The following is a 144,179-nucleotide window of genomic DNA, read 5'->3' as shown; positions in this document are numbered from 1 at the left end:
AAACCAATCAAGCATATATCGAATCCAGCCAAAGTCAAACACTCTGAATTTATTGTCTGTAACACAAATCCTTCTGGGGGAAAGTTATTCCTATCCTCTTCTGGAAGGACAAAATACACACAATACAGGACTAGCTTGGAGAGAGCATTTCTGACAAGTTATCCAGCCAAGGTCTGGCTTTGATTAATTCCGGCCGTGCTCTTTTTTCTTCATCAGAAGGCTGAACAGTGACTGGATTAAGAGTCTGGACCTTCCTTCTCCCACCTTCAAATGACCCGACTGCCAGCAGGATCAGTAGCTACACCCTTTCTTTCTAAAAAGAAGAACAGCATGATCAAGCGAAGCATCACCCGAATATCTTTGTTTGCAGCAGTGGCTGTCATTTGTTTCTTTTTTGGACAGACTGCTTGAACGTTTCTGGGCTTCCTAGAGTCCCCTTGGGGCACAGTCTTAGGGTTGCTAGCTGCCTGTAGGAAAATTCGGAGCCCCAGCCCCAACATCAGGGAAATGCTCCAAGGTCAAGCTCCAAGCTGGAGCTCTGGATTTGGAGCACCTTCTCCCGCACTAGCTTGTGCTGCTCTTCCTGCATCCACTGCAGGTCCAAAAGGCACAGGTGTGACCTTGTTGTCAGCACTGGGAGGGTGCGGAGTTCTCTTTCGGCTTTCCAAATCATGTTCAGCATTCTGTGACTGCAACTGAGCACGCATCATCCTCACTGGTTTGGCTGTGTGCATGGGCATGGGCATGCGTGGGTGGTGTGAAGAATGGGGTCAAGGGTAAGCATGGCTAGATGCCCACCAAGTGCCCAGATTCCGCAGCTGAGGGCCACCTGGAGCTCCTCCTCCTTTTCCCAGTGGTGGGTTCAGTGTCCTGGGGTGGCACAGCCACTCCAGGCCTTCTCAACCTGAAAGTTGCTGTCCATGGTGCTGAATCTGTTTTGGAATTGAGGTCTGGCACTATGGAAAGCCCCTGAAATGTTCAGACTGAAACCTGGAGTGGATGCCTCAAGTGAGGTGGCCATGGAGGGTTGCCCAGGGATCTCCAAAGCTTGGGGCTGCTATTAATCATGTGATGGGGGTACAGCAACTGGCGTTCTCCATTGCCTCTTGTCAGATCTGTCTTACTTCTGCTAACTCCAGGGTTCCCCCAACATGCCGAAGCCTCCCTCTTGATTCTGGCTGTGTTTATTGGCAGCAGGGAATGGATGTCAGTGTTGTAAGGAGGAATTAGATCTGGAATAACAGAAAGTGGACTTCTGGGTTGTGGCCATGGCTTCTCTCTCTCTTGGCTTCTGTGGTTTCTCAGTCTCAGCTGAGAAAAATGGAGCTCATGCCTAATCTCCAAACAACACGGGTGCTAATGGCCTAACTTCTACCATGGACATCACTTCTGGAAATTAGATAGCTTAATGTTAAAGACATTAACCCAGAGTTCAAGGGTAATAATCATCCATTATGTACCAAGAGCCCCAAGTTAATGAGCCTCTACTGTGCACTTCTAAATGAATGGAAAAGATTAAGGAGTAATTAAGGATAATTAAAAAAAAAAAGAACAAATGTAGCTGGGGTGCCTGTGGAACATTTTATATTTTGGCCCTTCCTTGGTGGGTGCGGGATGTAATTTGCCCAGTGGAAGCAGGGTGTGCATTGCCCTCCTTCTTGCCTTCTCTCTCGGGATACACTGCACACTGCCCAGTCCTTGCTTAGAGGCTGTGCCCACACACGTCATGGTGGCCGGGTGGGAGCCCCTCCAGGTAGATCATTGCCACTAATATGCAGTCTCCCCATGTTTTCATGCTCATTTACCTGCACAAGGGATGAGCATCCTTGTTTGTACCCATAAAAGAGGCCCTCTCTTCATGGAGTAGGGAAGCCCTTGCAGGAATAGGTTAAAGCAACTGCATTAAGATCCTTCTGCCTGTGGGCCAACTTCTATTTCAGAGATGCTCCTGGGAGCTGGGCAGGGCCAAAGGGGTGGGATTAGAACACCTGAATATTGCATCTCAAGGGGGCTTAGGATCAATTCCCTACAGCCAAAAAACGTACTGAGTGACTGGAGCCATTCATTCCCCTTCCCTCGGCCCACCATACTTCACAGCTTTCTTGTAAAGATAGAAAAATGGAGTAAGCCAATAATCAAAATATAAAAGCACACACGTGGATCTCAGGTTATGAAGTTGCAGATCTGATACGTCTCATTACACTGGACTGAGCAACAGAACAAACTTTTGGTTCGGACATCACAATAATCTGCACTCAAGAGCTGAGTGTGAGTTGTCATGCGTTGTTGGTGAAATGTATGTTGCTTGAGCAAGGTGGATAGCCCCTAGTTCGCAGCTGACAATAGCCATGGGTCCTCCTCATGGGTTGTTCATGGGTTGGTAGAGCAGCTGGTTTCAGGCAACCTACATTTCAACAAGCCCTGGTTCAATGGTTATTGTGTTGTCTGAACCCCAAGACTTAGTGCCTAAAATGGTATCTACAATTAGGATTGTTTAGGGAGACCAGGATTTTCATCAGGGTCTGTTCCTCATGGAATCACCCTGGAACATCCCTAATACAAATGGAGAGGGGAGACGGAGATCCTCAAGGCCAGGGAATGAGTAGCAAGATCTCCTTATATCTACGCAACTATAGTAAACACCCAACTGGGAAAGCATCTTGCATTTTCCTCCTATCCCAGTTTGGCATAAAACTCAAGCTCACTCTCTACCTGATCACTGACTTCTTTCACAGGTGATGTTCACTCAGAACTGGCCAGTCCTCAGAAGAGTGGAGGTGGTGAGCAATCATGTGGAAATGTCTTAGACTAAAACCTTGCTAATCTTGGCAGGAAAACTGATGTCCTAAGCACTCAGATTTTCGGGGATGTGATAGAATTTAAAAAGAAGGCCACTGGCTTCTCAAGACAGAATGCCTGGGTTTAATTTTCCACTGAAATCAATACTCTGGCATGACTGGTTTGTAGTGTACAGATGCTCTCAGTTCTCTTTAAAATACCCACCGACCAAGAAAACTGATATTTCACTGCATTCTTAAAAATCTTAGTATTAGTTTTCTGTCACTGGCAGATGGTCTTTCAGCCTTGCCCTCACATAAAAATATGCAATAAATTGGAACATAGAAAATCTCTGTGTTGCTGATAGAGAAGACAACAATCAGAGAAGCGCAATCTGTGATCTTTCACTGTAATTAGGACCAGAGAAGTGGAATCTCAAGGCACCTGCTTGGTACGTACCTGAAGTAGGTGGGGGATCGCCCACAAGGTGGCCTTCGGGCATCCCCTCCAAGATTCAGATGTCCTGGAAGAGGTTTTGCTTCCTGAGCTGGTAGACTTGGCTTGCCAAGCAGCGCACAGCTGAAGTACGTTCCCCGTCTCCTTCAGATGCCAGCTTTTTGCACTGCGACAGGCAGAGAGAGAGAGAGAGAGGCTGTTTATTCCTGGAGATGCTAATTCACTGTTCCACTGTCCCTGAGCTGCCGATCCGTCTTCTCCACAGGTGAAAAGGAAAGGAGGCGAGTCCATACATCTTGTGGACAGAGGAGGGAGACCTGTGTTCACCAGCCAGTTCTCTCCTCTTGCTTCTACACCCGACAGAGCTGGGAGAGGTGCCTTTCTCAGTACAGCTCTGCTTTATCAGTTGAAGAGAGAGAGGGGGAAAAAGAAGACTACCAGCAGCAGAACAAGGAAAGTTTCTGCAAGCCCTCAAAATAAAACAAGCCCTCCTTCCACGCCCCAGGCTGAAAGATTCTTCTTTTTTTGGACCTGAAGCCAAGCAAGCAGTGATCCTCAGTGGAATATCACATGTCAAAACTGTGCTGGGCTTGTTTGTTCAGACAGCCGAGCAAGTAGAGGGCTGATCCAGGCATCTGGACCTTTTCTGCTATTTATTATCTTCCATCATGCCCATTTTGCACTGAGTCCTCCCACTGTACTTCAAATTTTTTTCAAAGCAGCTCCAGAAGCAGCATGCACACGAGTGTGCCAAGGATGCCCTTCTGGATAACTTTCCAAAACTCCCCCTAAGGTCTCCGTCCCAGTGGAGCCAAGCTCAGGGAACCAAGGTTCAACCTGGATGCCAGGAAGCACGACCTGTCCATTAGGACCCCTGGGGCATGGAATGGGCTGGTTGAAGCCCCATTGGCGAGGGTGTTCAAGGAGAGGCTGGACGTGCAAATGATAGACAGGTCCTTAGCGGAGCTGGCTGGAGCCGGGGGTCAGGCTAGATGGCCCACGAGGCCCCTTCTGACTCGCTCTGCGTCTATGCTTCCATGATTCTATGTCTGCTAGGGTGGAAAGAAGTCCTGGCTGCCTTTTGTACACAGGGCCCTTTCAGCTTGGTGTTCCCCAGTCTCCCCAGACCATTGTGGGTGCCTGGTGACCGGGGCCGGCCCTTCCATGAGGCAGAGTGAGGCAAGTGCCTCAGGTGGCAGATGTTGACAGCAGAAGCGGCAGCCTCCAGCTGTTCCCTCTGCTGCGGGGCAGGCCGCGTGTGCTGCGCAACCTGTTCTGCCCCCTTGCAACCAGCCTTCTGCATCTCTGGTTCCCACTGGGAACGTTGAGTTGCTGCTGGGCAGGGTGGCTGGGGCTGATCGGAGCTGGCGTTCAACAACTGCTGGAGAGCCACAGGTTGCCCACCCTGCTTTAGAACATAGAAGGAGGACTTCCCCTGCATCAGGCCACTGGTCCACCTCACCTCCTGTTTTGTCCTTACCAGGAAGCAAATGTCTGTGCCTTGGTCTCTTTCCAAGGGACACTTTTAACTGGAAATTCTGGAAACCGTCACTGAAGTTGCAGGCAAAGCGCCCGCATGAATTCCTCTCCCCACCACTGCCTGAACAGTCCAAAGCAAGAATGCAGAAGCAGCTGAAATCTTGAGACCAGAAAGGAAGAACTGAGAAAAATGATTAACCTTTTCCCTTCCAGATATTTCTTCCACTCAAAGTTCCACTTGGCTACTTTTCAACTCGTTATCTATATTTTTACAGGGCTGGTAAAAGCCTTTTCTCCCCGTGTCTTATTCTCTCTGTGTTTTACCTTAAATAGAGCAAGGCTGGCAGAAAACTTGAGTGAGCTTAATCACACTAGTTTAGACCTAGTCCTGAACCCCATTCGTTGCAGCGAGGCCAGTGGAGAACTGCTTTTGTTTGCCACCATCGCATCTTCACGGAGCTGCCCAGCAGATCTTATTGGTGCGGCTGGAGGCCTACTATGTCCTGGCCCACAAGAAGAAAAGCAGGCCAGTGTGACTGATTTGTGCTCTGCAGAAAAAATCGATTGTATCCATGCCAACTGGGATGTGATAGTTGATACAGGTCCAGCGGACGTAACTTTGGCCCTTGCTTATCTGGTTACCATGGATACTTTACAATGTGTACTGCCCGGCTCTGTGGATGGGATGCTTGGACCACCGGTGTGTTGGATCTTTGTGCTTCTGAAAGCGGCCAAGGTGAAGGAGAGGCTGCCGAAAGCAGCATTGTTCTGGTGCGGCCTCCTGCTCGCTTCTCTTAAGTCAGGTGGGGTGGCGTCTCAGCTCTCTCCTCTGACATCTTCCCACGATCACCCAGCATCTGCCACCTCCTCACCAAAACTCCTCTGGATCTTAGCAAGTGGTGATCTGACCAAGACAACGGGAGCCCAGCAAAGTCCCCCACCTTCTGAACACCACCCACATGTCCAGTCGAGAAAACTAAGTCAAGATTGTGCCACGCTACCTGTGTTGGGCCCGTGGCGTGTTGGGACAGTTCCATGGTGGCCGTGAAAGCCTGAGAAGGTGCCCTTGGCATGAATGATGAAGTTCCTCAAAAACAAGAGTCGCAGCTGGCTTTCTCCCCCAGACCTTCCATTTTAAAATTAAGTCCAATGCTCTGCATTCTCACTGCAGGTAAGTCTCTGTACTCAGAGGCTTATGCGCAACATAGCGACATACAGTTACGTAAGGGAGTGCCATGCAGAGGTGGGTCATGGCCTTTTCCCCCCTGCAGTGGAGGGCAGGATGCGTTCCAGTGGAGCAAAGCTCAGGGGACCAAGATTTAGGGTGGATGCCAGGAAGCGCTTCCTGACAGTCAGGACCCCGAGGGTGTGGAATGGGCTTCCATGGGAGGTCATTGAGGCCCCATCGGTGCGGGTGTTCAAGGACAGCCTGGACGTGCCTATGGTGGGCATGTCGTGAGTGGAGCCAGCTAGATCAAGGAGTCAGACTAGATGGCCCAGGAGACCCCTTCTGACTCACTCCATGTTTCTATCATCAAACAAAAGGCAGCAACCCTAAGTTTCAGGCAGAACAAAACCAAAGCAGACACCAAGATGGAAAGCAGCAGCAGGGTGTGGGGCAATGGGCTGGCGAACCTCACGGCATGCATTTTATCTATTTCCTGGCACTCAGGTAACTCAGGTTGGGGCACGTATAGGAGGCGGCATAAGCCCTCAGCTCCAGCCTTCTCTTGCCTCTGCCCCAGCGAACCGCTTTTTGCCCTCTCCAAGACCCAGGAGCGACCCTGGAGGGAGGGCTGGCATGGTTCTCTCCACACGGGCTGCAGGGAGGTGCTGTGGGGACTCAGCCTGCAGAATCCCAGCTCCGAGGTCGAAGGGTCTTGGTGGAGAGACTCTAGTAGTCCCACAGCTGCCCAGATAATGCCCGAAGACAATGAGCTCATGCCCTCGGAGCGTCTTCAGACCTTTGTCCTACCGCCGCTTTTTGACTTGGTTTCTGCTTTGGTTTTGTTCTGCCTTAAACTTAGATGATGTTACTGCACTTGATAGTTTCATGTTTTGCCTTTTAAACTGTCCAGAAAGCTTTGGCTGATAGGTGGTGTGGAAACATGAAGAATAAATGGATGTGTTCAATTTTGTGATCTTTGTGATTCCATTCGAATCCTGTTTATTTATTTTATTTTATTCGTTTCCCCGCACACAGCCAACCTTGGCTGATGGCAACCAGAAGCCAACAGGTTTGACCGTTTTCAGACCAAGTGGGTTTCCTGCGACCTTTGATGTGACCCATTTACCAGCTCAGACTTGGTGGAAAATTATGCCGGAAGGATCTCAGATGCAGACTGGATTTCTGACTATTGCATTGTTCTAGAATCATGGGGTCGGTTGCCTATGAATGAACCTTACAGTAATCCTTTCTTTTTCAAGTTGAGTCATATGATTTTTTCTGATTATGTTTTTTCTGAGTGTTGCTTTGATATGCTGCATATGATTTTATTCTGAATATGTCTTTATTTCCAAGCCATGAAGGAACTGACATGAAAACAAGGCCCTATAGCTGGGGTGTGGACTGTTGAGATACACTCTATATCAGTCTGCTCCCGAGCCTGACTGAAGAGCCACAGCTCAGGCAGATGGGTAATGGCTCCACAGAGAGTCTTCTTTCTCTTCTCTTTCACCATCAAATATTTATACTTTTAATTTGCAAAACAAGAGTTGAACCACAAACACATACAGAAAAAAGGGGGAAAACAAAACAGAACAAAACTCACACAGCTACAGAGTAACAATCAGGGAGGCATTGAACTGGGCTTGAAAATATTAATCAAGTATTTATATATGCATATACGCTCACACAAACACACACAGACATTTGATGTTGCTGTTCCTCATCACTAATTTAGGCCACGGTTGGTTGCCCAAATGTCGGAATTAGTGTTGAGATGAAGTTGTTGGAAGTGTTATAGTCTCTCACAGGATTTCAGTATTGTGCGATCTTACCATGTGCGGAGGACCTCTGGGCTGAAAACGCTGTTGATGAGCTACCAACCCATGCTCGGGGGGGGGGGGTTGCTGGTTGGTGAGACCTTAAACAGCTCAGGTGCAAGCTATTTGCAGCTCCACCTTCTCCCACACAGGTTCTCCCACTTACTATGTGATGAGGGAAGGCCTTTACATTGTACAAATTCACACTTCTGACAAAGTGCAAATCACCCCGAATCCCCCAAGGAACAGTCATGCTTCAATTTTGGATGTTTTATTCATGTCATATTTTTCCACGAGTAAATCTGCATAAAACAATGGAAAGCACCGGAGCATCTCCGAGTTCATAATCTTCAGATTCAACTGCACATCATATGCCCACCCTAAAAATGTTCTTCTCCAGCTTGCAAAGGAACCTGAACTTCTGTGCAGGTTTAATAGTTTGAAAGATGGACGGAACATCCTCACGGAGTTTCTTGATTTTGTTTTGGTATCCACCCTCAAAAAAGGCTTCCCGTCCTCTGAAGTGGTGCTTGGCTCCATATTTCTTACAAGAATGCATGTCTTTAACCACAACAAATCTGTTGGTTAATTTTTCTGGAATGACTATTTTGGGTAATCAAGCATGTTTTTAATTGCTCTGACCATCGCTAGAAATAGTTTAGCCCTACCAAATAAGGAAAATGTAATTTATATGGAACATAGACTCCGGTTCCCAGCATACACAACCATTGGCTAGGTCCACTGGGACTGAAGAGAGTTCAAGACTAAAACTTCAGCTGGGCATCTGGTTGGGTAAGGCAGACTTAGAGCCTAGAAAGGATGTTTCTAAGCAGCAATGACTGAGATTTTAGGGTGTTCCTGTCAAAATTGGGGAAAAAAAACAATGGGAAAGTGTAGAGGAAGCATTGTCAAGAGGTGAATGGGTTCAGTGGTGTCCATTAGTATATTTAGTACCATGGAGTATATATTCTGGTGTTCACACTGATTTAAAACCTGAAACTGAATTAAAAATATCTTACCCAGAATCCACATGAAAAAGATTGGCAGAGTCATGGGGGCGGGGTGACTCCTGGTTGCGCTTGCTGTGAGACCCCGTCACGTGTCCCTGGCCACAAGCCCCCTCATGTGATTTTCAGCATGAATGCCGAATTTTATTTGATTTTATTTTTAAGGGAAGCCCTCCAGGCTGCGCTCTCTGTCGCATGACCGGTGATAAACTCTGCTACTTAACACATTCCTGGGGAAACAAAGCCTCTCCATTTTAGCCACACAAGCACACTCAGAAGATGCGCCGTGGCTGCTGTGCACATGGGCTTCAGGGTGGGCACGGGGCGTTGTCTGCTCACTCTGCGGAAACGAGCACGGAGAGTTCTCCTTTGGAAACAGGCACTGGTCTTCCTACATGTTGGACTTTCAGGGGGTCTTTGACTCTGCTGCCTGGTCCTTTGAAATGAGCTGCACAGAACCATTTTCATGCCATTTCAAAGAAGTTTTGGAGCTGCATCGAGGGCAGCGAAGGGCCGAAGGGCCACACATTCCATGTTCTGGCCTAGGGGACAAACAAAAATGCACTAAATTGCTTTTGGAGCCCACGGTGGTCTCTGGGAGTGCTTCTCTGGAGAAAGCAACCTCTTCCAGGTTGCCTGCTTTAATAGGGTTAGGGTTTGGTGTGCCCTTCCTTGTCTTCCCTTTAGTGTGTGTGTCCAGAGCTGACTGCACCCCACTGGTTCACTTCATTCCCCCACAAGGAGAAAGGGTCACAACCTTGTCCTTCTCTAAGTCCTCTATGCTAAATATGCCTCACCTGACAGACCTCCATTGGTGTTTCCAGAGTTGAACTTTTCCTCACCTGGAAACCCCCAGGTAAGTTGGGCTAAATATCCCTCATTCTCCAGCGAGCACAACCTGGAAGGCCCCCTGCTGCCAAGATCAGAGGCAGTGTGCCAATGTGCACCAATTTCTGCGGAACCTGGGCAGGAGGGTACTGTCAAACTTAAGGTGATGGAGACCCCATGGAACCCGACTCTTTTCCGGGGCTTAGGAAGCAAACTGAGAGGAAGTCCCTGGAAACTAGCAGGACTCCTCTTGTGCAACCTGGCAGCCTTCTTCCACAGCACAAAGCCTGCAAGTCACACGAGCACCGTGTTAGCGCAGGTTCGATTTCTGGTGGGCACCGGTGGGCACACACAGTGTGCTCAGCACAAAACCAGACCTGAGGAATGAGAAAGTGAGCAGGAGTCCAAACAGCCAAGCCAGGGGGTCTGAGGGGTCTCTTATATATGCCTAGCTTCACTCCTGCCTGACTGTGGGTTTTCTGTGACCAGCTGGCTGGCCACCTTCTGCACAGAATGCCAGAGCAGACTCGCCCTTGGCCCAGTCCAGCCGGGCTCTTTTGACAAACAAACAAACAGCCCCAAATCACAGAGCCATTCCCTGAAGGGTTTGTTTTTGTCACGGAATCGCCCTTGCCGTTTAATCCAGACATTCATTCGCCTTGGCTTATGTTTCCCCTTTCCTTCTAAACACACACGCAGCCCCTTCTCACCTCCCCAGAGCTGGTCACCTGGGCAATTGGGACAGATAATGCACTGAACAAGCACTGCCAAATCAGTTCTTTTTCTCCCTTTCTTCCTTCCCTTCCCTTTTCTCTTTATTCCAGTCATAATAATTGTCTCTTTGTTTTATTTTTAGCTCTGCGAATGATCATCACAAAGATCTCTTTTTCTGCTCAGCTATTGAGTGGATAGGCACTTAATGCCAGCTCTGTCAGATGCAAAACTGTATCAAGAAGGACTTGTTGCATGCGGCACTGTGTCCCCATGAACAGTGCTTACTCTTTGATCATCGAACAACCTTCCTGCTCCTGCCACGGGCTGCAGAATTGTCAGAACCAATACATAAAACAGTCAATGCAACCGTGGTAGCATTTAAGGTCAGAGAAGAGGACATTTTCCCTCCAGGGACATCATGAAACTGCCGGCAATGCCGGGAGCTACAGGTGACCCAGTTCATTGGGTGGAGAGATGCTCTGCCCGACATGGATCAAAATGTCTGGCGGCAGCTGACTCCAGTTTCTGGACAGCACACACTTTTCCCTATGGGAGGCTTTCTCTACCAAGTGCACCCTCCCTGCTGTGGGCTTCAAGTTCCACACACCCTAGTCAGCATATCCGTCAGACAGAGTTGTCATCCAATATGTCTGCGCAATACGGTCTTCACGCAGCGCTGGAAAATACTGTTTGGAACAGCTCTGCCACCAGAGTCTGAATCCTGTGCAGAACAACTCACAGGATACTGGCTTCCCAGGGCTTGCAGTTTCCAGCACGCTGGGCGGAACCCAAATGCAGAGACACTTGATTCGTCAGCTGTCTTGGGAACTGTAACTCTGAGGTGCAGGCAGCAGGTCGCTACGCAGCCAGGCAAAACCCCAGAGGCCAGTGCTCCGAGCAAAAGGGGAGCTGGGAGCGAGACACTGCAGCTGCCCAGGTGAGCCGAGGGGCGTTCCCAGAGCTCCTTCCCAGAGGGAAGTCTTGGTTCTTGAGGGCCTCTTTCACGAAGCTTGTATGAGAAAGGCTGGCGAGCAAAGAAAAGTGGAGAAGAGTAAAAGCCCTGCCTTGGCTCCTGGGAAGCTTTCAGCAAAGCTTTCCATTTTGCAGCAAAATTAGCAGATGAGGGAAGGCCAGTAGGAAACTGCAGGCAAGGTTCTTGGTGGCCTCCAGTAGGGAAGGAAAAGTTGAACCAAAAGCACATAGTGGGGATGTGTGTCCTCATTTACACAGCAGAGTCCTCTGTCTGAAAGCTGTCAAGGGACTGTGCTCTCTTTGGAAGAGCTGGGCCCTGAAATTGCCCGTCAAGAGCACCTGGGGAACAAACCCAACCAGCAGGACCGTGGAGGTCACCTGGGCACAGTCCCATCGTGAAGCCTTTGCTCTTTCTATTTAAACTATAAGCTGGTGTCTAAATCGACAGCTGTGCATTGTTCCCTTTGGCGCTCTTCTTTGGAGATTCAGAAGTGGCCATCCGAGTTGTGGTTCTTTGGCAAGGTGGAGCTCACAGGACTGAAAGGAAGGAGAACTGGAGATGGAAAGTGGAGGGGTGAGAAAGCTGTCAAAAATGTTCCCCCATGTGAGGGAGCATGCCAGGGCTGGGGTCATGGGGAGGGTGGGCCATGGAGTCCACACTCATTTCCAGCCAGAGAATGGTGCCATGTGCAAGAGGCTCCAGGAGGAAGGAGCCCCCTTCTCAGAAGGAGTTATGTCCCACCAGGAGTCCCTGCAGCTTTAACCACCCTCTCTCCTTCTGCCCGCACTGACGGGCGTTTCCGAGGCCCTGGGAGAGAGGAAGAGGGGGCAGGGGAACATTCCCCAGGCTCTGCTGCCTTCCACAGCAAATGCAGGCATGCACCCTAACTGGTACCCAGTGTTATCACCAAGCAAGCTCCTGGCAGGTGCACCTCAACCGCATCATCTCGGAGGCATCCTCAGCTTCTTCCCACAGCATCTTTCCTTTCTCTGCTTTTAGAAAGACTCTCATGCGGCCCACTCCCACTCGGCACCTTCCAGAAGTTTTGAACCACAGCTTCCATTCTCCCTGCCTGTTGGTCATGCCAGCTTGACTGACTGGAGCTGTAGTCCCAGGCATCTGGAAGGCCCCATTTTGGGAGAAGCTGCCCTGGACATGTAGCGCTCCAACTGTAAGCAATAGGAAGAGGGCAGCATTCAACTCAGCATTGCCTGCCAAGGTGCAAGGCCAGAGTTTCAGTGGCGATGGCAGAAGCGCAGCCCTGGGATAGCGTCGTCACACTGCCACCTGGTGGATGCCTTTAGTCCCTGCAGCAGCGGGATGCAAAGCAGCATGGGTAATTTCATTTCCCCCATCTCAGCCTCTCATTTCTTCTTCCCATCTGTGCTTCTCATATGCCTCTCCCCACCCTAAATGGGGCAAGCAAGAGGCAGAGAATGAGGTGAGCCGGCTGGGCCTGGTTGGAGAGGGTCTTCTTAGGCCCAGTGGAACGAATGTTTCCATGCTGAGAAAGTCATAGAGAAAGGAAAAATGCATCATAAAGGACTTGTTGGAGGGCAATCCTTCCTTTTTGTCCACCTCTCCATCTCCTCCTCCTCCTCCTCCTCTCTCTCTCTCACCTCGCTCTGCACTCCTGGAGCAGAGGCATTTGGGCTCCTTCCAAGCCAAAAGGCGCACAGTCCTTCAGACCAAATCGGTCACCCTCCCCTTCCTCTCAGCTCTCCAGCGGCGCCTCTCTTAGGCCAACAGTCATGCAGAAAATGTGGGCAACGTGCTGACCTTCGGAGCTGGAACGCTGAAGATGCAGATGGCCTGTATTCCTCCAAGTTGCCACAGGATGGCACTGCTCCCTCTTAATTATGGTTGGACCCGAAAAGTGAGGCATGATCCATAAAGTAGGACAAAGATGCACATGATGGATCTTTGCCTGAATATGAGCTAAAAATTACTTCAAGATTTGATCGAACCCTACGCAATGCCCCTCCAGTTTTCCTGCAAGCTCATTTCCTGTGCCAACTTATCTCCAGCTGGGTAGGAAAGGTTTTCTCCCCCACCCTCTGCCCATTCTGTTCCATTATTGTTCCTCTGTTACGCTTTTCCTGCAACCCCTGAATTCATCAATTTAACCAGGAATATTTCCATCATTAATCCCGGCACAGGGGCATATGCAGTTTGCAGTGGATCTGCATCCCTTCAGCTCCTTTGCATCTTGCAGAGATGTGCACTGATCAAAGAAAGCTCACCAGGTGCCTGCAGTTTGGATGTACGAGGAATTCACTTCAACACATCGCTGACCAAAATCGACGTGGTTCACACTTCCTAGAACTGAGTGGAAATGAGAGCACAATCTGCAGCTGAAGGATACACTAGTCCGAGCCTGCAATGTGATTCTGCTTTCGTACAAAGCGGAACAGCTGGCTAGGGGGACCTTTCAATAATGCACACGCGTGCCCGGACCTCCAAGAAAGATGCGCCCGAAATGAAAGACGAGGTGGACGATGCAAGAACGGTCTTCTGAAAATCAGCAGAGTGCATGTGCCGGGTCTGTCAGCCGACTTGCTCTAGACCCATGTTCCCCAGCCCGGTGCACTGCATCAGACTGCGGTCAGTGGGAGCGGTGGTCTGCAATCTCTCAGTCCTTCGTTTCTCACCAAAGAGGCTTGCCTGCCAGTGCAGTCTGGCTCCTCCATTCACATCACATGGAAAGTATTTGGGCAGATTGATATCTGCACTTCATTTTCTGGGATACTAATTATGACGCACGAATGCCAGGCCCGGACCTTTTTCCTCCCTCTGAATGCACAGGGAAGGAAAAATCAGGGACTCGAAGCTCGTGGTGTGTTCTGTTAATGCGTACCAGGATACAATAACAGCCTCGGTGCAGAAAGGGACGGGGTGTGCCGTTCCCCTTTCCGCAGATGCAGAAGAATGCTGAAGCAACTAAACATGTGGGCCCATCTTTGCTACAGGCTCTCAGGATGTAATTTGTACTCGGCCCCTTGAAGCGCAGAGCCCTGTTTCCAATTATGTGGGCTCCCTTCCCCCTCTGGAGGCCATTTTTCTCGTCTGCTTTTGTTAAATATGAAAACAAAAAAAATCATAAATTAAGAATTGCAGCTGAGCTCCTGCAGAAGGGGTGTGGGACCCCCCCTCCCCATTTGGATCTGTTTTTGGAACGGCTGATCCTGCAGTGGTTCGATCATGGAGGAAACAAAGATGCTGAAGCTGCAAAATGACTGGGAACTCGGAACGTGAAGCTGGGAGGAACACCCTGGCTTCTCCCACCTGTGAGGCTGCAGTTGTGCTTCCCAGGAATGCTGTCAAGCCAGGGGGAGAGCCCCCACCTGGCCTTCAGCTGCAGAAGGAGGAGCTGTAGGGAGCCGGCTTCCTTCTCTGTACCGGAAGAAACCCGCTGCTCCAACTGGCTGCAGCCCTGGGAGAGGCAAGGAAGTTGTGCCCCCAGTGGCTGTAGGATTGGGGGCCACCCTGTGCATCACCAGCAAGGGGGATCAGCACCACCAAAGGGCACTCAGGTGACCACCTCGAGCTCGCCACCTCATCCCGCCCTTGGGAAGCTGGCCCCATCTCCTCCCACTCCCCTTGTGAAAGCTCCAGCCATGCTCAGAGGCAATAAGGGGGGTGGTGGCATCTCTTTTAACCCAGTGCAAGTGCAATTTTTACCAGCCAGGAGGAAGGAGTGAGCTAAAAGCTCTGCTCTAGAACCATTTGGCATGGAACCAGCCAGTGGGGAGGAACTTACGGCCTCATGCCTGCCTGCCTGCCCACCCTCCCTCCCTCCTTCCTTCCTGGTTTGCTTCCTTGCTTCTGTTCCATCTGTCCATTCATTCAATTGCTATACCATCCAATAGCCCTCTGTTTGTGGGCTTCCCAGAAGGCAGCTGGTATGTTACCCTGAGAAACAGGGAAGTATATTGCTTACACTTTCACCCAGCACTCCTCTTCTGAACTTCTGTGCAATCGTGCGTGCATGGGCTTGCACAGACACGGGAGAAATTTGGTGCACCTTATTGCACACCGTATCGCTCGAGTTTGATGGGCATCCCAAAAGGCTGGGGGGGCCCACCCCAATTCAGAACCCTCCTCCATGTGTGCTTCAGTGGCAAATCATTCTCTGAATGTTTGCCGGCGATACCACATACTCAGCACTGATATTGGGGCAGCCTGTCCATCACTATGGGATGCAAACCTGGCGACTGAGCAGCAGTCAACATTTGACCGCATCTGAAAACTGATATGCAACTGCAATCGAGACCTGACAATATCCGGCATGTGAACAGCCAGTTGCTGCTCCTGATGCGGCAATCAGCTCTTGACAGTGTCCTGTCTGTAGCCCGTGGCCAATGAAACAGCATTTAATACCTGCGATTTCAGCTCCATACAAAATCATTCCTGGGGTAGCCCATCCTGAAAGAAAGTTGGCAGGAAAATGTAGTCTAGAGCAGTCTGCCCTTCTCAATGGGGGCAGGCAGTGTCCCCCCCCCCCCCAGAATGGGTCTTTTCATGGGGCCGCCTCCTGGCTGCAAACCTGTGGAAGTGTCGCATGGACCAGTGTCGACACCCACTTTGTCACCCAATGCTTTCCTCCTCCTCTTCTTCACCAGGAGCCTGAAATCCCAGAGGACCCAGTCGGAGCATCCCTGGAAAGACTGCTGAACGCCCTTTCCTCCGTCTCCGTCACTCTTTCCACTCTCCTGCTCACACACCTTTGGCCTCTGGACAGTTCCTCCCTCCTCCCATTCTGGTCAGAGTCAGTCCGCATGCCTTCTCGTGCAGCACACGCAGAAGTGCTGGACACAATCCCCACAGCCATCTAATGAGGGTGGGGCCTGAGCTGGGCATGTCCTGTTTTATACCTCTGCCTCTATCCTCTCACTCCTCCCCAGATCTCAGTATTGTTTCAGGACGCTTTATTTCTTTATTTGACGCTCCTGAATAATTTCCTTGTGCCGTGACCTAAGCAAAGTGCTCTCCTTGGAATGAATGGGTTGCAGTAATGTCCTCACCCTGCTCTCATTCATGCCAATGGATTCGAGCAGGAGAAGACTGTGCCTGGATTGGCCAAGCAAGCAGTTTTCTCCTGGAATTTTGTGTCCAAGCTTTTCCTACACGAAAGATTGAGCTCTAATCTTTCTATCTCTGGCAACAGATCAGTCTTTCTTAGGCTGCAATCCAGCTTGCTGTTGCAATCACTTAAGCCCCATTGATCTTGACTGTACAATGAATTGCTGCCTTCGGGTCCATTTGATTACAATGGGTGGGTTCAGTTACCATGATACCATTATCATGCTCTCTCTCTCTCTCTCTCTCTCTCCCCCTCTCTGCACTACCAAATTTATACATGCATGCTTGATGAAATGGGGGCTCCCCTGTTAATATATGTTAAGATCTGACCCCATTGGAAACTGCCTCTTTTAATATATGGCTGTATGTTGGAACATAACAACATCCTGGCTGGATCAGACCAAAGGTCCATCTAGTTCCATAACTTGCTTGGCATGGGTGGAAGCTTTGTTGGGTAGTGTGCAGTCAAGGTCTAGCCATTTCTGAAGTCTGCAAAGAAAGCCCCAAGAATGAAATGCATATGAAAAGCATACACTGGGGTCAGGAGCATTGGTGGGCAGGGGTGGATATGTAACTCAGTGGGAGAGCAACTGTTTGCTTCTAGAGGGCCCAGTTTCAGTCCTTAGGGGGCAGAACCTCAAGCGCAGGGCCCAGATCCAGCCCTCCAGGGCTCACAAAGTAGTCACACCTCGTTTCTTTGACCACTAATCCTTTGGTAGTTTTCCATGTTTTGTGCCATCTACTCATTCACTTCAGCAAGGTTGAAATGCCTCCCTTGGGGCTTGCTTTGAAGCAATAAGTGGTATCTTTTAACGGACATCTAAATATGCTGATAATTTGAGGATTATGAACCTAGGTCCTCTCCTTGGGTGTCAATCCACCACTGGAATGCAACCTCTGGCTCCAGATATTGCTACAAGATTTCCCAATTTTGCTACAGGATTTCCAGATTCTGCAAGATTTTGCTACAGGATTTCCAGATTCTGCAAGATTTTGCTACCGGATTTCCAGATTTTGCTATGAGGGAAAACACACCGAGAAACATGAGTGTAGAGTAGCAAGAATAACATCTGAAAATGCATTCTGTTAGGCAAATTGCCCACAAAAGCCTATGCACATTAGGTAAATTCTGTACAAAAATGTGGGTATGGGTTTTCATGCAAAATTTAAAAATGCAGGCTGCATTCAGGTCCATGTTTGGTCAGGAAAGAACAATCGGGGGAAATCCTAATTAAAAATGGACTGAAATGAATGTTTCCTACAACCCTAATTTGGGTAACGCAGGACCACAAAATAGGTGATTTTCAGACTTTGTGATGAAAATCCTCTGGCTGAGATTTGTGGAGATTTTATATCAGATTTTGAACCCAAACCATTTATTGTACTTCTATTACTGTATGGAATTCAGCTGGAATAAAAACCAGATGTATTCGCCATGTTCTTTAGTGGCGTAGTTTGGAGTCAAAATGAATAGCAACAGGGGGCCAATGTGGTGTATCTGATCTGCCCTGGTGGAATGTCTGCATTTTTCTGGACAGCTCTCCTTTTCCTTCCTCCACTGACAACATCAGCGAATGAATTAGCAAGACTGTTTCACTTTGCCTTTTGTTTCCGGCTCCTGTGTACAGTCCCCATTTCTCTTCTTTGTCTTTGGTGTAAAACTGTGGTTTTTCCAGAAGGAAGGAATGCAAATGGCAACTGAATTCATTGTTTAAATGTTGCCCATACGTAAATATGTCTCCGATTGCTTTGAGACAAAGAGAACCCCCCGCCCCAAAAAAAGAACAACCTCACCAGAAACCAAATGGATCAAGAAGAGAATGGCAAGGCATTATGGGAAGGAATTTTGGAAGGTTTTCCCCTGCTTTGTCATTGTATCATTCAACCTTTGCATTTTCAAGGGGACATGTCCTTGTTACCTATTGCATCCTCTGATAAATGGTGTGCGTGGGTGTGCGTGCATCGGTGTGCGTGCATATGTGTGTGAATAGAACAATGGGCTGGGAGCAAGAAAAACGATCTGCAATTCTGGCAGAGAAATTCTGCAATGGTTGCAGCTGGCACCCATTTCCAGCAGTAAATGAGAAACAGAGCAGGGGATTCTGAGCGGAGCGGAGCAGAGGTGTGAGTGCATTCCGCACACACGCCACCAGTTTTCTGCTCCCCCATGTCTGTGTTTTGGCAATCGGTGAAGGAGGCTGGAGCAATCTCAGTTTCTCAGCTGTTCTTGCTGGTAAAAGGAGGATGAGCGAAGGAAGCTGAACTGCAATTATTCCTAGCATGTAACCCAACAGTCGGGTGCTTTGTGCACAGCAGCTGAGCTCAGCCAGAATCCACACACTCCCAGCACTGATTACTCATCTCCTGCCAACAGACAGCCTCCTCAGGGCCTCACTGCTCTCCTGGGGGTATGTCTGGCACCCACGTTCTCCAGCCTGGGGGCTCCATTGATTCAGCCCTCCAGGATCCTTTGCAAGTTCAGCTGAAGCACAAATGCATAATTTTGACAGGGCATGTTCCACTGGGGCATTCAAGATTCTGGCCTTAAAAAGAGTGAAAACCCACCGTTCCAGCTCATACGTTCTGTGATTGGAACATATTCCCGGGTCACATAAGTGGGCGTTGGTTGAGGACGTGATCCTGCAGTTTTGTGGCAAGAGTGCCTGGGCTGCAGTGGACGCATGTGGAATGGGAAAGGCGTGCGGTAGGCATGGGAATGAGGCTTTGAAGACGGCAGCAAAATGGGACCATGGCTGACAATTCCATGCAGACCGCTCTTAGTATCTGAACTAGGGACTTCCTGAAAAAAACCATTCCCCATTTCATCTATAACTTGCCTGTTTCCTCTTGCAAGAAGCCCAGGCCAGCTTATTCATTTCTCCTCCTCTCTATTTTATCCACACAACAACCCTGTGGCTGGCCCATGGTCAATTTGGGAGCTTCATGGCCAGGGGAGATGAGAACCCAGGCTCTCCAGTCCAGTCCATCTCTGGATCCACTGGATTCTGGCTCCCCGAATCCATGAACCAACATCACTTACTCTCATGGGGCTCTTTGGATTCTTGCTCTGATTTGTGTCTTTACCAGACCTCATGCCTTGGAGAGGAGGAGGAGGAGGAGGAGGAGAGCCTTCTTTTAAAAATGCATTTTTTAAAAAGAGGAGAATGCAGTGCATTTAAATCTCCTACTTATCTTGAAATATGTGTGAGTTGGAGTGAGAAATTACAGGTGCTTTTTGCAATGTACCATCTCTTTGTTGTTTCGGAGCAGCACCCTACAAAAGACTTACCCCTGCCCAGGTGTTATTACAATTGCTAGTACAGAAGCCTGTGGACCTTCACATCTGTCATGTACCAATTTATATCACCACCACCAGGAACAGCTGCTCTGCTAAAGAAAAGGCAATGTTCAGAAAGCTGTTTATGAATAGCTATGGTGGAAAAGGGGTAACTTTGAAATGATTGCAATTATTATAGCATTGCATTTATAGCCCTCCTTTTTTCCTCCCATGAAGAACCCCAAGGGGGCTTACGTAGCTCCATTTCATCTTCACAGCCACAACCCTATGACTTAGGTCAATGGGTTCCATTTGGAAATTAGTCACAGTTAATGAACCATTGCCCAAAGTGGGGGGAAATCTTGGGTAATTTTTTAAAAACAATCTTGATAGATCCTACAAAATGTGTTTTTAATTCTTTACTTTTTAAAACAGCCTTCACCCATTTTGGTTACCAAGGTGGTGTAAAATGGGCATGGCCAAAGCTGGTGATGGCAAAGTAAAACAAATGAAGAAGAATAATGAAGCCATCCACATAAGAAGGTAAGATGCACCCTGCTGGATCAGAGCATGCATCATCTCACCCAGCATGCTGTTCACGCAGTGGCCAGGCGTTGCTACGTCTTGTGGAAGTGAATTCCACATTTTGACTCTGTGCACATTGAAGAAATGTTGCCGTTCAGATGCAACATCCCTCTTCAATTTGCTGGGCTATGAGTTTGCTGATGGGTGGACCTTGATTGATGCAAGCCAGAACTTGCTCTGGAAACAAGAATGACAAAGCTGAAGCTGCTGTACTTCAACCACATCCTGAGAAGTCAAGACTCCCGGAGAAGACCATCATGCTAGGGAAAGTCGAGGGCAAGAAAAGAAGAGGGAGACCAGCTGTGAGATGGATCAACTCCATGAAGGTGCCTTGAGTTTATGAGCGCTCAGCACAGCTGTGAAGGACTGGACAATTTAGAGGGTCTCAGTTCATAGACAACAACAGGTCATACGTAGTCACTGAAATCTAAACATTTGAATCTATTACAGATTTCCCCAACATCCACAGAACTAAGATGTGGAAAAATGAGGTAAGCACTAACCCAGGGTCTCAACCCCAGCTGAATACTCTCAGCTCCAAGCCTGGAGTGATGAATCTGTCACTTTCTGTTTCTCCCACACTCATATTTTAAACCTTCTCCTAATATTTAGCTCCAGTGGAAGAAATATGAAGCCAGCCTCCTGGGTTATTACACAGTGATTGGCCTACGAAAGGAATTTATCAGCAGCTGTATGAACTTCTCCCTTCAAACAATGAGTGGCAGTTTTTATTTCTAGCAAAGTGACCTTATTGCTGATTTAAGGATTTCATTATATGTGGACTCATCAATTAATGTCATAAAGGTATCAAAAAAATCAGAGGCTTACTTGAAGAAAGGCTCTTGTACACGTTGACAGCACTCTGGTAAGTCACAAAGTCTGTCTGAGATGAATCCAGGCCTGTTGTAAAGATCAACCCATAAAGAGGCTTTTCCACTCAACCATTTTTTCTCTCCCTTACTAGTCCAAACTTCTCCCTCCCCTCCCTCTCTAGAATCTATTGCCAAAGACTAGGACATGCTGCACAATTGACACATGTGTGCACAGATGCTGCATCTGGTGGAAACAGGTTGTCCAGGGTGTGCAATTCCATACGTCAGCCTTGCAACCCAGATACTCCCCAGACGCATAGCCTGCAGCTCCTATCACCCTCTGTCAGCATGGCCAACAGTGGAACTTGTAGCTTATCTGAAAGGCAGCAGCTTGGAAAAGGTGACCCTCTGTAATACATAATCATATGTCCGCCTTCCTCTTCACACAACGGCGACTGAGGAGGGTTAAGTAACCTGTAGACCTGTGCTAGGTGGGAAATATCTCACATATCCAATCCAACAGTGTCATGATGGAATCTCATGGCTTCGATGGTCTTTTCTTCCCCAGAATTCAAAATGTAGTCAGAAAATGATCCTTCAGTGTTGTAGGTTATTCAGTAACAGTTTTAAGTGAGATCAACGGATATTTTCAAATTGCATGACATTATATAGGGAATTATTTTAAACTTGGAGCTCAGAATTTCCCCCCCTCACCCTTAAATAATATGGATGAAGTGCAAAGGCATTGAAGTCAGGACCCCATGTGAGGATGGAGGCAAAATTAGGTTTCTGAGGGCACCATCTATGCAAGGCTAAAAAGCTTTATCCTGCAACATGGAGTAGATTTTCTCCTTTGTGCATTTTTCATTGCATACAACAGCAGATCTTTAGGACGTTGCCATCTTCACAAACATAAAAAAGTCTCCCAGATTTCAACCACTTCTCATTTCATTTGCTCTCTTTACACATAAATTGTTTTTGATAAACCATCCCACCTGGTTTGAGGATTTTAAAAAAATGTAGACATAATATATTTGGGCTTTTTAAAAAAATCTAATGCAATCTGACCTGGGAAAGCTATTTCAGGACACAGTAGGCATTTAATTTCTGAAAACAGAAAAGAACCAGCTACCACAAGAACAAAAGAACAGATAAACCAACTGTCTAAGAATTTAATTCTAATGCACATAAAGCTTATTTCTAATGCTTAGATTTTGTTGCTGTTGTTGCGATGCAGCCCCATAGCCAAAGTTCTCTGGGAGGTTCACAGCAATTATATATATCAGAACTTCTTGCAAATCATGCAGACAAGCCCTCCAGACACTCTCCTTTCTCCCTCCATCATTTGAGAGCCACATGGCTCAACCTGGCTCCAAAAGGGTGCCACATACATGGTTTGATAAGCTCCGTCCAATCAGGACCCACACAGTGAACAGGTCAATGGTGTGACTGCCCACAGTCAAGAGGGTTGCCAGGGAGATTTGGTACCCCTCCTTCAGGAGTACCAAATCTGCATTCCAGGCAGGCAGATTCAAACACACATCGTGTGGATTGTGCATTTCCCTCTATTTTGTAATAGAATAATACTCAGCTCAAAAGTGGTGTGTAAAAATGCATTTACAGGGAAATGGAGTCAATGTATAGGTGGATTTTCATGCTTTTTGGAACTGGCAGAGTGAGGTGGAAACAGGATGGGACAAACTTAATGACGGTAGATATGATGTGTTTGCAAATCATGATGCGGCAGAACTGAGCTGATGTACCCTTCCCTCGGAGCTAACCTGATTTGAGAGCCAGCTTGGCTTAATTCCGTTTTCTCCAAGAGGATGTGATATGCCCTGCATGATAAAGACTGGGCATCCATACAACTTCCCCTGGGAGGTTCTGCTTGATCTCCTTTGCCGGAGGCCAACAGCCATGTTGATCAAGGAGCGAGAGATTTCCATGTGTAGCCAGAAGGTAGCTGTCTTGGGTCAGGCTCCTGACAACCCCTCCAGCCCCTGGCGCACCACCAACATGCTGTTATCTGTAGACAAACAGAACACCACCATGCATCATAGCAGTTGCTTTGCATACTTAAAAACAGGGTTGGGATGCCCCCTATTGGGCTTCCTCTTGAGTTTGGCCCAGTCTTCCAAGCTGAGCCGAGAGGACCTTCCTGAATGCTCCTAGACTCCCATGACGCAACTGGCAAGCCTCTTCCATATCAGCTTCAGCAGCCCAGGAAGCATCCGAGAGGGGGCTCCTTTCCTGGTGAACCACTCATGACCAGTTTCCTTGGTGTCTGTTGCAGCTACTCAAGGGACAGCTGCGCTTGGCGCATGAGAAGGGAATCACAGGGGTCCCAGTTCCTGGCAAGCACTCCATGATCACTGGGTGCGCTCAGCAGCAGCGTGGACTTTGGGCCTCTGACATGACCCAGAGAACTTCACTCTGCTTGCTACTGGACTCCGCATGGTCCACTGGCCTCACCCACAGGGCTCAGCTATGGAAGTCTGGGTGCCCTGAGGTTCCTCAGCCCTGGCTTGTGATTCTGGTTTCCGTAAGATTTGAACGAGGAATTCCCAGATGGAACCTTATAACCAGCTCTCTTTTTATACACCTGTCTCCAAAATAGAGACTCTCTTCAAGGGGCAAAGCTCCAACCCCTGCAGCCAGATGTCATTGCTAAAGAAAAATTACTGACCTGTTGATACTGCTTGGAGGATAGAGTATTCCCTTCATTTAGCCCAGGTAATTGAATCCAAGGAGCTAAATTTAACCTACTTCATTTTCTTTCCTTTTAAAAAAATCTCGACAAATGCATTGATGGGAGGGAAAGGGCTCCTCAGTTGCTGAAAAGATGAAGCGGGTGGCTTTGTGAAGCCCCTCTTCCCCATGCCTGGGAAGGAGTGATGTAATGAAGGACGTCATCACCAAGGATCACAGCTAGAACCTGGGCTAACAGAGTAGCTTACAGGAGATTGGAATGGGGCACAGACAGGACCTCTCCAGAAATCTGCCTCCCGTAAACATCAAATATGTCTTTGCCCGAGCACAGTCCTGTGTTTGTGTATAAATACGTGTTGATGTCACCTTTCTGGGCATATTTTATCTCACAGATAAAATCATTCGCACACACCTCTTATTGCTATGATATGTCGATGATACCTATGATTAATGATCTATCATTGATCTAATGTCTAGAGGCTCAAAACAACGAAAATACGAAATCCCAGCAGCCGAAAAATTCACATAGGTGAGACGAACTAGCATTTTAATAAGCATTGCTAAAATGGCAGCCTGAGCTCAATACATAAGAGAGCGCTAGATTTCATCATGGCATGAGGTGCTCCAGGACAGTGCTTCCACCAGCCAGACGTTCCACAGGTAGGAGAGGGGCTGTCCACCAACACGGCTGAAAGACTGCTTGGTTGTTCTTTTCCTTCTATGTCCTGCCTTTTTAGATGGCAATCCAGTAGGCAAGGGCAGTCCTGCTTTGCTCATGACCACGTGCGCAGGTTGTGCTGAGCCACCTTCCCAACAAGCCATGGTGGACTGCTTGTGGAACAAACCACTGTGTGCCTGATGGACCATCAGGGTCACTGGGAGTTGCTCTCCCTCTTCTTCTCCCTCTGCAGCTCTTGATGAGGATTGCGTTCGTTGGGTGCCCTTTGGTGAATAAAGAGATTGTTCACAAGGAACGGTCCATTGCCTTGAATGGGTGAAGGGAAGAAAACTTGGCTTGCAATAGCCAGGCATATTTTATTGTATCATCCAATTGGATAGTGCAAAAATGCATCCATACATATTTGCATTCAGGCAAAGTTGTGCAAATTCTCACTCCTGAAAAAGCACAAATGCATATTTTCATGCTTTAGCCTATGGAGGACTTGATTAGCTTGGGCTGCTTTTTAAAAATTGCATCTATTTTTCCCATGGCTACATTTCTGTAAACTTACATTAAATAAATGGCCCAGAAGTCCATGATATGCATGAGACTGAAGAAAAGCTGGTCCATTGTGGAATTTGTAGGCTGGATTCTTAGGAACTGTGGACTCCTCTGATGTCCTCAGGGTAGAATCACCCCGGAAATTGCTCAGCTGTTGGTGACACCACGCCTCAAGAGCCCAAAGGCTTTCACATGCTTGGGAATGGGGTTGGTATGAATCAGATCCAGTCACTCCATTGCAGACCAGTCCTTCCTAAGGACTAAAGTTGCACTCCTTAGATAATCCCAAGAAGAGTCTCTCTTGTTTCCATATTCCAAAGCTTGTGTGCCAATTCCCATGACAGAGAGATGTCAGCTTCCACCTGGCTTACACCCTCCGCCCCCCCAGCTCAAATCCCACATGGATGCTGGGATTTTAGCCAGAATCAGAAAATCCCTTGTTTGAGACCTTCCTCACCTTCCTTACGTCTGCAGATTTATAATGCTGCAGCATAAATCAAACCCCAGCTGTTTCCAGCTGGGGCTGGTCATTCATTCGAGCGGCTCGAGACAATGGATGCGTTTCCTTGATGCTTCCAAGCTGCACCTCATTCAACCCTCTGAGGCTATTTGGGGGATCTGGGATCTGGAATGATGCGGCCCTTCCTTTGACAGAAGGAAGGAGGCGAATGCTAAAATGACGATCCGCCGTAACAGTGAAGGCCAATGAGGTAAGATTACTTAGCAGAAGTGGGTGTGAGTGCAGGGACAAGACACAAGGCACTAGGACCTAGGAGGAGTCACCGCTCAACTGGCAGGAATTTCTTGCTTGGAGCTCAGACAACAAAGGCAGAGTGTGCTTGGGTTTCTCTCTCTCAGCATCTCCACCCTGCGAGCTGAAAACCGGTAAGTAGAGCTTGAAATTTTCCAGGCAGAGAAAGTAACAGATGTCCGATGCAAAAGGCAGGGAGAGAAAGACTTCACATTTCAAACCAAGGGTGCATTTCTACCTACCACTCCCACCCGTCACTGTAAAAATATCTATCTCCACACAAAAGCTTCCTATTCTCCTCTTAAAAGTTGCATTGAGAAGCCATTGTCTTCAGAATCGCACTCATGTCCCTGTAGGAAGTAGAGGAGGAAAGCACTTTGCAACTCTGGGGAAGCAAGGTGGACTGAAAACCCCCTTTGCTACACAACAGCGACAATGTGAAGGTCAGACACAGGTCACTGTGACACCGTCTAAAAATGAGTGAAGGCACAAGGAAGGGACCGGATCCGACCAGCTGCATGGCTGGCAGGAGGAAAGCAACAGATTTTCATGGGATTTGTACCCGCTAGCTGAGCCCTGGGTTTTAATCCTATTTCTGTTGGGTGTGAATCCGCTATGAGCAGATGTGAGTTGCATGTTAATAGTCTCAAGCTGCCAAAGGATGGAGTGTTTTGTGGCATCCAGACCTTCCTTTTTTTGTTCAGAGTTGTACGTTGCAAGCAGGCATAATCTCTGGCATCTTAGCTCCTGCCTGTGCTTATTTCTGGCATTCGTCTCAGTCCCCCTTCCTGCTGCACAAATTACAGGGAGGCTAGTAAGACGAGGACAGCTCCGAACAATGAAAGGTGCACTTGCGGTGGTATGAGGTGAAATACTTCGCCAAGGCACCTTGGGCCATTAAAAATCACTTCATTAAGAGGGAGGGAGGGAGGGAGGGAGGGAGGGAGGGAGGAAAGGCGATGGAGACTCTTTCCTGATCAAATGACTCTTGCAAAGGAAAACTGTGATGCAACATTAACTGCCATTTGAATCTTGGGGTTATTTTCCCCCTTCTCGTTCAATTTCCTTGCCATTGAGGCTCGTCTTGGAACTGATTGATAGCTAGGAGGGGTCTGTGAGTGTGGGGAGGAGAACGCCGACCGCTTTCCGTTCCTTAACAGCTGGTCACAAAGAAAATGGCATTGCTGCTCTCCGCTTCTCTAGTCTCCCGTCCATTTCCATGTATGACTTCCCATTGGAAATGGCACCTGGTAGCCCATCAGCGAATGGACGTGTTGAGAGCCTTACGGACAGCAGCACTAGTTCCTCGGGAGATGCTGAGGCATTGGGCAGGGCTGGCTTGTCTTTTCCACGCTGCCACTGCTCAATGGAAGTTTGCCAGCCCACAGATCCAGCACAGCTGCAGTGAGCATCTGCTGGGTCGTCTCAAGGTGTGTGTGGATGATGACACACCCCACAACAGGGGCCCAGTAACCTCCAGCCCAACCTCCTCTTCTCGGTTTTCAGCACTGATCCGGATACCAGCCTGTTGGTTTCAGTGCAATGGTGTACGCTCTCCGAGCCGTAGTCTTCATTCCTGCTTTTCTAGGAAAGCAATCTCCCTTCCCATATTTGTACCGTTTCCCCATCCGAAATGCACAGAGGAAAAGCATGTATGGCATCAGCCTAAGGGAAGCAAAACACTGAGAAAGTGTTTGTTTCCTCTGGTTTTTGAAAAAGGTGTGCTGGGTTGTGTGCGGGGAAGAAGTTCGCATCCAAGATGTCCTGATCCAGACGTGCCCCTCTTCAGATACTGGGCTTTTCATTGGGATTCTCTTTGCCCCCTTCCCTCCCCCTGTCCCTCCTCTACCTCAGCTTCACATCTCTAGGGCTCACCGAGCTATGGAACTTGATTTTGGACACTTTGACGAAAGAGATAAGGCGTCCAGAAACATGCGAGGCTCCCGTATGAATGGCCTGCCCAGCCCCACTCACAGCGCTCACTGCAGCTTCTACCGCACCAGGACCTTACAGGCACTCAGCAACGAGAAGAAAGCCAAGAAGGTGCGCTTCTATCGCAACGGGGACCGCTACTTCAAGGGGATTGTGTACGCCGTCTCTGGCGACCGCTTCCGGAGCTTCGATGCCTTGCTCGCCGACCTGACCCGGTCTCTGTCCGATAACATTAACCTGCCTCAGGGAGTTCGCTACATTTATAGCATTGATGGCAGCCGAAAGATTGGGAGCATGGATGAGCTGGAGGAAGGTAATTAGCAGGGAGTGGTGGCGATCGCGCGCTGGGGTGGGGAGGGCAGTGGGAGAGATGGGCGCTCCGTTGCAAAAGTGGCATGTTGAAAGTCAGTGCCCCCATTCGAGGGTCAGTGGCTGGAAGTGTGCCAGGGAGAAACATCTGCCCTGGATTCCCCCGAGTTTCTCCTGGAATGGCTCTAGACTTTTCCTGAACCTTGGCTGGGGGCCGATCACCTGGATGGCATCAAAGCAGCAAGGAATCAGCCCTTCTAGTAGCAGATGCATGCAGTTTAAACGAAGGGGCCATCCCTCTGCACCTTAAAGGACATCTCTGGTGTGTGTGTGTGTGTGTGTGTGCAACACCTGTCCAGGGATTGGGATGCAGATACCGTGACGCAGAATTGTACAATACAGCACTAGGGGTGTCACCATGCCCATGCTGCCGTAGTGTGTATGTTCATTTAAAGCAAAGCACCATCATTCTCTCTCTCACTGTGTGTGTGTGTGTGTGTGTGTGTGCGCGCGCGCGCGTGCGCGCGCGCTTGTGCTGCATTCAGACGGTGCATGCAGAGTTGTCTATTGATCCTGTCCCTTTGTGACAGTAGCTATGCCTGTTGGATTTGGAATATTTGATTTGGTTTGCCTATAGGGAGACCGGCCATTAGTGGCATTGCCCAGGGTTGAATTGTGTACAAATCTGCCCACCACTGGGCAGAGATTCAGCAGCTTATCTCTGCTTAGGGCATGTACGTGTGCATAGAAGGCCATGTGCAAAACATTTGTGGGGTGCACGTTCTCAGGATTGGGTGTATTACTAGAAAGCAGCATGGTTGTGTGACACCTCTTGAAATTTGTCTCTATGGGTGTGGAGTCTCTATGAGGAGCTGAGGAGGCTGTTGGTAGCGGGGGGGGCAGGGGGGGCTTGGCTGTCACTGCCTTTGGAAGGGTGTGTTTGGAAGCGCATGTGCCTGGGATTTTTGCAACAGTGGGTGTGAACATGGGTGGGTGTGTTTGCGAGCTTTGTGAAAGTGCTTCGATGCAGACTTGTCTGGAATAAGGTGCACTTTGAAAGGCAATAGCTCCGTGTTCCACAGGGCTGATTAGTGCCTGAATGCATGCATTGTACTGGCCCCTTGTGTGCTTGGCGAGCAAGTTGCTTATCTGTAATGGTGACTCAGTGTCTGCAGTGTGCAAAGTCACCGACTTCAGACTCTCTGGTGCTGCTCGGTAACTTGCAAAGAAAACCAAATGAGGATTGCCCTAACGACCCCAGCATTTTTAAGAAGAGGGGGAATTAAAAGGCATTGCTAACACAATCTTTGCGATTTGATTTGAAGGAATACTGTTTCTAGATGTTGGATAGGCTTTTGTAATCCCATCCTTATTGCAACAATTAAAGAAAAACGATCTCTTAGAAATATGCCAAGCTGCTCATGTTCCCGGTCCCTGTGGCTTGGAGAATCTGTTTTCTCTTTCCATCATGGGACTTGCCATTAACGTGCTTCAGTGTGAGTGCAGGGTGTGTCCCTTTGTCTGGGGCAAATGTGTGCAGATTGTCTGTAAGGTGCATCTGCGGACGCTTCAAAGGGATGGTGCTCAATTTTTCCGTGGTGGAAGGCATGTCTGGGGAATGGGAGAGGGTTATCCATAGGAGATACGAGTGAGGGAGCAGGGAACTGTTGGTGGGAGCAGAGAACGAGCACACAATCTGCCCACAGCCAATTTTCTGCCCGGAGGAGAGCAGGATGGGCGTAGCACTGCCTGAAGGAGTGAACGCAAGAGCGCTGCATGAGGACTCGTATTTGTTGTGGCGAGTTTGAAGGTGATGCCTGTGCAACTGGGAGTGATGCAAAATCTGCCTGCAAGGAGCCCTCCTTTGTGGTCGAGGGGGGACCTTTCGGGAGAAAAGATTACTCTTCTGCACAGCATATCTGAGAGGCAGATAAAAGACTGTGTCCCATAGGTAGGTGTCCACATGCACACGCACACCTGTCAGTCCCGATGAGATGGTTTTGGTTCTTCTCATGACGGTGCTGTGCAGGCAGGATAGATGCACCGATGCACTGTTGATGGTATCCCGGCGATGCAAGTGCTAATGCTCACAACCTTACTCAGCCCGCCCAGCAGACTTTCAGCATGCTCTTAAGTTAGTGAGGCACTTTGCCATTTGTCTTTAAGCCAATGGGGTGCCATCTTGAATGATGTCATCCCCTGGATATGCGATCCCTCCAGCTAGGACCTCCAGGAATGACATCATGGCTTCAGCTATCGACCAGGTCTGCTTTGTTATCTTTTCTGCCACGGGCTGAAACCAGTGTGCATGATATGAGAAAAGGACGCCCATTGATGGGGGCTGAGCCGGACCCAACCGCTTCCCTCTTTGTTTCTGTGTTTCAGTTCCATCTCGTGAGGCGCAAAGCCAAGAGGCTTTCTCAGCGCTTTCCGAGATTTGGTTAAAACAGGCGGCTCCTACGGCACCACCCTTTCTTAGCAAGTGACACATACGAATTAGGGAAACAGATGTACACACAGAGAGTCGTCGCAATCCATGCTTTTCCTCGTGCCTCTAATGCAGTTGTGTTGCATGGAAATGCATGTAGCAACCACACCGCCTAAGTGCAAGCTACAATGCTGGCTCACATCCATCTCCACCACAGGTGCCTCACCCTTTCTGCTGTGGTGAGACAGAGGGTCTCGGGAGATGCTGGGTGTGGGCTGCATTTTAGCGGGCCATCTGTCGGGAATGCTGTGATTGTATCCTGCACTGCAGACCCTGCACTGTGCCGGGGACTGCACTAGACGACCTCCAAGGTCCCTTCCAATTCTGCCATTCTAAGATTTCCCCCTCTTGCTTCTATTGTCTCTCCTCCACCCACCTCCAGAAAATTTAAATGGAAAGATCCTTTGGCCAGGGACCTGGAATTATTGTCCTGGCCTGATGATGGGGCCCTGGCCTTGCCTTCCCAGCAAGGTGGGGAATGTTGCAAAGCTAGGGCAGGGCTAACAGGGCACAAGGGAGCTGAGGTGGGGAGGGTTGCTTTGCTGCGGCTGGGGAAAATGACCTTCTTGCACCTTATTCTGGGCAGCCCCGGTATTGCATTCAGGAAAGCCCCAGTGACTTGGTGGTGCCACAGAAATAGATCCAATCTCAATAAAGCAATGCAAATTGTCAGCAAAAAATACTCGCATTTTGCTTTCTTTGTTGTTTGTTTGGGAGGTGAACAAGGTGGCTTTGTTGTTAAAGTGACTATTATTATTTTTAACCAGTTCAGGATAAGTGATTTTATCCAGTTTTAAGTGGTTCCACACAAAGAAAGAGGTAAACTTCATCTCTACAGTCTGCACATTAAGGTAAACTGCTCAGAGGGACAACTAAGAACTAAACAACTCCTGCGTAATGTACCTTATCCTACGCATTTTGTTTACCTTAGTGTAAGTGCATGCTGGCCCCGAATCCCCGCTAATGAAAAAAATTAATGGGGGGGAGCCTCAAATGGCACCAGTGAGTCTCTCTCTCTCTATTCTCTGCCCTTGGTGGTGGTGGTGGTGGTGGTGGGAAATTTAGGAAGAAAACATCACTGGCCACTGTAAAATGAAATTCTCAATGTTACTGACAAACTGAAAGAAAGCAAATCTCTTGGTCCAACTGGTATCCATCCTTGAGTTCTCAAAGATCTCAAAGATGAAATTACAAACCTTCTTACCCAAATATTTAATATGTCCCTAAAATCAGCCCTTGTACCAGAGGATTGGAAATATTATGCCATTTTTAAAAAAGGGATCTAGAGGGAATCTGGGAAATTACAGGCCAGTTAGCTTAACTACTATTCTGGGTAAACAGCTTGAAAACATTGTTAAAGATAGAATCAGGAGGCAAACAGAGGGACAAGCCTTGCTGAAAAAGAATCAACATGGCTTCCATAACGAGAAGTCTTGTCTCAGTAATGGATCACTAATCCACCTTGAGAGTGTTGAGAAACATATAGACAGGGGTGATCCAGGAGACGTTATTTACCTGAATTTCCTAAGGGCTTTTCCCAAAGGTTCCTGAGGAAGCTAAACAGCCATGAAATTAAAAAAAGAGGGGTCTTCTTACGGATTACTAATTGGTTAAAGAGCAAAAGACAGAGCCTGGGAATAAATAGCCATTTCTCCCAATGGAAAGATGTAACCAATGGAGTCCCACAGGGTCCTGTATTAGGACCAATGCTTTTCAACCTATTTATGAGTGACCTGAAATGAGGAGTCAGCACTAAAGTGGCCAACGTTGCTGATGACACGAATCTGTTTAGGATGGTTGAAACCAAATGATATCGTGAGGCGCTGCAACAGGATCTCTCCATGCTAGGAGAATGGGCATCAAAATGGCAAATGCAGTTCAGCGTGAGCAAGCATAGACTAAGGCGTGTTGGGGCAAAATATCCCAGCTTCAGTTATAGGGTGATGGGACCTGGACTGGCAGTGATGGGGCTAGAAAGGACCTTGGGGTAGTGGTGGTCTGCTTGACGAAAATGTTGGCCCAGTACAGAGCTGCTGTGAAGAAGGCAACCTCCATGCGAGGAGTAATCAGAAGCAGAGTAGAAAACAGAACTGCCAAGATCCTACTCCCTTTATCCACATTTTTGTGCAACCACACTTAGCATAATGTGTTCAGTTCTGGTTGCCTTACCTGAAAAAGGACATTATTGAGTTGGAAAAATTAGAGAAGGGCAATGAGAATGAACAGGGGGTTGGAGCAGCTTTCTGTGAGGAGTGGCTACAGGAACTGGGACTGTTTAGCTTAGAAAAAAGGCGAGTACAGGGAGACAGACAAGAACTCTGCAATGTATCAGGACATGCAAACATGAAATGTAAGAATGGAAAAAGTTTACAGCTGTGGAACAACCCTGCTTTCCCGTGTTTGCTGAAGGCCAACGAGAAATGAAAAGAGACATTAATGGGCTACCATTTATCATATATTGCCAGCATTTAAACCTGATTTAGTAGTTACAGTGCGATGTAATTCATTCTGGAAAGTGACCTTGTTGCTTATGGTTTGAGGCTAGGTTCATGCATCAGGAGAGCATGAATGGAGAAGAGTTGCTAGGAAGGAAACGTTAACGCTCTCTACCAGTTTATTAGGCTACTCTGCATTACCAGTAGGGACGCTCAAGGATTTCATTCAGTCTGCATTTCATTCCCAGACTAAGATGTGGCTCTCGAATCAGGTATCCTTTGACTTTTGTGTGTTTCCCAATTTTGCAGTTCCGGTCTTGGTTCAAAAAATGTACCGAAACTTCTATCTCTGTTTCAGGTGCAATTACACAGAAGCTGTAAATGTTAGGGTAAATTAAATGCATTTCCCCCTTGTGCTTACAGAATATGTCCTGAAATAATGCACAAGTTCATCCTGTAACACGCACATGCAGTTGATGCTGAAAAGGTTCAGAATGGATTTATGAATGTGTACATGAGAAGTGGAAATAGGCGGGAACCAGCCTGGTCATCCTCCCATCTCTGGTTAGCAAATGAGGTTAGAAAATGAACAAGGGCAGGAGCCGCCTGCCTTCCTTCAATTTATATTATTTATTTATATTATTTATTTAAAACATGCATGTGCCGCCCGATTGTGCCACAGCATATGCCTCCTTATTAGCCATGGGCATTCCGGGCGGCTTGCAGCAGGTAACCGCAGCAATATAATAAAGTCTACAATTCACAATAAAACCAGTACAACCATAAAATCAATAAATCAGTATTACACTTGACGGAACCTTAGAAATGACCCAGCTTCCCCTGTAACTCCATTTTACAGGGGAAGATTGCAAATAGTACGGAAGTAGTTTTCTAAGTAGCTTGCCAAACACGGCTACTATTTATTTATTCATTTTAAATTTCTGTATCCCGCCCTTTACAGTGTCTCACATCCTCTCTACTGATAAGCAATTCTGCTTTGAGTTTGTTTTGTCCCATTTAGGGATTAGTTTGCACTGGGCATTAGCACCCCCTCAGCAGCTTTTGCTTTTTTGTGCATATTTTTGAAATATTAACTCTGTGTACATGTTCCTCCTGAAAATTTGCATTTGTCAAGCAATTGCCCTGAACTTAATGCATCCTTATAGACCATTTTCAATAATATGCACATTTATGTGTGCCCTTCCCTTTAATATCCTCATTTTCTTTTCAGATCCGAGAATCGCATCATGATTCAGAAATGTGCAAGCAGAAAACTAACTGGGTGGGGAAATGGGGAAAAAGAGAGGAAAATGATATAGGAAAAGGATCTGTGGTCCTTGCTGTAGAAGTCTCCTGCCTAGATAGTGTCTGCAGCATCCTGGGAAGAAGCAGCTGAAGGTTCCTGCCAAATTCGAGGATGCTCTGGAGATGTTCTAGCAGGGAGGGTTCTAGGAACCACCGAGTGTGTGTGAGCAGTGCAAGAAGTGTGCCTGCACACGTGTGGCCCCCACTGCTTTAGCAGACGCTTGTTGTGGCCCCCAGCATGAGCCTGTGCACCCTGCCCTCACTCTTGCTTTGGTTCCAGAGCCCACTATTATGGGGGCATCTCCTTTTCAAAGGCCCTGTGCAAAGCAATGACCTTTTCACAATTGATCAATATTTGCTATCTGAACAGCACTACAATCAAGAGGTATTAGGTTAACGAGCTTCAGCACAGTGGGAGGTTGTTTCTAATGGGTTGTTTCTGAAAAGGGTGCTTCCATTCTCCCAGAACAGATGTCTTTCCCATTGCACTGCCCTGATATTGTTAGGATATTGGATATCCCTGAAGGGACCGATTGACTTGTTCATACAGAAGGAAAGAGTTTCTGTGAGAGATCACATTGGAAATACGTTGAAACTTGACATTTTATGGGTTTCGGAGTCCCCTGACTTGCTGCTGCTTACCGTTCAGCTGGCAGAAACAAAGCAAAGGAGAGAAAAAATCCAGACTGGTTCTAAGTGTGTGGAATTCCCACTCAAACTGTAAATCTTGGTAAAGTGAAAGCTGAGCCTATGTGGTGGATATTAAATCCAAGTTTGGCCATTAGGAATGTTCTGAGAAAGCTCAGCTGACAGTCACAGAAATTGGCTGTTGCCCTCTGGAGAGGCCTTCTTGGAATGAGTGTTCATGGCTGAATTTCAAAATGGCCACAGCACCGCTTCCTCACCTTTTGTGCCCATGAATGTTGAGTACTTCAACCAGATGCTTTTGCGTGCATGAATTGCACACAATGTCTGGATCCAGATTCCAGCTTGGGCAAGAGGACTGGTGCAAGCCCACCCTGGTGGAAGCCAGCCTCCCTTGCATCCTCTCCATCCTTCACAAGACAAGAGGCATCCAACTGTAGCCTTTAATATGTTAAATCGGGCCACCCGGGCTGGCTTGGTGATACAAAGGGAATATTGCGGAGGCAAAGGGCTTCCCTCAAATTAGGGAGCCAGCTAAGAAGGAGATGACCTCTCATGCCAAGAAGCGGATTCCAAGTGAACCGCCCCTGCTTCAACACCAAACGGGGTTCATTTGCCCTCTGTAGGAATGAGGATGCTACTCAATTGACCTGCTTTCCTGATCTCATGTCGAGCAATATCAATCATGTTACAGTCCTCCTTGTCTGGTCCTTCCTGTTCAACAGTGTCTCCCCCAGAACCAGAGATGGTAGGACCTCACCAGCTCTTGGCTAATTGATGGTCCTCCTGGCCTTGGCAACCCTGCTCAGAATCTGTCCCTACCTCTCCCTCCGGTTCTGATTCAGACTCTGAGGAAAAGGAATGGTGTATTTTGGGAGAAGGGGCCCCAGTCCCTGCAGCCCCTTCAGAATTCTACCTAGAGAGCTGAGGGGCCTAGATGAGTAGGGTCAGCTGTGGTGCAAGGGCTATAGGGGATCCCCAGACAGAAGAAGCTTTGCAAGCAGGCCCCACCTGCCTGGAGAAGGTGGATCCTCTACCATACCTGTAAAATATCTCTATATAGAATGCATGAATGTGGCAAACACTCTCATTCACAATTGCATGTGAATCTTACAAGGGTGAGTGTCTGTAGCCCCATATGGCTGTTTATACCATGGCAAATTATGCATAGAAGGATTGACTTCAATGCTGCCTACAGAATTTCAGCATCTGGAATGGAACTGCACATGGTTCTAAGATCGGGTTACAGCCCTGTCATAACTATCCATGTATGGGTGGAGAAGGGTTGAGACATTGCTCCCTCCAAGCCTATTCTTGCCAGTCATTCACACCCAAACAGATGATTTGCGCTTGTCCCTTCTCTTCTTCTTATTGTTTTACTAAATATGTATTGATTTATTTTACTGCCTTAATCCATCGCCTTTCTCATAAAATGCTCGAGGCAATTTATAAGCACAAGTAATTTAAACTACAGACAACTGTGCCAGAAAATCCCAATTCTACAAACAAAACTCAATGGAAGCAACAATGCAATCTTTAAAAGCCACGTTTCTTTACATAAATGTTTTCTGTAAATGCTTCTGCAAGGAGGGGGGCAGAAAGGAGGAGACAAAGAAAGAGCACAGGTGGTCTATATAGCCACCTGGTCAATACTTTAAGTCCAGGATGTCTATATAGCCAACCAGGGCTTAAAGTTGCTTGGGGGTGCCAAACAACCAGCAGCTGGGTACAGCAGAGCTCCTGAAGCACCACCGTCCTCCTCTCTCTTCCATAGTCTGCCCAGAGTTATCTCAGGGATCCCTGTGGGGTACCAAGGACAGCAGGGATGTGACCGCTGCCCAAAATGGCCCTTGGGTTGGGCAGTCTGATGGAACTCCTGTATAAAGGGGAAGGCCACCCTCTCTGCAAAGGTGGATGGAAGACGAGACTGGGGGGAGGTGGGGCTTCCCTCTTTACAGTGAAAGAAAAGCAAGATAAATAAAATCCTAGTCAATACGGTGAAGAATGAAGGATAGTGTAGGGCAGGGAAATCAAGTGGTGGGTTGTCCACCAATTCTGAAGCCCAGCTGACTCATCGGGCAGGGCAGGAAGGGTGCATTTCTGTGTCTGGGAGTGGGGAGTTAGTAGGTTGTTCAGCTCAGCTGATTAAAATGGAATCCTCCTGCTCATAAACTGACTGGGGAGAGGGGAGGAGCTGCATCACCTCCAAGCTGGCACAGCTGAGGATCATGTCCCTCGGATCTCTCAGGGGAACAGAGGGCGTTTGGATCTAGTGTATCTGAAGCTTCCTCTGCATCACACCTGCCCTGCCCATCCAGAGCTCCCTTTTGGGTCTGTCTTGATCAGGAACGCTGGCCATGATAAATACAGACATGGCCCACCGATCCTTCTTGTCCCTCCTCTTCCCCTTTCTTGAATTTAACTTCCCATCAGAAGACAGGGCTAGGGAAGCAAGCCTGGGTGCCACCAGACCTCCTCAGAGCAGAGCCACACTTCCCATGGCATGCCTACAGGGCTGTGAGACCTTCCAGCTGTGCAGGTTAGGGAAATCTGCTGGGCAAAAGAGATGGTGGGGGTGGGGTCCATGTTTCTACTACTTTTCTAGAGAGCATATTTTCCAGGTAGTGCACCATCCATCCATCCATCCATCCATCCATCGTAACAATCACTGGGAATGGTTTCAAAACAAAATTCAGTAGGGATCCAAGACAAAATTAGGTAGCCCAATACAGAACAGACTCTCTTAGGTATGTTTACTCAGACATAAGCCCCTCTGGGTAAACTGATAATTGGTCCCTATTAAATGTGCATAAGATAATTACTGTGGTCAGTAATGTGATTATAATTAGCTTAAATGGGCAGGTTATGTCTTATAGAACTGATTTTCTTCTTTTTAAGTAGGGGAAAGGAACACTGAACTTAATTACAATAACAGAATTTTATTTTAAGTTTGTCTACTGGATTTGGGGGTGCCCCCTGTGATGAGTAAACAGAACTCTGCCCTTTAAAAAAAAATAATGTAAAATTAATTATAACAGTGATGGCAATGATGTTCATTGACAAGAGTGTTATACTGCAGTTGCCCCAAGATCATCAACTCTTTTAGCAGATTTGGGGCCATAGAATAAAGATCATTGCACTAGCCACTGCTTTCATCAGAATAGCTACCCATTCCAAGAAATTGCTCATGCAAGAAGCTGTCTCTCTCTTTTTCAATTCATATTGTAAGACTTCTGTTTTGTACCTCACAGCAAGGCTCTCATCTGTGATGGTCTCACCCTTGGTAATTTTCCTTTTCATTGCAATGCTTTGATGAATGTGTTGCAAGTAAAAATTTCTTCTAAAAATATTGATAATAGCTGTGCTTTGTTGAAACACTGCTTCTATTTGTAGTTATGGTAAATGTCTTCCACAATTAAATGAGCTTGCAGAAATGGGTGTGATTAAAAGACAAGCTGGGTTGCAAAATTCTGGCAGTAGTGTCATCGAGCATTCTGAATGTTTGTGATTGTTCTGTGGTATCACCATTGACTCAGATAGTCTGTGCCAGAGCCTTTGCTGCTACACATACAATACATTATATATGGGGGGAAAAACTACTACTTGCATGCACAAGACAAGATGGGAGGAGGACCAGAGGTAGGTGGCTGTTCCTGACCGGTTGGGGCTGAGCTGGGCTGGGAGCCTTGTTGGTTTACTGTAAGGGGTATGGTCGGGTTGATTGGTTATTGTATGTTAAATGGGGCCAGAGACTTTTTCAAGAAAGCTCTTTACTACACAGGTGTGGTGGCGGAGGGTATATATTACCCTACCAGTAGTCCCATAAACTTTTTCTCAAGGTTAGTTTTTCCCTGCTCTTGATGAGTTATTTTCAAGACAGCTTCAGGAAACAGCTTCTGTAAATGGTCAAATCTTGACTACTTTTTAAAAGAGTGAGTAAGTGATTTCCCTGCAACATTCCTTTGAGCCATTTTAAAAATTGGATAACAGCCCATGGAAGCTGGAATGAGGACAGATGCAGAGTTCCAATCGCCCCTCTTCACACTCACTCCATTCCTTTCCCTTGCTTCTGCACTCAACCAGAACTGGGCCTAATGTCAGATAGACAAAATGGGAAATTAAGCCAAAGCACAGCTGAGACCTGCCCCCTAGCTCCCACCGGATCGAACAACGTCCCATGATCTGAGAAAGATTAAGAGGATGCTGTTCCCCACCCACCCATCCATATTTGGAGTCAGAATCCCTCCTCCCCCCATTAGTACCTTGCAATACTAGCTGGTAATTGTTTCTGGGCTAGTGTTGCATGACACTGGAAAACTGATTCTAATTGAGCTCAATGGGTTTTTGATGTACTTCTGACCTGAAGGTTAAAAGCAGCCCCCACCCCCCACACCAGCATCAGTGAAGTTGCTCCAAATACTTGCACATATTTGTAACCAAGAAGTGAGTGTCTCTACTGCAATTTGTGTGCTAATCGTGAATTTGTAAATTTGCACAATTTGTAAATTGTGCAAATTGTGGCTGACTCATTAGATTTGAGTTGCTACTGTTCTTGTTGTAGCATTGAACATGAGAGATGTGGAAGCATCCACCTTTCACAGCATATGCACACCTTACCTTGGCCATTTTGAATTCTGTCAGTCAATTTTAAATTTTGCCAAAGTTCAGACTGTGCAATTTGCACAATTTATCCAGTTTGCGCAAATTGCAGAATGGAAGTCTGAAGTTTGTTCTAATTTTCTCAGCATTTTATAAATGCAAATGATGTGCAGATTTTAAAAGTTTGCACACAGACTCAGCTCCTGTCAGATCAAATTGCTGATGTTTGTCCATGGGTGCTGCTATCTTTGCTACAGAAAGTTCCACATTCAGAGAAGGAATGCACAGCTAGTGCACAGATCTGGGGAAATGCTATTTTTATTCCATTATCTGTGAAAAAGAACATGTCCTATTTCCAAGCATGATTTGTCTCTGTATGATCCTAGGCTCTGTTCATCTACTGTATCCTCTGACTGTGCAGCTATTGCGATACTTACCCCTTCCTTCTCAGTAACCATCAAACTGTCAGGATGGGAGATGCTTTGATAACAGCCAAGGGAGCATAGATAACACTTGCCACTGTTTAAAAACCATCTGTACTGAAGAAGAGTGATTTCAGGTTGGACCATTTCCTCTCTTTCAGCTGGGTCCAGTCATGGAAACAATAGCATCTTACAACTTGTTGTTTCCCTCGAGTAACCCCCTCTCCCGGTTTTTCTTCCCCCAAGGTGAAAGTTATGTATGTTCCTCAGACAACTTTTTTAAGAAAGTGGAGTATACCAAGAACGTCAACCCCAACTGGTCAGTCAATGTGAAAACCTCGGCCAATGTGAAAGCCCCTCAGTCCCTGGCAAGCAGCAACAGTGCTCAGGCCCGGGAGAACAAGGATTTTGTGCGTCCCAAGCTGGTGACCATCATCCGCAGTGGGGTGAAGCCCAGGAAGGCCGTCCGTGTGCTCCTGAATAAAAAGACAGCACATTCATTTGAGCAAGTTCTCACTGATATCACAGAAGCCATAAAGTTGGAAACAGGAGTTGTCAAAAAGCTGTACACCCTCGATGGAAAGCAGGTAAGGTTGATTTGTTCTCAACCCACTAATATCCCGAGTCTCAGATTGGCAGAGTGGTGGAGAAAACTTTGGCGGTGCAGAACTATGTGAAGCCTGCCCTAGTAACAGACAGGCCTGGCCTTCTTCCAAGGCAAGGGGCTTCAAAGAAGGAGCTCCGTTGCAGAACCTGCATCTTGTCCCTAGTACCCATGAAGGTTGGAACTGGGATGGCCACTCTTGAATCACTAAAGAAGGAAATGCATCCCCTGAAAAGAGGACACCAATCCGTATGACATGAGCACATGCTAATATACATGTAGAGGTAAATTGAGCTAGCACAATTATATTTTAAATAGAATGAAAGTAGAATTATGTGCCATTACATTATTAGAATTGTCCACAGTGCTGCAGACCACGTTGACCAGGTGATCTGCACTTTTAGTCGGCTGTCCAGGTACAGACTGTGGGTAGTAACCATTCTTGGGGATGCTTTCAGTATTGAAACTGGAATTCAACAGGACCGATCTTCAAATAGAGGACTCATTCCAATGGGGAACTGTTTTCAAGGAGCCCTTTGAACACAGGCATGACAGAAATAATGTAGACAAAATAAAATGCACCACGCTTCGAAGGAGTAACTTCATGGGGCTCTGTGGCCTTTCTTCCAAAGTCAACGGGAAGAGGAACCTTTAGCCCACTCACATGAATCCACTGCAGTCCACCGTCCCATTCACTCCCCGGTTTTCCATTTTCCTTCCTCAACACGAATGCCCAGCTGACTAAGCAAACATCCACTGAAGCCTAAAATTAACCTGCCAGGGTAGTCTCCTTCTGTTCCTAGAGGAGCTAGACTTATGCCGGTGGTTGTCATTACTATATAGTCACAGCTATTAGTAACGGGCAGGGGGATGTGGGCAACACTCCGAGGAAAACAGATGCACGATTGCCATGGCCCCAAGCTCCAGTGAGCCGTGCATATCCTCCGAAGGATCCCCCAACACACAGGAAAATAAACGATACTCACTACTTGTGCTGGAGTGTTTTGCCTTAGGGTACAGTGTCCGAGGGCACTGAGCTGAAAAAATTCAGGATCTGTTTTTTCTGAAAGAGAACATCTGAGATTCTTCTTTCTCTCACTGGCCTAGAAAAAGAAGGTCATATTGCAGATTCCCCACACCATATAGGCTCTCTCTCGCACTCTCCCACTCCCTGTATGTGTGAGAGTCACCATTTTCTTCCCATAATGCCCTAGAATGATGCTAGCTGTGAGGCCTTGTGGAAGATGCACAACGCTGGATGGGAGCACCACTAAGAATGACCCCCCCCCCTTTAAGAAACTCTTGCAGATTTTTCCTCCCCCTTGAGAAGTGAAAGGCCCTCACCCTCATTCAGTGAAATGTCCCTGCCCAGCTACCCTGCTCCTGGGTAGGGTGGGGTATTTCAAAAAATCATAGTGACTAACACCCCACAACAAGCCTCAGGTTCTCTTCATGGACTGTTTGAGGTTCACAAGCCATGGCTTGTTTCTGGAGCTGGGTTCAGACAACCCACACTCAACTCACACTAAACCCTGGAGGGTGGGATATTGTGTTGTCTGAACTCAATTATTGTTGCACTTTGTACTTTCATGACCTTACAGCTGCATGCAGCCGCTCAACAGTACAGTCCGAAAGCCCCCACTGCAAATGCTCAGACACCTCTGAGTTCCTGCATCATGTGCCCGTTTGGGGTTTATGGGTCTTTCTGTCTCCAACATTTCTTCATTATGGAATTTCTGTTTGAAAGCAATTTCTTTGCCATTAAATTGAACGAGAATGGTCAAAAAATAGGAGAATTTTTTCTGCACAGTCTATATATTATCTACCTACCTACCTGGATGCAAATACTGAAAATAGGACCATTGGCCCACTCTTTCATGCCTGTTATTTTCATAAAACCTTCACTAAATACTGTTTCTTTTTCTAAATGTTACCTGTCTTTTCCAGTGATGTTCCAGACATACTCCTGTGTACAGACATGTGTGGTCTTACTCCCCAGAGAATTTCTCATCCTGCTCTAATGTTCCCCTCTAGCAATCTTTGCCTGTACAAGAATGCAAAGTGACAAGTGATAGGCGAACTCCAGATTTCTTCTGGAAGCTCAGATGCAAATGTGCAGCTAGACTAGGTCATCCTTAGCGTCTACAGAGGTAAAGTTGCCACCTCCATTTAGATGATGTGTGAAGTGAGTTTGTTCGAGCAGAGGAGGAGGAAGAAAAACACACAAGCGACAAACGGTTCCCAAAGAAGTTTCTTGGGTCACGGCCAAAAGCACGAATGAAACTGTCATTTCCAAAGGAATGGCAATACCATTTCCCAAGCTACTTTGAGGGGCTGAACAGTGTGTCATGTGAGATTCACTAACCTGGCTCGGGGTGCTTTAATGGTGTTGAACTACAACTCCTATCACACACAAACACCATAAAACAGTAAGTGAAGTGGACTAACTTTGTTCTAGGACATGTAGTCATGCCTGTTGTACATTGGTGCAAGCAGCAAAGCACCTTTACCTTGCTCTTCCATTGCATCCTTGAGTTGCTGTCTGGTGAAGCTTTTTCAGGTGGCCTGGAGGCTCTTCAGATGCTCTCCACCAAAGGGGCCCCTTATTTCCTCTAAGGTCTGCTATGGCCTTTTTGCACTGCAGTTGGAGGAAAACATCTCTTGTCCCTGAAGTGAGGAGTCTTCTAGACTAGTCCATCCCCCATCCAGATGTTGACACCACCATCTGCTCAACTTTGAAGGACGCATTTCGGTTGAGGCAGCCTGATAGGGTGATCAAGGTGTAGGATGCAGATGGCATGGACCCATTGCAGCCTGGCTTTGCCCAGGGTATGGGATGCATCAGCTTTGAAGGGACCTAACATAGAGCACCTTCCAATTATCAGGAATGTTCTCATGGAATTTTTGCAATATGCTTTTACCACTGTAGGAGCACATGCAAATGAGTAAGTGCTGTTCCCACTCTGTTCAAAACATGACCCAAAACTTCCTTGTTGACCCACCGTGGTTTTAGTGTCATTCTGTTTTAATGCATCGTCTTTATTCTTTTATCTGTTCTATCTTTTTACTGTTTGCTGTCCCAGAATATGTTTAGATATGCATAAGTGCTATAAAGAAATCAGTAAAAGTAATTTCCAAGCAGCACAGCCCATGACAAAGAATGGTGAGGTTTGCAGACCAACAACTGTTAGGGATCCAAGGTTGGGAAAGGCTGCACTAGTGGAGGTAAATTTCAAAGTGTAGCCCCTCAAAGTGGGCCCCCACTTTGCATCCACTGCAGTGCAGGGGCGGGGGGGACGACAGAGCTGAGTCCAGTTCCAGGAAAAAGCCGGGCTGTGCCAAAACTCTGCCCTCCCCTTTCTCGAAAATATTCCTTCTCCATGAGAAAGGCTTCCACTGCTTGGCTCCATTTTCTGAGCGTCTTAACATTGTTTTTGTTGTGTTTTCGAGCTTGCCTGATCAACACAAGGCAGCCAAAGGTGCAAGGGATGTTTCCTGATGCTCGTCCTTCTTTTTATCTGGAGTTGGCCTGGACAGACGTTGAAAAAGTAGGGCATGTGCCCACATGTGGCATCCGCTGCAAAGAGTAGAAATCAAAGAGAGAAGAACGGTGCATGGGGTCCTGCACTGCAGAGTAATTGCATAACTCAGTACCCCACAATGGAAGAAAAAATGTCTGGATGGCGGTAGAGTTTCAGCATCCCTTGCGGGCTGTGTGTGTGTGTGTGTGTGTGTGTTTCCATCTTAAGTAATTAATCACAGGAATGTAAATGGTGGAAAATGGTATCATGGATTAGATCTCTGAATTACATCCTTCTGCTTTATATCCTGATTTGCAAAATGGAAAGCGAGTGGAAAACAGATGGAGAAGGGATGCATTTACAGAGGGCTGGCTCAGGGGCATGGTGTCTGCCTGCCTGCCTGCCTGCTTGCCTTGCAATACACTCAGAGAGCAGCCAGAATGGCACAAAAGCCACGGCTTTTGCAGCTCTCCAGCCCTGCACTTCCCTCCATGAAGAACAATGGAAGGAGTCAGCAGTAATGACTCTGCAGGAATAATAACGCAGCCAGTTGGCCTGCAAGGAGCAGGGAAGGGCAGGATGGGAAGCTCTCGCATCCCTCTCACCGGCCCTCACCATCTGTTCTCTCCCGCTAGGCTGATTTCAGGTCCCCTGGCCCGAGCTGACAAAGCTTGTCCCAGTCCTGGCCGTCCGTGGATGTCAGTCCTCACCATATGCTGAGGGGACCTGTCGGAGGCACTTGACCTCCCAGTCCACGTCTGGTGGGGGAACGACAAATGGCAAGAAGGCTTCCTTCTCGCCAGCTTTGTTTCTTCTTGACCAGCTCCGTAGACAAGAGCACCGGCCTTGGTGTTGCAATGCACTTTCTGCTTTACTGGGAGGGGACGGTGACTAGGAAAACAGACAACCCAAAAAGCCCTCCATATGTAAGACAAGAAAGAAATGGTGTGGTTGTCTGGAGTGAAGTTACCTACCCAAACTGGTTAATTCATTGCTTTGGGGGCACATATTTGTCTTCTTCATAGGGAGCTATACATTAGGGGTTCTGATTTTATAAGGAAGAGGGATTGTAGAGCAGCGCTGGAGCAGATGTTTCACAAGCCAAGCCCCAGGTTTGATTCCCACCATCTCCATTAGGGCTGGGAAAGAATGGTGCCCCTCTGACCTGGAGAACTGCTTCCAGGCCATGTTGATGGTGCTGGGCTGGCCAAGGGTCTGGCTCAGTCGAAGTCAACGTGCAGTAGATTCACATTGCACGAGCTTGGAAAATAAGCCAACATGTTCTGCCTCCCCTCAAGATTAGTTGAACTTATTGCCTGGACAAGCTCTACCTCCACTCTTGCGTCCTCTTGGTAGCCTGCATCACAACCCCCCAGAGCTCATATCTGAGCCACCTGAACTTAGGGTTTGCATGAAGCTCTGCAGAATCTGTCCCTCAGCAGTTGATGGACTTTCTCTCATACTTGGTCCTGTCTTAGAAAGCAAGCCAAGCTGAAATGAAATCCACAGATGATTGCAGAGCCCTGGTTGCAGAACTGGCAGCCTTCCTCTGTGCTATGGGCAGCAGAAATTAATAATATATTATAATTACGTGATTATATAATAATCTCTCTCTCTCTCTCTCTCTCTCTCTCTCTCTCTCTCTCTCTCTCTCTCTCACACACACACACACACACACACACACACACACACATTTTTCACTCTATAAGACACACCTGACCACAAGACGCACCTAGTTTTCAGAGGAGGAAAACAAGAAAAAAATATTCTGAATCAAATGCTTTACTAAACTATTTAATAAACTATAACAGAATACAGTAATACCGTATTTCACCCTTGTAAAGTGAACAGCAGTCAACAGTGGCATTAAGAACCATCATCACTGTCATTAACAAAAGAGAGACTTTAAAGTTCGAGTACTCTTCTAGTTTTCGTTGAACCCATAGAACTCATCATCACTAGAGCCAGAATTTATGAAGCTCTGTTGCTCACAATCACTGACATCACTTGCTTAGTCAGTAGTGGAATTATTGAAGGAATCCACAATCTACACCAGTTATACAAGAGCGGCTGCAGACAATTCAATAACAAATCTAAAAAAGCAAGTAATGTCCACACTGCCCTACTAGTAAATAATAGAAAAAAACTTCTGACAAAAAATGAGATATTGTATGGTAAATCAAACGCACAGCGGACTAAGTAGCCTTTGAAGAATAAACTTCATACACGAAGGTAATGCTGTTCAAATATCCACTGATCTTAAAAAAATGTGTCTGATCAACTAACAGATAACTGATCCATGGAAAGCTTCCTGATAATCACAGGCACATTCCCCATCACTTCCCCATGGGCTTCATTAAAAGATGGGTTGCCATTTGAAAACACACACCGACCTGTGATTAACAGCTCTCACCTGCGCCGGAGGAGGGGAGCGGAGCAGGGCGCACCGAGCGCGTGCCGGCCAGGTGTGGTGCAGCCATGCCGGCGGTGGTCTTCCTGGGCAGTGGGGGTGTGCAGTCCGTCTCTCCGTGCGGCTGGCGGGTTAAAGCCCGCGGCTCCTCCTCCTCCGCATGCCTCCCCGAGCGGCACAGCTCTCACCTGTGCTGGGGGGAGGGGGCAGAGCAGGGCGCACCGAGCGCATGCCGGCCAGGTGGTGCCACACAGCGTCCCGGGCGTTGGGCACACACACATTCGCTCTATAAGACGCACAGACATTTCCCCTTACTTTTGAGGGGGGCGGGGGAAAGTGCGTCTTATAGAGCGAAAAATATGGTGTGTGTGTGTGTGTGTGTGTGTAATAATTGTGTATATTTATGTTTTATATTGTGGACATTCTATATTCTGTTGTGTATGATGCATTTGTTATGGCCTTTGGCTAGTAGAATGGATCTTTTAAAGATTTCATTCAAAGTCTAGTCTGCAGCATTTCCAGGCAAAGCTGGAGGAACCCCTGCCTCAAACCCTGGGGAGCAGCTGCCAGTCAGGGTCAACAGCACGGGGCTAGATGGACACAGGGCTAGGCTTGGCATCGGCTGGCTCCTGTGATCCTAGGTGTGGGGGTGGGCGGGTGTCCGGGAGAGGGAGCGTATTTCTTTCCAGCCAGCTTTCCACCCTGGTTGATGCCAGGAACTGGAAACTGGAGAGAAGGGATGTGATGCAGTGTCATGAACATTCAAGCCAGAATTGAAATCAGGAAAACAGATTTAGGTGGTCGTCATCATCACCATCATCAGTAGGCAAGATACTCACTCACAGATATGTGCTGATGCTGGGAAGTCCAGCGCATTTGAGTTCAATGGGCTTCCTGCCTCCTTCCAGACTAATGAGGAGTGGTCTAAGTCAGTTTTTTTTTTTTTTCTTCTGGCAGACTCCCAGACTCCCAGCTGGCTGACTCCCATTTTCAGGCCATAGTTTGTGCCTTTTTAAAAATGCCAAAGAAATGTCTGATGTTGCTCTCTTTGCACACTTTGCATAAATGCCTGTAATACCTATAAAATTTATAGGTCTGGCACAATTCCAGTACATTCGAGAAGGGGATAGTTTTCACTTCCTGTTTTTGTACAAAGCATTGCACAGATTTTCTTTCTTTTTTTTTTTAATGCACAAACTGTGACCTGCCTTAGAGATAGAAGTCTGTGAACTGGTTCAACTTACAGCAAGTTCGTGCCAGCTGCTGATGTGAAGCTCTGACCAGAATCCCGGTCTCTTGTGCTTGCCTGCAGCACTAAACAGAAAGGCGCTCTGACCTGGCTGATGGCCGGGAGAGCAATCGCTCAGGAGTCATGAGTGCCATTCTAAGGTTCTTGGGACAATCAGATGGGATCAAATGAACTCTTTGAAGGGGAAGCTTTAGAACTTTCTGGGATCTAAAATTGGTGGGGTGTAAACATCAAGGCAGGGACTGCAGGTGGCGCAGTGGTTTAAACCGCTGTGCTGGTAGATCGAAAGGTCACCAGTTTGAATCTGCACAATTCGGTGGGCAGGTAACAGCATTCCATGTACCTCGGTGTTTAGTCATACGAGCCACATGACCACAGAGACCACGGAGACAAACGCTGGCTCCCTCCGCTCGGAAACGGAGATGAGCACCGCCCCCTACAGCCAGGCATGACTGGACTTAGGGTCAAGGGGAAACCTTTACCTTTAACCTTTTAAACATCAAGGCTGGCTACAGGTTTGGAGATGCCATGGCAAAGGTCCTTCTGTAGGGAGCTTTAGTGGGCTTACCTTTTGGTGGAAAGCAACAGTTGTCCAGCCATCACTCAAGGGATGTGTGCTTACACTTCAATTTTTCTTTAATTTTCTCCATTTTTCTCACTGGAGCGACAGTATGGCAGGGGCGTGGTGGCTTGACTTAAAAGCGACTAAGTTGGGCAGTCACGGTGAGACCAGCTGTGGTTCTGGGCCATGGAAAACTGCCCAGTGAGGCCATGCTCTGGCCCATTGATAGAAATACTGGAAAAGTGAAAGATTTGTGAACTTTTTAAATCTTAAAGTCTCTGCTTGAGAGTTTGTCACTTTTGGACAGCTCAGCTGAAACAGGGCTGAAATCAGCGAAATGCTCCGATCCCTCCCCTTGTAACGTGGCCATATCGGAAACCTTATCTGCTGCCGGCAGCCTGCAGGATTACATGTAAATGAAGTATCAAAGGCTCGAATTAAAATATTAGAAGTGATGAATATGACTCCTGCTTGCTCGAGAGGGCCTTTATGGAGGATTAAAAACATCCCAGCCTACATCTCTTAATGCTTGCTAGAAGTTTCAGGCACTGCTTTCATGGAATTTTAAGACAGTGTTATGACTTTCAGTGGCACTGTGGATTTCCTATTATTTTAGACAACTGCGATCATGGAGGTTTACATTCTGACAAGTACATGTCAGAATGAAAATGAAGGCCAGAAGCAAATATGCCAGCTAACTTAAGTGCCTCGTTGCTCATGCAGGGGGAAAATAGCTTTGGCATCATTTGCTGATCAAAATGTGAAATGCATATTAAATGCTTTCCTCCCCACACCTTTCTGAGGTTAATCTCTGTTTTAATCTCCGGCTCTTTGTTTTCCATCATGCTTAGGGACTTCCGATCAGATCACTAATAATCACCAGTGGCTGCATCTTGGCCTTTTTCTCTCCTTCAATAAATAAACAAACAAATAGTAAAATAAATAATACGAATAAATGGAAGCCAGATCAACTCTCAGCTGTGCTCAGTGGCAAGGACTTTGCATCTTTTTAAATTATTCATGTTAAATATGCCTTTGGCAAATCATTGATATTTAATGCTAATTAGTTTAATGGTCAGAAGCGGAGATGGACAATAGATAGAGTGCAAGCTGTGTAAGGCCCAAGGTTTACTCAATGTAGATCAGTAGTTAGAATCCTGGAATGCATAGTTTTAAACCTTCAAGTTCCTGATCCTCATGGTTCATGGGAGAAGGGTGCTCAACAAATGGTATGGATGCACAGAAAAACGCAGAGCCCTGATACAATTGTGGAATCAGCTCCTTGGTGGGAAAGGAGATGGGAGACTTCTGTCTTCTCTTAAAGAATGGACAGCTTATTTTTTAGTATCAGCATCATCAGCATCATCATCATCAGCAGCATCATCAATATCTGTATGCTGGTTAGATCTGCCCAAGGAATCAAGTACACACCTAATATCCATTTGCATGCATAACTCCCCATTTGAACGGAGAGAGGAAGACATGGCCATGAATGGCCATTTGTTCCACTTCTGGCACAGAAGGCATTGGAGAGGAGGTGACCCACATGGAGAGCGCAGCAGAAGCAGACAGCAGTAGCCAAACGGGTGGCCATCATTTGTTTTTTCCCAGAATGCCATGCCACGGTGTGCTTCCATAGCACTGGTGGGTGTGGCTGCAGACAGAGGCAGCTACCTGTCCAAGATGGCGGCCCTCTTCTGCGAGCCAATCTGTGTGTGCGCATTTCCTGGGAGCTATCGGCCCTTCTCCAAAGCCGCTTAGGGTGATGCTGCATCTGGCCCTTTAGGGATCAAGTGAACAGGAATAGCAGCTCATGTTCTGCTTTACTGCTTCTGGTGCCACGAAGAACACCAAACATTTTAACCGTTTTGAGAATGATTTGAAAAACACACACCCTGTGGGAATATCAAGGCAATGCAAATGCAAATGAGTGGAACAATGAAGCAAAACAGATGAAACGTGGCACAAAGGAGGGGCCTGGTGGGTCGGACTGCTTGGGAGACACAAACACACAAAAGCAGTCCTGTGAGTTTTCCTGCAGATGGGAGGAAGCATTGCTAAGCTGTCAGATGCAGGATGAAGGGCCCTCTTGATTGACCGGCATCTTGGCTCAAAACAGCCTTTCCCAGCTTTGGGTCCCAAGTTGATGTTGGCAACAACTCTGGTCATGCTGGCTAGCGTTGTTGGGACTTGTAATCCAACAGCTGGAGAGCCAGTGGTGGGAGAGAGCAGAGCAAGGCCAGGATTAAACTGGGGTACTTCATCCAGTGTGCCTCACTGGTAGAAGGACTGGGAAATACCTCTGCTGAACCTTCGTACAACATCTGCCAATGTGACTGAGATGCCCTCCAGGCTTCACCCTGTGAATGCTGGGGGGACAGGTGCAAGCAGCAGCCCCCTTTCTCCATCTCTGTAATTTCTTGTGAGGAGCAGAAGATGTCATTTGCCCATTTCCCCCTTTCCTTTGCATCTTTGCATAGCTAACTGAGCCAAACTCCCACACAAGGACCTTCAGGGATCATGTCCCTAAACTTATCCCTTCTCCAGCCTCTCTGGCTTCTTTGCATGACACAAGCTCACAGTTTCAAATGCACTGCATTCATGAGTAGGAGCCCAGACAAGGGGAAATGCATTTTGCACAAACACTGCAAGAGTGTTCCTTCATAAAGGGAAGGGGCTCCTATGTTGATCTCACCCCAGTCCACAGTGGTCCCCACTAGGGTGAGATGTATTTATAATAGCACCAGATTTCTCAGATCTATCTATTTCCTTCCTTCCTTCCTTCCTTCCTTCCTTCCTTCCTTCCTTCCTTCCTTCTTTCAAGTTTTTATATGCTGTCCCATACTAAAGTCTCTGGACAGTTTACAAAAACTAAAAAACCAAAAACAAAGCAACAAACAGCACACAACACACTGCATCCGATAAATAATGATAAAGTCAAAGATAAAACCAATTAACTGTTAAAATATTGGGTAAATAAAAAGGTCTTTCCATGCATCTGAGCTGGCATAGGCAACGAGATTCCTCCTGGACCATTTATTTTCAGCACTGCATTTCTTCTTGGGGAGAGGCTCTGAAGTTGCCCACTCTCTGCCCAACAACTCTTCCGTTGAGGAACGAGCTACCCCATGGGACAAAAGCCCACCTGATCCCGTGATCATCCCCACTTTCTCCCCTTCGCGTGCTTCCTTCCTATAACTCTCGGCTTTCCCTGGTGCTGTTGGTTTTATCCCCCTCCCCATTGTGCCGTCTGGCAGCTGCATGGACCGGTTGCTAGGTGACAGCTTCTGCAGCACAAAGAGCTCTGGCTGGGCAGGTCGGTCCTGCCATTTCCAAGCAGCTGTGCAGCATTTCTGTTTGCCTTTCCCTCATTGTCGCTAATCGCAGGGCGCCAAATCAGCATAAGATATCTAATAGAGATGAAAGGACGGCAGTTGATCTCTTTGCTTCCTTGTTCTTGGCAATCCCCCTCCCCAGCTTTTCTCGGCAAAAAGCAATTGCGCACGGCTTGCCCCTGTTTGTCCAGAGCTGGAGCTACGGGGTTAAAATGCAGTGGGTTCAGCATCACGTCCGCCTCTTGTAGCCTTTGTTCGGGCACTTAATGCTGCAACAGGATTTGCCACGGAACAAACGCGAGGCCCCTTGCCAGTGTCACGGTGAGGGCCCGTCTTGGCAGAATGCTAGAGAATCAATTTCATATTCTGCATGTGAGAGAACAGCAGGGCTAGGGGTGCGTGTGAAATCTTTCCTGTTTTGCACAGGCAAAGATACTGACAAAAAATGGAGCGCTGAGGGGGACCTTTGGTTCTGTGCCGCCGCTCGCTTGTGTTTTGGGGCAGACTCTGCCAAGGCATCAACCGTGGGAAGGTCTCCCATGCAGACAAGACGGAGAAGACATCCTGCATGCATAGACAGAGAGATGGAGCCATGGGACAGAGAACTCATGTTAGACACCCACAGCTGTGTCCCCAAGGTGGTTCCTGAGCTGGAAAAAAAGTGGTTGGTGCAGAGATGGTCGCTGTGCATCGTTTCAAGGCAGCGGAGAACAATTTGCAAATTTGCATTCCCACAGCTGTTTAGAACAGACAGCGTAAGCTAACCCTCCGTGACCTTCTACCCTCCAAGTCTGTTGGACTAGAACTTCCCCCAGGCAAGATGGTCTAATAGACCTGGACAGCCATGTGTCCATTAACCGTCCAGGACATTGGTGCTGGATTTTGCATCAAGACTTCTAGACTCTCTTCAAAGGTAGCCCCACAGAGAGAGTCTCACAGGAGCCTAAATGTGATATAACCAAGGCATTCTTGGGAATGAAAGAGGCAGTTATTCTTGGTGTGTTTTCCAGGGCCAGCATGGCACCAACTCTTCAGATGAGGATGGTGGCACCTGGAAAACGAGATCTGCAGACACAGGGATGGTGGAGGAGAGAGAGCTTATCTCAAGGAGACCTTCTCCAGGGTTTCAGGCAGAAGGAGAGTCTTGCTCTCATGGAAGGAACTGGATTTTTAAAGGGAGTTAGAAAATTTCATTCAACTTGCATAAGAGCATGTTCATGCTCACGTGCATAGGTGTGCATCACCACAAATGTGCATAGGTGTGCATCACCACAAAATAAAAACAGAAACCCGAATGGGCCCATGAGTCTGTAGATCTAGGAAAAGCCATTCTGTTGCAGAATCTGCAGGTCATATTCACAGAAATCCAAGCTCATGTGCATCTGTTCTGGTTTTCTCCAAAGTCCTAGCTGTTTGTGATAGATTAGTCTAGAGCAAGCATGAGAATGAAGAAAATCTTCAGATGGAGGCTAAATTTCCCCTCCACCTTTTTTCCCTCCTATTTTGTGCTAGGAGCTGCAATAGTAACCTTTCTTTGCTCAATTGTTTTCTTTCGTAACAAAGGTTTTAAGCTTTCTTTTCCACTGGATGGAGCTCTTTTGTTAAGACACAGTGTATTTCACACTTGAACCCAGGTGGTCAAAAGCAAGCAACATGGAGTTCAGTAGGGATTACTCCCAGAATTGCAGTCCAAAACTTAATTGGAAGGCTTTAATGTTGGTTTCTTTGCCTATTTCTCTGTTCTTTTATCTTGGATCTCTGTGATGGCATTTCTTCCTGGCTGTTAGTTGGTGAGGCTAGTAGTTTTGATCTCAGTGAGGCAGCTTATTTCAGGATTTAACTTCTGTCCTGCCCAATAGCTGAAGCTTCCTGGGCAGCTTACAATAATTCCAAAGAGGACAATGAGACAATAGAAACAGCAGGACATTTTTCATAATCTGAAATTTTAAACAACTTAATTTTTATTAAAAAGTTAACAAGTAAAACCCAAGAAAAGACTTGTTAAAATGACCAGACATGGGTACCTCCAGTGAACTATTGGATCACTTTAGACTCTCTCAATCTGGTGCCGAAGGGTTGGCAATGTTGGCAGCCTCGGTGGGGGAATCATTTCACAATTGAGGACCCATCACCGAAGAGACTGGAGCTGGAGGAAAGCCTTAGCTGTTGATTGTAGCCTGTGAGTAGATCGGGGAAGGTGTTCCATCTAGTATTGCAGTCTCCAACCATGCAGAGTTTTACTTGCCTTGGGTTGTAGGTTGAGCAATCCACAACGCTGCATCCACTGGAGGTTCAGCACCATAGACAGCTCCTTCAATGTTCTGATTAAAGCCCTGAGCCAATACAAATTGCCCCACTGACTTTGGGACAACTCCCCTTGGGCAAATCGTACAGATGCATATCTCCTGCTCATGAGACTGAGAATTCTCCTTGGGGGTGTGGCGATGCAGGCAGGGTCAGGATGAAAGTCTTGGCAAGATGCAGCAGGGCCAGAGGTGAGGCGAAGCAAGTTCACGAGCAGGCATGGATCAGATACCTGGCAAAGGTTTGACGGGCCCAGAGGCTGAGGCAGGCAGGAGGCAAGACACTGACAAAGACATGGCTGGACTCGTATTGTGTGCTCTCCTGGAAAAAGCTGGCTGTGCAAGCCCTCCTGGCACCGCTACACTCCACCCCCATTATCCAGTGGTGTCCTCCAACACACTCTGTGGTTTGGTGCCAGTTAAGCAAAAAGTAATGAAGGCATTAACTGCGCTTCGTTCATCAAAACTCCATAGCGCTTTTATCACAAATGCTTCTGAAATTTGGCAGGTTTCTTGCTTTGGGATACCCCTATGATTTGTGCTATTTTCACACAAATGGCTTGAAACAACCACGGAGGTGGGAGGGATAAGGTACAGGGAATTATGCCCTCCTCTCCCACATTGGGACACATGTCCTTAGGGCTGAAACGCACTTCCAGTTGAAAGAAGAGGGATTTCCTTGTATCCTGCAGTGGAAAACCTTCCCCTCCATTCATCTTCCCTGTCGTGTTGTGCAATTCAGTCCTGGCCATGTAAATATTACATCCACTTGAAATTCTCTGTCCTAATTATGGGATGAGTTATTAGGGAATCCCCATGGTTTGGACTTCATCTCCCATCACTGCCAGCCTGTGTGGGCAAAGTCAGGAAAGCTGGAAGCTGTAGTTGCAATGCTTTGGTGGATCAGGGTGGGGAAGCCTGGCTTGGGAGAACAGCTAGTCGGAGCTGAGACCGGGATGCAGAGATCTGATTCAGCTGGGCCAAATGGGCAGGTCGTGCAGTTGGTTATCTGCTTGGATGAAATACCTTTTCTTGGTTCAATCCATAGGAAATTGCCTAGATCTATAAAGGGCAAGAAGGCCCCCTAAAAGATGCAGAATGAACCTGCAAACAGATTAGCTGCATTTCTTAACTGCCCATCTGCTTGCTGGTGCCACAGTGCACATTCTTTTACTTGTTGGAATAAAAACGCTTGGTGCAGCCATATGGATTTCTAGAGCTGCATTAAATCATAAACAGAGAGCGTTCTAACAGGGAAAGGCAGACACCGGGCCAGATGGCCCTGGACTGGAGTCCATGAGTGGGAGGACCATTTGGAAAAGCCGAGATCCAACCTTCATCCTAATCGTCTTTCACTCAGTTAACCCCATGTCAGCACTTATGACAATGCTTGCATACTTCGCTGGGATTTCCTGGAGATCTATTAATTAGCTTGGAGAGGCCCTCCCTAGCCAGGGGGAGCCCAAAATATGAAGGATGGTTCAATGCTGTGGGTCAGATCCAGCGAACCCTCAAAACTAAGCTTGGCTCAAATGGTGGTCTCAGCTCAAAGCTTCCTGGGATTGCTCAAATGAGACTGCTGCCTGCCGAGATGGGGAAACAAAACACCCACAATGGAAGGGAATCTGCACAGGTGCACACAGTAATCAATGGGGCCAGATGTAGGGGTGTGCAGATATTGGAAAGTCTGCCTTATTTAAGCTTGATAGATTTCCTGCCAGCTTATTGACTGGAAGCAGACTGAGAGAGGGAGCTCTCCACTGACTTCTGCCTCTAAGACAGGCCATGCTTGTGGGTTGTTTTTAACCACAAAGGAAATCTGCACAAATCACAGCAGAATGGCAAAGTTTCAGCTTCCAATTTGGGCTAAGAGTGGAAGTAGCATATTTTTTCTCCCTTTTTAAAAATGCCCAGCTCATTGCCATTTTATGCAATGCTCTCTCCCTTCTACTTCTGCCCTAGAGATCCTTTTTGGGGCAAAAGTAGGCAATTAGTGGGTTGGCACTATGAAAGAAGCAGTAAATCCCCCCACAGCCCCCTGCACTCAAGAAGCTTGGATAGCGGCACCCAGTTGGGGTTGCATCCCTGCGTCTCATTTCTGGTTGCTAAAACAGCACCCCCAACCCAGTTTCCCATGTGACATGTGATTGCAGAGGCCAAAGAGAGGAGCCTCATGCCTCCCCAAAGTGGCTCATGGGATAGTGCCTGGAGGAATGAGAGGGAGGAGATGGCAGGAGGGAGGAAACTTACCACAGTGAGGCTGATCCATGTGAAACCCACCAAGCATGGAAACCACACAGCGTTACTTGCCCGGACGTGTGAATCCAGCCAACGACTTTTGCTCCATGAGAGAAGATGTATGTGTTTGGATGGGAGGTAGCTGGGGGTCTGACATTTTTCACAAACTGTTGGATAACTATGGGGAGACATGGGGAGTTGGCTGGAACTGTTTCTGCTTGTTTGTTTCAAATCCTAGGTAATGTCCTAACTGCTTTCAAGTCAATGGGGCTTCACACTGAAATTCACTGCACTCCTACCAGAAGGGAGGGCCTTGGGCTGCTTGGCGAAAGCCACCCACATTGCAAGCATAGTGTAGGCACAACAGTATTTCCCCCCTTTCCTCCTGCAAATTGTTGGGCAGGACTGTGCATATGGCTGTGCTGGAAATAAGCAGATTACATCTTTCAATTAGCAGAGCACTTGACTTGGCTTGGAGATAAGTGTTCTGAGTCCTCAGAGAGGTTTCTGCCTTTCTGGGCTTTCTTCATTTACTTAAATACCCTGTGAAGCAGTGGAACTGACCGATATCTGTGCAAGCCAAGAGGTGGTGAGGAAGTTCAGGGCTTTGAGCTCCAGGGAGATCCCCCCACACACCGCCAGCATTTGGGGGAGGACTATACCTTGTGGCAGAGCCCCTCCTTTGTCTGAATTTGCATGGATTTCCTGAAAGTTGTATGGAAATTCATGTTTAAGTGAGAATTTTTAATTGGGTGTCCTCTCATATACACATTTCGATGCATGATTTCTTAACCAGGGCGGAACATTGGAGAAGAGTGAAATAACAATGAGATCACTATATTTTGAGCTAGCCATTGGTCCCAAAAGTGAGGACATGGTCAGTTTTTATCAGACATTATAACTCACAGGCATTAATTTTCTTAAGTATCTCTAGTGATTCCAGGTTTCTTTTCCAAAATTTTGATTCATGTTGGAGGAAAACAACCCTGCTCTCTTTGCATCTGGAGTGAAAAGTCCTTGCAGCAACTCTGCAAAGAATTTCCCAGGGGTGCTCTCACATGGCAGCCTCCAACAGGGCATGCCAAATGCTGAAGTCAGAGAGGGAGAAGGCTTTCAGTGCAGATGGGATTAATGGGTGGTTGAGGTTGGCCTTGATGACTCACAAAGTGGCAGGAGGAGATAGCAAGTGAATTTAGATTGGCTCAAGAACTAGCTAAATCCAGCCGGTTCTTAATATTTGGAGCACTTAGTTTGGTTTAGTTCCCTGCCAAATGGATTTGAGCAAAGAGAAACTCACTCATCAGTTGAGTCAGACCAGCAGTTCAAGCAGGTCAAGACCAAGGCCTTGCTGTAGGTTCACATGGAACGCCTTAGTGCAGAATCCGCTCCAGGGACCATGTAGCTGAGTAACATCTACACTAGGGTCAGACAACCTGGTGCCTTCCAGATGTTTTGGCATACAGCTCCCTTGATTTCTGGCCAGGGACCATGCTGGCTGGGTCTTTTGGGAACTGTAGTCTAAAATATCTCCCTGATGCTCACCCGATTGCCAGTGGATCTTTGGAGCAGCAGATGGATGCCTTTTTAGCTACTTCTGCACACGCTGGAGCAATGTGTCCACAGAGTCTTCTGCGTTAACATTCAGTGAGTATTTAAGGGTTGCACGGATACTGATCACCCCATGTAACTGATCAAAAAGCTAAACTGGGATGCCATTCATGGGTCCCCTTGTTTGTGGCAATAAGCTGCATCCACAAAGACCAGGACTTCTCTGAGGATTTCTTCTGAACTGGAACATCATGTCAACCCAGTGCTGCCAGCATCTGAGGCTGGCTGGTCCTTTGGAAGGAATGCTGGATGCATGTGGCTTACTATTTCTGCTGCCAAGTCTCTCCCCACCCCCTGAAAAAAAAGCCCTTTGTTGCAGCTTATTTCTCACCGCAGAGCTCTTTTAATTCTGGTCCCCCTCCTTTTGCTGGCATTTCAGTTCCTCTTGACTGCTTCTTGCTTACCCCTTTGTTGCCTGATTTTCGGCTTGGAACACTCTTTCCAATGTGCACGTCCAGACTATTAGCAAAGTTGGTCCATTCTCTCTCTTTTCTCCTAAGTTCATGTGACCTATGCCTCTCTTGGATCCAAATCCTTCAGAGCATTGACTCAACTCTTGCAAAGAGACAAAAGAGTCAGCAAAATGCAAGCTGGAATTTCCAGAGCCAGCAATAAAGGGGGCATACACACACATGGGGGGTGGGGGGAGAAAAGGAAAAATAGGCATGCTACCAAGCCAGCAAAATGAACTGCAATTCCCATAAATGCTTGTGGCTTGCTTTGGAAATCATAACCTTTGTAGAGTGAGGGGTGGAAAATTCTTCCTTTGCAAACAGTAATTTAGAAACCAGCAGAGGGTGACTAAGAGTAGGCATGAATGATACATGCTGAATGAAGGGATCCAGATTTTTCTTAGACAGTGCTCTTTCCAGAGGGATGTGAATCATTAGGCATGGCATGCAGGAAGAGACCCTTTCCCATCCTACTCAAGCCTGGGGTCATCTCATGGAGCTGGTCAGTGGAAGATGCTGGGAAGATAAAAGAAAGGACATCTTCACACAGGACATAGCTAAATGATGGCATTCGCTTTCTCAAGATATAGCGATGGCCAACAATTTGGATGGGTATACAAGTGGATTGGACAGTGGAAAAGCAGGCTATCGGTGGCTACTAGCCCTGACGGCTGCATGCCTATGTACGGCAGTTGCTGGGGATCATGGGCATGATCAGAAAAGTGGACTAGATGGATCCACAGTCTGATCCAATGGAAGTCTTTTTACATTCTTATCACATGTTCAAATGTTTCACATCAGAGTAGTCCCTTTCCTCCAACTGATCCCTTTCATCCCCTCGCCTCTTTTCTAGCATATGCTCACTTGACCTTTTTGGGGGGAACTAGCACAGCAGTACAAAGCAGTGCAAACATCACTGTAGAATTTACATTCGTATTGCATTGTGGCTTCCAGAGCATCAGAACTGCCTTCCAGAAGGAGGGAAAACTCCAGGATCGGCCTGGTTTCTTCTCTTTCCATTTTTCACTTTTCAGGGATCAAACAGATGCAAGCTGTGTTCAGGACCATGAACAGCTCCTCTGGAAAACACCCAGAATCATTTATTTGGGGTGCTCCTGTGCATCTAGATGCAAAGCGAATAACAGTGGAAGAATTGCTTACTAATAGCGGCCATAATTTTTCCACACAACTGTCCATATGATCTCTAGTATATAATAGTGCTGAGCTAGGGTTGGATGAGAATTTTGTTCTGTTGATTTTTTAAATAAGAACTTCATCTTGCAAATGCCTTTTTAAATGAGATGGAAGAAAGTGGAGAATGAAAACAAAAGTGATAGAGTTGTTCATCTAGGCAGAAGACTTTGAGTGCTTAGCACATTAAAGCCTGGGTTGGAATCCTGTGTATGCCACCATGTAAGGAGTACTGAGCTGGTGCTGTTCCCTTGTTTTTCTCTTGTTTTCTGGCAGGTTCCTCATTGTTAAGAGAGTCCTTAGTGGTGGCCACCAATCTGGATGGCTTTAAAAAGGGATTGTACAGATTTATGAGGGAGGAAGCTATCAGTGGCTACTAGGTTTGTGGACTATGTGCTACCTTCTTCACCAGAAGCAACATGACAGCATATCCCAGTTGTTGAGGAGCGTAGACAGGAGGAGGTCTTGCGCCCATCCTGCTTGAGGGATCCTATGGGCAGCTGGTTTCTACTGTGTGTGCAGAACGCTTGGACTGGATGGACCCTTGGCCTGCTCTAGCCTGGCTTTTCTTATGTTCTTATATTGCTATGTTCCCTTATTAAGGACTTACACATTCATTTAGATGTTTAGAATATTTGGGGGTATTTTTTGTATCTTCATACTGATAGTGGAAGCGCTGTTTTATTCAGTCCAGCCATTCATTATCACCTGGGCACTGAATTGGTACCTGGTTCAAACCATGCATTGATTGTGCTGCTCCTCCAGGGAAATGACTCCGCCCCCTATTGTGGGAATTGGGTGGAGGCGTAGCTCAGAGGAGACAGGATCTCAAGCTGCAATGACGGGGAAAAGAGAAAAAAATCCCCCAGCTGTTTCATTTCCACAGCTGTGCGACAGAAGCTCAGATGCCCCATAGCAATTTCCTTCCTGCAGTGGTTGTTGAAGCTGCCCACTTTCCTACAAGGAGGCGCTCCGCAATTCTGCTGGAATGCTAATTGAGCACCCTTCTGACAGCACTCCTAAGCCACCACCTCTCCTACTGCCGTAACCAAGTTACCACTAAATGCTTTGTTTAAGCAGCTACTGCAGTGCAGACGAAAAGCACGGCCCGCCTGGTCTGCAGCCAGCCTGTTGGATTTACTAATAGGGAAAGCTGCCCAAAGGAGAAACATTGCCAGTATCCCTTTCCCTCAGATTTGTTTGTTTGTTTTACCAGACGAAGCAGCCTCTCTGTCCCTTGCTCCCTCCCTCTTCTTTGTCAGGATGTATCTCCTCCATTCATGATGGGGTTTGGGGCATTCGTGCAGCATCTTTGGTTATTTGGGCTCAGCCAAAGAAGGAGCAAATCGACAAGGCTAGGGATGGTTCCCGAATTTTGCTCTGTGGGATTTCGGGCAGGATTCCAGAGTTCTGAATGGCCTAGTCTGGTTTCCCCAGAGGAGCTTGCACAGCAGGAATTCTGCATCCTTCCCTCTCTCCTGCCTCCATTTCCAGATTCGGCGCAGGGCACTTTGCTTCGGGGCTACTCCATCGGTTTCCTTCTGCCATTCTGCAGGTTGGGTCCTGGAGAACTGCTGCAAACTGCATTCATATCAAGTTAGCAAATCCAGGGCTGAGGCTGACCAGGCAGAATAGGCACAAAAGGAGCTAAATAATTTCCCTGAAGACTGCAGAGGGACTTTCCATGCACAGAGAAGGCAGTAGGAAATAGGCAACCTTTGCATACAGAGAGACGAAAGGAGTGATGCATTGAGAGAGCTGGAGTGTTGGAGAGGCCTCAGATACCATGATGGAAAGGGTGGATTTTCTTTTGACACAGAAATCACTGACACAGGCCATCAGGTTATTTTAGTCATTGTCTCCTTGCATGGTAAGGTGCGCTGGGTATATCAGAATGGAGCCAAAATGCCTGTTGAGCAGAAGACACGTTGAGTGAAATGCCGGCTTGGTGTGTTTGAACTGTGTGAAGCAGGGTCCTTAAAATGCTATGAAGCAAGAAGTATGAATTTCATTTGAAAGACTGAGCAAGGATGTGGAAAGTTTTGTTTGGAAAAAATCCGACTGCACAAAACCATGCTTCACAGGAGTTGCAAAGGATAATTCTTCTCTGATAAACACAAATCAAGAATGGGTTCATCCCTCAGTTTTGCTGCTTTTCCAGGGCTCTCTATCATGCATTACTTGCTGTTCGACCCTGCTATGGATGCCCACAGAGAGAACCGTTCTCTAACGTGCTACTGCCATGGCTGTAGTGGATGATTTAAGCCATGATCACTGAAGGATTGATCACCCAACTAGTATTTTACAATCACAGTTAAGAAATGCTAGTGCAGCTCCATAACTCATGCATGAAAAGCATATTGATTTCTGAACATGCCATCCATCTGGGGCAGCAGTTCTGATGTCAAGCATCTGATTGGTATGTGCAAGATGGCAGCTTGTTACCTGCATCTTTCATCAGAACATTTCGGGTATGAAGGTTGTGAAAAAGGGCTGGGCAATGAAGATTACTAGAACTGGGAAAGAGGAGAGATTATATGACAGAGGTCTTCTGATGAGGATGGTCTTTGGCCCCCCTACAACTCTCACTCTGTTGATTCAACTTTTGAATACTTATATACAGCCCTTTTTTTGTAAGAAAAAAGGTGCCAGAACTCATGAAATTATTTACCTTTCGCATGTAGTCAATCACTGTACACACACCCACACACGTCAGTTGTGTAACGAAACATAACGGTTGCTGCATGCAGTAACCACTCAGTGCGTGACCACATGACCAATCACAAGCCGAGCAGCGCCATCACAACCCGCACAGAAGAAGTACGCATGCACAGTTTTGATGATTTTGCCTGCTACACTTGACAGGGCAATTCAAATCCACATGGACCAAACATCAAATTTTCAAAAGTTATTTTTAAAACTTGGAAAATCTGTTGCAAAAGGGTGCTGGAACTCCATTCCGGTGCATTCTATGACAAAAAAAGCACTGCTTATATACACCAGGACTCCTTTATCTGCTGGTTCGGTTACTGAAATGTCACTTAACTGGACTTCACTGGACTTTGCTTCAGAGCGGTCATCTGTTCCTTCAGCTTCTAGCACCAGTGCACAGATACCCATCCTCTTCCTCAGGATTCATGGGGGAATCTATAGTCCATAGTGGGGCATCAGTGTCCACTAGTACTGTAGGACCCAGTGTAGTTTCTCTGGTGGCTTCAGCAGAGTTTGGAGGACCTGCAGGATTGCTGCACTCTGAGGTCTCCACCTGGATGAAGACATGGAGGTCTTCATCCAAAGAGTCACCCTGGACCAGTCATGACAGGTGTGAAGCAAAGAACGAAAAGTGTGCAGCTGGTTTGATGCGGAACCGCTGGCTTCCCAGCAAAGACTGCTTCCTCCCTGTATCCTTTCCAAATGCTGCCACTTACGTTGCACCATGGGGAGGAGTGCTGTGTTGGTGGGGAAATGCAGAAGCGATCATGGCAAAAGGTAAACAGAATAAAATATGCATCAGTAGAATTAAATATGCATTGGGATGAATGCTATAACCGTAAGCATGAGCCTTGGTAGAAAAATGGTTTCATTCCTTCCTTAGGTTCCAGGGAGAGCCGGGAGGCAGGATGGTGAGGACTGGAAGCTTGTTCAGTGGGATGGAACTTTTCCTGCATGGAATGGATTCAGAAGAACTCTAGGCCAATGTATGGCCCCTTTCCAACCTGCTGCTCTGCAGATGGGTTGGGACACATCTCCCGTCTTACGTAGCAGCATGGCTCTCTAAATGGGGGCTTCTACATCTGAAACCCCATGTCAGAACCAGCAGTGGGTGATTTTTCAGAGCTTTTCTAGCACTCCCAAGCCCTGGGGGGCAGCATGTTGTCCGTACCCCATCTAAAACTACATGGGTAGACCTCTGGGGTTGCACTGTAACACTTTGTTGCAGGGTCTCACTTGTTCCCCCAATAGCAAAATATGCCAGTCGCTGGCTGGATTCACACATTGCAAGAAACCATGGTGAAGTCTAGCCTTTGCTGATCTATCATGTCATCTGGACCTGGCATTTCTGCCTGGTATACTTGGTTTCTGGAATCCTTGGAAAGATTGATCAGTCTGCCCTGAGATTTCCACACTTCACGTTGGCATCTCTGGTTGTATGGACCTGGGATCTCCATTTCACCACTGTTGGTATGGAGATACCATAGAGTCCCCTGGAAGGACCAGCCATGTGAGTGGCTGCTCTGTCATCCACTCTCTGCTGCCCTCAGCAACCTAGCATTGCGCACATCATCACCTGCTTCATTCCTATAGGTGGAGTCTCCTGGGTTTATTTGGAAAGAAAGAGAAGATGGGTAAACACATGGAGGAAGAAGGGAGAATCACCACAAAAGTGTTTATGATGAATTAATAAAAATTCCTTTTGGGGCAGAAGTAGCTGGGAAGCATTGCAGAGGAAAAACACATCTCGAAACCCTGGGCCAATTATGACAAGGCTGCGGAGGCCTGCAGAGTAAAGACGACTGCATTTGTGGGGACTGCCAGGATGAGTAGCAAGATGGGGAGGGGGACGGGTGGTGGTGGAATGGAACAGGGAATACAGAAATCGTATTGCCCAGGGAACGCCACGATTCCCGATGGCCCTCTGGCCTCTTCCAACTATGCTCTTTACGATCATCTGACTAGTAGGTTCTGACCAAAATCTGTGCACCATTATGTGCGAAGCCATCCATAAAGTTTGCAAACATCCCCCTGCTCGGTTATCATTGAAACCAAAATCTCTCCCACTCTTCCTCCCTCCCTCTCTCATTTCTTTCTCTCTCTCATTCTGCAAACTTTGACTAAACCTACAAGCCTCCCATTAGAGCTCTCCTGGATTCCTGAACTGGAGCCCTCTTTCAGACCCTTACTTGTAAATCAGCAACATTTACCCAAGAAGGAAATCACTTGGAATCTGCAGGAAGGATTTGGTCTCTAATCTTCCTCCAGCATGAAAATCTCTTTCTGTCATGTCAGCACTTACAGCGTTTATCCAATAATTACCATCAGCTTTGCCATGACAAAGTACAAATCAAATTTGCACAGAGGCAGAAGCATCATGACAGCTTCCACACAGTAGCCAAGGGCAGTCTAATTTGTAATTAAAAGCCTTTAATTTCAACTAATCTTCATTAAGAATATAATAATGCTTCACTCCCAAGTTCTTTGAGCATTGATGGTCACCCACATAAAACAACAGGTCATATTAGATTCGGGTCTTCTTTGGAGGTTTTGCTGGGTGCAAAATTTCCAGTTGTGTCTGCCATGGCCAAGGAAGAATTGGAGACATCCTTGCATGTGCTATATCAATATAGCATTAACTTCAGAAAATTAAGTTGGGCACCCTCCCTCTTTTTAAAAAGGCCACTTTCGGAGAATTATTGAATGGACAATCTGCAAAACTTGAAATGTGTGCTTTATTTAAGGTGCAGAACTCATGACATGGTTAAAGAGAGGTGTCCCAGTGTGATAATTTTGCATGTGCTGTAGCCTGTATTCATATTATCTGAAGATCTGGGATCATTCCAAATGAGGGACGCTGGGAATGGGACCAATGCACATTGGTAGCTCACTGGAAGTGAACTCTTGTCTAGCTCTTGACTGACCATCAGCACCGATGCAGTAAATGACCTGGCAGTGGCATTGGAGCTCTCAGCAGTAATCAGGCAGCAGAAAAACCTAGTAGGGTTGCATGCAGTCCTATCAGATTTTGACTCTAGGTCGGGGTGGACAAAACTGTCAAATTAGTTTTTCATTATCCCAGTGTTAAGTTCAGTTCATGCCAAATCTGGAGGAAATGTGCACGAACATATATACACATTTAGTCCAATAATACAAGATCTTTTTGTGCACATTTGTCTTCATATATACAGCTTTGTAGGTGATTCTGCCTATATATAGATTTTTTTTTTAAGTTCCTAATTGGAATGTTATTGTTACTAATCGAATACATCTTTGTGCTCAGTCTTTTCTTTTTCCTGCAAACAAATTAAAAGTTGAGATCGCATGGCATTCCTACAAAGTGCCTTCCAAGCATGAAATTTTTAGCATGGTATGTGTTAAAAGAGAGGATAAGATTTCACGCTCAACTATGCACAATGCTCTCAGTAGATTGCACTGGGAAAAGAGAACGCATGAGGAGCTGCGCTTTGCTTACTTCAAAGCAGCTGATGTCTCCATTTTGGTGAGCTGGGTGTATCCCACAGAGTTATTTCAGTGTTCTCCTGGTGTTGAAAAATGTGTAATTCTGGTAATGGTGTTTTCCTTTTCAAAAGGAGGCTGTGGTTAAAGGATAACAGTGGCGGTCAACTTGTGCCAATATTGCTTCAAACACGTGAATAACACACCCATTTGTGTGCCATACCAAGCATTTAGTCATGGGGAGGATGCAAAAATGTTCTAGTTAAGGGTGCAGTCCTATTGGCAGGTGCTATGAGGTTTCTGAGCATCCAATGCAAAGTGCAAGTTGTGGGAGTGATCTTTGCCATTGCTGCATCTCACGCTCTGTCTTTTATCTAGAGGGCCTTTTGGGGCTTCCTAGATTTAAGGCCAGTGAGTGGAAGGGAAGGAGGCTGGACACTAAATGGAAACATCCCAGTTCCATGGCCCCAGCCTTGCCCCATCCCTGCCTTCCAATATGCCCCCTTTCTCCCTCCAAGGCCCAGTTTGACCTCAGGGCAGAGAACTGGCATGGTTCTCTCTGAGCCAGCTGCAAGAGGATATAACTTCAGTTTCTGTTGGTTTCCCTCCAAACCTTGGACTAGAGAAGAGCCACTTGAAGTCTAGATTTGGAAATGATTGGTCCTGGGAACCTTGTGCATAGAGGTGGCCATAGTGAAGACTTGGGAGTCGTCTCAGTGGCCTCTGAAAGGAGCTGTGCAGTTTTCCTTTGCTTTGAGAGGGATCCTATGGAACCCTGGACAGCAACTAGAGGGCCAAAGGATAGTTTGGATTCCTGGGTCTGAGAACAGGGACAGATCTCTGTCTTTGGAGCTGAGGGTCCATCTCCTGATTCTACTTCATCCCTTGCACCTGGCGCAGAAATAAAACTGCCAGGATATTATGTGTGTTGAAGGAGCTTGATCCCTTCCCATGCAGCCCCCGGAACATCTGCAAAATGCCATCTCTGTAGTTGTTCTTGTGATGTAGCCACAGATGTTATGGCTCCTTCCATGCCAGCTGCAAGGGTAGCCAGAGGCTCCTCCAAGTTCAGAGTCATGGTTCCCACCTTGGAGCAATTCCCTGAGGTCAGAGCTAGGACTCCAAATCCTGTGATGACCTTCCAGACAACATCTCTTAGCCCATAGAGATGTGCCTTAAATGGTTTAATCAGTGGAATCAGCTCCAGGGAACATAGTGAGACTCACTTCTGAGTAAAATCCATAGATTCATGGAAATAAGGGGCAAACATGCACTCTGTTAGTGAAAAAGGCTTGCAAAGATATTTGCTAAAATTGCATATAAAATGCATATATTAGTAAAATATGTATGGCACCATACATACATTTTTGCATGTGTGCACAAAACATATAAACTGATGGGGGAAAGATTAAAACGATTTAAGACTGGGAGATGCTGAAATTAAGAGATTCACCCCTTCCTAAATTTTAACCAGTGGACAGATGTTTAGTATTTATCTTTGTGTTTGGGATAAACCTTAAAACAAAACTCAAGGAAAGAGCGGATGGCAAACACACCGGGGAATGACAGCGCGTTCCCTGTGGCTGAACTAAGTGGGATGTCTTCGCAATTATTTCTGCATGCTCAGGTCCAGTACAGCAGAAGAGAAACACTTGTTAAATCATTCTAGTGTGTGATATCATAGCCTATCCCGAGTCCTAGGTGTTGGGTACATGCACATGTTAATTGTGAATACATCGTGTTTTTGGGATTGTGTGTAGTTTCCTCTTTTTCCCTTGCAAAGACAAGGGGCACCTCAAGAAAAAATAATGAAAATGAACAAATAGACAGCAGCTCTTACCACTCTTTGAGGACTCTCATGAAGTGGAACTCATTTTTTTACATTATTTCCACTATCATAAACAATTTTTGCGATCACTTTCCCATAATAGGCCATCCTGAGACAGTTGTGGTCAGACAGTATACAAAAATCTTAAACAAACAAACAAACATACACTTTTTGGTATACATTCATCAAATGAAGAACAGCATTTCAAAATTCAAAAAAGCATAGATATCAAAATATAACAGTGTCTATTTATTTATTTAAAACTTTTATATGCCGTCCCTTATGCATGGCATCTCAGGATGGCTTACAGTGTTCCCATCCATGTATTGGTTCAGGATGTATAAATGATGTGAAATTAGCACATGCATCAAACAAATTCTCCTTCCTTCCAGCAGTGGGATGCAAGTTCCTGAGCCGCTATTTCAACCTGTCTGAAATGTTGTTTGGCTTTAAGCTATAACACAATAAGGATTCTACTTGCAGTGGGTGGGGGGGGGATGCTTTTGCCTGAGAAATACTCCTCCAAATGTACAAAATTGCACCACATTTTTCTGCATCTTGTGTGAAGCTTCTGGGACAAGGAAAGCAGTGCATCCATTCTGAGAACCATCTGTCTCCAGGGTTTTCCCCGGGGCAGTTAAGCTGAATGTTCGGATCGTCTCCAGATGAAATTTTCCTGAAATCCAGCAGCAAGTGAACGTGATGGGATTATAAAACTGGAGGTCTATATTTCACTGCAGCAATATTTGCGCCCACTTCAATTATGCAGCCTCCTCTTTTACACTCCATCTATTTCAGTCTCACTGCATCACTTATTTAATTCATGTAACCAGGGACTGAAGAGGGTGATTGCAAGCCTAATGAAAGTGGTAGGGAGGGAATAACGGCTGTCCTTTAAAAAGACATAAAGACGTCTCAATGTGAGAAGCTTGACCTTCACCACAAAGCACATACTAAATGCAAGTGGTGCAAGTGCCAAACAGGAGTTTGAAAATGCATGTTTTATGGATGCACATCAAAGAGCTGAGATTGGCAGTGTTTCCTTTTAGAGAGTAGACCAGATGATAATTCTGGTGCATTGCTATGTAAAGGTGTGCAGGAACCCTCTGCCTTTTAACTGGCAGTGCCACATAACTTGGAACAAGTGGTTGTCCACTTCCACTGAGAAGCTATTAGGGATGAGCAAAGCAGAGCAGTCCCAACTATACTGGCGGTGCCCCTCTTAGGAATCCTTGGGAATCAGGGAATTGGTAGTGAGACTCCATGCATCTTCCTCAGAGTGAGATATTTTGAGCAGTTGTTGCCACTGAAACCTGAGCCAGGAGGTCAAAAGAGGCTGCAGTTTTGCAATTTCACACCTTTGAACCAAGAAGTGAAGCAAAATTCAGCTCTCCTTCAAAATTCGCACTTCTCCACATTTTCTTCCGGGATCTCCAATACCTAAGGGACCAAATGCATAGGCCAGGAGAAAGTGCACATGTATAAACAGGGAGGTGAGGAAAATCTTGCCAAATGTGTCTATTAGGCAGAACTGCAACCAAAAACAAAAACAAAAAGCCAACCTGCATGAGGAGAAATGCACACAAAAATCCATCCAATTATTTTAAAAATCTCAAAGTTCAGAATGAACCAAATTTAAGTCTAGGAAAATGAGAAACTAAGAAAACCCAAAATTGATAGGCTCATTCATTCCTAGACAATCCTCAGAAAATGCCAGGTAGAGGCAAAAATTATCTCAGCATTGATAATGGACAATCCAGTTTTTAGTAGTTGGTTGCATCTGGCTACCTATTAAGGCAGGCATAGCACTATTGTGTTATTTCATCATTACATCATTTTGTAAATTTCCCTTCCCCAGAAAAAGTAAACAAGGGAGGGGAATCATGTTTTCCTTATTATTTAACAAATCTTCAATCCCCCCAATCCCCACAAAAACAGAAATCTGAAAGTTTCCGAAAATCTCGGGTAGGGGGAAAGAAATCTGAAAAATTTCTCATTAATGTACACAATTTGGGGCATTTACTTCTCTCACAGTTGCATTATTGTATGTTTTATTTGGAGAACAACAGCACATGGTTCCCCAGAGAGGTCCGCCTTCCCCAGAGAGGCCCACCTGGCGCCGTCGTTATTTGTTTTTCGGTGCCAGGTGAAGACCTTTTAATTCAAACATTATTTTAATTGTTAATATTATTTATTTATTTTATTCTTTGGCCAGGGCGACTTAATTTATATTGTTTTATATTATGTTATTTATGTTTGTGAGCCTCCCCGAGGCTTCGGCGAATGGCATTGAAGTTCCCTAAATAAATAAATAAGAAGAGTGAACACTGAAGGATAAATGCATTCTGGTCTGCCTATTGATTTTGGAACTGTGAATTTCATAGGTACTCATCAAAATACCAAATGAACTGGATTCCTTAGCAGAAAGCAAGCTTCAAATACAGAAATGCAAAATCCAGGGCCAAATCTGGTTCAGGAAGAGCCTATAACCATCCTTACTTGTGATTTTGCCAATAAGGTACATAAGATACCCTTTGCATGTAGAAACATTTAATAGCATGATGTGGTGGTTAATAGAAAACACACCAATGCAACGCTGAGAGCTATGAAACTTTACCAAATGGTGGAAGTTGTCAGTATGCAAAAGCATCAATCCTAAATCCTCACTTGGCGCATGAGAGATATTGAACTTGCGGGGACAATCCTTTGAGTAGACCTGAACTGAATTGTGCTAGAACGAAGCAACATCACTTGCTTACAGCATCACTCAAACTATTCCATAGTTCCGCATCCTGATCCTGATTCCTGCAGATGTGGCGGACTGGTAGATCCCAGCACCCCTCAGCCAAGAAGACACATCTGGAAGACAGAAAGTTCGGGAAGGCTTCTGCTGTAATTTGATTGTCCAAAGAGTCCATTTTTAGCTTGCTGCTAATGTCTAAAACCAATAGTGTAACAGAGCCATGTAACAACTGAGATTTAGCCAGGAAATGCCTTAGCAATGCTTTTCAGAGCAGCTGAAGAAATGACTGCTTCTTCATCATACCTTGGAGCAAGGGAAGTTTGAAAGGGAGGCTGCGAAGCTTGGATGTCTTAATTAGGATGCTCAGCTGGTTGAATATTTATCTAATATTTAAAGGCATGCTGACATTACTTTCCAGCCTACAAGTGCAGTTAAGTCTGGAGGTAGAGAATGCAAAGATATTTATAGTATAGAGATGAAGAGAGGGTGCCTCGAATTCAGGAAAATTAAAGGTTTGGAAGATTTCTTGTTCATTTCTTTGAAAAAAGAGTCTGTCAAACTTGTTTTCTTTTTGCTGTGTGTGGGAAGCAGCAGAAGCAGAGCTGCTTTGTAAATTTCGTTGTTACAGCAATGATGAAGCATGCATTTCTGGACTTGCTTTCTGAAACTGGCATGGAATTCAGGAATGGGTCCCTTTCTAGTGAGGGGAGAGGTCATTTGTGGTGTTTAGTGCAAGGAGAAATAGGGAGGAAAGGGACGCAGGGACTGCATGGCTGGGTTTATACACTTATGGAGGAAGTAAGAAGAGCTACTTTCTTCTCTGTGTCCTATAATATGGGTTTATCCAATGGATCTGAGAGAACCTGTGAGTTTATCCAATGAAAATGAGGCATGTGGTTCAGGGAAGACAGACAGGCAAGTGAAGGACCTCTTCACATGGGAACAGCACCTCTTTACGTTCTGATAACTCTCTGTTTCTCATTTCCAATCTTAAATTCACTTCTTTGAGCATTTTAAAATACATTTCCATGGAATCTCACATGGACTTTGTGTGCATTCTTCCTGCTTGCATGGAAGGTTGCGTGCAATTTTGCCCAATTCACACATTTTTACAAGCAAATTTCTAAATTGATAGACTTTAATGTTAATCTCGTGAGGATTAACCAAGATTAATTGGAACCAAGTTCCATTTGGATGCCAGGAAGCACTTCCTGACAGTCAGGACCCCGAGGGTGTGGAATGGGCTTCCAGTCTCACCTCATATGGCATCCCCTGCAAACCGGCCACCAAGCTTGTGGCCCTACGCTGCACTGACTCCAACCTGGTTATATCCTTTCTGTAATGAGGGGCCCAAAACTGAACACAATACTCTAGTTGCGGGCGCACCAGAGTCGTGTAGAGTGGTAGTAATACCTCTCCTGATCTAGAAGCCACACTTCTGGCTATGCAACCAAGGGTGGTGTTCGCCCTCTTGACCACCGCATCACACTGCTGGCCCATGTTTAGCCTGCAGTCAACCAGTACCCCGAGTTCCCTTTCACAAGTGCTGCTCTCCAGCCACTTGTCACCTAACCTGTACTTATGACACCCATTCCTGTGCCCCAAGTGCAAGACCTTGCACTTATCCACATTGAACGCCATCCTGTTGCCTCCTGCCCACTTCCATAGTCTGTCCAGATCCTTTTGGATCTGGAGTACCTGCTCCTCAGTTGTGGCCACTGCTCCAGTTTTAGAGTCGTCTTTTAGTGCGAATTTGATCAGCGGACTGTTCACCCCTTCTTCCATGTGGTTAATGAAAAGATTAAACAGGATTGGCCCCAGGACAGAGCCCTGGGGGACCGCGCTTGTCAGTGGCCATTGGGTACTGCTAACTAAACACTGCGTGGGGAGAGGGGAAAGTGGGGGGAGAGTGGAATTATGGGAGTTGTGTTCCAGTGATGGGAGTTGTAGTCCAACACATTGCGGGTCACCAGGTTGGAGAAGGATACCTGTAACCTCTAATTTGGAAATCGAAATAGTTAAGCGCGTTGTCCAAAGCTTGACCACAGGAGGGCAAAGTCAATAATAACGTGCGTAAGCAGGCAGACACGGACACCAACAGAAGCAAGATCGGCTGTGGTCCTGATGCCATAATAACAACAATCACACCGAGCCTGACATTGATTTCCCCCAGCATTTACTCTGGCAGGGAGCCCCCAAGATCTGCAGAAGAGGTTACCATGCATTCCAACTGTAGAAATTAATGAGACATCCATGCTGAGCAAAATGTTCTTCCAGAGCTGTCAGAGGCCACGAAATCCCCTCCTGCTCCCTACCCATTTTTCTGTCTGCTTTTGCAGAGATACCCAAAACTGCAGATAAAAGGAAGTGCTTATTTCATTCATGGCCACATTTTGCCCTTACCTCATCTCTGCAGGTGGACAGAGGGCCTCAAAGCCCTGCATCTCTTTTCTTCATTACTGTGCCTAGAATATTGCAAGGAGCAAGCAAAAGTGCTCTCCAAATTTGGGATATATTAGGAGATGCACTCTGCACTGACTGTTTCTGCAGTGACATGCTAGAGAGTAGGGACGGATGGTGGTGGAGCTGGGGAAACCCACCAGTTTGAACAAGAATAACCGAATGGGATTGCTGAAATGCCAGACCCCCATCCAAAGCTTGGTTTCAAGGTTGCAGTGGTCTTAATGATAAACCAAAATGCAAATTTGTCACCAATGGCCTCTCAAAAGTCTCCACGCTTGTAGGAGAGATAGGGAACCCTGGTCAAAGCATTCTGACTCTGGATGAGGTCAGAATTCTATTTCATGAAGGAAAGGAGAGGACAACTGTTTGCTTTGCCTCTCTGGTTTGAAGCCCTATCAGCCCACTGTTCTAAAGGACAAGGAGAAGCTACCCTTCCAACTGAACTTTAATACCGCAACTTCCTCCACTGTTTCCACCAGCAATGTACCGGTTTCTGCAGGGAGGGAGGTAAGAGTGAGCGAGCATTTATTTGCTAGCAATGCGCTCTCCACCCAAGGCCATTTTAGCAGTTCCTTGCAAATAATGAAAGGATGGGAGAGAAGATAAACTGAGGTATTCCAGACATATATATCTGCATTTTACCTACACAGGACAGGACAGAGGAGCTATCAGGACTCAACTGCTGCTGAAAAAATAGGAATCTACAGCTATTTTAGCATGGATGCTCCAGTGCATTTGCAGCAAATGTTTTGACCGACACATTGGCAGAAATGTTGACAGTAGTCCAATGAAACTTTCCTGCAACACAAGTCGATAATCCAACCGCTGACACCATTGGCTACGAATGCATTGTTTATATGGAGGAAAATAGCATCTCAGCTTGGGACTAATTGGATTTCTCATGTTTTGAAGGCACCAAAAGTTCACCAGACATGTTCAATTCCCTTTGAATGGTTATACTGGGCAACTTGGCTAGTGGCCAAGCTTCATTCTACTTTATTTCAAACTAACACGCAGTTGCGGGGGGTGAGTGAGCTTATAGATAACCTTTAAATAGAGCAGCACTTATTTGTTCTTGTCATAGGGCTAAACTAAAAGGTCTCAGCAACTTTTTTGGGGGTGTGGGGGATGAAATACTTTAGAAAGGAATGTCCAAAACAGTTCCTCAAAATGTTCAAGACGTTTGTGTTCAGTTTTGGGCCCCTCATTACAGAAAGGATATAGCCAGGTTGGAGTCAGTGCAGCGTAGGGCCACAAGCTTGGTGGCCGGTTTGCAGGGGATGTCATATGAAGCGAGACTGAGGGAACTGGGTCTCTTCAGCCTGGAGAAGAGGAGACTCAGAGGGAATATGTTGGCGACATACAGGTATGTGAGGGGACGTCACATGGAGATGGGTAGAGACCTGTTCTCCCCTGCAGAGGAAGGCAGAATGCGCTCCAACGGAGCAAAGCTCAGGGAACCCAGGTTCCATTTGGATGCCAGGAAGCACTTCCTGACAGTCAGGACCCCAAGGGTGTGGAATGGGCTTCCATGGGAGGTGGTTGAGGCCCCATCGGTGCGGGTGTTCAAGGATAGGCTGGACGTGCACATGGTGGGCATGTCGTGAGCGGAGTCGGCTGGTGCTGGAGGTCAGACTAGATGCCCGGGAGGCCCCTTCTGACTCACTCTGTTTCTATGTTTCTATGTTTGCCTCTATCACATCCCATTTTGCAGCTGTCCCAGTCAGCTGCAACTTCGAAGCCTCTCTTTCTTTTAAAAAGTCCTTTTTGCTCATGACATCAAGAAACCAACTCAAGCCACGTGTGCAATGAGGTCACTGAAGGTGAAGGTGCATTATATGAGTTTGAAGGGAGGGGAATGACCTGGCTTCAGATCTCAGAGCTCAGGACATCAGTTCCAGAGGGTCATTATGAAGCCATTCTATGGAAGAAAAAAGCAACAGGGAGATCTTGTCTTGCCGTTTCTCTCCATTGTCGAGTCAGTACCACAGTAGTGGCTTTAGTGGCCACATCCTGGTAATATCATCCTCACTGATTCTCTTGTCGCATTTCCTGTGTCTTTCCTTAAAGCATTTATTGCTAGGAAGACAAGGAAGCCTTTAGACCAACTAATGATATGCCAGATATCCGGATGGATATATTTCCATTGACATGCACTTTCTCCCGGGAGTTCTCTCTTTCTTTGGACTAATTATGGAATGTAATTAGAACAACTGATTAGAATAAACATAAGCAGCAACCAATCTTTTCAACTATGCTAGGCATACTTAGAAGTAAAGTATTTATTAGGCTTAATTGAGAATTGTCATGGGCCGTGGTTAAACCACTTAGTAATGGAACTAATCCAGGTGACTCCCACCAGGTTTCCACGAACGTTCCATGCCGGGTGGGCCGCCCCTGTTCACTGGGCCCAGCCATTATTTGGAGGCGAGATAAACAAACATGCAATATGTGCCCCTTCCTGAGCACACATGACATAATTCCATCCCATACATAGAATCTCATCAGCCACAACAGAAAGGAAAAGCTGTTTTAATTTGTAGTTGCACTTGTTTCATTTATGAAATTAGACCCATCCTGGGAATTCTCCACCTTGCCCTACAAACCCGCTTTTGCTCCCTCTAGCCATTGTTATTAATAGTACTACTATTATTGAAGATTTTGTCTATTTTTTCTTTAAGCCACATTGAGAGATTTTACTATATTAAACTATGCACAGATATCAGAATGTAAGCATAATGATACAGACTTGTTGACTATTTTGCAAGCTGTTAGATGGTCCTAATAAAAATGATATTGGACAATAGTGGGCACAACGGTTGTTCTTGGGAATAGATCTATTTCCCCCTTACTACTTTTCCTCTGCTGCTCAAAGCACGTAGAGATGTAAATATTTTAATGTATATTAAAGTATGCACATGCTGCCAGATGCATTTTGTTGTTGCTCTGCAAACCATATTGCGAACTTGAAAACTTGAAAATATATTGATTTGAACTGAAAGTTGCATTCAAGTCGGTGTGAACTGGATAAAACCTAATTAAAAATTAACTGAAATAAATCTCTCAGCCATAAGGCATTATTCACAAGAGCCACTTAATGATGATTAAATGTACATGTGCATCTGACCGCCAAGCATTTATATCTACTTAACGATCAAATGCATATTCAAGAAGCAAGGAAATCTGTGAACATATTTTATATTCAGAAAAAAGTTTCCTGTTTGTTGAGTTGTGGCTCAACTTAAGTTTGAGCTCTCCAAAGAGTAGGTGAGAGAAAGCACTGTGCAATTATCACTATTTCCAGTAGATCCTTCAGGGACTGAGTTATCTTGTTCTTCTTGAATAATTGCATCGGATATTTCATGATAAGCTACAATTAAGCTGTCATACAGAGGAGCACATGGGAGCATTTCTGACTTCTTGCTTATGGCTTGTGCTGCCTACATTCTCCGTTCTTTCATCATCATCAACATCCTTGAGAGAAGGAAGTGGGGCTTGGACATGCATGGGATTCCATCTTGCTTCCCCTTGAAATTTGGGAATTAGAAAGGCATCAGGTTTTGGGGATCTGTTCTACATGAACAACACATGACTTGACAAGTGTCTTCTGACTCATAGGAGACTTACATGACTTCAGCTTACAGAAGTGCGGAGATTTTGGTTCTGGTCATTTGGCTGGTTAACAAAAAATGACGTGGGAAATTCTTGCACAATTGTGTTGTGAACCATGGTGTTGTCCCAGTCCTGGCTCCTGAGCACACCTCTCCAGGCTGGAGAGGAAGAAGCAGCTGCAAGATCTTTCACTTTGCTAAGTTTATCCATTACAAAGCTGAGAAAGAAAGAACGAATGAACAGCCAGATGAACGAACGAATGAACAAACTGGAAAGGTCACATATTGTAGTATTTTGCAAGGCAGATGTTCTGATCCATTTTGCTAAAAGCATAGCACAATTTGGAGAAAAGGGTGGAGAGGAAGCTGCCCTGTATGGAAATGAAACCCAAGTTGAATGCAAGGGCTGTCCATTAAAGCTAAAAGGGATGACTTTGTTCTTTTGGTAGGTGACCTGTCTCCATGATTTCTTCGGGGACGATGATGTATTCATTGCCTGTGGTCCAGAAAAATTCCGCTATGCACAGGATGACTTTTCTCTGGATGAAAACGGTAATATCAATCATATTATTGCATTGGGAATGGGAGGGTGTCCCAGTTCATGTCTCCAAAGGAGGGTTTGTTTTAAGTCTGGGTATGTGTGTGAGTCAGTCCTTTAGTAAAGGCAGCCTGCATTTTAAAAATACACTTTGATTTCTTGCTGCTGTGAAATTTCCATGCACGATTCTTATAGTTCAGTGATGCTTAACGGGAAAGTATGCACATGAATCTGGCTAGTTCCCACTGTTGGCCTTGCATTCATGACCAATCCTTGCAGATTCCCCTTCTCCACTTTGAGGCAGTTTGATGTGCATGAAGAAAAAATGCCCATCAAGTTGTTTCAAACTCTTTCTCTTGACTTCCCTCAAAATAAGACAAATACTTCAACCGATGAAATATCTCTCAAATTGGTTTCAAACCATCCTTTAGCCACAACCTGGTGACAGTCAAAGTTGCTGCAATGTCCACCCAACTGCTACATGACCCGTCTTGCTTGAACTCTGTTCCCTCTCCTAAAAATTCCTCACATGTTTTGCTTAAGGACAAACCCCCCAGACTGGCTTTGGATTTCACACTTGGCAAAATTTTGCTGTCAGCTGCAGTGAAGAGCAATTCGCACAACCAAATTGCCTGCTCTGCTTGTGCCATGTCCTGTGCTCTGCTAGGCTCCAGCCACAGTTACGAGGCAGACACGATGTCTGGAATTCAAGTGCAAGAGGATAAAATGTCCTCTTTTCAGAGCAGTCTACTAATTGGGGTGTACTGGCCTACATGACTTCAGACCCAATTTCAGCTTTTCATCGCATGCAGAAATGTGTGGCTGGGTTATCGTTCTCTGGGAGGCTCACGTGTCTTTCTGTGCACAGAGACATTTAAAAATGCAGCCTGCGGTTTCCCACTGATTGAGCAGTCTGTGCATCTCATCATCTAATGGGCACTGACGGATTTGCCACAAGGCAAAATAGGTGGTCTCATTAACAGTGCCAACATTACACACTTCATAGGAGCTGCAAGATCTGTAGGGAAACGTCATCTTCATTATATCCATATGGATGCAGTTGGTATTAGATACTTTGGTAGTTTAAACAGGGAGGATCAGCTCCATGGCAGGGCTCCAAGGCCTGAGAATTGTCCTTCCTTCTCGCCTCCCTCCCTCCCTCCCAATAAAGCAATTCCATGGACAATATTGGGTGAAATGTGAAACCAGGCTTAAAGGGCTCAATAGCGTGTTCCCCAGTAGCAGCTTTCTCCCCTCCCCACTATGCAATACACAGGACAAGCAAACATGTGCAAGCCTGCTAGTCTTTGTGTAATTTATATCTCTTAAAGATTTCCACATTTTTCCATAAAGAATGGCCCGGAACTTGATGGGTGGGGCAATTTTTTTACTCTAAGAGGTTTTGCAACAACCCTCTGGGGCTGTGGTTGAATCCCTGGGATTTTCTGGGTTTTCCATGCTCACATCTGGCATAGCACGGACAACTCAGCTGACTGGAGGATGTGCACAAATTCCGCATGGCAAAAAGTGGAGTGCAGGTATTGCATGAGAAGGAAAGCCCAGCATTCAGTTACTCTTTGGCATCAAATGGCACCTGTGCTTTCCTTTCAATCCATTTTACCAACAGCAATGCATTCTGTCCTGGTGCAATTTGAAATGATGCACTTGTTCATCAGCAGCGATCTTAGACATTCAAATTCTCAGGAGAGGCTGAAACTTTCAGAAACTTTGACTATTTTTGTTGCATGATTCATAAAAGACATGAACTTTGCATTCAGGTATTATTTTTCTGAACATTGGTATCAATACATCAGAGTCATTACAAAAAAATCTCTGAATTCAAAGTACAATAAGCTTTCAAAGAATATGACTTTGGGAGCATGAATCAGCAATCTGTCTCATGAATTAGGCATATACCTAGGCTGGAAATAAGCAAGAGAAAGATAAATCTGTCCTCCCTGAAGGTTTCCCATCTGGTCTGCAAAAGAGACCTCAGCCCAAGAATCCCCTCCCCCTCGTCTATTATGTCATCCATTTTCTCCTTTTCCTATCCCTGCAGCAACATTTCTGCCAGAGTTCTCCTCATATGTGACTCAGCAGTCTAGAAACCCACAGGAGTAAGTTAATGTTCTCCCTATCCAAATTTCTCCCCAAATTTGGAAGCTCTAAAGGACTCCATCTTATTTCAAAAATGAAACTTCCTTCTTGCTTCTTCATCGAATTTCCAAAACTTGTTCCAAACCCTGGGCAAGTGCCGCTTCTCCAGTTCCTCCATATCCCACTTCCTCCTGCTCATTTGTGCAGTGACGCTAGTACAAATATGCAGATCTTAGTTCTCACTGTGTGGAACTCTTTTTTGAACCTGAAAACTCTGGAAACGGTGCAGTTGCCAATCAGAAACACTGCGAAAATCCATCCAGCTCAAATGAAATTGATTTCCCAGCATGATACATCCATCCATGGATGGTCGGATGGTTGGCTGCAGAGACACACAATTACTAGCATGTTTAGCAGCGGACCAGCTGAGGCAAAAGCCAAATTGGCCCCTTTCTGGTTCTCAGACGGAAGTTGGTTGGGTTGGAACACAATCTTTTTTTCTCCAGCAGGGGTGATGGGAAGGGGACTTTCACTACACCTGAGGAGGTTATTCCAAGCTTGAGGGGTGCAGGGAAGGCCCTGTGGCACCCGCAGTTCTAGCCTTCCACACTGCCCTGTTATACATCCCCGCTTCCTGGTCTGTCGCCACCTCGTGTGCCTCATGGTGAGCCAAGCCCTGCATGGCTCAGCAAAGAATTCTGGGCTGCCCCATTTATTCACATCCGTGCTTGGGAATGTGCAAAGAAAGGGGACTACCATGCCTCTCTTGCCTCCCTCCCTCTGCGTGTAAGGAAGTAGCTAGAGCAGGTTAGTTTGTATTCCCCAAGAAGCTGAAGGCACGTGTCTCTCACTGTGATGGCTTTTGTCATGAGCAATTCTGCATGCATGACTGAAAGACAGCAAGTGACGTGAGAGGCATCGGCTGCCGCTTGATGGGCCATCAAGTTGCCAGTCGAGACAAAACGTTCTCTGTCTCCGATGTTTCCCCCCGCTCTGCTCCTTGCTTTTGCTCTCTTGGCAAAAAGGTTAGCCCATCTCCTTTCTATCTGTGTCTCTTGGCAGCCTTGACAGCAGGACTCACTCGTTCTCCGGGTCTGCAAAAGCCTTTCTTTCAAGCCCAATGTCTAACTCCGATCGCTGGCTCCCAATGTGCCACATTTCCCCTGCTGACATTGCATTCTAGCAGAAGTGACCAAATTATTTCTCTCTCCCCCCACCCCCCAGTTTAATCAGAGAGGAATACAGTAGACATTATTGCCAACCTCTGCCCTGCCTACTGGCGTATAAAATTACTTGGCCTTCAGCTCAGCCCTTGCCAGCAAACAGTGACGCCGCTGCGTAATCCTGAGGTTTATTACTTCGCTGAGCAGCCATGACACTTCCCCCATGTTTAATTTTCACGGTTATATATGATATGCTGTGGAGGATAAAATAGTGTCAGAAATGTCTCCTCCTAATTAGACCAGCGCACTATCCTCGGAGAACCATACAAAATTATCGTGCTGAAGCGAGACCCTGAAGCGAGACCTCTGGCAGACTGTCTAGAGTGAGTGAAAAGGAGCTGAATGCCTCATGAAAAGCCGAAGGGGAGAACTTAGCATGATCACATCTTCAGGACAAACAAAATTACAGCTGAGCACAAAAAGAAGCCTGTGGATGCAGGAGGGATTGATCCCAAAAGGGTTTGTCCCAACGCTAAAGAGGTTGCTAATATATACTTTGGGTTTTCCCTGAAGACTGCAGAGGGACAATTCAGTAAGACCTATAAGACTCTTGCAGCTGCAGCTTCTAAGGACCCCTTTGTCCACAAGCCAAACGCCCTGCACCTCAGTTGCAACCAGATCCAGTGCGTACAGTCTTCCACTGACGCAAAAACCATTTTATGCCTCACTTGTATGAACTTCCTCTGGCAAGATCTCAGGGCAGCCTCTTGGTGCTGAATAGCCACCTAAGATCACCCGTGCAGCTGCATGCATAGCTATACCTTGAGCATGCGTGTCAAGTCACCCTTGCTAAGCTGGAAAGGCACTGGTCTGCAGCTGGATGGGTGACCACACGTGGCAGCAAGGCCTCAAAGCCGCCTTCCAACTGCACTACTACTGTTCTATCCCAGTGTAACTCAGTATTTCAGCTTTCACTTGCTTCTCAGCTTTCTCTTGGTCCTTCTGAAACACCAGCCAGCAAACCTCCTCCCTCCCCCTCCACTAGCTCCATTTATCAGTTGTAGCTCCCTAACTGTCCTTTTACAATGGCCATTTTCCACCTTGCCAGGATCCCCAAAATTTAAATCCATGTGATGCAGGTTCCATCCAACTATGTTCAAAATAATGGTTCAAAGCATGATTTTTAGGCCTCTGGGGATTCTGTATGGGTTCCGATGTGTCCTTTCTAATAGGGATGGTTAAGGATTTCAGACTTTGTAAGTTCTAACACAAACTGATCTAATCTGCTCCTCCCAAATGGATATGCAGATTGGAAATAAGTGATCCATTGGCTTCAAAATCCATACACTTCAAATGCATTTTGGGTTCCTTTAAAATATAAGTCTGTATTAATAAAAAATAACATTTATTTAAATACAAATTTCAGTTTTGTGATTTAAAAAATACGAGCCCTGTCTAGAGTTTTCACTGAGCTATGGCTGTTCCTCAAAGTGCTTTTCTGAAGCAATGGTTGAAATCGCAGCAGCATCTTTCACATCGGCAAAGAGCCTAAGAGCAAAGCAAGCATTTGATGTGGATTTGGCTTTGTTTCCCAGAGTGCCGGGTCATGAAAGGGAACCCTCCAACAACCCCAGGTAGCAAGTCATCCCCAACTCCACAGAAGAGCTCAGCGAAGAGCCCAGCTCCTGTGCGCCGGAGCAAATCCCCCGCTGATTCAGGTAACCCTCAGGATGGTGAGTGACCACTCTTTTCCCAACAGATAAATACCACCCCCCGGGGATCTGAGAGATGACTGAGCAACCAGTAGGTCAAGACACACCTGTCCCTTCCCCCAGCTTCCAGGGTGATCCACACTCAACCCACTCAGCCCTTAAAGAGGAGGGATTGTGCTGTCTGAACCCAGTAACTGGGTTGTGGGATGTTGCTGAAATGTGGGTTACCATGTTGCCTGAACCCAGGCAAGGTAACAAACAAGGATGTTACTTCTTAGTTCACAACCTAAGAAGTATCCATGGGTTGCTCATCCTTAGCCATGCAGCTGGGTTCAAACCACACAATAGCCCATGTTTCAGCAACAAACATGGTTCAATGATGGCTTATTGAGTGTGAGTTATTGTGTCATCTGAACCAAGTGACTGAATACATTAAGATGTACTGAGCATTTCAATTTCTCCCACAGTCTTCAAGCTTCACCCCCAAAACATGCACAGAATCAGTGTTCCTTGGCCATTTGCCAGCTCATAAGAAAAAGACATTTTTGCTACATGTCTTGCAAAAATGCAAAGTAAGACCTTGGCAAATGGTAGGAGCAAGATGAGAAGGGAAAAAGAGATGCTGAATAAGGACATGATGAATAAAATATGATCTGGCCCCGTGTTTTGTGTAACGCTTACCCACTTCCCTGGAAGGGAACTGCATGCTGTATCTTTTAGTCAGTAATCTGGACGTCTTTGCCTAAAACTCAGCTTTACCAGTGGCCAACATCTGTCCTGTGGCACATCCAGTGAGCTTTAGGGCAAAGCTGGGAAGAGTACCCAGATTTGTTGAGTCCCAGTCTAACCTTCTAACTACCACGCCAGACTGACTCTGACGCAAAATCTTGCATTATTCGTTTAAAACCGTGTAAACCACCCAGAGAGCTTTGGCAATTGTGCTGTATAGGTATGTAATAAAGAACATGAATGAAATTTCAGATTTCCATTGTGTGTGTCTGTGAATAGCTATAGATATGGATGGGTGTTGAATGTTACTTGGCCCAGAGCATTCCTAAGTGATCAGCTATACTATGGATATGTCCAGAAAGGGGGAAATGTTCTATTTAATAACAGAGGCGCTTGCAGCTAGTAAAATATTTAAAAGCAGATTGCATAAGGCTGCCTCCAAGCCATGCAATTATTCCCACTTCCACATTCTATTTGAATCATAATGCCCTAATCATTCTCCTATTATTTCATGCACCAATCTGAAATCATATGCAGATATGATCAAAGCTCCCCCCACTCGCCCTGCAAAAAATTAGCCATAATGGCGTACTTTAATTAGGTATTCTTCATTGTAGAAAACAGTGCAAAAAGGAAGGCATGCACAGAATGCTAATTGCATTGAGTGTTGGCAGCCAATCTTCTCCCCATTACAAGTGTAACAGCTATTTTTTGGAGAAGCAAATTTTTCCATGGTCAATGCAGTAAGCGAAACATCCTCAAAGTTGCAATGAACACCATCAAAATCAATGTAATATGTGATCGAGTGAAATATGGAGAGGAGTGGTTGGGATGGGGTGATGCTTGTAACAAAAATAACCATGTTAGGAAAATGATTTCTTACCAATAAATTTAATGTATAAGCAGGTCTGGAATAGCCACTGCCAATAATGCTGTTAGATCCAATCTGATTTAGGGATGGTAGAGAAAAGAGAGCTACTTTCAGGAAGTATTGATTTAAACTTACTGCTAGAATTAAGAAAAATGATTTTAAGGTACCTTGTAGCTGAATGAACCTGCAGGAATGTTGCCCATGGGGTCATGAAGAGTCAAGGATGACTTTGCGACTGAACAACAATGGCGGAAAGAATGATATTTGTAGGCTTCAGGAAAGCAAATGGTTCTCCATCTTTGGAGAACCAGAGGCATGGAAGGGACCCTCAGGGCCACCCAGTCCAACCTCTTGCCAATGCAGGGGGCTGGGATCTGACAGACCAGATGTGGCTGGACTGATGGAAGCTGCACACCAACCCCATCTGAAGGACGGCTGTTTCCTAAGCATCCAACTCCAGCCTAAAAGCTTCCAGTGAAAAGAAGCTTAAAAGAGGAGTGTTTCCATGGCCTAAATATTTTGGGTACATATTCTAAATTCCATCCCACCACTCTGCATTGCCCTATGTTTCAAAGGAATCCTGAGAAGCCTTGTCTTGTAAACTGACCTCACAGCAGCGCCATCTTGGAGCATTCACAGGGAACTGACCGTTGCTGCTCAGCCATGCGCCCTCCGTTTCCTGCCTGGAGCAAGCTTTCTTTGTTGGTTGATGCAGGGAGGAACCCATGTAGCTTTAAGACCAATTAACATTCCCATGCCCTTTGCTGTAGCTATTGAGGGGAGAGCCATAGGATATTGATTTTACATTAAAACATAACCTTCTCAAGCTAGTGTCTAGCAGGTTGCACCTGACTGAAGAAGGAATGGTCCATCAGTAAGAGCCTGGATGGGTTCTGCCATTCCTGGCTGCTTAAATGGGCTATCTGAGAAACCAAAGCTTTTCCATGAAGCTACAAGATCAAGCAGAATGCCCAAGGAATGTCATTGTGACCTGACTTAGCAAGGATTCCCAAAGTTTCTTATTGCCATTGAATCTGACAAAGGAACAGCTCATACGAGGAAATCCTGCATCATGGTTTCATGCTCTAGCATGTAGCGATGGGAGAAAAAACATCCAGTTTGCATTTTACTGTGAACTTACTTTTAAAATAATATGCAAATCAGTGCACAGTCATTGTTTAAAATGTATACTTCAATGAGTTTTGCAGTGGAGCTATCCAATTAAAATGGGCACACCAAAAGGTGAATATTGGAGAAATTGACACTGAAAATGCATTGTGTTGGGAAAATACATGCAACGATGTATATCTTAGATAAAACTGTGCAGCTAAATTAATGCACAAAGAACCAGCATCACGCAGTTGGACTGGGACTGGGGAGGCCAGTGTTCATACTTGGTCGTGAAAATTACTGGGTGGCTTCGGACCAGTCCCTAAAGCTCAACTTAACTTAACCTTACAGGGTTGTCCTAAGGATTGAGTACACCACCTTGGTCTCCTCCTACTTCATTATCCAATTCATGCCTCCCCAGTCAAATGCAAACCCAGATGCAATCCAGATACAGCCTTGGCCCCTGATTTGTGCAACGAAATGTGTGAAAATTAGATGCATTTAAAAAGAATGCATGTGGCCAACTGTGCATGTGTAAAAATGAGTGCGAACATGCTTTAGTTGATGGAAGGAAGATGAGCATATTTCAGAAACTGTGCACAGTCAATGCGCACTTTTGAAAAAATGGACCCAAGAGACGCAAAGCGACTGGTCCTTGGCCTCAGTAGGTCACACTTTTTCCTGCCGCCGCTCCCAGTCTTGGCAGCCAGGTAAGTTCTGTTTGGGAAGCAGGAAAGATGTGGGATCATGCGATGGTGCGCTTCCCTCACTGATCATTGCAGGGAAAAAAGGAGGAAAGAGGAACTAGCTTGCTCCTCTCCGTCTCTGTGATCAGTCTATCGTCGTACCCCCAATTTGCACCCATGCCATTCGCAGCCCATTCAGCTGCAGGCAGCCTGATATCCAGCTAATACCATATTGGAAAAGGAAGGCCTATGAAACCTGCAGTTTGTGACTTATGTTTCTGTTTTGTGAATGATGGCTTTCATAAACTGAAGGCTTTTTAAAAGTATAAAGGAATGCATGCCTTGCTCACTCTTTCTCAGTACTGTTTCTTCTCTCGCTTTGTGGCAGCAAATGGGACATCAAGCAGCCAGCTGTCAACACCCAAATCAAAGCAGTCTCCGATCTCAACACCCACCAGCCCAGGGAGCCTCCGCAAGCACAAGGTATTACGTTTCTTATACCTTCCTAAAGCACCTGGCTGCTTATTCCCTGCCCCAAGCAGCCTGCCAGAAGGAAGAGTCACTACATGTGAACTGTACCTTCACTTGGCCCTGCCCCTTTAGAGACCTCCCTTTGCTTGACATGCGAGAGCTCAGGGAAGAAAGCACCTTGCCTTGCCAAAACAGGAATGAACGAGCAGTGCTGGCTAAGAACAGAGCTTTGGGATGTCATTGGTCCCAGGTTCCACAGCTGTTTTACACTAGAGAACACGGCCTAGGGGGATGCCTTTTTCTAAGCGTCCAGTCATGAGAATGGCTGCCAATTATGCATGGTGGCAAATTATATTCGTTAGTTTGAGATGTGCAGGGACACACACACACACACCTGCTTCCGGAAGAACCCCTTCCAGGGCGAGTGAATTAAATTCTAAATGGTCTTCCGGCCACCCAACTGGTAGTTTCCAACAAACATATTTTGCGGTCCTCCTAGAATGATTCGAGCCCACGAATGAGGCCTGACCTGATTTGTTGCCATTTCCTGACGCCTCTCTCCCATTGGCTGGCCCCCATATTTTATCTCTCCATGAGGAGTATCCACAGATGTTTGTTCGGACATAAACAATATTGTATAAACTAGCCCTTAATCATCTGCAGGATTTTCATGGCTGGAACTGTTCAGCACAATGATGTTCAAATCTGCAGTGTGCTTCCCCCATCTCCCCTCCTCCCACCCAATTCATTTCCTGTGTTGCATCTTCCTAATGAGATTCAACTAAGTGAATTCCTGCCGATCTTCAACACAACAGCCTCTGTGATCAATAACACGGGCGTCAGTTCAGGGGCGACAGGGCTTCTTCAGCAGATGCTGCTCCGCACAAGGAGCTTAAAGAATGAAAATCACTGCAAGGACCCGGGTTCTTTTGAGCAGCTTCCATCTCTAACAATGGTAGAAATGTAGTCAGAGATGTAGTCAGAAACATAATACCAGAGTATTTGTCAGTTTTCACTGACAAAGGAAGCAGTAAGGTTTTTTTTTTTAATCTTAAAGCTATTAATCCACCCGCTTTCATCTGCATTCATGCAGCCAGCACCTCGGTGTCGCACCAGCCCCTTTCAGCCTACATTTTCAGAGGAAGGTCTCTGTAATGCAGTTGCTGGGTGCTGGGCTGGAACTGGGGGGCATCTGAGTTCTAGTCCCCACTCGGCTCCGAATCTCACAAGTGGCTTTGGGCCACCCATGGATCCTCAGCCTAACCTACCCCACAGGGTTCTTGTAAGGATACAGTGGAGATGAGGGGGACCATCTAATTCACCTTGGGTTCCTTGGAGGAACAAGTGGGACAGAAATATCTCAATAATTGTTTTTGAAGGTCAGTATACTGGAGTTTGGAAAAGAAGGCATAGTCAAACCTCCTGATCATTCAGTTTCTAGCAGGTGGTTCCATGATTTTGTTTGTGATTCAAAAAGTACTTCTGAGGCTTACTAGTTGGCAGACCCATGTCTGACACAAACTCTAAGAAGGAGAAGACCTTTTGCAGACCTGAAACCAGCTTCTTGTGAATCAAGCAACACGTGCCATCCAAATCCATATCTTGAAGCTGGGCAACATCATTGCTTAACATTTTATTGAAGCAGGATCTGCAAGGACACTAGCAGAGGGGAGCATGTGTCCTCTTCCAGTAAATCTTTGAAGAGTCTAAGATGCAGGAAACTGTGCTCCATCAAGCAGTGAAAAACTAGCGAACATCCGCAGCTCCAAGCTACCAGTTTTATGTGCCCCTACAAGGAAAATTAATGTCAAGAGGAATGCTTCCTTCTGCAAGTGATAACATGCTATGCAATTACATTATCCATAGTAGCTTTCTGGGCACGGTTTGCCTGCAAGGGCTCTTGGGGTTTGCTGCAAACATCCCCTAATTTTCCATGCACCCTCTATGCCAGGAAGAAGTCTCCTTACATACAAATAGAGGCATCCTTCATTTGCATCCCTGGGTCGATGATGCTGTTCTCATTTGCAGTGACAGATGGTTCTTGTAGGAAAATGGCTCACCAACACGGACAGCCGGGCTTTAAAAAAATGTGCATGGGGAATCCATCAGGACTCAGACAGGCAGAGAGCAACATCCTGTATTTCTATGGCAATGAAGTCCCGTTGCTTCAGGGCCATGTGCTTCTTCCGTGCCTCTGTGATCCCAACAGAAGACTTGCCTTCCGCGAGTCACTTGAGTAATTCCTCATTGATACCAAGCTTGCAAATCGTGGGAGTTAACACTTTCCCCTTTCTTCTTACAGGACTTGTACCTGCCCCTGTCCTTGGATGACTCGGATTCCCTTGGCGATTCAATGTAAAGAAACCCGGTTCCCTGTGTCCACCGTACACACACTGTTTCAGATGCAGTGCAGTGCTTCTGCTGAAAGGAGCAGAGATCACCGGTGCTTGCAGATCAGTTGAAGGACACGCAAAGTTATGTCTTTTCCCCATTCTCTCCTATGATTTCTCCTCTGTGCCACAAAACCCACACTTGTCACCCAACAGAGATAAAGGGATACCAACCCTATGAGTAACTTCATAGGGAAGCTAAACATTTGACGTCAGGGTCACATGCCCTTCCTGCACCGCTCAATTGTATCTTATTTCACTCGGATGTGTTGATTTTATGCTTCGCTGCATGAAAGATGGCCATTTTCCTTTGGTCAGTATTCCATTAGCAAATTTCTCCAGTGGCCAAGAGGGGAACAGGTTGGCCTACCAGCATCTTTTTCCAAATATCAAACGGACACCAGCAACTCTGCGAAAGCAGGTCTGTTTCTACTATTGTATCTCTGAGTTTAACATCTGCATAATGTTTGACCTTCGTGTACTCTTGGCCAGTGGGAAATATAATCATTTCTTCAATAACATAAAACATCAACACAGGGGGATCAGATGGCGTAAAGAAATAAAGAGCCACATTTTGTCATGTCACTCTCAAATTGGGCACTGGAGTATATGTTAATAAATGGGATTTTAAGTCTGTAAATGACTGGCAATAAAAATGGTCTGGTTGATATGAAGTTACTCGAACTACTGAATGGTATCTCTCTATCTCTGTGGAGACTATTAATGCCTTGTAAACAGCAACACTGAAAACACTGTGAAAATTTTGTTTTCAGGTCTTTAACACCTCCATGTTGTTATTATTATTGATAATAACAAGAAATCAGTACACTTTTATAGAAGAAAACAATTTTAGCTGCATTTTAGGGAGTCAGTACGTCAAGCTCTTTTTTGAACTAGTGACTTTCTTTTGCTTAAAAAACAAATTAAAAATATACAAAAAAGTTCAGTACAAGATGTGTTTAGGAATCACTGCCAAACTGACATGAGATCTAAAAAACAGAGGGGCTGCATGGGGGTGGGTGGAGATAGATATTGCAATCAAATCAGTATGGTTAATATTTTTTAGAGTGTTTGTAAGATGTTAAACTTCCATTTTTCATTTTCTATATTTTAATAATCCTAACTGAGGCCAGTTCAAGACTATAAAACTCTTAGTGTGTTAGAAACAGTTTTCAGTGACTTTTATCTGAAGGTGACACATTCTAATGGAATGAAAAATGAAGGTTTTTTCCCACTTTTCATAGTGATTAATGCAAAGTTCACAATTTTATACAGAGTTGGCCATTTTCCCTGGCCCTACATATGGTCACCAGATGGTACATATTGCCTTTTTCCTTCTATGTTGGAATAAGTTTACTGTACTTCTTCAAGATGTTCTCAAAGCAATACCCATGAAAGCAAACTTTTTGGGTTGCTTTTTGACTTTGCTTTAGATTTCCTTGCAACCATTGTGAGTTTAGAATGTATTTCAACTTTTTTTTCCCCTTTTTGTTTTCATTTTATGAGCCGCCTTGGATGGTTTGCATCCAGTAGAAAGGCATCCCGAGGAGAAATTAATGATGATTCACGAGTAATGATGCTATCACTGGGCTACTGAGAGGAAAATGAAGCTTGCCTGTTTCTCAAAAAGCTATATAATGACTGGTGGTTAGCTTTTTCATTTTCATTTTATTTTTTGCCACGACCATCTTTTGAATTCACATGACGATGGTGTGAATAAGCCAGGCTTGCAATGTTCATGTTTGACTGTTTTGTCGAGGATAAGGGCCTTGCATCACAAGGGCAATCACTCTTCTACCATCTGTCCGACCCGAACAGAATTCCCAAACCACTAGATTTCCCAAACTGCTGGGCCATTGCTTGGTCCGATAGATCTTACCTTTGGTTCAGAACAGTCATCATTCATGGATATTCATGGTCAGATTACCGTGGGGAAGGCTGGCCTTGAGGACAAAGCACAGGGAAGACCTACGGAAGAATTTCCCATTGTGTGTTTGAAATCTGACAGATCAGGTGCATGAATTGGAGCAGGTCTCTTAATTTCTTGGTGCCTCAATTTACCTGATCTGTCAAATAGGGACAGTAATACTTCGCTACCTCATGGGGAGGGATGGGGGTTGGCAAGTGAGTAATGTTGTAGATGCTGAAACTACTTTTGGATCATCTGGAGGAAAGGTGTGATCTATCACCTCCTAGGGCCTGGTGTTGGTGAAGACATTGGTGCTTCGTTTGTCGATGCCAGCCACCGCTTCCTGGAGCTGCCCTAGAGGGCACTCTTGGTAAAGCAGATCCACGTGCACTGCGAGCTTTCCCCGTTCCAGGAGTAAAAACCTTTGAACTCACTGATCTTTCCCTCCCAGACCTGACAACAGGCTCACTGCACCCATGCAAGGCTGAACGTAGCATAGATTGTGACCTGCCTAGGCCAACACCTGCAATCACCCTGGAGGTGTGCTGTGTTTGCAACTTTGTAACTTTACTCCGGCTTTCAACTTCTCTTCTCTCTTCTCTCTGTCTTGAAGGGCTGTTCCCAGCCTGTCCTCAGAGTGTGGCCCAGAGACCCTGTACTAGAAGGAAGTGGAACTGAGTCCCTCTTTGCTGTTATTAGAGATGACAGGACTCCTCGGTAACCCCACTTCTTAGCAGTATGGAGGAATAATGTGAATGATGCTCCATCCGGGATGTGAAGGTCTTGCCACCTTCATCCCAGTCTTTACTAGTTCCATGAGCAAGAAGGCAAGAACCTGCATCAAGATGAAGCACGTGGAACACACCAATGCTCCTTTTTCTTTCTGGAAACAGATCCTTCATGCACTTGGGCACGCTCCATATGATTCCTGTTCTTGCACAAGGCCTTGGAATTGAGTCTGTTATTGGCAGCAGTACTGTCGAGTCTTTTGAATGTTACACTTTGTTCTCCACTCTTCATCCATTTCATTGGAGACAAAACTGAATAGTTTGCTCTTTGCCACAATAGCTGAATGGGACTTCAGAGGCTGCACTCCTCTGAATGCCAAATGCCGGTACCAAGAGTTCTCTTGCCTTCATCCCTTTTCATCAGCTTTTCAGAAGCTGGTCCCTGTTAGCAGAGAGGATGTTGGACTGGATGGACTTTGGGTCTTATCTAGCAGAGTCTCTTCTGTACTTAAGTAGATTGCTGTTTACGTAGAGTAGACCCCCATTCCTCCTATCAGCAACAATATGTTCTCTTATGAAAATACAGTTATAGGCATTTATCTTCAATTGCACTTAACAATGGCATGTCTGAGAGCCTGATCCACTAAGCATCCCCTTGCATACCCATGTTGTGTACCAATGCGTGCATCACTTTGAACAGGGGGACGGCAAGATGAGGCTCTTTCAAGAATTTGCATTGCCACCCTTGCATCAGCAAGGGGAAATGAAAAGGCCTTGCAAACGGAAATATATGGGGGCCCAGTAAATGGGAAGAGAAGGTTCTTTTTTCCTCACAAGGAAAAGAAAAGCCATTCAAAACCTGCAGAAGCAAAACAGGGTAAAAGACCAGACTCCCAGGTTTTAGAAGCAATTCTTCAGGTAAAAATTCTTGAACTATAGGTAGAATTCAGTGACCATGTCGGATGTAAAACTGCTTGTATAGTTGATGTTGCATGAATCTTTGTACATTTTTTAATGCATGCATGGTAGCCATACTGTACTAGGCGTGTTCAGCTCCACATTCTCAGATAGGCTGTTAAAAAGGAAAGAAAGATTACAGCACATTTCTCTTACGCCCGATTCATTAATGCAAACGCGTTTGGTATGGATGAGAAGGAGGGTATGGACACTGTCCAGAACTGTGCTTTCACAAGTGTTCCAGCTGGAAGGAGCCCTTTCTACATTGGCTTATTTACTGAGAAAACTCTGCGTTCCATTCATGAATCAGAGGGGAATGTTGTATGATGCAAACCCACAGTGTTGGAGATGCTGGAGAATTCATCTTCAGAGTAAAATGATTCAGATTTTTAGCTATCTGACCTGTAGATTCCACAGCGAATGAGCTTTTCTCAAGTTGTGCAGATTCCATGGACTTAAAAGACTGGCTTTTTTGTTTTTTCAGGGGAGCAACTATTGAGGGGATTTGCACAAATTCACCAATGCACTAATGCACATTAGTGTAATGGTGCATTGGCACCAATGTGGGTTCTTGCTAGCACAGATTAATACAAGTGAAACAAAGTTCTCCTCATCCCTCAGGAGAAAAAAAATCTGTTAATAAGAAGAGAATGGAAGGAGAGACACCTGGTAATCTATAAAAGTGTAATGGAGCAGACTCAACAAACCTATAATCCCTAGTTTACAGGTGATGAACGTGCTTCTTGTGTCTAAGAACCCAGGTCCAGTAGCAATGCTCTATCATCTCAAGAAAAAGGAACCAAGAGCACAAAACTGGGAAGAATGCTGCAAATAAGACGGGCCAACAGTTTTACTCCATCCATCCTTATAATACTTATAATCTTCCAGTCCATTTAGGCTGACCTGGCACCCTGCTGAAATTCTGGTAAAATTCCTTTTAGCATTATGGAAGTGCAATGGTACTCTCCCCTGTGGCTATTCAACATTTTGCACTTCCAACAAGAGACAAGGGCAGCCTATATCCACTGCAAGTTACAATCCATATACCTTTAGATGATATACCTGGTTCCTTCTGTAATTGGTTTCCTGGTGAAAGATCTCATGTAATTCCCCCACCTAGATATTTATGTCCATGTAAATTGTGGAGTGGTTAGAATTCCAGTGGATGACCTTAATGTATATTAATTTTCTCTTTCTACCTACCTTGCATGGATATAGATTTAGATGAATCTGATGGAACACCCTTTCAAGTAATCTGAGGATGCTAGTGCCAAACTAGACTCTATGGAGGGGCACTGAGGTTCAAGCTTGCAATATCTTATTTGCTTTCTTTTCAAAAAGGGGCCCAGCAGGAGTGGATGCAGCAGAATGAGGGTGCAGGACAGGAGATCGTCCTTTCACTTTGATGCTTAATCACCTCCCTGCAAGTTATTATTATCCATACGGCCCCGTGCCCTGTGCCCATATGTTTTCCCCCCGGAGCAAACAGCAGCTTGGATTGGACTGCAATGTCCATAATTCAAATCCCTCCTGGGGCACCAAGTTGCATGATCATAGAATCATAGAAGAGAAGAGTTGGAAGGGGCCATGAAGGCCATCAAGTCCGACGCCCTGCTGTTGCAGGACATCACGTTGCACCATTTCATATATGTGGTAGCTTTAGCAAAGACAGTCATTTGCTCCTTTTTTGCATGTCTCATCACCCAACTGCAGATTGCCATGGCCACTCTGTGGTGTGACCTCCATTCTCAGTCCTAGTTCAATCATCTGGCAGTGATCTGGATAGGTGGTTATGTTCTTCATCTTCTCAAATCAAATAACTAGAATGTGTTTTCTGATCTACATTATTTGGTCCATTCGGTAAATGACCAGTTAGCACCTCACCTACATAAATCAAGGAATTATTGCCTAGAATTTGGGATGATCCATACACTGAATGCTCAGTGTAATTACTCTAGCTTCCAGAAACTGGCAGGAAAAACAGAACATTGGATAATCCAGTTCACCGGACAGAAATGGCCAGTTTAAAACACCAGCTGTTTCTGCCTCCCTTCACTCATGCCTGCAGCATCTTTTGTGGAGCACCCATTGCAACCAACATCTTCAACCGTTCACTTTCTTTGGAATCGGCTGGACCATCTCTAGTTGGTCTTGGTTGTTTACGTAAAGCAGTAACGTTGACTGGAAGGGCAAGAGAGTTGGAGCATGCCAGTAACAGGGCACATTCAGAAGTAGAAAAGATTTGTTAGCTCACTTCTCATTTCAACAGCAAAGACTCTTTCTCATTGTGTTACCAATACTTTGGTTCTGCTGCCAGTTTAGAAGATTTTCCCCATAGCTCCTTCCAGGCAATGTCTGCAATATCAGTCATAGGGAAGACGGAATCCAAGAAGCTTGAGTTCAAGGAGGGCTCCAATTTCCACCTTGGAGTTTATTTCTTTTTGTTCCTGTTCCCAGATGTGGACTTCTCTTCAGAAAGACACCCACCCAAAATGCACAACCCTTCCAAGACTAAACCGTGAACTTGTTTGCTTTTAATGCACATTTGAAGGTGCCCCCCTTTTTTTTGTGAATACATTTTTCAGATGTGATTGCAAAATTGGGGAGTGTGTGAGCCTTTCTCAAAAAATGTTCTCCCATTTACATGCATTTTCAGGATTACGAAAGGAGACATTTGAAAAGGAATCACAACAAATTCCTCATGCATCTCTTTTTCCCTTGTTATCTTATAAAGCAGAGTTTTGAGAAGTACAGGCAAAGAAGTGTCAATAGGATATGCCATGCAACAGATTTCTTAACCACAAACAAACCACGCAGTGCTCAAAAGAGTAATACTATTAATAATTCTAATCTCCCATGCACTGCCTTCTGGAATCTGCAATTTCTTCATCAACAGCTCATTTGAAAAGTAACATGTACCAGGCAGCTGAAAGAGAACCTGATGGAAGGTTGCCCTCTTAAGCTACTTCTGAGTTGATTTTGCATTATTTTCCTCATTCATGAAAGAAAGCTGCAAGATAAGATCACTCAAATCTGAGTTTGATTTGATGTATTTTCTTCTATAGTTGTTCTATAGGGTGTGTTGGGTGGGAATGAAATAAAAGAGCATGGAAATTTTAAAGGGTTAAAAATAAATCAAGGTGGGGTTTAAAGTTTAGCTGGCATACTTTAAACTCTCTGTACAGAACCTTGAATGATACGTCTTCTGTACAAGCTGTTGTATTTTACAGGGTTGATACATCTGCATTTTGTTTTGCTTTAAATGACATATTTAACAAATGAGTAGTTGTAAAAAGGATGAATTAATTTAAGGGGGGAGGGTGTCTTTCTTTAATGTATCCATCTAATATTTCATTTTGGCAAACCTTTTTATAAGCCTACCAGGAATATCAACATAGTGCTTTGTTCTATTTGGAGAAGGATTTTCATGGTTTATATGTAGCTGGAAACTCTGTCTCTTGTCCAACCAACAAAGATCATGTCCCTTGGAGCAGATTTTCAAGATGTTTTCTTTTCCCATGTCATTAAGCGGTGGATCCAATCACCATCACTTCTGAGCTGCGTCACGGAAAGCGTTCAACACATTGTGAGGCTGTGTGAGGACCTCTAAATGTTCCCTAAACATTAAGCGTCTGTTTCACCAACCTCACTTTGGGACCACCATCATGACAGATCTGACACTTTCAGGCCAATGTCCCAGGAGCACTGAGGATCCACTGAGCCTTTCCAGGCCTGCTCTTTCTCTTCCTTGCTGTCACCTCCAGTTCCCCATCCTCTGTGTGCATCCTAGCCATGCCAAGAACAAGGATGGATGGAGCATCCTCCAGTGTCCCTCTGCTCTCCCTCAGGATGGTTTTGCAGACTGGGGCTGGAGGCAAGAGCAAGTGAATGGGCCCAAGAAGGAGGCTGGCAACCTCAGAATGGTTGGCCACTGCAGCCATCTTGCCCAATGCCTCCCACAAGAAAACTGGAAACAGCATTGAGTAGGAAGCTGAGTCAACATACATTAGATGTAAAAGCTGTAAGAAGGTGTGGACATGTACACAGACCTTGCTCTGTCGTCCCACCTGCTGGAAAGAGCAGGCACTGGCGTTCCATGCTGAGTGGAAGGCCATTATGAGTGACCACAAGCATGTGATGTGGTTTGTGCATGGTGCCACAAGGAGGAAGCAGCTTTCAGGAGGCGCTTTGTAAGAGCACAGTGGCTCTTTCTTTTAATGCTCTGTGCTCCGGCAGATTGTCAATGGGAAACCACTGGCTTAATACTTCTTCCTAGCTCCTTTGGTTATGGGAACGTGGTAAGACATTGCTGCCTGAGGCAAAGAGGTTGGCCTCCCATTCCACCCACAGAAGCAAAGTGCTAACTGATCATACTTTGCCGGTGACCATGGGATGGTGTCTTTCATGTCACCTGAGGAAGGAAGGCTATCCTAGAGGGTGCAGGACAGGTAACTCTGTCCTTCAACAGAGGGGAACACCCAGGAACCTGCTTGTTGCTGGTGCCTCTATACCACCCAACCTCTTCTGCCTGGGGCAACTGCCTCGACTGACCTTATGGTAGGGCCGGCCCTGCTTCATGGACCACCTTAGCCTTCCCAGAGTGGGCTGGAGTTCAACAACAATAATCCCCCAAAAAAGTTGGTCCCTGCCTTTACAAAAGGACTCGCTCTTTCTTAAGGTAGTCTACTTTTACTTTAAAAAAAGAAAAACGTCTTGGGCAATATGACATTTTCAACACAAGAAATTATTGTGTGACATTCCATGCCAAGTCATCTCAACTGCATCATCTTGTGATGTCTGCAGCTTTAAGCCAATGATTCTGCTCTCCCTGTTTCATGTGCATGTTTTGAACTAATTCTCCATTCTCCATTTGTGATGGGTTGTTTAACATTCTGTCTACCTTTTGTGCCATTCGACTTGTACAGAAAACATTTTTATTGACGTTTCTGGGGGTGGGGGGGGGATATTCTGATTTTTTTATTTCTTAAAAAATACAGTTCCATGGCTAGGGGTAGAACTAGGATACTTATCTGACTGCTGTCAAATTGTGGTGGTAGGTTTTAGGCATTGTAGCTTAATAGCAAAGAAGCTGTCGAGAGTAAATGCATGGTACAGACATCTCATGGTTTAAGAATAAGTTTCCCGTGCTGATTCTTTCTGTCCCTTGGCCTATCGCACTCCTGGGGACTTTGGTTCCGGATGTGGGCATGGACGAACTAAGAGAACAAAGCCTGGATCATAAAAATTTGCAACATGCAAACCTGTAATTGTGCAGTTTGATAAAATGCTTCCATGAGCACATGGCAACAGACCTGATGTATGCAGGATGTGTCCACCGAGCGTTATGCCCAGTGACATTCAGGGTTCTTTCATCATTTTTTTTAATAATGACAATAATGTAAATAACCTCAAAAATCCTCAGGCACAAATCTCCCTGAATAGTTTGAAGTGGGATCAGGAGAATGGAGCGTACCAGGACAGTGGGGGAAGAGCCAAAGGTGTTCCCTCCACAGACATCCAGGTTTTAAGTGGGAGCACTGTTCCGCATTTGCAATTAACATGGTTCCTGGTTTGAGAAAGGAAAAAACCAACCAATGAACTAGCCAAGGCTGAACCTGCAGTGCTGCCCACGAATCTGTGCTTTTTATGGGGTTTGAACCGAAGGCAAAGAGTGAATATCCTGCACTCGTGAGTCTTGTGCCTTCACCCTTAGGAGACTTTCTTCAAAGGCCTGAAGTTCTAGCACTGATTTTCTTTCTTTCTTTTTCTTTCTTTCTTTCTTTCTTTCTTTCTTTCTTTCTTTCTTTCTTTCTTTCTTTCTGGTGAAATTTTGTAAACTGTTTTCCTTGCTTGTTATAGGCCACTCAGCCCCTTCCCCAGCCCGATCAAATCGATTCTGTGACTGGGTGCCATGCCACAAAAGGACCTTTCGCTCGATAGCTTTGCTCTCAATATTTGTTATGCATTGTTTTTTCCTCATCTAAATGTACATTTGCAAGGTGTGTGTATTGTCATTTTCCAAAAATAAAATTTGGTTTCAATACTTAGGTGAAGTAAGATCTGTGAACGGCTACTGTCGATCTTTTCTGCCGCATTGTCGTCACTGATTTAGTACAGCTTTTCCCAACGTGGGGCCCTCTCTATGGTTCCAACTACAGCACCCATCACCCTGTCTGCTTACTACACTGGCTGGGGATGGTGGGAGTTGTTACAGAGCTCTTTGCTGCCTTTGCTATCTCTCTGAAAGTCTGCAAAGTGCAGGTAGAAGGACGGGGGCACAGGAAGCTGTCTTTATCCAGACATGCTTCCCTGACAGGCAGTTCTGCCTTCTCTGACTGGCAGCACTCTGGCTGCCTGACCATCTTCACCTCACCAAGAAAGGGAAAATGCACCAGCAAAAGTGTTTGCATGCTGTCTCCTGACAGCTATCCCTCATTCTCCATCTAGCCCTGCAGCTGGGACCGTGCGGGAGAAAGGCAGCATAAGGTACGTATGAGTGGAAGAGTTTCAGGTACAGATAAGGATGTGCAAATCAGCAAAACGCAGCTTGCTGAAGCATCCAACTTCCATCGCAGGGCTTCTTGCAACTCTGGTCCCTGTCAGAGTGCCACTTTCACTTTTTTCCTTTTCACACAAAAATCTGTGCATATTTTCCAAAACAATTTTATTTGTTTGTTTGTTTAAAATTTTCTATGCCACCCCATTCGCTGAAGCCTCGGGGCGGCTTACAAAACATCAGTTAAAATATAAAACACTAAAAATATAAAACACATTAACATTATAAAATAAGTCGCCCTGGCCGAAGAATTAAGCAAATAATATTAGCAATTAAAATGACGTTTGAATAAAAAGGTCTTTGCCTGGTGCCAAAAAACAAATAACGACGGCGCCAGGCGGACCTCTCTGGGGAGCACATTCCATAGATTGGGCGCCACCGCTGAGAAAGCCCAACAACTGTGCCTATTTTCCAAAAAAAACCCCTCACCCTGTGCATGTTTTCCAAAGGGTGTGCATCAGTTGTGTTCACCTTTGATATCTTGTCTCCTATTGATTAAAGAGTATCTGTGGTCAACCTTTCACACCCATTTTTCCAATGTACCCACATTGCTGAATGCAATTCTTTGGGTCCACATTTCACACTGTAAGGTCAGAAATACACAGGCTGCGACTCCAGATTGTGACTGAGAGTCACCCAGCCAAAGTGTCTGATTCCAGACTGTGACTCCTGATTGCATTCAGTCTGGAAATTAAAATTAAAAAAGAACAATAAAAAATGACAATGTACTGGCAGAGTCACTTGGGGTGGTTTGCATTCATAAAAAGCTCACAGCAATAATAAAAGGATCAGAATAGGAAACATTAAAGTAGCTGAAAGTTTTAAACAATATTTAACAGCCATCAGTAATGCTAATAATCAGTGCGACCAGTCAAGGATGACATGCTTGATTACTTGTATACAGTGAAGATGCCAGGCAGCGCTCCCTGGGAAGGGCACAGATGGAGCCAGTGTGGAGAAGCCTCTGTCCCTTCTAACCACCCATTGCACTGTTGGGAAATGTTGTTGCCACTGCTCCTGTGTTTCCTTACTGAAATTTCTTTTGTGGTGCATCATTTTCCCCTTTAATTATTTTTGGATCAAAGTCAGTTTTGGATCAAAGTCAGTTTTGGATCAAAACAACTTTGGATCAAAGCTACTTTTGGATCAAAGCTACTTTGGAGCAAAGTTAGTTTGAGATCAAAGTCTCATTAGTTTTGGATCAGACAGAGAGATTCACAGGATGCATCCAATTTCATTGCTCTGTCCAAAATTGATGTCGTGGCCTCTTAGCTTTTATTCTCTTCACTCACTTCATTCACCGAATTAACTTTTGCTCCATTTGGTTGACTCTTTTTTAAGTAAACGTTTTCCTGGCCCTATCTCAATGTTTTTGCTGTTGGCACCTAACGTCAGTTCCATCATGAAAGATTTGACACTTAGTAGTGTTTGCTTTTAGCACACCAGCCCAGGACACAAAGAGAAAGCAAGGAATTATTCTCTTGAATAATGTTACACGATCAAAGGGACTCCGGAAACACTGTGTGGTCACCTTGCCCAGAAGCTAGCTTACTCAGCTTTCTGTGAGAAATCACCCCAATCCCATTAGTGCCTAATGGAAATCGTCTTGCAATGCATCACTTGCTGGAATTCTGGTACCCAGATGTCATTTATCATATGGAGTGCCTGGAGGCGGGGGAGGCACAGAGAATACCAAGTGCACAGTATGCTAATGTCTCTGAGAGAAGTGACCTTAAAAGGAAGTGTTCCTTTTATAGAAAGCAATCAGCAGGAGAAATTGGGCAAATCTGCGTTGGCATAATTAATATGGCTGAGATGATAATAAAGGCCCGTCGGCAGAGGCAGAGCCAAAGAGGTGGAAGAGAAGCTTTAAAATGTGGACGGCTCTGCCCACACCCCAACCACACTTAGCCAGTTTTTAGAGCGGATGGAAGTTTCCTGTCATGAATGGGGTAGGACAAAAGCTGCCACTGACCCAGGAGATTCTCTTCTTTAGCACTGCATTCAAATGATGCTGAGGGCGGGCTCAGGAGCTGCTTTGCTCCACCATAAAAAGGAAGTGGCTTATGAGAGGAGGAGGAGGAGGGGGAGGACAAAATAATGTGGTAAAAGCCTGGTAGTACTTCCCTCTTGGGTTACTCTGGTGCCACTTGGATTACAAGGGTGGACCCATTTTTCACTTTTGGGGATTAATGCTAATTTCTATTAATATGGGATTGGACCCCATGGCCGTTCTGCCCACTTCTCACACTACTACTATCCCTTGATTCCATAATTCTGTATTGCTGGCAGCCTCAGTCCCGTTGTCTTCCCAGACTTTGGTCGAACCCCAGGGGAAGGGCCGGGAGGTAATTTCTCTACGGCTTTTTCAGAGGAAGAAGTGCAGGCATCTTATGTGACTACAGAGGAGCAGAAATATATGCATCAGTAACATGCATCCTTGGTACCTTGCAGCGATAAGGTAAGCTCAAAAGCACATGTAAAAATGAATGCACATGAATTCAAAAGCACATGAATTCAAAACACCCTGAGAAGGAGGTAAAACAGTGGAGGCCTCTTTCATAGCAGAAGAAATAGCTTCCAAGAAACTGGAGGCACAGCATTAAGTCCACTTTTTCCTGCAAATACACATGGCAATATTCCTCCACATCTGCACTGAAGGGGTGCAAAATGGGGGCCCTCCTGTCGACATGAGTGATGCTGCTGCAGCCAACAAAAGAAAACCTCTCCTCTCTACAAAGAAAACCAGAAAAGGTCGGTGACAACCACCTCCAACAGCAGGTTCTGCCCATGCAACCTTTCGTAACTCAGTCCCCCCCACAAGGAGAGCAGCTGATTTTGCGAGTCCATTTCTTCCCTGCTCTACTTGGGGCAAGGAAACACCTGCAAAATTCAAGGAACCTCTGGCAGGCACACAAGGCTTCCTCAGCAAGCAAACCCATGTGGGAAGAGATTCTGTTTCTCCCTCCTAAGTTACAGAGGAGTTCCAGGACTTCACCAAAGCGAGCTTGCCCTCCAGCCCTCCAAAAGAGTGAGATGGGGTTGCAAACGCTCCACAACGGCGCACCCCAAAGGTGCTGTACAAGCTCGATTCCTCAGCTGCACGGCAAAACAACACAAGAAAAGCCCTTATATGGCAAGATCCTCAAGGTGAACTGCATAATGGATGCAGCCCAGATGTGAACTCCTGACTCCTGTGTGAGAAAATGAATGCAGATTGTCTGCCCTTTTCCTTCCCTGTCCCAGAGGCATTCACAGCAGCCCAATCTCTTCAATTACATTAGCTCCCTGGAGGGAGAAAGCGAGCAAACACCTCAACTCCACAGAATTTACGACAAGAGGATGTTTCCCGAAAATGTCACTCCATGTGGAAACCTGCAAAGAAACCCCCCTTCTGCCTGCTTTGAGGATGATGCTTAGAGCTGCCCATCTCCCTTCCCCATCTCCTCCAATGCCTCTAATTCCAGAAGCCTTCTCATGACCCTGGTTTAGAAGAGGGTTTTGCTGCACCAACTCAACTACAGACATTTTTCTTAGAAATGGGTGTTTACTTAATCTTCCAGTCTATGAATACTGTTTCAGTAAATCCTCTAGAATGACATCAAGGGGGAAAGGTTCTCTGTGAGTTTGGGGAAAGGTTTGCCACAATTGATGGTGGAAATGACAACACTTGATATTGTCATTCTTCTTTTCTTCTCCTTCTGGATGTGAGAGCATTGGAGGGAGTGGAAATCTGACGGATTTTCCTGACCCAGCCCTTCAAAACTGTGTACAGCATGTCCACATTTCAAAGATGCATGCATTTTGGAAAATATGCATGGAAATGCCCACGGATTTTCATGAGGAAAGGGGGGCAAAGCCGGCAAGCTGAGGCAGACTCCTGTCAGAAGGAGCTCTGAGGTGGAATTTAAAGAACTGGGCCAAGTTTTGCTGATTCACATAGCTCTGCATAGCCAGCTCCTTCCCTGCTCCTCCTGAGGCCACGGGGACTTGGCTGGACACTCAGACAAGGGACATATATGAGTTACTCCTCGCATATGCATACAAAGACTTCTGATTGTTTCAATTCACTCTACTTTGATCAGACCAGAAGACAAACTGCAAGGAAGGCAGAGAAGGGAGTTTGTGCAGTGGAGACTCTTGTCTGGTGTCAGCAGGACTGATTTGCATGAGAAATACTATACAAAGGAGGAAGGGAGACGAGAGGGAGCTGCAGAGCTGGGCAGAGCAGAAAGAATAGGTACTGCTAAGCAGCATTGCCACCTAGTGAGCATCTTGCAGCTTGGTTTCCAGTTAGACCAGTGATAACCCATGTGACTGTTGTCCTTCCTTTGCTTGTGCAACTCAATGACAGTTTGCCAGAGCAGCTGAGTATCTTCCACTCTGGGAAACATACAGAGAAGCACCCCCCCCCCCCGCCGCCACTGCAATGCTGATGTCCCCCCAAAAAGTATAAAATGCCTTTTCAAATGCATATTTTGAGAGGACATAGGGGAATACATATTGAAATGTGAAATTGCAGGCGGATTGATATTCAGGGTTACTGTGCAAATGGTTTTATGAGAGTGAAGACATGGGAGAATGACACAGACCAGAAACAGTCCGGCGTTTTCTTTCCCATTCATATAGGAACAGCAGGAAAAGTTTGCATCAAATTCTTAACCAGCAAGCAACTGCTCCTCCTGTGCAAAAGCAGGAATATCACACCAATGCCCAGGCTGACTTATTTTGCCAGAAGCTGTACACCAAAGCCAGCCTGCAAAGTTCTTTAGAGAGAGGGAGGTGCTGTTCTCGGGGTTACTATCTGTTTAGAGAACATCTGCGGGTGATGTACACCTGTATGTCTGTGAGCTGTTACGATTCTTGATCAAAAGCTCTTGACCTCTTTCCAAACGGCAAATGGCCCTATCACTGATTATCCAACAGAGGGGTAGGTATTGCACTGCCCGTTGCACCAATGCTCTCCCAGTCGTCTTTCTTGACAAATCCCCCAATATGCAGTACCCCCACCTTAAGCACACACACACTATCTCATTGGCAGCTGGAATCACTAGTATCCAGGGGTGCTGAAAACTGTGGTTCCAACAAGCTTAGTATATTGGATCCCTCAGATCCCACTTATGCTTGTATTCAGGCTTTGCTGTAGGTTATTTGTCCTTTACCATGCCTTCCATGGCAGACATTTTGTGATGGTGCCCGGGACAGTGTCTTAAATATGCTCATGGCCCAGACAAGTAGTCTATGCCTCACCTTGCCTCTGTACTGTGCCTCCTGCCTATCTTTTCTGTAAAGTCTCGTGTAAAAAGCTGTTTTTTCCATAGCTTGAATTACAAGAGACATGTCTGCATGATTTTGACTCCCTTGAGTCAATGCACCATTCTTGACTTTGAGCCAGCCTGGCGTCGCTGAACAGGTAGTAAGGCCCTTTCTGAAGCCTGGTACAGAACCAAATCCAGTGTCTCGTGGGTCCTTCTCTGAACAAAACTGCTTAAATGAGAAAAAACAAAATAAACATCTTGCCCTGGGGAGAATCCCTGCTGGAAACAAGCTCATGTTTTATTAAGCAATTCACACAGGGCAATTATATTAATAATGTATGATGAGCAGAGCCGTCACTGAAGAAAAGACAACTAACAGTATTTGGCATACGCATGTTTGCAAAAATCTAGGACTTGCCAGAGGCACCATGAACAGATTGATAATAGCAGTTCTTACCTGGCGGGGAAGGAAGAGATCAAGAAGGGAGGTGTACAACTTGGTCGCAGAACATGCGTGTTCCACCAGCACAGATCTTAACTTAAACTTCAGGTGGGTGAGTCAAAACAGGACTTGTGAAGCTTTAACTAGGAATGGATGAATCCAACCTTGCTCACGTCTGGGACAAGTTCTGTTGTCCTGAACCTTGTAGATTTTGTTTTTAAAAGGTATGTGAAAATTCACAAGCATTTTTGGTGCCCATTCCCCCAATTTACTGTATTTCTGAATATCATTTTCCTACCCTATGAATTTTGAATCAGAGTGCCACTGAATAATTTAGAGAATGAATTTTGAAGGATAACTGGCTTTTGATTTTGACTTATATTTAAAAGAGATAAACTGAACATGTTAACATGTGAACCAAATGAATTTCTGCCCAATCCCTAGCTACTGGATCCATTTTTGTCTAAACTGCACCATTAAACCCCAAAAGTGCTAATTTGAATTACCTAAGAACACACTAGTGATATGAAAAGAGAACTTATTTCTCCCAATATGATGCATTCTATTAAGATAAGTCTTTGCAATCCACCTCCCCACCCCCATTGTCTTCTTATGGGAATCCGCACTGTTTGCATTTTAATAGAAAAGACTTCCAGGAGCAAATGACAACTTCACTGAATAAAGGTAATTGTTATGCAGGAATTTGTTTTGAGTACCAAAACTGAACAAAGCCTGCTGTCCTTCCATGCACAAAAGTCCACTCAGATTTAAGCCAAACTTCAATATTATAATTTAGGTTGGTCTGCAAGTCACTTCCAGGTTCACCACCCTCCCCTATCCCAGGCCTATTGTAGACAGCAGCCTTCCTGAACTTGCAACCCTCCATTTGGGTTGCATTGCAGCTCTCGCCAGTTTTGTCTTTTGTCGCAGTTGTACTGTGCAGCCAAGTCATCTCTGACTCCTGGCAGCCCTATGAATGAAAGGTCCCCAAAATAACCCGTCCTTTTCAGCCCTGCTCAGCTCTTGCATTCTTCTCATACAGAGAAGTTGGGAGATGTTGGGAGATGCGATCCAACATGTCGGGAGGAGAACAGGTTGGGATAGGCTTGTGTAGAGCATTAGCTCTGGCAAAGATCTCTGCTCAGGTGAAGGGTTTGATGTGCGACCACAGACCAGTCTCTTTCTCTCTGTCTCCCCCTTGGAATGGAGGATGCCTTCCGAGAGGAGACCATCTTCTTCGAGGGAGGACATAGAGCTATGCTACTGTGGGGGGCCAACCTAATATCCAGTATTTGTCTCAACTGATTGAAACCTGCTGAGCTCAGCTGCACTTGAGCCTAAAAATAGGTACAGCTTTACTTGAGTGGAATAGTTAAGACTGCTGTTCGCATAAGATGGATCCATGTTTCTCTGTCTCTCTTTCTCTCCCTCTTCCTCTCCCTCTATCTCTCATTCTCTCTTTCTCTCAGTAAATTAGTGCCATTCCATTTGTTATCCCTGTTAATCACAAAGGAATTCCAAAAATGTCCAAAAGTCCCTCTTTCCAGCGGTCTCCTTGTTTGTTGGTTTGTTTGTTTTGAAACAACAAGATGTTATCCATTATTCTTTTAACAGATGTGACCCAGAAATAACCAGCATAAGCCCCTTATTTGCTATAGTTTTTTTAATGTTCCCACATGACTCACAATCTAATATTGCAAGCTGAAATTCAAGGGAGAAACACTGAAGTTGTTGTGAACCTCCCCTTCAGATGATTGGCTCTTGGTACAGTCCAAAGGGTTGTCAGGTTAAGCAGTCAGGAGTTTTCTGTTTGCGGTAGTGCTTTGGGACAGTCCTTCTGTTCATGCGACAGCTCAAGAACTTGGGGAGCAAAGCCAGGTAAGTGATTGTTGTCGGTATAAAATGATCGTTTTTACAGGATTGGCTCATCATGACTCCCATACAAACTGCAACTGTTGCTGAACTGAGTGACGCTGTTCTGTGGAGTTTTTCAGTGGGAAAATGAGCAAGAAAGGTGCTGAGATTAAGTCCCAGTGCAAAATTGCAATCCATTCCTCTCTAAGTTGAAAGGGTTGACTGCCCAAGAATGGTTGGGTATGTGTATTTTTTCCAGGGTTTTCCAAGTTTGCACAAAATCTATTTGTTGCTGCAGGCAGAAATAGAAGCACGCGCTTTTGCTCTTGGAAGGCTGAGCACTGTTCGGAAATCTTGTGATCACCGCCACTTCCATGCATTACAAATACAAAAATATTCTTCATTTGTGACCACATGAAAATATCATCTGGTATCAAGATCGCATTCCCTTGCACATTTTTCTTATATCCCTCCATGTCTTATACTCCTGCTGATGCTATTTAGTAGGAGCAGTTGAGCCCTGAAAATATAAACATTTTCCCATGCTGGTTCCACTAATCAACACAATTTTGTGCGGGGTTTTTTGTTTGTAAAACTCAGCTGAAAAATTGCCTTGTTACAGATTCTTAGCTCAACGAGAGGTGCACTGGCTATGCTTGCTGGGTAAAGGGGGGGCTCTGATCCAGCATTTGGAGACCCAAGTTTGGAAAAGTCTGCTTTCATCATATCACAGATGAAATAGGGGAATGCTTGGCAACCTGGAAGCATGGCCACTTTCACTTTAGTCCTAGGGATGCTTGAGGCATCAGCTTGCCTGACCAACAACTCCTACATAAATGTGTGGATCAGATGTCCATTTTCGGGGAACACCTCTGCAGGTGCTTGTAGAAAGATGCAGTTATGCTGTGCAGCTGGAGACGCAGGAGACCAGCACGAAAGGTCTCTCCGCACCGCTGCTCTTGCCACGGCAACACAAGTTGCCTCCATGTCTCTCTTGAGCTCTGGTGCTCTGTATCACTGTGCCCTGAACTTCATGCCTGTTTGATCCCATCTTGCTCCTGTGTGATACTGCTCAGCCCAGTTTGCTCCTTACCTGCTCCCACTTGGTCCTGCTTGCTCCTACCTGCTTGGGTCCCTGTCCCTGTTTCCAGCCAGCCCTGCTACCTTTCTGCCCCAGTCTCACCTGCTCTCAAATGTGACTGCTTGCCCGACGCTTGGTTTTTGTGGATCGTGCAATTCCTCCCAGCCTCGACCTCGGACTGCCGCCCTGTTCTTGTCTCTGAACCCCAGCTAGCACCAGCACCCCGGTCCTGGCGTTCCGCCCATCCCTGCCTGCTGCCCACACCCTGGACCTTACCTCTCTAATCGGATTTTTCGCTGCTCTGCAAAACAGTTCTCAGCTCAAGGCTTTGCAAGGTGGACATGTTGAGACAAAAGCAGAAACACATATTCCAGCATGGGAGCAAAGATGTTTTTAAATGCATAGTCAAATACAGAGTATATCCATCCTTTAGAAGATGGGTGCATGAGTGAGTGAAGCACACCCTCACTCATGCAGATGCAATTTTCTAGAACAGCATCCCAGTGGTCAGGGCTGATGGGACTTCTTGCCCAACAGATTCACTGCCAGACTTTTAGAGGAATCCGAAAAGAATAGCTGGTTTTTGTTTCAGCAGTATCAGGGAGCAAGCTGAATGCAGATGGGTAAATGTGTTCACCTTGACAAGAAATGCTAAATTATAGGAAAGAAACCACAAGCAGATCCAGACAAGCACTTTGGTTGTATTTCCTGGAAAACCCCCACACAGTTGGAAGTATGCAAGTCAGCTGTTCTGATGCGCTCTTTATTCCAAACCCATGAGATGTTTGATGATTTAAATGACACAAGACCAGGCAACTTTTTCAAGTAGCCTCTATAGCTATGCCTTTAATGGAATGATCCTGCGACCCCATAGTGGGAGGGGCCATAGGATCCCTGGATCCAAGGCTGGAGAAAATGTGCCTTCCTTGAAGCTGGAGAAAGAGCTCTAAGGCTGCTCCCTCACTGCTTCACAGCCCGTGTGGAATAAGCCCCACCAGCAGCTCTCTGAGGTCTGGAAAGCAACCTCAGGGAGAGATTATAGACGGCCTACTGGGGGAAAGAGTGGAGACCAGGGCAGCCATGGAATGAGAATGTGAAGAGTTGCATGGCACAGAGATGGCTCCATCAGAGGTCTGTTCTGTCCAGTGTATGTATCCTGCAAATTTGTTTTTAAATGCATAAAAGTTCGCAACTTTACCTGACTTATGCATTTATTTCTCTGATGTATGCATAATTTCCCAATATGTATTTTTAGCCTAGAACTGTATCAGAAAAATGAGATAAATGTGCAGTATAAAGGATAATTACTTTATGTCCTGAACCACGTATTATTCTGGGGGAAAGTGAATTAGGTCAGCACACTTTGAAAAGTTGAACCATCGAAATTCTTCCCTAACTTACCTACTAATTCCTGAATATTGAGCTGCTGTTCAAAGCACAGCCAAAAGACCCAATTCAAACGATGGCAATTCTGAAGAACATCGTGTGCTGCAGTAGAGAAATCAGTGCAATTGAAATAACTCAGGGTTAACCCAGTACCCCCTGCAATTAATTATGGTGATGGAAGAGTTCTTGGGATTGTAAAATGCTGTCTGCAGAGTTTTGCAAGCTTCGGGCAATAAAGTATAACTCTTCCCATCAGCACTTATGTCCAGTTTAATCAGGGCTGCTTATTGCATAATTCAAGAATTAATTGTAGTGTTACAGCCTAACAGACTTGTAACTCTGTAGATGTTCAGTATTTGGTACTTAGACGGAAAGGAAGCAAACTTCTTTAGAACATGAAACAGTAGGACAGATTGTGATTTTGTGCTAACTTGCCTGGAAGTAAGACCCATTTGATACAGTGGGACTTACCTCCAATTTATGTGGAGCGACTTATGTGGCCAGCTTCAGTGGAAATGCTCGAAATCTTTGCTCAGAGCTGGAGCGAAGAATGGTTTGTGCAAATCATTCTGAGCACAAATTTGCAAGATTTGAGCTTTTCATGTGGCATTTGACAGGAGAAGCACAAATGCAACTTCCCTCCACTGCATATGCACACATTCCATCTTGGCCATCCTACATTTCCTGACAGTCATTTCAGATTTGTGCAAAGTTCAGGTCTTGGCACCATCTTTTCGGCAGATGCTCAGCTAAGCCCAGCTTGATGCCAGACCTCGTCAATGGAAACAGTTCAAGTAGCTTAGGTACCCAGATAAGAGCCTGATCTCCGTCCATATCTATATATAAAAGGGGCTGGTATTTCCCTCTATTGCTGTTTCCCACCCTGCATGTGTGTGTTCACCTGTGTGCATGTGTGAATGAGAAAATGCTGCAAACATGGACATGTGGTTCTTCATTTACAGGCGGAGGATCCGCCCAGGACCACCTAACCCCAGTTCTAATGCGTGAGCTAACATTTGCGATCAATGCTAAGATTCCTGCTGTTGCCCCAAATTCACTTCTTGCTGTGTTGAGTCAAGATGATTTGGTGGTGCTTGTGCAAAACCTTCTGTCTTCGTTTTGTCTCAGTAGAGGACTGTGTGTTCTACAATGCCAGTAAAACCCTTCAAAAATCAGAAGTACCAAGAACTCAAGCAACAATGCCTTGAACAAGGAAAGCTCTTTGAAGACCCTGAATTTCCAGCATCTGATGCCTCACTTTTCTACAGTGGTCCTCCACCAGAGCCAGTGGAATGGAAACGCCCCAAGGTATTTTGCATGGGTCTGGTTATTTCCAAGGTCTGGGCGAGTTCTCTCTTTCCAATGGTCTGATTTTGCCATGATACATGCTAAGCTTAATGCCTATGTGTATTGTGCTTTCCCTTTTCTGTCCTTTTCCAATATGCCATGATTGAAGACATCCTGGTTTAATTAACTATGATCCCCTGTTATGTCGTAACCGAAAAACTGAAGTTGAGGTCTCCAACATGGTGGCCACAGACACTTCTCTTAGCATGATCCAGGCTTTCTACCCTGCCTGATTTTTATTTCTTAAGACTGCTTCCCACTACTTGGGAAGCTGGCTTGTTGCAAAGAGAAGTGCTGTCCTTCCATGCTGTCTTTATTTGAGTTTGAAGAATGGTTTTGTGTTTTAGAGCTCTGATCTCATGTCTGCCTCATCCTTAAGGGAAATTACTCCCCTTTTAGTTTCACTTTCTGAGAAATGGATGTTTTTTGACCGGGCAGATGGTAGCCATTTTATGACCTAGCAGTACCAGGGCAACCATTTTGTTGAAGGGTCTAAAGTACACATTCAAAATCCCAAATGTATCCACCAATCCAACAGTGTTGGCCCGGAATTGTTTGATGTGGATTCACGTCCTGCAGTATTGCATTTCTATTAAAATTATAATTTTGAAATTGCATCTGCATATATGTTAGCATCTGAATGTACTATACAAACAATGCCCCCTCTCTTCCCCATCTAGGAGGTGATGCATTGCTTCTCTTCTGGCAGTATGTCACCAGCGCCCCGAAAGTGTCATCGCAGTGACAAACTGACCAGAGCAGAACTCTGTCTTTGGATGCGAAGGGCCCTCCCAAACATGCTCCTCAGGACACGCTTCCAATGTTTGGCTTTATCTAGCTGTCAAGGATCCTGAACTCAGTGGAATTTGATCAGACCTTTGCACCCCACTGGAAAGTGGGAAGCAGCAAACAAGAGAAGGAGCCTCCAAAGTAGCTGCCAGAAGGAACCAGAGAATGCTACCTATTTGCAAAATGAAATCCAGTGGGGCAGTTTCTGGGCTCAGTGGCTTTGAAGGGTGGACTTTTTGATAATGTATATTATTGCACTGATTGCGAAATGTAGCACCTTGGGCTTGGTGCCCCTGCCGTTTAATTTGCTTGGCGGGTCAGGAAGCTTCTCCATCAGGCTCTCTGATGGCTGTTTGCTTTCACCACTTGAAGGTGCCAGCTCGATTTAAATATATCTAAATATATCTATTTCGGGAATCTAGAAGAAATTGGATTCCTTCATCTGGCTTTCTCAGCACAGAGATGCATAAGGGAGCAAGAAATTATATTAATTTATATCAGCTATGCACAAACCTAAATGCAATCAAATATAGGTATGTCTCTCTAGCAGATGAGTTTTGGAACCCGTCCTATTGAACTTTAGAGTGATCATGCATCTTACTTTACAGAGGGCAGTCCTCTGTGTCACCATATCCTGTGTTTGAGGGACTGTCTACTCCCAGTCAATATAATTTCACTATAATTATAGCAATTATTTAGAGAATGGTACATTTATAAACTGATGTGCAAATGTATACACCACCTTCTCTGGTGATGCATTTCTTCCTTTTGGTAGAAATGTAAGCAGTAATTCCATCTTAATTATGTTCCAATTTTAAATGCTTCTAAATCGCCAAAAGAGTGTTGGTTCTCACTTACTGATTTTCTCTTTTTTAGTCAGCAGAGGACCTTTCAAGAACCTTCTGTTCTCATATATCATAAAAATAAGTTAATCACATTTAAACAATTGCATCCTACCTCAACTGGCATCCACCTTTAATGATGCCTAATTTAATCAAGTCTTAATATATATAATGGCCCTTTTGTGCTCTGTAACTTACCCCATACTTGCCTAGATAGTCATGTTTCCCATTTTCAAGCACCTGAGCTAAGAGAAATAATTACAAATTATTCTTGGAATGTAATGAGAAGAATGTAGGCTACTTAATCTCCGGCAGGACAAATGATGATTATACAAAGTTCCAGTACTCTTCTATGAAACTATGGCAGCAAAGTCTAAGGATATAGCACATGGAAACTTGGAAGATGATTTCTGTGGCCAACTAGCCATAGTTTCTTTCCACTGTGTTGTGCCTTTCCTGAAACAGGATCACTAACTTCCAGTGGCACGGGAGTAGTTTGTTCCTCTCTTTAGAGGAAGGTGTTAAATGCATCCCCAGCTTTGGCTACTAAAAACAAACAAACAAACATCCCTCGAATTATCTTCCACTGATGCATTTGCCACACAAGGCAGACAGTTAAGGTGTGTTGCCATAGAAACTGCATCTCCATGTAGCAGCAGTAGTAAATATGCAGTGGCACACCATAAAATTGTCATGTCTGATACCCACGTATTGAACAAAGCAAGAGGCTGCAAGGCGTGCTTGGTGGGATTAAGCAATGTTGTGCCAAAACTGTATTCCACATTTTTTCCTAACATTCTTGTTCAATTTCATGAAAGAAAAGAAATTGTTTCCAAAAGGAAATGCAAAGGAGAAGCAGTTTGAGAGGAATATTCATGGACTGGGTTCAGGATTCGTGTGTTTACCTTGCTAGGGAGGGGGCTGAGCAGTGTGTCTGAGGGTCCTGCAATCATCTTTCTGGCAGCCTGCAGCCCCCTCGACTTCCCGCACTCAAATAAGGCCCAAGGAAAGACATTCTTCCTGCAGGGCTTTTCCAGATCAATAAGTGTGGGCAGCCTGGGAGGCTGCAGAGGAATGAAGAGATTTGTAACAGAATCAGGGTTGCAGGGATGGGTCAACAACATGCAATAAGTTCAGAAACACCAACAAAAGCATTTCAGAATAACTTCCCTTTGGCTCGTTTTGAACTCTGTGCTCTTTGTCTGACTCTATTTTGCTTGGAGCATATCCAGTGACCAGACTGGGTATGAGTAGTCAGTTTTATGACATGTAGTAAGCTTCCTGTCCAAATGGCCAGAGACGTGAGGTTCTCCCTTAGCTTAGTTAATCCTTTCTGGCAGCTTAGTGGACACTATTTCTGCCAAGAGTCTAGTCTCTGGAGTTTGCTTGTAGCTGAAGAGGTCTTATCTTCACTAATGAGTAATGACTATTTATTTAAAAATTAAGGCTTTGGCTTCCTTCTGCTGGCCACCACCAATGCAAGTGTGTTGGGCAACATCCTTTAGCTTGCAATAGTAAAACCAACCTATGATGAGTTAGCATGAGCTTCGGCTTCAAAGATAATGCTCGTTAGTGGGTAACACAAACTGAGAGATTTCCCAAGGGTTGTCCAAAGCTCAAAAAGCCCCGGATGTGCCAGAGGTAATTTGCTGCCCAAGGCACTGGCAAAAACGGTACTCCCTTTCCCATTCCAAGCAAGGGAGCCAGTAAAAATTCAACGCAGGTGATGGGAAAGCATCTTCCACTACACCTGAGGGCATCAGGACAGTTTAGGGAGCTCATTTGGGAAGGTCAAAAGGCCTCTGCCAAGGCTTCCACAGCAGTCATCAAAGCTTCTAAGCTAAAATATCCAGGGGCTTTTGACCCTGCTCCCTTTGCCTTTGGCCTCAGCAGAGGCTGACAAAAGCTCAAGTTTCCTCACCCCAGTGATGCAAAGGGTGTTCTAAAGCAAAGAAAAGCAGTGAAGTCAGGTTACCAATGTTGTCTGCGCTCCTCCGAGAGAGGAAACACAGTTTTTCCTGTTCTATTATTCATAAAAACACCTTAAGTCTAGACAGAAATGACAACGAGGAATTGGAAAGGATGTGTAGAACTTTTCTCTCTCCATTTCTTCTGTGATTTACTAAACTCTTTTTTGGGAGAAGCCATGGTGAGGTTTTGTTTTATTTTAGTTCTTGAATGGACAGAGCTCAGGCAGTGAGAGCAGGTGGATCCACAGTGATCCACCAAAGTGGTCCTGCCAGCTGACTTCCAAGAATGATTACTGAATGAACAAGAAGACAGGCATTGGTGGTACATTCGTATTGTTTGTCCTGGAAGGAAACCTTTATTTCCCCTTTTAGTTAAAGGTATTGGAGAAAGCTGATTCTGATTGATTTATATCTTGCTTCAAAGGAGATTGGAAACATCAAATATGAAGGGTGTATATGGAGTCTTTTATCGCATGGGAATTCATATCCAGCATTAGAGAGCATCAGATATGCACAAAATCTGAACACAGTTTCCCCCTGAAACAGGAAAACACAGTTGTCTTCCATTCTGCAGGGCACTGGCTTTTTCCGTGCCACAGGTCTTCCATGGATTTAACTTTTTTTGGTGTATGGGGGAGGGATTTGTGCAATGGCATATTTGCACTAATGAGCATTAGCAGAAGTGCGCAAATACACAACTGCAAGCAAGCAAAATTCTTGGCAGTCCCTAAAAAAGTTTCTTTCAACGAGCAGTTGACAGAAAGAAAGACACCCGGCAGCCTGCATAACACAGACAGAACGGATCAAGCAAAAGTTGAACGACTTCATTCTCCACCCTCCCCACCCTGAGCATAGACCTCTGACATGAGAACTGACAAATTGTTCCTGCTCTCCTCTTCATGTTCTTTAACAAGAAAATGAGAACAGCAGTGCTTCCCTCTGGAGACTCAATGCCAGACAGTCTCTGCATCCTTTCTCAAGATGCCCCATTAAATTTCCTTCTCTTCCCTCGTTCGTCTCTCTGAAAGTTATCACTGCACGGTTTCTGAGCGCTTCAGGTGACCTTGGTCAGCTTCACCGTTAGGCATTCCTTCTCTAAAGTGCCTGTACTTCTGCCAGTGCTTGCAATGCCCTCAACCTGCCCACAAAATCTTTGTGGATAGTGCAGTTTGGATTCCGTAAGAAGCCACATCCAGGATACGATTTCACTGTTAGTATATAGAAGTTAGAGAATATGAATGGGCTTAAAGCTAGAAAGTACAGCCTTTGAGGTCAACAGTAATGAAGCGAAAAGCATTGCTGTGAAATGATCAAATAAATGGAATGTAATTAGTGCCCATTTATTTAAGCATTTAGTTGTATTTATATCTTACATTTCTGGATTGGAACCCTGATGTGGGATCATGAATGTTATTTCCTATCCAGTTTGAACTCCCTGCACTTGTTCTACAATGAAAAAGGAAAGGGAAAGAGTTGCTAGATATAAATTTAGAGTAATGCATGCTTCAGCACTTAACAAAAAGGTAATTTAAAGCAGGATCTGTGAAACAGAATTATGGGCAAACTGTAATCTACGAAGGGTAGTATTAAAGCATTTAGCTGAATTGAAAACAAGTCTCACTAGCAACAGCAGCAGTTTGCAATGAGACGATAGATTTCCACTGTTGATTTGACCAGGATGCCATCCAGCGTGGCTCTCTGTGGCCCTCCAAGAGCAGAGGATTGTGGGCATGCAATGGGGGGGGGGCAGAAGGAGTGCACAGGGAAGGATCTCCACCCCAGTTCCCTGGCCCCCAAAGGGTTCAAATGCCCCATTTCAGCCTCCTAAACGTTTTCCCTGCCTTACAAGGCTGAGGCACCGCCGGGATGCTTCAGAGGACTGCAGCGCCTTGCTCCTCCTCTGCCCACCCCAGAGCTGGCTTAGGGGTTGTTCTGGAAAGAGCCTTCAGTTTTTGAAGGCCAGACAGCATTTGGAGAGCCATGCTGGCTGGGAGGGGAGGACAATGGCTCCAAGCTTGGAGCCCGGGCTCCAAATTCAGAAGATATTTCCAAGGTCATGGGCCTTTGGACCTATTCCAAGGCTCTCCAGACAATGTTGGAAGACTGTAGACATGCACTTTTTGTGCACTCTGTCTGTCTGTCTGTCTGTCTGTCCTTCCTTGCTTCCTTCCTGGCATTCAGTTCAGCAGAAGAATGGCCACAAGTTCTTTAGCATCATGTGCATGGATCTGTTTGCCGTATGTCAAAAGCAGCAGGGGGTGGCTGGCAGAGTGTAGCATGGACCCTGTCGTAGGATCTTAGAACATAACAGTGTGCGTTTCCATCACATGACCTGCTCCCCAAACATATATGTGTGGAGGTGTTTGATGTAGTTCCATCATTCAACACACCCATTAAAAACATTGGAATTTGTAAATTTTGTTAGAAGAGCAGGAGATTCCATATTCATCCCAGGGCAATTTCTGCGAGAGTTAATCGCAGTCTGCAAACTTTGCTTCTGTGGAGCAAATCTGCCTTGTGGCATTAAGGCATGGGCAAGGGGGTTTGCTTCCTCTGGTTTGCTTGTTCCTGTTGAGTTTCTCGACCTTTCGAGATGTCTCTTGGCAAGGGAGACTGAAGGAATGTTGTTTTCCATTATTTTCATTTCCCCCTCTGTATTTCAAAATGCCGCAGTGTTGGGTGAAGTCTGTACTTGCTGAAAACCAGTAAGAACATCCAGGATTCTGTCCTGCAATTTCAGATAAATTGATGCAAGATCCCAATTAGCAATCCTATCAAGCATGTTCTTATCTCTCCTGTTTTCTGTGTGTGTGCTTGTTTTATTTGAAATCTATTAGGATGGGGCTTTGGGCTAGACAGGCAAGGACCAGCCAGCTGGGTGTGGAGGAGAGTCCCCTCCAAGTTCAGAAGAGCTGATTTACCATATTTGGAAGTATATTACCAAACACACCCTCTGGTAGGTGAGCTGGCCAGTTACACATTGCCCAAACAGAGGACAGAAGAGTATGTGGAACAGCCTAACTCAGAGATGCAAATTTAGATTTTTGTATAGATGCAAAGTTAGGTATAAATGTGTGCATATTTGTATAAGTTACTATAATTTAAATAATAACATAATTTCTCTCACCCATGTGAGGGATTCTGTGACCAGGTTGTCACCAGATGGTAACCACTGGCAATCAGTTCAAAGGCCTTCTCCTGCTCTCTTAGGACTGAGATGTGTATCTCTGGAGAGGCAGTGTGGTGTAGTGGCTAGGAGCATGGGACTGGGACTCAGGTGATCCGGGTTCGAATCCCTGCTCGGCCATGGAGCCAACTGGGTGTCTTTGGGCCAGTCACAGACTCTCAGCCCAACCCACCTCACAGGGTTGTTGTGAAGATAAAATGGACAGGAGGAGGAGGAAGATTGTAAGCTGCTTTGAATTCCTGTCAAGACCCAAATAGACCATCCCAATTTTGCCAGAAGGACACATATGAGAAGGGCATGGAGATCCCCTTCCTTCCTTCCTTCACCTTCCTCCTCCTCCTCCTCCTCCTCCTCCCTTCCTTCCTCCCTTCCTTCCTTCACCTTCATCCTCCTTCCTTTTCTGTCCTTCCTCTTTGGAGGTAGACCCAGGAGCACTGATGAGCTGGCTTGAAGGCACCACGGACTCCATCATTTACTGCAAAAGATTCTCCCTGGATGTAACATCGTTTTCTGTGGCTTGCTACCCCTGTAGAATAGATACAGTCTGACATCTTGAGCCCATTAAAATCAGAGGGAGTTCTGGTTTCCAAAGATTTATGTCACCTATGGGGAAAACATCAACAGCACAAGGAACCTTAATGGCATCTCACAGGGGAAGGCAAAGGGTGGTGGGTGGCAGAGAAATATGAAGCTGAACAGCAAGGGAGCATCTCAGCCGTGATGATCAATACAGAAAATTAATTTTCATGGCATCCGCCGAACAACAAACGCTGTTCCAGGCTGCTGCCAATCAGCGTTGCAGAATAAACTGACTGGAGGCCAAGCCTGATGACAGCAAAGAGATACATGCGCTAGCAAAGATATGCTTTGAGTTACTTGTTCCCAGTTAAACAGAAACAAGATGTGTGCCTCCTGCTCTTACATAGTGCTTTCGCGTTTGCATAGAAGAAATGCCTGAGTTACGGTTAGTAAGAGAACCCAGGGTCATTCATACCGAAAACCATGTGTCGGTGTGTGTGTGTTTCTCTGCATAGCTTAACTGCACCCCATGATGCCGCACCGTAATTCACTTGAGTTTGCCTTTGCGCAAGGGCAGGGACGTCGGAGCCTTTCCTCCCCGGGCATCTCAGCAGAACTTCCAGCCCACAGCGGCTTGCAAAAGTTGCAATTGGGGGAACCCTCCCATTGGACCCAGAGAGGCAATGCTCAGCTCTTATGGAACACTTGTCTCTGCTGACTGGTTGCCGGCTTCAGCGTGTTGCAACTGATGCCGGGAACCAGTTCCAGCCTCCGCTTTCCCATCCATCTGTACAGCCTGAAGTGGCTTTGTGCTCAGGACTGCACAGACTCTACTGAAATGCTACTAATCTGGTAGCAGTTAAGCAAACCCAATCACAGGGTGCAGACAGGCTGAAGGTACCACTCAAATACAAACCATTCTGTTATGAGCATTTGTTTGCTTTTTGAGGAGCAGATATTAAAAAGCGACTGGCAAGATTTTCGTTCCATCCCAATGTTCAAGGCTTTCTCAAATGCTTTTGGATCTAAGGCATTATAAAAAATGGGGGGGGGGTGAATACTGGAATTTAAATAGTATGTGGTTTATGATGGCATTTATTATATTTTTATGACAGTAACAGACTGGAGGCAAGCTCTGGGATCCCTTAAATTTGTTCTAGTCAGTTCTGCCGCATGCAAAATAAACATTCCTTATGGCTTTTCATCATGTCCTCTACTCTCGCTCTCTTGCTATCACTGGTTATGTCTCTTAGCAACCTTCTCCTGTACACCTAAACTGAAAATCCGCAGCAAAAGAGCCTAAAAGCTGAGCTAAGAGTTATAGGAAGGGAGGGGCTTTTGCAAAATCAGTGTTCTTCAGATGATCTCTCCACTTCTGTGGTTAGGGAAGGGCTGTAACTTAGTGGGCAGCGGCATTCCTTGCATGCAGAAAGTCCCAGGATCAGACCTTTTCATCTCCCACTAAAAGAATCCCATTCATGCACCTGAGGTCTTCCAGAGCATGCAAGCAGCACTCGGGGTGCATTCTCAGTCTTCTAGCATTTTTCTCTTCACAGATGCATCCTTTGTGGCCTCATTCTTCCCTCTCAGAAGCTGCTGGCAACATCCTGGTTTTAGGTATTGAAAAATCTAAAATCTCTCATGCACCTCTGAAGAAAGAACCACGGATCAGCAAGTGGGGTGCAGTTTTAGGCCTATATTTTTGCACCATCATGAAGACTTTCTTGACAAGTCATTCCTGCCACACATTTGGCTACTTCAGTCTATTTCCCAATTTCTCGTTGGAGCCCAAACCCTTGCCAAATGTCGAGCCATGAAAATTCAGCTCAGCGCCGACCCAACATGCTCACCATTACTGGGTTTTTGTTGGCCTTAAATGTATTCCCCTAAATCCAATATCCTCCAGTATTTGGACTAAATGACTAAAATTAACTAAAGGTAGACTGAAATCACCATCCCATCTATTTATTGTATTGTGTCCCACCATTTTTCCTTTCCAAGAACCCAAGGAAGATTGCGTGCCTCTTCTCCTCTTAATTTATCCTCACAACAACCCCGTGAGAAAGGTTAGGCTGAGAGTCAGTGACCGGCCAAAGTCACCCAGTGAGCTTCATGGCTGAGTAGGGACTAGAACCTGGATCTTCCAGGTCCCCAGACCAATGCTCTAACCACTACACTGCACTGGCTCTCATGAGCATGATCATTCATATCCCATCAGCAATGGGAAAACGTTCTCCTCAAACAACCCTCTCGCTTTGCTATTGCTTAATTTTTTATATTGACCTAAGTTTTAGATACTGGAGCTGCTGGTGCTTTTAGCATGCTGTAAAAATGTGTTCATGACTGGTTTTTGGTTTCATGCTTTTTATATTTTATAATCCACTCTGAGAGGCTCTCTTATTTCCCCCCTTTGGAGAGGAAACGTGGGTCAGAAATCTGTTCAGTAAATGAATATGTAAGTTCCTAATGGTCTTTGTTTCAGAATTCCCCACAGTAGGATTGGTAGCACACCCTGTGTGGAGCAAGGAGGGAAAGAGTGTAAATCTTGGGATATCTTGTATCACAGCTCACTCCTCACCAGGAGCTCCTTAGCTTTATCATCCAAAATGTAGGCTGTGTGTGATGCTTTGCACTCTGCCTGCCCTACTTTAGGTTTCCATGTGGATGTAATTTGGGCTTCTTGAGCAGAAAAATCACATGCAGAAACAAGAAGAGCACCAAAACAGAAGAACCTCTAATGGCATAATTCTTCCTTCTGATATCGTTCTGATAAATTGTTGCATAGTGTACAGAAAGAAGGATGCACAGTAGAAACAACTCAGACCAAGGATATATTGTTTACTTAGAAGATTTTCAAAGGATGTTCCAGGGGACACAGCAGTTGTAATATAGTCCTAGCAACCAGACTTTCAACAGACAGACACTATCAGAGAAGAGCCTTTCCTAGATTTGCTGGTTGTCACATTTATAATGCAGGAAAAAAATCAGACAGTCGCAAAGTTTGGCACACATGGGTTGACATTTTGCAGCCATTTTTGTTGACTGCTGCTGCCGCCTTGACAAATAGCCTGGATGAAAAATGAATTGTCAATCTGCCAAGACAGCTGGAAGCGATTATGCATGATGGTGATTCATATCCCTTGGGCTACTCCGCTTTAGAAGGGAGTTAAATGGCTTCTCCTCTACCCCTTGCCAAAGGTTTTGGCTTACTGAATGGAACTGAATGGTACAAAGGGGAGCGGAGAGTCTTCTTCCGGACACAAGGACTGGAGCAGGCAACTGGCCATCCACCCACCTGGCCAGGGTTCGTTTAACCTCACAAGGCTGTTTTCTTCCCCCTCCACATGGAGCAAAGCAACAGCAGATTTGCATTCAAATGCACCACTTGATTTAGAAAGCTATGTGATTTCTTTCCAAGTGTGGGTTGCTAGTGGTGTTAGAATCCCAAGATTCTTGCATCCTGGCTCACAGCGAGGCAGTGCCAGCCCTTTCTAATCAATAGGGACAATCATATCAGCTCCATTCCATCAAGACTGCCTCTTGCCTCTGAGCGTAGCTGCCATCTCTCAGCAGCTTCAAAAATCCATAAGTATTCTTCTGCAACTTCTTCCTAATGCATATATCATTGCATGCATTTCTAGCCTAACAAAAGCATGTTTGCAAGCATTGTTCCTAATATATTTTGCATTTCTTCTTGTTATTTTCTGTAATATACACATCTTTGAGCACAAACTGGATCAGAGGACTTCACCACCAAATTTGGAGAAGTGGACACCACAAAGGACAACTGAGTTTCACTTTGGATAATGCTTTGAAAATGCAGACTTGGGTGGTGTTGCACAACCAGTTGCTCACCTACCATTCCCAGTGGCCAAATTTCTTCCCCCATGGCTGCTGCAGGAGAATGTTTCTGCTTGCACAACATGTGTGGCGCGCTCACCAGGAGCCTCAACTCGGGGCCACTGCAAGGCTGACCGGAGTCCAGGAATCCAGTGGATTCTCCACACAAGACAGATTCGTCACGCGTCCCTGCTTTGGAGTCCCAAAGAAGGCCATTGGAATGTACCCTTGAAGATTCCAGTAAAAGTTTCCTTTAGGACAAATCAAAGCTCCATGGGCACTCTTGTTTTTCTCTCTTTTCCTTTCAGGCTCATTTCCGATGAAAGAAAAAATATCTGATTTATTTCCGGAGGTGGTGCTAACATTTTTATGCCCATTTGTGAGAAAAGATGAGCATTCCTGTGAGTTTTATAGAAGGGTTCTCTCTTGTCAAGTAAAGAAGGAGACATTTGCTTTTTATGAGCTCTGTTGTGGGCAATAAAGTTTAGCAGAAGTGTTCATCAATGCTTCTGCAGAGGAAAAAAAAGCCATAGCATTATTTAGTACTTCTGAAAGGACGTGCATCTTCTCCTTCTAAGGAACATCAGCCAAGTCAATTACCGTCTGATTTAGGGGAGAGTTATGAATGCACCAAAAGGAAATAATGTGTGTGAATTTTATTGTAACTCAAAGAGAATAGTTCTGTAACACACACTGGTGCAGGATAAGTACAGGCATGCTGACTTACATGTCAAGGTTTACTCCCAAGTAAACACACACCACTGTGTGTATGTTACAAGGTTCCCAAGCCCCTCGGACCTAGAGAAGTGGAGAGGCAGAGCTTAGCTGTGGATGAAAGCAAGAAGCTGGTTGTCCACTCCGCTCCCCTGTGTGTTTTCTTGCTTTAGCCTGTGACAGAATTTGCACATTTGTGCCTTTTTATTTTGCACATTTTTAGATAATATGTTTGTGCAAAGATATGCAAAATTAATAAGATTGGTTCACAAGTCTTTGTGTGACCTGGGAAAGCTGGCCCTCCATGGCATCTGGAGCAGATGCTGAAAACCCAGGTTACAGATTCCTCCCCAACCATGCCTGCCCTTCTCAGTGGCCCTTGTCTCTTCAAACATCCAACAACAAGAGCCCTTGTCTCTTCAAACATCCAACAACTAGAGCCCTTGTCTCTTCAAACATCCAACAACAAGAGCCACCGAACAGGACAGTATTTTCACCACATTAGTTAGGAATATAAACTTCTAAATACTTTTTAATGACAGTTATTCCCAGACTGGCTCTAAAATAAAGAAAAGAAAAAGAAAAAAAGTATGAAATGTTGTCATTATGTTATGTTGTCTTCATGCCATGTTGATATTTGTTTTGGGCCTTTTTGGACAGACTTCGTTAACCACATCCACATGCACGGCTGACTGCAGCACCGACCTCTTTAACTTTCCAGCTCCAAGTGGCGAGAGAAGCCAGGCGTGGGTTGCTATTTGGATGGCAGCGCAGCACTGTTATTCTAGCAAAGGGAGGTGAACATGAAGCACAGTCACTGTCCACTGGTCAGCTGCAACCAGCTTGATTGATGATAATCTTGGCTTCGAAACCCCAGCTCCAAAAGCACAAACGGACCTGACAAAACAGCATGGAATGTCTGGGCCAGGCTTTCGGGAATGAAAGTTATGAAATATGTCCTAAGAAAAGGAAGTTGGGAAAAGGAGAGACTCAGTGTTCTAGAGACAATCAGAATTCTGTACTTTTTCCAAGGTGATTTGAGAGGGTCTGTCCTACAGAGATTAAAACATAGGTTGCAATTTCAGCCACTGCACCCTGACGCCAGGCTTCTTTCTCTCCGGTCCAAAGGTCTGCCCCTCTGCTGTGCACACACGACTCCTACACAGGGGACTTGTGTGGTTGTTTCCGGTGACAGCACTGAGCAAAGTGCTTGTTGCAAAGTGCAGAATTCTCTAAAATGAGTGGGGAAGGCATTCTGTGCATAAAACCCATAAGTGTTGGAACCAGGACCTTTGACTTGGGGAGATTACCTCGAGCTACCTGCGGGGGCCTTATCTATGGTGGGTCTTCCCATGAGCTAATGGGCAAGAAAGAAAATGAGAGGGTTATTGTGAAAACCTATGTGTGCTTTGAGAGGAAAAGCCCTACGACTTCCAGTGTTCCCCAGCCACACTGGGCTTGTCTCAGCATGGCTGGCCACACATGCGGAGCGTTGTCCCCTTCACCTCTTCATTCCTTCGGCTCCTTAATACCCTGCAGGAATTGGTGGCTCCTATCTCAGCAAAGTTCTACACGCTGGTGTTGTGCCTGATGCCCCGACAGAGGCAGCACGTCACGAGGAGGTCTTGTGCTTGAGACCCTGTACCCAAATGTCAACCCCACAGCCTGACTTGGGAACGGCTGAGCAGATAGCCGTACCTCATCCTGACCCTCCACCCATTGAACAAACACCCGAGCCTACATCAAAGCAAGAGAGCTCCGGGGAAAAGGCACTATGAGTTCTGCTCAGAAGAGTTTGAGCAGACGGCCCCACCCCCTCCTGACGCTGAGCTTCCTGAGCACGACGCAGGAGACACAGGGGGCGGGATAGACTTTTCTCTCACGACCAATAGACGAATTCTGAGACGATGGGAACAAAAACAGGCTTTGTCCCACCTCAGAGAGGAAAGGCAGGACCAAGAGAGCTAGTCCCACGTGGGCTCAGGAAGAGACGTCACTAAAGAGTTAGCACCTGACTTGTAAAGACCTTAACAGTAGAGCTTATCTGTAGTGTTGTGAATCTCGCAGACAAGTAGCAATAAAAGACTTTAGTTTTATTGCCCGTGAGCGTGTGGGTTGTATATGCGCTGAGCCATTCTCAACCCCTGGCAACCACTCACCAGTTCTGTACAATGAAAACCAGTGTGTCTCTTGCTTACAGGAGCTCTGTGATGATCCTCACCTGTTTGTACATGGAATCAGTTCCCACGACTTGCACCAAGGGTTGCTGGGCAACTGCTGGTTCATTGCTGCCTGCTCCTGCCTGGCTCTTCAGAAGAAGCTCTGGCAAAAGGTACTTTGCTGTTAACAACCAACAGACACTCTCAGACATGGGGCTGAGAAGACCACCACTGAGTATTCTGGAATCATGCTTGCTTTTGGTCCACAACAAAGTTGGATCAGGCATGACCTAGCATCTCAAGTTCTTTTGGTCCAGGAAGAGGAGCAAAGGATATTTTCATAAATGGCAATGGGTTGCGTCCACTGTTAGTCCTACTTAAAGTAGGCTCATTGAAATGATGTGACTTGAGTTGCACTAATAATAGATACAACCCACTGGATGTGGCTCCTTGTAAGTCAGCCTCCCTTGATCTGGGCTCCTGCAAGTACGTTTGATTCCCAACACTTCCCAGCAGGATGGTCCATGAACATGAGTTTCTGATGTGCACTTTTAAAGGTCTCTGAGGATGAGCATTTCAAATGTGCAGCAAACTGCAGAGAGCCATGTGAAAAGAGCATTTCCCAAGTCGATGCTCTTTTGAAGCCCATGGCCATGCTGGCTGGTAATACCAGGACTGCAACCAGGAAATTCACTAGGCTGGCTAAAGCTGACGTCACAGTTATCCCATTTCTGGTGAATAAAGGATATTCCATTTATCTAATGGTAAAATTGTGTGGGGATTTTTCGGGAAAGGAACTTGATTTACATTAGGAAAATGGCATGGGGAGAAGAGTGAGCTTCCCTTCTCTAGCACTGTCATCCTACTTCAAACCATGGTCCAAACCCCACTTCCTGTTTTTTAAAGAAAAGTAGAGAGGTGAGGAACCCAGCAGACCAGCATCATGTCTAGCTTGATCCAGAAGGACTAACAGGACTGGTTTGTTTGTTCTCATAGCAACAGGTAAACACATCTTTGGAATACACAGAAATTTAAAGTCTCAGTTATTGATGGAAGTGAGGCATGGGCACATGAAGGAAGCAGATGAATCTTTTCACTTTCACAGACTAAGGCTTCATTAGAGTGAGGCAGTTGTACCAATGACTTCCCATAAAAGGTACATTTTGAGGAAGGGTTTGAAGAAAGTGATGAGGTGGGGGCGGGGGAAACAAAATTCGAGCTAACAAAGAATTCCTGGCTTTCCATTGCCTGACACTACTTGCCCTGAAAGACCTTTCCACCAGCCTTGCATGCTCAGACCACCATCATTTTTTACCATCAGGTGGTGACAGCAGAAGTTACGGCCCTCTATGAGAAAAGGAAAGGGTTTGTCCTTCATTCCCTGCTTCTCTATCAACTGGATTGCAGCATGCTGCAGACAGCAACTAGAGGAACATGGGAGAAGTGGTTCTTCCAAAGGCCATTGAAGCAAAATGCAGACTTTTTAAAAAATCATGCAAACTTTTTTTAAAGTTCTCATAGCCTGGGACAAACAGAAGTTAAGATTGGAGAGGAATGAGAAACTGAGAGAAATCAACAATGAAAGATATGTCCATCTCTAAATCCAAGTCCAAGTGAAAACTCAGATATCAGGAATGGTTTGGGAGCCTAATGATCTGTTTATGATATCATAATCTAGGGATTATTTATTTTCTGTGAAAGAACAGTCTTAACTCAGAGGGATATTTACTTCATTGCCATTACAGTCTTGTCTTCTATTAAAATTCTGTTTCAAATAAATACACAAACTGAACGATCAAGCCCAACAGTTCATCGAAGAACATTGCTTTGTGTAACATTATCTTTTTGTGGGGTGGGCATTACTGCAGGTTATTCCAAATGTTAAGGAACAAGACTGGGATCAAATGAGGCCAGAGAAATATGCAGGGATATTTCACTTCCATTTCTGGAGTTTTGGAGAGTGGATCGATGTGGTGGTTGATGACCGGTTGCCAACCAGAAGCAACGAACTGCTCTTCTGCTCGTCTAAGGACCGCAATGAATTCTGGTGTGCACTTCTGGAGAAAGCTTATGCAAAGTAAGTAATTGTTTCAAATTGGCATTAGTCACCTATGAACATAATGCTCCTAATACAGCAAAACACTTTAACCCTAAAGCAATCGTGCTTGTAGGCAACACGAACCTTCCTGAGTATGGAGCCACCTCTGTTTGGTGGGGAAGAGATGAGAAGCATTCAGCTGAGAATCAACTGCTGGCATGGGCATGGACTAATTCCCGAAATGAGAGGGTGTTAACTTGATTGATTGTCTCTTTCTCATGACCTTTAACATAATAAAGATTGTAGTTAGAAGCCTTCAGTCATGATCTGCTGGGAAGAGAAAGGAGAGAGGTTGTGGGAAGAGAGTTACTTCCTTGTGTCACTAAGGACATCTTGGTTTTTTGGTTTAGTCACAAAGTCATGCCCAATGGAAAACATTCCTCCACCATCCCTCAGAGACCACCCATAGGACATCTTAGTTCCTGCCTAAGCCGCACTCTCACTTCCTTTTGCTCTTCTTCTGTGCATAAACACTCAGACGGCAGGAAGAGGTTAGATCAAGTTCAGCTTTTTTCATTTGTGGGGCTTGTTCTCCATTTGCTTTGTGTCACACTAGGTTGTCTGGGTGCTATGAAGCCTTGGATAGTGGCAACGCTGCAGAGGCAATCGTTGACTTTACGGGAGCAGTTGCGGAATCCATTGACTTGGTTGAAGGCAAATACAACTACGACATATTTAAGCAAGCAAAGCTCTTCGCAACCTTGCTGAAAGTGCACAGAAGAGGGGGATTGATCAGTGCTTACATCCGGGTATGGGAATAAGTGCGGCTGTTGCATGTCTTATAGAGATCTGGGTGAATGTCAGTTGTCACGCACCTATAAAATTAGCTCTGTGAACCCTCCCTGACGTTTTGTCTCCCCTGCAATGCAAGTGTGTGGAAGCAGAGTTGCATCTACTTCCAGAGAAGAGGTAGAGTTCTTGTCCTGCCCAAATCTGTCCCCCAGTGTCCTGAAAGATTCTCCCACGCCAGGAAAGATGCTTCCACTGTACTTCTCCATTATTAGGATGTTTTATAATCCATTCCTATGATGCTTCTGAGTAGCGTTGTGATGAAGTTCTGCAGAATCCATCCTGCTTCAGTTTGCGGATTTCCTCTCCTGCCTCAGAAAGCAAGCCAAACCAAGAAGAGTTTTGCAAACATTTGTGGAACCAGCAACCTCCTTCCACATCGGATGCAGCACAAACAGGCTGCAGCACATGGCACGGAAGAGGGACGCAGTTTGCACAGTGTTTGCATGGAGCGCCACTCCTGATGAACACCGCACAAATGCTAGACATGTTTGCCAAGAATTCCACCTCACAGGGAGTCCAACAACCCTAATTCTGAACCAAAATGAATGCTGCCAGGTGGCCAAGGAAAGGGTTGTGGGTGTTGCTTGCTTGCTTGTTTTGTTTTCCTGTTACGCCTGTTTCCACTGCTGCAAAGCTTTCCAAGCTGCCTCTTCTTCCTCAGCCCCAAAAGACCTTACAGGAGGGAGTCCATCATGATGCCTTCCCCAGGGCTTCAACTGAGGTGGGGGAAAGCAAGGAGCCTACCAGTTTCTGCAGAGATCGGCACCTGAAATTATCAAATTGAAAACAAGACATCTGCACACACTCTTCTTCTTGGCACAAGAAACCCCACTCCCACCCAGGAGAATAGCTCTGAAAAAATACCAATGGATTTCTTTCTGAAAGTGATTCCTTTTCTGTCAAATGGAATGAGAACAGTTGAAAAATGTGGGAAAACAGAAGGCATGGCTCTGTATAAAACACAAATGAGCATACTAGCTTTCTTGAGTGCTCTTGCAGAGTTGGCTCAGAAATTAGCCAAACTATTCCCATCCTCCGAGCTACAGTATAAATATATGAACACACAGAGAGAGAGAGAGAGAGAGAGAGAGACTTCGAGAATAGCTCATTTTATTTACATACCAGCCTGAATGTACCAAACTCACCCAGCCCAGCAAAACAACAGTTTTCTTCCTTCCCTTTAGGAGCTATACTGAATCAGTCATTTCAGTGGAGGAAGTGACACTCCTTGGTCCAAGATGTGATTGTTGTTGTCAGTCGTGAAGTCGTGTCCGACCCATTGCGAACCCACGGACAAAATTCCTCCAGACCTTCCTGTCCACCACCATCCCCCCGGAGTCCACCCAAGCTCACACCCACCACCCCAGTGACCCCATCCAGCCACCTCATCCGCTACCGTCCCCTTCTCCTTTTGCCATCAATCATTCCCAGCATCAGGCTCTTCTCCAGGGAGTCCTTCCTTCTCATTAGGTGGCCAAAGTATTTGAGCTTCATCTTTAGGATCTGGCCTTCTAAAGAGCAGTCAGCGTTGATCTCCTCTAGGACTGACCGGTTTGATCGCCTTGCTGTCCAAGGGACTCGCAGGAGTCTCCTCCAGCACCACAGTTCAAAGGCCTCAATCCTTCGGCGCTCAGCCTTCCTTATGGTCCAGCTTTCACAGCTATTCATTGCAACTGGGAAAACCATAGCCTTGACTATATGCATGTTTGTTGGCAGGGTGATGTCTCTGCTTTTTAGTATGCTGTCTAGATTTGCCATAGCTTTCCTTCCCAGGAGCGTCTTTTAATTTCTTGGCTGCAGTCCCCATCTGTGAAAGGTATACAGAAGATCTCTCCCTGCACAACAGTGCTTCAAGACGCTGCCACGAGTGGAAAGCATAGCTTCCATAAGGCCACAGTTGCGGAAAAGTTTACTATTGGCCAGTGTCTTTGTTAGTACCGCAACAGTTTAGGGTTTTAGCCATTCTCCTTCATCCTATCCTTGATATTTCAATAGCCTGAATTCCCCCACACACGACTGTCTATCTAGGAGGCCTGAGGTTTCTTGGGAAGGTTTTGCGGCTCTTCTATAAACAGATCCAATAGAGTTAACCAATCTTACTTTCCTCTAAAATGTATCCACTCTCTGGAGACCGTGTTGTGTTTCATACTGTTTGTCCAGACAGGACAATGGGGAACCCAGGAAAGTTAAATGGGTTCTGAGCATCAATTGAGAATTTATTTTATTTATTTATTTAGGAGGCTTCTATGCCACCCCATTTGCCAAAGCCTTGGGGCGGCTCACAATAATAAAGAATGCTCCATAGAGCCCTCCAAGGTCTTTGCAAGGATACTGAGGTTTCCAGGAGAAGGCAAATCAGTGCCAAAAGTATTCCCCAGAAGGCTGGAAATTTGGAAAGCACCAGCCCCTTGACCACCCATGGTCCATTCTTGACCTTTCCAAGAACAGGACATCCAGCCCTTTGGGAATGGGATGGGAGATGAATAATTCCTGGATCAGAGTTAGATAGTTTAGATAAAGGCTTCCAAGTTCCAGCACAAGCTGACTTCCCATCCCACCCAATTTATCCTGTTGCTTATCTCTCAGCCACACAATCCACTTTCTAAAGACTCATTTGTTGTTGGTCAATATTCATCTGATGCGGATGCTCAATGGGAATCACATTAAGCATTCCTGAAAAGTAGCTGTGTTGGTCTTTTACAGCCCAAATAACAAATAAAGCAGCACTTTGCAGGTATTGCTATCTATCCACGGTAGTTGCAGGTCTTGCTCTATTCACTTCCTCCAATGAATTCCTATATTAGGAATGACAGTGAAAACCTCTCTTTGGGGCAGGACTTCTCTATCAGTTCAACATGGACAAAGCAGTAGCTTCCCCCATAACTTATGCCCTAAGAAATATAGATGATTTTGCAGGCAGTCTTGCTTTTTGTTCAGTGCAGGGATTTTAGTTCTTGAGTGTACGTCACTGCAGAGAGATAATCATTTCTTATCAGAGAATCCCAAGTTTGTGCATCTGAATGCAGAAAGCATTTGTTTACTGAGAAGGTGGTTGTGTGAGCCATAAAATTCCTGTCAGACCTTTGCAGCATTAACAAGAAGGAATCGTCTTAGGTTTGCCTTGCGCTGTCATGGAAACACATCCTGTGAACAACACAAGTGAAGAGTTGTGAGGGATCTGCGAGAAATGTCAGGGGATCTCAGCATAACCCTGCCTGAGTTGTTATCACGGAGACACACCACAGACTTGGCGTTAGCCAGCTCTGAGCATAACTGATGGTGAAGATGGTTAGAACTTTGCGCAGCTGGTTTGTTTTCTTCCTTTTCCTCATGTGGCCCACCAACTTGAGAGCTTTGGGGGTTTAGAAAATAAAAATAACTATTGATAGAGAGGAGGTGTGATTACATGGCTTAAAACTATGTTTAATCATCCATAAGAAAAAGGATTGCTTTGGCATCTCAAATGATCTGCTTGACATGTTGGCAACTGTTTTGGCAAGTCTGGTGGATGTGCTTTTTCTCCAGATGTATTTTGATGCTCATGTCCCCTGTTTCCCTTCTGCCACAGGCTCAGTCCCCCAGTGATTTTGAGGTGGAGACCATTGTGGGCTTGGTTAAGAGCCATGCCTACTCAGTGACCAAAGTCCTGAAGATGAACCTTGGAGAGAATCCTGTGGTCTGTGCCAAGTCGGAGAAGCTCTTCATGATCCGGTTGCGCAATCCCTGGGGAAAGAAGGAGTGGAATGGGGCATGGAGTGACACGTAAGCTATGCCCCTGTGGTGCCCAGAAGCGTCCACAGGCCAGTTTTGAGGGGCTCACTTAGAGGCTGAAAGCAGCTCCCGATTGAGAGCAGAACCGTTCCACTCTTGATTCCACAAGGGGCAGAAGTAAGAAGTCCAAGAAGAAGTGGGGAGGTCAGCCATCCTTTCTGCTGGACCTCCTGAGTCCCTGACCAACACGCTGACCACTGCACCACACTGGCTTTGTCATGGCTTTGTGAGTTTTCCCACACAAGTAGCAACTGGGTGTGAAAACTTCCTGTGCAAGATGTAACTTCTTGGATTTTTGCAATACTTAACATTAGTAGAGGGAAGAACAGAATGGGAAGCTGGCAGGGTTGTACCTTAAATCTGAAGTGTTGTACTTAAGGTACAGTTCTTTCCTAAGCTTCAAGAAAACTTAGAAACTTAAGAACTTGTCTGCATCAGACCAAGGGTCTAACGTAGGCAGCATCCTTTTTCTCACTGTGACTGATCCGATGCTTGAGTCATATACATGAACAAATCTCTCATGTCCAGTTTCCTCTCAGTTTCTCATTGGTAAATTTGGTTTGCCTCTGATGATTTTTTTAAAGTAAAAGCTTGCAAGAAAATTCATACTCCTTTCTGTGCACATTTCTCCCGGCACATGTTTTTGCAAATCATTTTCCTCCTCGAATCCATTTTTGAATAAATTCTATATTTCAGTGTGTCCAGTTCCCCAATACATGATTCTTGTAAGCATGTTTTGGATTGCAAAATGCCATGAGAAAATTCAGCCAAACTCACACTCTGAAGGACAACAGAGTTTCAGTTCATTTGTTGGTTCCAAAGTGGAAATCAGATACCCTACAAATGAACTTGTGAAATGCCAATCCAGGTTCATTTAAAAAAAAGGAGGGGGGGGGATGAGAAAATTACTGCCAGAGTGCTGATTATGACATTTGGTGGCACCACTGGTACCATCCTGATAGATACTAAATGAAAACATGCAATTTCTCAGTGTTTCCAAAGGGAATTCTGGCTATACCCAAACCAATGCAGTACCTTCATTGAATGGCTTTCCTAGTTCTGAAGGCCTTTCAAATGGATAGACATCTACAGCATTAGCCTGTATTCCGTGAACCTGGAGCAGTTCTCTCACCCCTTTCCTTCCCCCGGCAACCCTCTCGTGACCCCCGACAAAGGACCACAGGCGAATTCCCTTTGCTTGTATGCCCATTCCAAGTGGCAATCATAACAATGCCATGTGTGTCTGTGCAGGCAGGCTTCCCTCAGTGCTGAAAGCACTAACCTGTTATCTCTCCACAGCCCTTCCACCAAACCCAGTCCTCGGGGTGATATCTCTCATTTGGCAGGAGCTTTTCCAACTTCCTCCAAGTGCTGAAATAGCCCGAGGCACAAGGGAACTCAGCGCCTCCGTTTGTAAAGGCCACACTGTTTATTCCAGCCAAAACCAGCCATTAACTTCCACTTAAATTCAATCGAAGTTGGAGCTGAGAAGTTTCAAATGGCAAAAATAATAATCGCATGACACACGCTCCCCACCCCCTCCACCCGCCACACTTCACTCTAACAACAGGAGACAATGTTTTAAAGAAGAGTTGTTTAAGGAACTTGGCTATATGTCTAGTCAGTACATGCAGTGGAATCGGGGTTGGGAAGTTGAGCTTACGCAAGAGGCAGGGCTAATTTAAAGTACAGAGGAGAGAACTGCACACAGACACCAGGAACGGACTGCAACATTTCGTTGTGGTTTCCTCATTTGTTCCCTGTGCTGTCCTTGTAAGAGAAAAGGGGGTCCCTGTCTCAGGGACAGACACCCTCTTTGCGTGCCTCAGGCGTCGCTTGCCTGGCATCTCCTGTTCTGGAGCAGGGTTAGGGGAGCATCTGAGGCAGATGGGCTGAGAAAGACTTTCTCAGAGACTCTGGGGGTGGGCGATGCGATGAAGCCCTTTTCATGGGTTTGTCTGAATAAACACAGAGATTCAGCTGAGCAAACCCTTTCCCCCCCAGATCCGAAGAATGGAAAAGAGTGAGCAAAGCAGAACGCAAGAAGCTCGGGCTCACAATCGAAAATGATGGAGAGTTCTGGTAAGCAAAGATGTTTGTGCCATGGATGAAACACGGACAGCCTCCCCCTGTGAATGGCATTTCGCAGACTTGTGGGGAGCCTGGGGCTGTTCCCGCTCCAAGTCCAGATATGCCCTCTTTCCACTTTAGCCCTTCCTAGCACATTCCTTCACTCCAGTTGTGCTGAACCCCCTCCATGTAAATCGCTTCTAGCCTCAGTGTTTGTTATCTTTTTGACCATCCAAACACGCCTTTGTTTCTGTATCTGTTCACCCCTCACACGTTCAGACACACACACAGAGTATCACCTTCTCTCTCTCTCTCTCTCCCTCTCTCTCTCTCTCTCTCTCTCTCTCTCTTCCCCTCTCACCACCCCCTGCAAACCATATGTTCCAAACTTCTAGTTATGAAACTCCTTGCAGCCATGGGATGATGGGGTACTTCCCAAGGCATTATTACTCCCAAAGGGGAAACCATACGGAAACAAACATGGCAAGCTTCCCCTTCCACATCTAACTGTTTTGGAGAAAATAAGTAAGAATGGAGAAGGCAAAGGCCAGACTCCTTTGCCCTGTGCAGCTGCAAAATATGTGTGTGTATTTTGGATAGCATCTTGTCTGGCTCCCTGGAAAGCTTTGACGCCTGACATCCTTTGCTACATGGTCAGTACTTTATTTTTCCCCAGAATAATGAATCCCAGCCCTTGCGTAATGAGTGAAAAAGCAAAGGGTTCAATCAGTCTCACCACTGAAGCAGCAGTGCAGCCTTTTCCCTTCCACCAAAGGGCCCGGCCATGAGAGCCGAGCCAAGCCTCATTCCTATCTTCCTAGCACCATGTTCTCAGCAGCCTCATTAAAGCAGTGTTGAGACAAAGCTCCCCAGGCTCCACCCCTCTTTGGGGCGCAGACTTCTTTTTGTGCTCTGCCCAGTGTTAGAAAGCAGACCAAGCAGAGAGGAAGTCCACAGTTGCTCCTGCTTTAAAGCATTTCCCACACGAATAAGGCAAAATTGTCCAACACGGAGCTTTCTGGTTCTCATGGAAAGCTTCTGCCAGTAGCGGAGTTGTGAAGGTTGAAGGTGGCAGGCAGGACAAAGGAGAGGATGCTGCTGAAGAGGCCATGTATTCACCTGGTTCAGGTGCAGCACTCTGCTCTGACAAGAGCAGAATTTTGAATCCTGTAGAAGATAGCTGCTGGAATGATCCCTGAGGCCACATCCATAACTTTTGGATATTCCTAAGCAGTTCTACTACCCCCAAGTGCCCAGGCGAAGGGGGAAAGGGTTACAGAGAAAAGTGGGACGAAGAGGATTTTCATCCTCGTACTTTTGCAGCAGCGGAAATCTGGCCTGGCAGATGGGATGTGTATTTTTAAAAAGAATGATATTCCTTCTCTGTGTCGAGATAACCAGCATTCCACACACACTCCGCTCCCTTCACTGCTGGCAAGTGAAACGGTGTTTTTCTTTTCCTGCTCCATGTGTCAGGATGACATTTGAAGACTGGTGCAAAAACTTCACTGACGTCGATGTCTGTCGGATTGTGAACACGTCCTTCTTTAGCATCCATAAGACCTGGGAGAGGAAAATGATATGCGGAAGGTGGACGAAGAACCCAGACCCACTGCTGAACCGCGCCGGGGGGTGTTCAAATAACAAAGCCACCTTTTTACAAAACCCACAGGTTGGACCATGGTTTAGGCTTCATTTTCTGCCGCAGCCGGACTCTAAGTAGACCGACATGTGCGGGAAAGCTTAGCCGAAAGCTCTCCCACTGGGGGCTTCAATTTGGAAGTGGGGCAGAAGGTGAAAGTTCTCCCCAGCTAGCCTTCTAGTTCATCCTTTTTTCAACACTTGATAGTGTCTATATTGCTCAGCAGCATCAACTGTGTCCCATTCCAAGTCTGCTGGGTCAGTCACGGGGGCTCCAGAGACCTGGATTCTACTCCCCATGCAGCCATGAAGCTTGCTGGGTGACCTTGGGCCAGTCACGGGCCCTTCAGCCAGGCTATCTCACAGGGCTGTTGTTCCAAGCATAAAATGGAAGTATGCACTTCTGGAAATGCACACATGTGCTAAGGCATGTATGCCTCTCAAATCCTCAGGTCCATGCTTTAGCCTGGAAGGAAAATATGCATTTTCAATTGGGAAAGCACACATTTTTAAAATGCACATTGTTTCCAGTTGGGAAGTGTAAGCTTTTTAAAATGTGTATTTCTCCACATGTGGGTTAGGGAAGGAGGATCTTTTCATTTGGGGATATGAATGAGGTGAAATAAGCTTCCAGGGGGAATTTGAAGAACCTCAATCAAGTTGAACATCTCCAGTTTGCCCTTCCCTAGTACAGATTACACATGCAAAGAGGATTTTGAACTTTTACAAGCTTCCCCTCCAGGCATTCATATAAATGGAGAAAAACTGGACAGAGATAACATGGAGTAGATTCCTCTCATGTGGCCAGACCTCAGGATTTCCAAGCTGGTTCCCTCCAGGTGTGTTGGACGGTTTCGCCCATAACCCATAACTCCCAAACACCACGGACAACTCTTGGAATCACAGTCCAACACATCTGGGGGAGGCAGTCTGAAGAAATGTTCTATTGCTGGTCCCTGCTAACAAAAGGTTTCCAATAATAGGTACATGGCTTTGTGGAATAATGCTTTCTGCAGAGAACTTCTGTGATAGAGGTCCTTTGCTGAAATCAAATATTCATAGGGTCATCAAGAGATGCCATGATCTGAGCTCTTTCCCCTTTCTTTTAGTATGTCTTTGATGTGAAGAAGGCTGAAGATGATGTGCTGATCTCTCTGCAGCAGAAAGACAAGCGCATTCTCAGGAAAGAAGGGGCAGGTTATCACTTCTCTATGGGCTTTGAGATCTTCAAGGTAAGTCTGGATTCAGGAAGAGCCCACATGATGGGATGTGGTGGTTAATGTGTTAGACTGGGGTCCTGGAGATGCAGACTCTGGTCCTCATTCAACCAGGTTACCCCCTGGGTAGCTCAGGGCCAATCACTCACTCTCAGCCTAGCCTACCAACAGGGTTGTGGTTGTGAGGATGATAATGGACACATGGAAGCCAACCTCAGGTTTCTCACTAGATGTAAACAGGTGAGATATAAATGGAATGTAAGAAGCATATGGATACACTGTAATAATGGAACATCCAAATTTCTGCTTTAATTATGCTTACACTAATATAGTAGAGATGCCAAGTGTTCTTCTGCCTTTCTCAGCTCCTCCTTTCTCCTATACGCTCCAACAGTGGATCTTGGATGCAGTCCAACCCAAACTTTGGAGCCTACCAGATGCCCTGCAGTGTTCGCTTAGCCAAGCTTGTGTGTGACTAGATAATATTTTGCCTACGTCTGGTTTCCAACTCTAGGTGGAGAACAACAGAGAATATCGAATGCATACACTGCGAATACAAGAGAAGGTTGCGACCTCCACCTATATTGACAACCGCATGGTATATCTGAAGGTGCTCCTCAAGAAAGGCAGATATGTCCTCATCCCAACCACCTTCAGCCCTGGCATTGAAGATGAATTTATTCTGAGGATGTTCACTGATGTGCCGTCCGAGCTCAGGTATTAGGAATTAGAGGTCGCTGGATATTTTCCTCTCTTCTCCGTTGCTTCCAGCTATATGCATCTTTTGCAGATATTTTATAGGTGATGTCAGCTGCAGCTGTTTTGGGAACACTTAAGGGAACACAGCATTTATTTGGCTTACTGCGAATAAGAAAGATGAGATACTTGAGTGGAGATCACCAGTGCATGAACAGCACTTCATCCGTATTTTGTGGAACTTGCTTTGGTTGCTGATTTGGGGCCCGACACCATCCATGGCCTCCCTGCAGTCTTTAATTCATGCTCCTGGCCTTGCATTCCTGCACCTATTTCTGCATCCCTGCACTGAGTTCCCACCAGAGGGTGCAGAGATGGTCTCTGAAGAGGCCTCCACCCCTCCGTTCACTTTCTTGCAAAGTTTTGCAGCCTTTCAGAACTGGGTGTGGGCAATTGCCCCAGAGAGCAGCCTCATTTCAAATGGGGGGGGGTCATAAAAATATTCACAAAATACATCCGGTGGGTCCAGTCCCAGGGTTTTTTGGGGGGGGGGGTCAGTTGGCTAGATTTTTTGGAAAAAGAATTAAAACCTGGAGGTACAGATCATTACTACAAATTCTCATGTTCAGCATAAGATGCCTACAGTTAGGGGGTTGGACTCAATGGCCTTCGTGGCCCCTTGCAACTCTACTATTCTATGATTCTTGGAATCCTACAAGCTGAGATGCATGCAGGCATCCTGATCAGTCAAAGATTCAAAGTGAACCTTTCCATCCCATCTAATGCTGCCTACAATCTTGATGTTTCAGGGAACTCGAAACATATAAACACCGGTTAAGCTGGCTGGATATCCTCTTTGGTGTCCCTCGGAGGATGACTCAGATTAAAATCCACTCCGCTGAGGGCCTTCAAAGTCAAGACAGTCGTGGCGGTAAGTGCAAAGGGTCCCTCCCAAAGTCTTTGTCATTTTCTCTTACCAGTAAATTATTCCTATTGCCTGAATATTCAAATGCAATTTCCCTTCATCTCCAGTAACACTGAACTGCCCTAGAAGGCAAAAAAGATGGCTAAAATGAAGAGGCTTGTACAGAATATTGTTACAAGCAAAATCTGTTCTCCATCCTCTCAGCAAATAACACAGAACAGAACTGAAATCAAATGATAAAACTCTGCTAATTAACAAATGTTCCACTCGGTAATCTGAATGTCTAAACTTGACCTCACAGTTTGGTTTCAGATGGACTGGATTCTGCCTGTTTTGAACGGATGCTTTAAGGACCCCTTTGTTCTTAGCTTCATGCAGTGGAAGACTGAATGTTGACTGAATGGAGCTTTGTCACCTGATTCTGAATGTCCTGGGCTGCCAGTGCTCGGATGCGCTCCCCCACAGTTTTCATGACTGCCACGATCCCTCATCATTGACTATTGAGTTGTAAGCCAAAACATTTGGAAGGCCTAGCTTGATGTCATGCATGCAGTGACGATGTGTCCATCCAAATTGTGCAAACTTGTTTTTAGCCTCTCGAGTTTGCGGATGTCACAGAGAGATTGTCTTTGCTGCAGACAAAGACAGCTGCTGTCTTTGCTGAATATAATGTAGTGCTAATGAGGCGCCAGTGGATTGTTTATCCAAATCTTAGGGACTTCCCACAAGCGACTGGTTATCCACCACTGGGCCAGATAGGCCTTTCATACATTGTTCACTCTTGAAGAAGGTTCCGAGCAATTCCTAAATGGTCAGAAAAGATATTTGGAAGTCAAGCAGCGCCCTCTGCAGCTCACTCCCATGCCATGCTTCTGCTTGTCTGAAAGATTATTGCTTTCTGCTGATGGATGCCATTCATCTCAGCAAAGCGAAGGCTATCTCTCATCTTGCCAGTTATTCTCCGCTTTGCCTGGCATCAGCTCTCCAGAGATTCAAAACCTTTTTCCCTCTCCCCTGCACTACCCAAGCTGGTCTCCATGTTGAAAAGTGCTGGCCAGGCAGCAAAGCCAGTCTGTTAATGGAACCATGCTTGGATTGCTGCTCGCACATTGCCATGCCTTGCTGTGCGCATTAAATCAGCCACTGCAGAGGGGTGCCAACAATATCCTGGGACGACTGCAGATACTCCTGGACTAGTGACTACCAACCAAGGATGTTTCAACATCATCTGGGCAGTAGCTCTACTACCTGATAGGCAAAACATCCTAGCAAAAGCTGATGATTCAATAGATAATTAAATATACATTCCTAGAACATCTGAAGGTCATCTATTTGGGCAATTTATACCTGAAAGAAAATGGAGAAATGATTACATGATTCTAAGGGCCAATATAGACACAGAAGTCTCAGCTTTTGCACGTTTTTACTCTAGAGTTGGGTCAAAGGCCTAATCCAGATTGGGACTTTAGCATGGGGGGCAGTTACCACTTCTAATGTTGTTCAGCAGTCAGAAAAAGAGGTTTCGAGCCCTGCACATCTTTTGTGGAGTTTTGGTCAGCCCTGATAAACCTGTTGCCTAACGGTGCCGTTAAAGGAGAAATTCTAGAAATAGCTGTGAACCAGTGATAATATCTTTCCAGGAGCAAATCCCTACATAATCATCAAGTGTGAGAACAAGAAAGTCCACTCCCCAGTGCAGTATGGAACTGTCAATGCCGTGTTCAATACACAAGCTGTTTTCTGCCAAAGAAAGATTCAGTGTCCTATTATCGTCCAGGTAAGAGCTGGCCTTCCCTCCCTACACACCCCTATTTAGTATCAGTTTCTGTGTTATGGGAGGGTGTTTGACTGGGATCTGTCTTGGGATGCTATCCTTTCAGCTGCGCAAATGGAAAGCTTTGAGCTCGGATGCATCTAGGCTGTTGTCGACGGGGCGGTATGCAAATGGGGCCATTTCCAGCTCCCTGTGCTTGATTATTTCTTATTCCACCAAACAAGCCTTAGACCATGCGGTTCTTCCTAATCAGAAGGTTGCTATTGTGCAGAGTTTTTATTTAAACAAGGTTTTGGTTGATTTAATTTTATTTAATACTTTTATATTTTGTTGTGGATGTTTTATTTTAATTTAATTTGGGTTAATTGGTTGGCTGTGTTTGGTGGTGTGTGAGAGTATATTTTATCTTAGGTGCCCTATTACTTCATTGTTTTATCTTTTACCCAATTAATACTTGTTTTATTGTAACTTATGTATATTTTTATGCTCCAACCCTGTGAGACACCCAGAGAAACTTCTGGTTATGGGGCGGCATAGAAGTGGAATTCAGTGAGTAAATAAATACATAGATAGTCAGAGTGCACCCAAACAAAAGCAAGACATTTCTAGAGAACCTCTGCAGGGGGCGTGTGCAGTCAGCCTTCGTCCCCTTCCAATGGGAAGTGAAGAGCCGGTCCATCCAGCTGTGGTAATATCTCCTCCCCTTCTGCCCTCTCCAGGTTTGGCATAGCAAAATCTTCTCCGACCGGTTCCTGGGACAAGCACTCCTGCCAGCCTCACCCGATGACCCGAAAGAGTTTCAGAAGTTCCAACTCCGGGGCAGAGGGAAGCATGAAGCAGACAAGATGCCAGGTCAAATCACCATCACAGTTCTCTCCAGCGATGACCTTGCGAGGCTGTGAGCACCAAAGGCCGGCAGGCCAGACGAGACTGTCACCTCTCCACGGGAGACCTAGTTTGTTTTCTTAGGGTGAAGCAAGGGAGAGAGTTGATTGGCACGTAAGCACCAACTGCTGTAAAAATAGGCTTCCTGGGTTGCTGTGTCTGGACTCCACCTGGGCAGCAAGAAATAGTGAACAGGGGAGGAAGGAAAGTGACAGAGCAGCAATGTGACAGAGAGCAACTCTCTCGCCTGTGCCATTTCTCTCTCTGCATGAGCGTTTAGGTGTGTGTCCCAGGGGTGGGGAACCTGAGGCCCAGGGGCCACTTTCTGCATTCTTGGATGCCCAGCCTGCCTGATTGCAGTTCTCGGGCTGCTTCCCTGGTCTCCACCTCATTTTTGTGCTGCTTTGTCGCACTGGAAACTTTTGGGAAGTCTATCCCAAGGCTTTGTTAACTGACAGCAAGAACTGCAAGCTAAAACAAGCGGGTGCTTTTATTCGCTTTCCTATTTTCCTTCACCCCTTTGGTCCTGCCCCTTTGCCTTCAGCCCCACACACCACCTGTCCCCTTTATAGACTTAGGGTGCATTTTGAGCCATCTTCTTTGAAAATCAAGTTTGCCTTGTGGTTGTACAACCGAGGCTTCGCACATTAAGTCAGCTGAATTGTTTCCGTGCATGTATAATGCTGCAAATGTGTTCATGCCCTGTTGCTCCTGCTGCTGACCATGCCACATTTTCTTGGCCCCCTCAAGTACCTCTGCCACAGTTAAAGTAGCTGCTGCATTTTGACGTGTGGGACGCCAATCCTACAAGGAGAGAATCGACATTTTGGAATGTTACCACAAACCTTGCCATTGCTATTATGCACTTTGTATAGCATAGCCTTGCAGAGGTGCTGGCGTTGCTCATTCACCTTCCAGCTGAACCGGCTTAATGGAATCATTTTTCACCGCTTTCTGAAAGCTAAAGAGGAGGAAGACTTAACAGCACATTTTTATGGAAGTGATAAGGAAGTCTGGTGACTCCCTTACCAGTGGGGCATCCAATCCATGGCAACTTTTACTTTGAGCTCTATAGGATGCACTGATGAGGCTCCATTCCATCCCCATGGAGTCCCATGGGTAGATCCTATAAAGCTCAGAATAAAAGCAGTCATGGGGACGGAGTCCAACTGACTCAGGAGACCAACAATGGATGTCTGTCCTTTTTTTTTGCACTATTGCTTCTGCTATCAAGAGCGATATCTTATCAGGCACTGGGATATAAGAAAATATATTCAATTAGCAGCAGTGATATAGCACTCATATCATGTTTTTTTTGAAGTCTGAAGCACTTCACTTACAGTACCTTATCTCAGTAATTTCTACAACAACCCTGCTAGTAGTCCCAGAAGCTGTAGTAGATATACCGTGTGTTTATACGCTGCTGTTACTCGCCAAGTAAGGTGCAGGCAGAGCTGGCCGCATCCGCACATGTCCTGCTTCCATCTGGAACCAGGTTCTCAGTTGCTCCCTCCACATTGGAGAATGGCCCAATTCTAAACGAAATCCTGATGACACGACTGGGACCAGGCAGCATCAGAAGGCTGATGAAGACGCAGGCAAGGACAGTTTGATGCCTCTGTGGCAACTGCACCCCCAGTGTGCTGTGGGTATGAGAACTGACTGGAGCATGGATCAACCTCCTCAAGCCACTCTGGAGATCTTCAGAATATGCTTGGAATCTTCCCCTTTTCGAGAAATCAGGAGGTCTTTGTGGGATGGTGTTTTGCCTACTAGAGTCCAAGGGTTGTTTCCACCCCACCCCCCCACCCCCAAGTGGGAAAGTAGCTGAAGGTTCCCTAGGCCTGTCCAGTTAGGAATGTGTTCGCCTGGAGTTTAGACCCATTTTTCATATCTTTCAATCCACTGAGCCAGTCCACTATCCATACGGAGAGTTGCATCCAGGGGCCAAACGTTGAAATGCAGCTCACAGAAAGAGCTCTACCCCTGGGAAGCCCCTCACTCCACCCAGTTCACTTCAGCTGTAGGTTAGGCAAATCACCATGTGACCTTCCCCCGGAGGCTCTGAAAATGGGCCCAAGACCTCAAAGGCAGGTCAAATCCTGGCACCCCATCCTATGGCTGGTGAACCTTCTTTGGCTCTGTGGGTCACAATGTCTACACTGTGTCATGTTTCAATCTAACAAGAAAAATGTTCCAATGATCCTACCTCGGGCTTTTATGATATTGCAGCTGGTTGACATTCATGCCAAAAGATCCCCTCCCTGACTTCATAATGCCTGGAAATCCAATAAAGGGGTGGCATGGATTTAAATATTTGCATTAATTTGCTCAATATTTTCCAGCATACATGAAATCCAAATCGCTTCTGATTTGCCATATTTAGAAACTCGAGCCAGCAGATTAACTCTATTTTCGTACACGATTGTCAGGACTGACTTGCTGCTGACCTCTTGATGCTCCTGCTTCGAGCTGCCCCTCGCTGCACGTCACGGCTGCAGATGCCGTTTGTGCTCCTGCCTTCTACCCTTGATCCCAAGGGACCTTCTGCCATGGTGGCCGAGTGGCCTTCCTGAGAGCACTCCTTTATGTGCCAAGCTGTCTACTGAACATGTGCCTTGTTGAATGTTTCGCACAGTTCAGATCCTGCTGAAAGGCAAAGAACCATAAGAACGGGGGTAGGAAGGGCCTTGACGCTCTCCATCGGATTGCCCCTGAGTAGGCAATTTCGAATGGCCAAAACAAAGAAATGCTTTTTAAAAGGACTGTTAATGTATATCATTATTCATTTATACGACCGATGTACAGACTTTTAAAAATCTGCTCCCTTGGCATTTTACAGATTTCCAGGTGCCTCCTCTTCTATCCTCCCACTCACTGGCAGAACCACATTTTGTGCAAATGTACTCAATGCAAAGTTGCACTTCCCAGAATATGCAGATCCCCCAGTGTGCATTTTTGCACTTCAGACCAAGGCGAGAAATACACATTTTGGTCGGTGCCTTAAAAAAGTATAAATTATTCCTGTGGTCTGTCTGACCACAGCTGTGTTCATTCCAGAAGAAGGAACTGCATCAAATCCAGATCAGGAGTGAACCTAAACAAATTTATTGTATATCCTTAAAGGGCAGAGACACAATGGCGATGTTGGTAAATGGTCCAAGGCAGGATATAAAGGAGCAGGAGCAGTGGCGTCTCTGTGGAAGACGCCACTACCCACCACAAGAGCACTAATGGCATAATTAACTCCTCACATGCAAGTGTGCGAGTAGCTCGAATCCCTGCACCACCGATCACCTGGCAGTCTGACCCACCCCTCAGAACCAGCCCGTTCCAATCATACGGAAGCAAGTCATGTGCGGGTGCTTCCAAGCACTTTAGCCATCAGGTTGGCAGTCACGGCATCATGAGAGCTTTTATCTCTCGCAAGATTTTACTTTATCTTAAAATAAACGTTTCAAAACGCAGGCATCAATGACGTTCGTATTAACACAGCATAAACAAGGAAAGTCCTCGATGCACGTACAATGCCGTGCTTGAGGTTTGCACACATCCCACACACACTGTCAATGTGGTGGGGGCTTGGGGAACTCAGCACTGAGTGTTTGCAGAAAGATCTGATTGCTTCTCTGTGGTTGGCTGCTAGACACATTTTCACCCATAGTCGGAGAGGTGATAAAATCTCTAGCTTGACTGAGTGCTATGGGAATGTGTGGAATTTGGCTGCATTGCAGAAATGGAAGCAGGAAGCTAGGTATCTAAAGGACCATCTAAACACTGGCACATTTGGCATCCTTGGGCACCTTTTGTCAACTTTATTGACTGAGAAGGAGATGCTCCCTGCTCTGCTCCAGAAACAGGCTGCAAAATAGGGTCAACCTGACTCTGTTCTAGGAGCTTTGGACAGTAAGATTCTCTAAGAGCCCTTTTCTCTCTGAAGTTTGATGTACGGTGAGATCTTTCCACTGCTATAACAGGTCCACATTGTGCTGTAATCATTTTAGATGTTTAAGCTCTTTCACATTTCATGTATTGGATTTTGTACTGCACCTTATTGTATCTGCATTTTTATTGTGCCCGTTAAAAAAATAAAAACTAGATAAAGGGAAAAATGTGGTGGAAGCAGGCCATACTATCACTGCACCTCACACCCTGCATCTCCCACGGATGCTGATTTTTGGCCACTTAGATGAATTGATGGGGGAAGGCTGCCCCCCCCCATTTCCTCCTCTTGAATCTTGAGGTTCTCCCTGCGCCTGGGGCAGTCACTAATTATAACCCTTCATCTAACACCAATATACTAGTGGAAAAGCCAGTGTAAAGTATCCATAGTAGAAATTCACACTGTAATGAAAGAATGCAAGCACAGGTCTTCAATTTAAAAATAAATTTTAAAAGTCGTGTCAACATATGTATATTTTAGTATTAATCGGAAAGAAATAAAGACATCTATATTTGGCTGGGCTTCCATTAAAAGCTTGAAGGGTTTCCACTTTATTTCCAAGGGAAACGATTGTTCTTAAATAGAAAATATGGTTCTTAGAATTCCGTCTTCACTGCACATGCTATATAAGTTCCACAACTTTTTCTTGGGGTAACATGTTGTTACCTGATGCAAGGGGCAATATTAGTCTGTTGAAGCAATCCTCATCTGGAATACTGTGTCTCGTTCTGGGCACCAAGATTTAAGGAAGATGCAGAAGAATTTGAAAGGGTCCAGAGGAGGGCATCAAAAATGGTTTGGAAACACTGCCCTAGGAAGAGAGGCTGAGAGTACTGGGCATGTTCAGCCTTGAGAAGAGAAGACTGAAAGGGAACATGAGATCCCTCCATAAGTACCTCGAAGGCTGTCACAAAGAGGAAGGTCAAGATTTCTCCTTGCTGATGCCAGAGTGTAGAACATGGAATAATCAATTCAGGTCG

General features: G+C 45.8%; 2 protein-coding genes across 12 annotated transcripts; both read left to right on the top strand.

Annotated features, from left to right (window-relative positions):
* Positions 1 to 27,536: 27,536 nt before the first annotated feature.
* DCX (doublecortin) lies at positions 27,537 to 87,818 on the top strand. 4 transcript variants are annotated; one of them, XM_044427436.1, is made up of 7 exons: positions 27,540 to 27,903; positions 40,040 to 40,380; positions 76,532 to 76,634; positions 81,476 to 81,598; positions 85,377 to 85,471; positions 86,904 to 86,906; positions 87,762 to 87,818. In XM_044427436.1, exons 1-7 carry the CDS (start codon positions 27,540 to 27,542, stop codon positions 87,816 to 87,818), a joined length of 1,086 nt encoding a protein of 361 aa, XP_044283371.1. The 4 variants fall into 4 exon arrangements, with proteins under 4 accessions (XP_044283373.1, XP_044283374.1, XP_044283371.1 ...); XM_044427437.1 differs by having other exon boundaries at positions 81,476 to 81,613; XM_044427438.1 differs by lacking the exon at positions 86,904 to 86,906 and having other exon boundaries at positions 27,537 to 27,903.
* Positions 87,819 to 105,472: 17,654 nt separating this feature from the next.
* On the top strand, positions 105,473 to 143,368 carry CAPN6 (calpain 6). 8 transcript variants are annotated; one of them, XM_044427372.1, is made up of 13 exons: positions 105,473 to 105,577; positions 109,152 to 109,328; positions 123,429 to 123,560; positions 125,256 to 125,464; positions 126,042 to 126,234; positions 129,846 to 130,039; positions 132,053 to 132,130; positions 133,595 to 133,790; positions 134,869 to 134,991; positions 135,491 to 135,693; positions 136,482 to 136,603; positions 138,238 to 138,374; positions 139,091 to 143,368. In XM_044427372.1, the coding sequence occupies exons 2-13, from the start codon at positions 109,170 to 109,172 to the stop codon at positions 139,271 to 139,273; spliced, it is 1,929 nt and encodes a 642-aa protein (XP_044283307.1). In that variant the 5' UTR covers positions 105,473 to 105,577; positions 109,152 to 109,169; the 3' UTR covers positions 139,274 to 143,368. The 8 variants fall into 8 exon arrangements, with proteins under 8 accessions (XP_044283307.1, XP_044283306.1, XP_044283302.1 ...); XM_044427371.1 differs by having other exon boundaries at positions 109,149 to 109,328; XM_044427367.1 differs by lacking the exon at positions 105,473 to 105,577 and adding an exon at positions 105,628 to 107,781.
* The last annotated feature ends 811 nt before the right edge of the window (positions 143,369 to 144,179 follow it).

Source organism: Varanus komodoensis, unplaced genomic scaffold (assembly GCF_004798865.1).
Source record: "Varanus komodoensis strain SLA01 unplaced genomic scaffold, ASM479886v1 scaffold18_3, whole genome shotgun sequence".
Classification (NCBI taxonomy): domain Eukaryota; kingdom Metazoa; phylum Chordata; class Lepidosauria; order Squamata; family Varanidae; genus Varanus; species Varanus komodoensis.
This window is presented reverse-complemented; position numbering and strand designations above follow the sequence as displayed.

What these genes read in the sequence shown, in the direction of transcription:
- DCX (XM_044427437.1), top strand. Translation starts at nt 27,540, where the DNA reads ATGGAACTTGATTTTGGACACTTTGACGAAAGAGATAAGGCGTCCAGA. An exon ending in CATGGATGAGCTGGAGGAAG is followed by an intron (nt 27,904 to 40,039) that starts GTAATTAGCAGG and finishes TCTTCCCCCAAG; the next exon opens with GTGAAAGTTATGTATGTTCC. An exon ending in ACACCCTCGATGGAAAGCAG is followed by an intron (nt 40,381 to 76,531) that starts GTAAGGTTGATT and finishes TTCTTTTGGTAG; the next exon opens with GTGACCTGTCTCCATGATTT.
- CAPN6 (XM_044427367.1), top strand. Translation starts at nt 107,740, where the DNA reads ATGGCACAGAGATGGCTCCATCAGAGGTCTGTTCTGTCCAGT. An exon ending in GAAAATGATGGAGAGTTCTG is followed by an intron (nt 132,131 to 133,594) that starts GTAAGCAAAGAT and finishes TCCATGTGTCAG; the next exon opens with GATGACATTTGAAGACTGGT. An exon ending in AAGTCAAGACAGTCGTGGCG is followed by an intron (nt 136,604 to 138,237) that starts GTAAGTGCAAAG and finishes ATATCTTTCCAG; the next exon opens with GAGCAAATCCCTACATAATC.